Source organism: Phyllostomus discolor, chromosome 9, assembly GCF_004126475.2.
Source record: "Phyllostomus discolor isolate MPI-MPIP mPhyDis1 chromosome 9, mPhyDis1.pri.v3, whole genome shotgun sequence".
NCBI lineage: Eukaryota > Metazoa > Chordata > Mammalia > Chiroptera > Phyllostomidae > Phyllostomus > Phyllostomus discolor.
Window position 1 is genome coordinate 3,088,672 of NC_040911.2, and position 143,611 is coordinate 3,232,282.

General features: G+C 49.5%; 1 protein-coding gene across 4 annotated transcripts; it reads left to right on the forward strand.

The window, feature by feature from the left end:
* The first annotated feature begins 43,779 nt into the window (after nt 1–43,779).
* NETO1 (neuropilin and tolloid like 1) lies at nt 43,780–119,264 on the forward strand. Of its 4 annotated transcripts, none has more exons than XM_036010148.1 (11): nt 43,780–45,502; nt 47,672–47,725; nt 47,961–48,098; nt 54,887–55,135; nt 93,096–93,137; nt 93,254–93,381; nt 100,627–100,855; nt 113,708–113,821; nt 115,597–116,155; nt 117,134–117,208; nt 118,026–119,264. In XM_036010148.1, exons 1-10 carry the CDS (start codon nt 45,475–45,477, stop codon nt 117,192–117,194), a joined length of 1,602 nt encoding a protein of 533 aa, XP_035866041.1. In that variant the 5' UTR covers nt 43,780–45,474; the 3' UTR covers nt 117,195–117,208; nt 118,026–119,264. The 4 variants fall into 4 exon arrangements, with proteins under 4 accessions (XP_035866041.1, XP_035866040.1, XP_035866039.1 ...); XM_036010147.1 differs by having other exon boundaries at nt 43,780–44,723; nt 44,916–45,502; nt 117,134–119,264; XM_036010146.1 differs by having other exon boundaries at nt 117,134–119,264.
* The last annotated feature ends 24,347 nt before the right edge of the window (nt 119,265–143,611 follow it).

A 143,611-nucleotide genomic window follows, 5' to 3' on the forward strand; every position in this document is an offset into this window, starting at 1 on the left:
AAATGCAGACGGCCAGAGGGTAATCCCCGCCTACCAGGAAGACGCTGGCCACCATCTAGGGAGAAAAGCAGTTACTCTGAATTTTTAAAAATAAACTAATGATAGGAAAGAGGATGCAGACGGAGCTGAGAGCCCTTAGGAAGGATGACAGTTCCTTACGGAAGTCACACGCCTCCAGGAGGAAGGGCGCAGGGGCCGCACACCTGCCACCAGCACCGCCTGAGGGCGGGGGGCGCGGTTTCCCGCGCCGTCACTGGAGAGGAGGGCACCACCGAAGCTGAGGGGGTCGGACTGACGGTCTCTGCCCACTTTCAGGGACACAACCTTGACTGCACTAGCCAGGTCCTTCGCACTCGTGTCAGCCATCAGTCCGAAGCCCGAAAGGAGCTGTTTAAAGGGGTACCTCATGAACATGACCAGAGGAGGTGTAAGAACGAGTGAGCCCCGCTTTACAAAGGGTTCGGTAAGGACTCCGGAGGTAGGGTGAGGTCACTTCCCCTGGTAACTGTATCCGGATCATCGCGCCCTGCTGCCTCGGAAGCAGCGGTGAAGACAAGGTCACGATCAGCATCGGTAAGCGTGGCGGAGCGGGAAGGGCCAGAGCTTCGCGCTTTGCTTTTCCGAGGTTTGGGATTCTTCAGGAGCTGGGCCTTTCCGTGCTCCATCTGGGTGCCGCATCTGCCACACTCGCTGGACAGCGACTCTGAGGACATAGCATCGTTTCTGTGCTGGGAGATCCAGGGCGATGATTTGGTGTGAATCTGTGAGCCTTCCAAAGGCTGTGCCAGGAAACTGATGCACTCCGAGATCGGTGAGGTCAGAGTTTCCCGTGGTGACAGTCACGTGAGGGATCTTGTGTCCGTGCACACTGGCTGGAGAATCACAGCCTACACACGTGATTTATCAAAATGGAAGAAATTCTGTTAAGAAACATTCCCTTCTAATTCTGTGTGGTTGGCCCCAGAACACTTTTCTCCTAAACAGCTGATAACAAAGAAGCTGTGAATTTTACAAGGCACAGCTGGCAGAGTTGCAAAAGGGAGAGAATTTGGGTCAGACGAATAACAATTTGTGTGTATCTATGCATGTATCAAGAGGGATGTTTGGTGGGTTGGTTGGTTAGTCAGTTGTGTTTTAGGCTGGTTCTGAGTGATTTCCACCTTTTCTTCCAATGATCTTTCCTTTGATTATCCCAGCCATGTTTCAATCTAACTTTCCTCTCACACTCCAGCCACCGGGGCCAGCAAAAACGACCGCCATGCTAAACGGCCCCACCTCGCATTCCCAGACGCCAGCCTCAAGCGGAACCTTGTCGCTGCCTGGCAACCTCCCAACACGCCTCTCCGCCCCACTAAACTGGAGAAACAGTTCACGTCTCCCTGCACACCTCTGACAATCCTGCCCTCTGTGACTCCTCTTCACTCTCAACTGAGAAAGGAGGAGGAATCAAAAGAGAATTTCCAACATGCCCTCCGGCCGTCCCAGCACCCTCCCTGCCTCCGGACCCATCTGTCCCCCTCCGCCAGCTCCCACCCGGCACCCTCTCTCCCACTACTGCGGACTACCGGGTGATGTCACCCCCTGACATCGCCCTGTCTCTCAGTAGCACCCACGCACTTTCTCTTTTGTATCATTGTCATTAACGTGAAATCGTGACAGGGATCTCACACCATTAAAACGAAAATCTCCTTGACCTCTTCTTCTTCTGCAGTTGCCACTCGGCTGACTCCTGTTTGCATAAAACCCATGAAAGGGTTGACTATTCTTGCTGCCCCCTAGAAGGGCGCACCTTGACCGACACCTTGTGAGATGCTAAGCAGGGCACCCGGCTGAGTCCGCCTGGGCGTCTGACCTACAGACCTGTGAGATCACACACGGGTGTTGTTTTAAGCCGCTACATGTAGGATAACGTGTGACACAGCATAGAAAACCAGCACAGACGGGGATGGGTTACAGTTCTCACAGGTGTGGCCGGGGCAGGGCTTATTAAGAAGGCCATGTTGGAACAAGGATTTACACAGGTGAAGGGATCGGGCACGTGGACACTGGGGGTGAGAGTGTTCCAGGCAAAGGCGCAGCCCGTGCGAGAGCACAAGGCAGGGCCCTGGAGCCAGGGGGTGGTGCGCGGAGGCCCAGGAGGCTGGAGCGCAGGGAGCGAGGAGGAACGTGGGAGAGGGGAGAGCGAGCACGGAGCAGGTTGCATCGGCTCTACGGGGTCCTGGTGAGGGCTGGGCGTTTTCCCTGGCGTGGGAAGCCAACGCAGGAGTCTTAAGCAGAGCAACTTCATATTTAATGTTGCATTTCTACCCTATTGACAGAAGACCACACAGGAGCAACAGTAGAAGCAGGAAGCAGAGGTTTATGCTTCCTGCAGGTGGAGAGAAGAGGTTAGATTTTGGAGAATCTATCATTGCTCTTTGAAAGTCAACCCCAAGACAAATGTGTCGGTACAGTCAAGGTCATCCCTGAGTGGCAATGCTTTGACCCTTGGGGCCATGGCTGCAGTCTTGTCATGGTTAATATTAGAGGTCAACTGGGTTAGGTCATCATACCCAGATATTTTGTCAAACGTTGTTCTAGATGTTTCTGTGAAGGCATTTGTTTTAGACGATTTAGACAATTAACGTTTAATCAGTAAGCTTTGAGAAAAGCTGACAACCCTCCAGAACATGGTGGGCCTCACTCAGTGCGCTGACAGAAGTAGGACAGACCCGTCGGGAAGCAGGTGCTGGCAGGTGGCCTTTGGTCGTGCACAGCGGCTGCTCCCTGGGTGTCCAGCCTGCTGGCCGACCCTGTGGGTGTGGGACTTCCCATCGCCCACATCGCGTGGACCCATTCCTTAGCATGAGTCTCTCGCTGTGTGTGTGTGGTCCAGTCACTCTGTTTCTCTGGACAACCCAGACTAACAGAAGTGGCACCTGGACAGGTGAGCGCAGAAAGCTGACCCTCAACTGTGTTCCTCTGTTGCTGAGCAGCTACCACGGGCAGACCCCGGTGAGGCTTCCGGGGGGGTACGACACAGGGGGAGGGAGGAAGACGGGTCCCTGCCCAACTTTGCCAGGGCTCTGAACTGGGAAAACGCTGCTTAGCAACGCTAGGTTTCAGGCTCTTCACTTCCACGTGGGCACAGGAAGACAGAGAAAGACAAACACTGTATGAGTTTACTTACATGTGGGATGTAAGAAAAAAACAAAACCCAATGAATAAACAGAACAAAACAGTAACAGACCCCATAGCTACAGAGAACAAGCTGATGCTTGCCAAAGGGGACAGGGGGTGGGAAACGGGGGCACAGGACAAAGGGAAAAGGGACAGCTTCACCCCACTACACAATGGACATACGGCAAACCTCACTCAATTGCTGAGACTATTAAATGCCATTCTGCACCTACAGTGTTCAGAGTAAGCCGGGCTCCGAGTGGGCTCCTAATAAAAGACAGTGCCGTTATTACTGCCTCCCATTCACGCGGCACTTTGTGCCTGTAATTACTGTTAACAGTATAAGTGGTAATAACAGAAGCGATAATAATGCCTTGCACAGATCTGACTCATGTAACATTTTAAAGAACGTGCGTATATGATTTCATTATCATCCCACTGATGATCTGCACGTCACTGTGGTTTTAACTTCGAGGGGACTTGGGAGGATGTTTCATGACTGTGTCCCCCGTCAGGTACAGGGAGGAGGCCCGTGGACACAAAGATGCCGTTCCGCAGACCACAGACGGCTGTGCGGGCTGCTGCGGGGAGTGACCCTGGAGAGAATATCGCACCCCAGGTCAGCGAGGTGGAGATGGAGCATATTAAGGAGGCACACAGACTTCCTACAAGCCCACGTGAAGGAACACCTGCACAATTTTTTGAAAATTTGTTTAAAAGTAAACTTCGTGGACAGAAGTTTTGCGCATCTCACCAGCCAGTGGTGCCCATGCGGTGTCTTTCACAGGGGATCACAGAATCACATTAGAAACACCATCAGCTGATACTCAGTGTTTTCCGAAGAGCGTCGCACTGGGCATTATTTCATTATATTTTCATTGTTTGCTCAGAGAATAAACTGGTTTTCTTTAGTGTTTACTTCAATCGTAAATGCCACCAAAAGAGGGTTCAGAGTAGCGGCTGCATTTGTTGAGCACGCGCTAGGCAGCAGGCAACACGGCCAAGGCTCCCCAGGCATCACGCGTGCAAACAGCGCCGTGGTGCTAGGCGAGAGGGATCTTCTCTCCTGTTCCCAGCCAGCACGCTGGGCCCCAGGGGGGTCAGGTGTTTTCCTGAGCTGCTGCAGTGAGCATGGCAGAGCCGCTATTTGCGTTTTGTTGTTGAATCCACGCGTGAAGATGGCAAAGCGATGTCAGTAACTCTCCAATCTCCTGCACGAAAGGTAGGACAAGTGTTGCTGTTGTGATGCAGGTGGCTCCTGGGTCAGACCTCAGCGGGCGGGGCTCAGGGACCGGCGTCTCTCACAGGAGACTTGGGTGACACTCGGGAGACAGGAGGCCTGGTGGAGATCTGGGATCTGACAAACAGGGCAGGGCTGTGTAAGGAGTTCTTAAGACGTCGTTGAGTGTCATTCTCTGTTTTAGAAGTTTTCATGGTAAATCTTGGCAGTGAGTGTGTCTGAATTTCCGTCCCCGCTAAGGACTTAAATGTGTGTTCCTGTTAATTGAGGAAAGGAAACTCTGAGCTCACGTTGGAGTGTCTCTCCGTGGCTTCAGCCGAGGTTCATGCTCGCCACTGCGCCGGGCTCTCTCCTCAGTTCGCCTTGCAGCGCCGCATGGGTGAATGGGGCCGGGCTGACCCCTTCTCTAGAGAGTCAGCGAGACTTGGAGGAGTCTCCCAGGACCTTTCCTGGGTCCTCGCATTCCAGGCCACCTGCATCTGAAATGCCATGAACACTTCCAAACATATTTGTGTTGCAAGCGCAGGCATTAGCAGACTTAACACATTACATCCATGGTTAAAGGAAAGAGAATGACGTTGGAGGAAGGACAGAGTGTGGGCTGTTTGAGGGTGAGGCGAGAGGAGTCAGCTGTTTCAACAGTGTGTGTGAAGGGCTGTGATTGCTTGTGAATCCATTTTAAAAATACACATTTTATGTAAGTGCTTTACTTATCCCCTGTCAGTATTACGCCAACCAACGCATTTCATCTGATAGGTCCCCGCTGTAGGCATGACCGGATTACGCTGTCTGACTTTGCGAAATGCATTTGTGTTGCGTCTCTGGCTAGCAATGTCATTGGTGCAAACGGTTGTTTCCCGAGAGCCTAAAGATATTTTTGTTTTTAATACATACATTGTCATACTTTTTGTTTTAAATATATTTTTATCCTGATGAAAAATTGGTGAAATTAGTAGGGAAAGTGATTTTTTTTGAAATGAAGACATTGATGTTCAGAGGCCCTAACGTATCCAAGGTCACGGAAGCAAGAGGTGGGACCTGAAGACATGCAGGTCTGGGGACTTCTTAGGTTAGGGGACGTCCTAATTTGGTCCAGCTGTCCTTCTTCTGGGAGGCTGAGCGAGGTGCACTGAAGGCCACCTCCCTGGCATATGTTGGAAGGCGCTGCGACTTTGGCCCACTTGAATCCTTTCTCCAAGGAGTGTGTCTAAAATTCACATGTCCATCTCACTGCCATGTCCTGCTCTCACCGATCGGTCCCTGTGTCTGAGGGAATCCATCTTTGGGACACGGTTGAGTAGGGGCTTTGCCAGCAGGAAGGTGGATCGGGGTGATTGCGTGTGGGTAGCTCCAGGCACCAGGAGGACATTAGAACCCTGAGGGGTGAGCACGGGAAGGGCACGGGCAGGTGGAGGGCACTCTGCCTCCTGGGCACCACGGACCAGGCCCACTCTGGCCCCGTGGACCCCAGACTGCTCCGGCCCCGTTCGTCCTCACAGGGATGTCCACACGGGCCCTCGTCCTTAAATTACTGAAATTAACTGATGAGTTAATGGTTGCTGTTCATAGCATTCTCTAAGTTTAAATCCCATGAATGTGTAGATTAACATTCCATTTCTATTATGTTCAACCTAAAGCTGAAATGTCAATCTGAGGGAGAAAACAAACAGGAAAGCAAATCCTCAAATGATGAGAGAGAGAGGGAGGGAGGGAGGGAGAGAGAGAAGGAGAGAAAGAATAAAAGAAAGAGAGAGAAAGAGAGGAAAGAAAGAAAGAAAGGAAGGAAGGAAGGAAGAAAAAGAAAGAAAGAAAAAGAAAGAAGAAAACAGCTATCTACAGAAGATGATTGTCGGTTCTTTAGTGAGGAGTGCACCTTGTTCCCTGAGACAGGGAAGCAAGGACGCACAATTTCCTGGAGAGAGCCAGTCGGTGGCCTTTCAGTTATAAGGAAAATAACAACAACAACAACAACAAACATCGGCTGTTTTGGTAGTACAGCCTCCTGAGTAAGACTCTCCAACCACTTTCGACTCCACTACTTTACACGTCTCTGTCAACCTAAGTTATGTTGTCAATAAAGTCACCAAAGCATTACAACTCTAAGCCCTCTGTCACTACTCAAGCTGCTTATGACTTTTTACAACGTCAGAGCTATCCTTGAAAATGATCCAGGAGACGTCTGCATTCTCCCCTGGACCTGCGGAAGTCAGGGAGATTGAAACCTGGGGGTCATGGCCGGACCCCTGTGCCTTGCTTCCCCCACTGTGGGACGGAGGTCATTGTGATAGGGGCCACGTTGGTTTGCTGGGAGGGATCAACAATAATAAAAGTAAGACCCTTGGAACAGCCTTTGCAAACAGTAACCACCACAGAAGGCTCCCCGGGAAACGGGAGGTGGCGTTTGGGAACAGCACGTGCCTACGGGGAGGGACACAGGAAGTGGCACCCCCAGCGAGCACAGGCCACTCCCCTGCCGCCCTTGTTTGCAGGAAGGATGTTCGGTGCGCCCTGTGTTCCGCCGCACCGTCAAGCCCGGGGTTGACGCTCTCTGAGCTGCAGACTCCGTCGCCATGCATAATAGAGACGTATTCCCGTAAATAATTTAGCAGCCACTTGATCTCCTGTAAAGAATGTAAAACTGAAACACTAGGAAACCCGTATAGCCGTTCTGCCTGGAAGTTTAAGATCAGAGACCTGAGAAACGTTCGCTCCCGTTTCCCCCTACGAGCCTCTGCCTCCAGCTACGTGGGCGCGGTGTCATTTCCAATTCTGTCCCCTTTAGGGAACAAAAGGGCAGGCACACCTCATAAATACAGAGAGGCACCAGGGCCGCGTGTGCGGGATTAGACGCTGGCTCCCGGGAAGAGAGTCTCCCTGGAGGGCCATGAGCTATTATCTGGGTATTAGGTTAAATAATTTGAAATAGTTGTTCCTGAGAAGGATGTGGGCGATGGACAGGCTGTGGGGTGAACCTGAGCAGAACAGAGAGAGCAAAGCAAAGGGCAGTCGAGGCTCTCGGCACGCCCCACTCCTACCGCCTTCGGCCAGCCTCCGCCCCACGGGGCCTGGCCCCTCCCTCCAAACTCCTCCCAGACCGCGCACGGCTGCTCTGTCCAGGCCCCAGGCTCCCCCCCACAGCCTCCTTTCCGTTTGGTTTCGTTTCTTGGGAACGCACCAGTCTCACGGGAACCTCAGCATCTTTTCACGCACGCATCTCTCCGTTGGGAAAGTTTTTCTCCTGGGCCTTCCCAAGTGTTTGTTTATTTTTCTTGCTGCGTCCAGGTCTTCCGTGAGATTCCCACCAACGCACCCGAGCTCTAGCCAGGCACGTGTCTCACTGTCTAGTGAGTCGGGAGAGCCACGCACGCGATGCCGTGAGACGGTGCGTGGCAGGCTGCAGCTCTGAGAAGCCCTCCCACAGGGGCAGCGGGTCTCAGAGTCACCCCCCTTACTGCAATGACCTAATACCAGGGCCTTCTCTTAAGGGCTTTGTCTTCAAAACGGCCTAATTGATCATCACTTACTAATAAGCATCCAGCCCTTCATTGATACGAGATATAATTCATGTTAGGATTTATTTACAAAGCGATTCCTAATTTTAATTTGCATTTCAAAATCAGTGCAGGGGCGTTGGTATTTTTATCATAGGCCGTGACTGAATACAGTCCCTCTGCTACAGACCTACATGCAGCGTGGACTTATGCATGAACGACACCACGGAAATGCATTCAAAGGCCGGGCTCTGTTAGGAGGGTTTTACCTTTGTCTTAAATCCAGGCGGCAAGCCTCATCCTCACACTGTTCCTGTGCCCTTCACCCACATGTATCTTTTTATATGTCATGCTATTTATAATGTGTGTTGGCAGGGTAGCCTTCCACACGTACAGGAGCCTTTCAGTAAAATGAGGAATCGTTCCTGTCCGGAGCACGGAGACTTCAGCAGACGGTGGCTCTGAACTGCACCAACGCCCCCTCCGGGCACACAACGGACCCTAGAGAGCCACTCAGCCCGCCCCGAACTGACACCTGTCTGGGAGATCCATCACGCGGGCGCGAAAACGGCATTCCTCACAGTGTCTCATTACAGCCAAATATACGCTGTAATCTATAAGGGCTATAAAAATTGAAAGGAAAGAAATCCCCTAAGCGACTCCGCGAAGCTTTGGAGAATGAAGCCGGGTTTGAGCTTGACCTTGAAGAGTCATTGCAGTCTGCTGTCATTCACCACCTACGCCGAGCTCCGTGCGAGCTGGCGCTTACCCCACCCGCGTCGGCGGCTTCTCCCGTCAGTCTCCGAGTTCCTCAAGGGCACGGGTTTTGCCTTGCGTGTCCCCGACTGTCTAGTTTGCTTCCACAAGCATTACCCCAAAACTTACACGGTAAGGCACTGGGTCCAGTGTGAGTGTGGACAGGTCAGGAGCCCCCATCCCTGCTCAGACTCTCACCAGGAAGACAGGCAGGCAGGTCAGCACAAGGGACAGAGGACTGGTCTCCATGGCCCCGGAGAGCTGGAACGGCAGGCCACTGGAACTCTGTAACAGCGAGGCAGGTAGTGACCGTTTCAGACTTCCGTGCACGGGGTTTCGAGAGTCGTTTCCCCCGAACACCCACCCCTGCGATGAAAACACTAAATATTCCCATCGCCCCCCAAAGATGCCTCCCGGCTCTTCGCAGTCCGTCCCCCTCTCTGCCCCGGCCCCAGGCAAGCACTGTTTGCTCTTTGTGTTTTTACAGCTCAGGCTGCAGTTCGCACCAGTGGACTCACATGGCGTGCACGGTGCGTGTACCTGCACACTCTCGGCGCACTCTTGGCGCACTGTTGGCGCCGGCTCCGGCGTGCGGCGCCGTGATGTCGAGTGTTGTCGCGTGTACTCCTAACCAGCTTGGTGCTTGTCGCTCGCGCTTCACTCTTGTGAATATTTAGAGTCTCGTTTTGGGCCAAAAGAACGTTTGCTCAGATGTAACATTGCTGGAGAAACCATTGAATTTTTAAGCGCCACCTCAATGTCAATTGCCTGAAAAGAATAATTATAATCAAAGACATCCTGGATTTAAAGGTCAAGGTATTTTCTCGGAGCAGCCTCTTCTAGTCATTGTTCCAAACATGTGAGCCCTGGGGAGCAGTGGGGTGCTCAGGGAAGAGGGGGATGGGAAGGCAGATCGCCCAGCACGCGGAGGCAGACAGGCCCGGGGCAGCAAGGTGGTCTTGGCGGCAGTGAGGGGCTGGCTGGTGGGCAGATGTGGCTGTGAGCTGCGACTTTGACCCTGAGCCTCCTGGGTTTCATGTCCCCCACCCCGTAAAAGGAGGGTAATGCCACTTCCTCCTCAGGCTGACTGTGAGAATTAAAGGAGATCAGTCAGTGTGACTGCTGTTACGTGAAATAATCAGTGTTTAAATCCAGAAGCCCTCTGGGAACCAGTCCACATGAAGCAGAATGCTTTCATTCAGCATTGGGGTTCAGGCAACCTGGGTTGGCAGGCGGAGCCTGTGGCACAGCCGTGCGGTTTTAAGGAAGTACCTCTAAATGTCATGATCTCTTTCTACAGATCTGTGTTTTTTGTAAATAAGAACTGAAATATGCACGCCAAGTGCTTACCACAGAACTGGCACGCTATTGGCCAGGGGTGGGGAGTTGTTATCTGATTTGCTTTATACAATGGTCTGTAAAAAGTTACCAGACCAACACATATGATATGATTCAGGAACCCATCATTTTTTCCCCCAAAAAGCCATGAAACACATTCAGAATTATGTTATAACAATGGCCCTATTCAACTAGTCTTGACACCAAAAAAAAACATGGCGAGGCAAATGCTAAGAAGAAATCAACCAAGGCCAAGAGCAGCTGGTTTTAGCAGACCACATATTACGTAAATACGTGTGAAATACTTCATACGGAAGGTCTCCTCCCTGTAGGGAGAGGGGAAGGAGGCACACGTTTTCAAGACAAAGTTCCTACGAAGGAGAATAATTTTTAATTATACCATTACAAAACTCATCCATATTCTAAGTTGGAGAATTCAGGCTGGGGAAGACATAAATAAGAGAGTGCTTCCTAAGGAAAATGAACCTTGAGACGGAATATTAGTGAAGGGTGGTAATTAGCCAAGGGGCAGATGTAGAAGTGGGCTGCAGTCAGGTGAGGCTGTGCTAGAAGTTCCGTAACAGCATTAGTCATACCAACAGCTGAAACCCACGTGCCTAACCTATACTGTACACCAGGCATTTTAAAAGTTCTTTCCTTAAATTAACTCATATAGCACTCATAACAACGTTGTGACAAAAGTACTGCTGTTATTTCCAAATTGTAGATAAGGAAGCTGAAGCACAGAGATGTTGATTAACTTGCCTAAAATCACACAGCTAACAACAAATGGTGGCGCCAGGTCATCTGTCTCCTGAATCTTACGATGGCCATTGTCTCCTGGAGGAAACATCTCCAGAGGGCCAGAAAGTTTTTAAAAAATGAGTTTAATTTAGATACATGTATATTTATTTCTCCTATCTCATTAGAAGATATATTTCAAATATATACATCGTACATTTGTATCATTTTTAAAAAGATTTTATTTATTTATTTTTAGAGAGAGAAGGAAGGGAGATAGAGAGAGAGAGAAACATCAATGTGCGGTTGCTGGGGGTCATGGCCTGCAACCCAGGCATGTGCCCTGACTGGGAATCGAACCTGCGACACTTTGGTTCGCAGCCGATGCTCAATCCACTGAACTACGCCAGCCAGGGACACTTGTATCATTTTGATTATCTGTATACCAATAATAATTACATTAATGTGCCAGTTGGGGCTAAAAACACCAACAGCAATTTAGATTACACTATTTGAAATTTTATCATATAAGATGATATATTATCTACAAGTATATATAAGTGTATGTACTGCTAAGAAGCACTATGGGAGTTCAGTTGAATAGTTCGAAAATACAAGCGCAGTACACGAGAATGGGAGACTTTGGGAGGGTCAGATGCAAGTAGGAACTCAAAGACAGAAATGCAGCGATGCGAACACACCCCATGGCTGTCAGAGAGGAGACTCTCCTGCCGTGGTTTACACGGACGACGGTGGGTGGTGCATGGCGCTGGAGTCTATAGTCTACGGCACGTATCTAAGGGAGAGGCCGTAGTTTCCGTGCATGATGCCAGTATTGACAACAGTGCAACTTACATCCTTTCTCTTTTAACTCGTGATAAAAAGCCCAATATGTCCATTTAAGTGTGAGAGGAAATACATACATTTCCAAAGAAATTAAGAAAAGATACTTGGAAATAACTGGTCTAGAAAATTAAGAAGTTCGAAGGTTTCTGCGCCTCTTAGGAACCCGGGCCGCAGCCTCGGGAAGATGCTGAAGTACTCGGTGCCAGGGCCCGTTTCCCCGCCCAACCTGGACGGCCATTCTTCCTGCCTCCTTCCCGCCGCACTGCAGAAACGGAGATGACCTCCAGTTTGGGCCCACCCAAGGGCAGGTCACAAATAAGCACCCAGAGGGATTCAGGAAAAGCAAATTGTTCAGGAGTTGCTAAGGAAGTTCTTAAGCTACAAGGTATAATGAACTAACTCATAATGGATAAGCCACAACCCAGGACAGATGCCTGTTTCTTTGCCGGACACGAGAGGAGGAGCCTTGCAGGTTCTTAGGAAAGATGCCGATCCGCTGACGAGACATTTCAGCAAATGATGCTTTAGCCAAAAAAAAAAAAAAAAAAAGACCCAAGAGGCTCATTCTTTTCATTTTCTCTTGGGTTCAACCGTTGTAAGTCACTCATGAAAAGGATTTGGCAAAGTGTCTTCTGAGATGGTGAAGAGCTGTAGAATGCCGTGGCCTGGCCGGCTGCCAGGGCGGTATTTCAAGTTCAGATTCAAATAGGTTACGTGGAAAGAGCTAACTCCGCAAGAGCGACTCCGCGGTGCTGATTATCTGAGACCATTTGCTCGTACGAGTTGAGTGGACCGCACAAGCCGCTGTCGGGGACAGAGCTGCTCCCCTCCCTCGGGGTCGTGACTCTAGAAGCTACTGTTGCTCCCCAACCTTTGTCTTTGCGCCAGGCCAGCCCCTTCGGGAAGACAGCGCATCTCCAGGGAGTGAAGCTGGTCCCTGAGCCCTCCACCTTGTTTTCCTTTCAGCGCACTAGGCAGCCCAAGGTAAAGACAAAACTGAAGATGGAAACATCCACGCTCAAATTTCACGTTAAAAGCAACCTTGAGCCCTGGCTGGCATAGCTTAGTGGATTGAGCATGGGCTGGGAACCAAAGTGTCCCAGGTTCGATTCCCAGCCAGGGTACATGCCTGGGTTGCAGGCCATAACCCCCAGCAACCACACATTGATGTTTCTCTCTCCCTCTCTCCCTCCCTTCCCTCTCTAAAAATAAATAAATAAAATCTTTAAAAGCAACCTTGAGCCTCCAGACCAGCATGGAACCAACCCATCGGTGCTCTCAAACTAGAGTCCCCACGCTGGCAGCATCAGCCGCATCTGGAACTTGCCAGAAATACGTGAATTCTTGGGCCCTGACCCAAACCTACTGAGCCAGGATCTGGGGTTAGCCAACCCCCAAGGGACTGCCGCGCACATTCAATGTGGGGAGCCGCCCTCTTGGAAGGATGCCTGCATACTTGGGAGTGGCTGAGCCCTGAGTGCCGACACTTACAGCCGCTATGACATCTGCTCATTTACTTACCTTGTCTCACTTAGTCGGTCACTTGTAAACCTACACACTGGGGACAGTGTTGACCGAGCAGATGTCCTCGCACAGATGACGAGGGTACAACCCTCTGGGAAAGCAGGAGTGCTTCTAACTCACCCCACCTGGAAGGGCCGTGGGAGGGGATGAGGAGAAGGGCGGCACTTCGAGGCTCGGGCAGAAGACACGCTGTCAGCCCAGCCAGAGGCGGGAGTGCCCACGTGTGCTGAGACAGGCAGCCCCTCCTGGCGGCTGCTTTCCCCAGAGTTCTGCCAGCCCACCCACCCACGCTGAAGGGGTGACACGCTTCCTAAAACTGATTGTGGTGAGCCTTCCCCAACGGGTCAGGTGTGTTCTCTGAAAACAGCCCGGGGTGCCCGTACAAGATCCCGAGAGTGAAAGGGGTCTATCCCCTCGGGGGCAGGAGAAGGGCCACTCGGTTTCACTGTTGTCTTCCTCCCATCGGGAGCATGACCTGTGTTCCTGTTTCGGCGTGAGACGGTTGTCGAGTCCGCTTGCCTGGGCTGACCCTTCCCAGGTGACGGCTGTATGAGGCATTAAGAATACGTGATATTCACAACGCTTTCCATGGGGTCCTTGTGAGGAGCACCAACGCAGCGACGTCAGTGACACTTTACAGTTTGTGAGTTAGTGCGGGAGCCTAGTGGTCACTTGCACTGTGAGTTTTAAGACAAAATGTGCCCTGTGTCTGGAGAGAGCAGGTGACCTTCTCAGACACAAGACTTCCAGAGGCCGGGTCTCCCTTGGCCTTCCGGGAGGGAGCGCTCCCCGAATCAGGCCGCCGTCCTGCAGGAACTGGAGCGGAGGGTCACGTTGGAGAAGCTTGCCCTGGGACTCCGGCTGGCATTCAACCGGCCTGCTCCTTCCGTCCCTGTGTCCTTTGTTTGCTTGCTAGAGCCGATCAGCATCTGACCTCGTAACCGTCACCGTTGGACACCCGTCCTCATTCCTCATTGTTATTCCTTTACAGTTGGCCCAATTCTCCCCCCGCTTTGCCCTTCTCCGCCCAGCCCACCCCCTGCTCCACAGTCCATGCCCAGCCTGCCGTCCACGCCTGTGGGTCGTTCATGCATGTTCTTTGACTAGTTCCTCCCCCTTCTTTCCATCCCTATCCCCCTCTGCTCCCCCTCTGCTCACTGTCAGTCTGCCCCATGTTTCCATGCCTGTGGTTCTGTTTTATTCATTAGTTTATTTTGTTTATTAGAGTCCTCTTATAGGTGAGTCATATGGTATTTCTCTTTCACTGCCTGGCTTATTTCACCTAGCACAGTGCTCCCCAGCTCCATCCATGCTGTCACAAAGGGCAGGAGCTCCTTCTTGCTTTCTGCTGTGTAGTGTTCCATCGTGTAAATGTACCACAGGTTCTTGAGCCACTCACTTACTGTTGGGCACTAGGCTGTCTCCAACACTTGGCCGCTGTAAATAGTGCTGCTCTGAACACAGGGGTGCATAGGTCCTTTTGCATCGGCGTTTCGGCACTCTTAGGGTATATTCCCAGCAGCGGAATCGCTAGGTCAAAAGGCAGTCTCAGTTTTAGGTTTTTGAGGGCCTCCCATACTGTTTTCCAAGTGGCCGCGCCAGTCTGCAGTCCCACCAACGGTGCACTAGGGCTCCCCTTTCTCCACATCCGCGCCAGCACGTGCTGTTCGTGGATTTCTCGATGGCGACCGCTCTGACAGGCGTGAGGTGCTGTCTCGCCGTGGTTTCGGGGTGTGCGCCTCTGCCGGCCGACTCACCAGCGCAGCCCCCTTCCTTCGTACTTGAGGCGGCACCGCTGTCCAGCGTCACCTAAAGCAGACGCCTCGGCTTCTTTGTCAGCCTTTCCCTTCCCCAGTCCACGCTTTATTCCTTTGCTTTTATTTTTCAATTACAGTTGACATTCCATACTATTTTATAGTAGTTTCAGGTGTACAATTTAAAAGTAGAAAATAAAAGTATATGACACTCCATGAAAATACAGGACCAGGCAATTGTTTAGCTTTTTTCTAATACATCTCTATTTGGGATGTTTGTAAATGTCCACAGCCCACAGATGTCGTGGAGAAAACAATGACCGTGAAAAACCACGCGGAAAAGAGGGAGGCATCTTGGTGCTCTCACAGGCTCCCAGAGCATCAGGGAGGAACCCCACTCCAGGGCGGGAGGGCGGGAGGGCGCTGCGGGCAGCTCCGGGGGACAGGACCCCAGCCAAGGGCCCTGTGCAGCCTGCCGCACCGAGACCCTGGAGACTTACTCATACACCACTCCCTGAAAAATGGCCAAAGCCGGCCACTGCGCTCAAGTAATTCGAGGAAGAAGAAAATATAAAGGATTTGATTCATGGCTCTGCAGGCTAAGAAAAAGTCACAACTATTGCAAAGGGGAAAATTAGAAGAAAATAAAGGCACAAGCTTCCTGATTTTAGGTCAAGGAAAGGAACAAAAGAGGATTGATTCTCATTTCTTTTTCACACGCATTATGTAGAATTTGGCATTTAAGCTTCCTTATTCTTGGCTTTTATCGTTTTTACAAAAATGTCCTTTGTGTCCGTGTCCTCGGGATGATCCAAACGCGGAGTCGCAGGGGGTGGGAGGCACGTCTGGGGCCGTGGGCCGCAGACGCCCATGGCAGCGAGAATCCTTCCGCGGAACCTGCAGGGCAGGCGTCCGGGGCAGGGGTCGGGGGAGGGGCCCCCCAGGGTGGAAAGCCAGCCCCCTGGCTGCCACACTACTTTCACAGATAAGACTCTGTAGTATCTACTGTTGTCTCATATCGTCATTAGGGAGCCCTGCCGCATCACTTTGCTGGGACAAAACCTTGTGTTTGATCACAATGGGGCTAGATCACCCTATATGGTCCCCTCGCTCCAGAAACCCAATCTGGTTTCCACGGTGTGACCTCTGGCCTTCACGGACTACTCCATTGCCCACAAAAGCCCTGAAATACGCATTCCCTGCACGGATCGCATTTTCTTATGGAACATTTGCACACCTGTCCCGCGGATGGGTCCCTGCGTTGAATCTGAAGTGTTCTGACTGGCAGGTGCCTGAAATGTGGCAAGCTTCATCAGCGACACTATTTATTATGCTCGGCTCCATCGGGTGTGAGAATCCTTATGTGCCAGGAAGAGAATAATCTGAATGTGTTATCACAGCCTTTCATTCCTGAGCAAATAGCAATCACACTTCATTGATGGCGCTGAGCAAAGTACACCCGCACAAGAGAAGTCCGCACCGCTCCCGCACACCTGGGGAGCGCACACCTTTCGGCGGGTGACCGGGAATGAGCCACCATCTAGGGGGGCCTCTGGGGGAAACCAGGGCAAACCACCACGGAAACACCCGCCCATCAGTTTATTTACACTTGAATTTTTGAAATCTGTACGATAGCAGCAACACATATTTCACATGAAAACTAGTGTTGCATGTACGATGATTTGCATGTATGTAGTGTTGCAGGCCGATGATTCACCATGACTTCACACTGTGTGATTAATAAACACCGAAGATATAATAGTTTTACATCCTTGTTCATAAAACAGACATTCAAGGAAACTTTTACGTATTTGGGAAATACTTACTACAAACGAGGGGAAAAACCAGTGAGCCATCAGTCTGCTGCTAAGGAGATGTGCTAATGGCCTGGAAGACAGAAACACGCAAGAAACTCGAGCAAAGGAGAACACGATCGGAAGCCTTTACTCACGTCCCCAGGGTCTGGCTCTTCCCCGTGACAGTCCCTTGGGTCTGGCAGAACCGGAGAGGTGCCCCTCGGGTTGTGAAGTTCGCGTTGCCTACGTGGAAGAGAGTCATTTGGTCATGACAACACTTTATACTCCGAGTGACTGCCGTGAGTTGATGCGACGGTCTCCAAGGAGCCGTGCCTCCCCAGCCCTTGGAGTGCCACTTTGCTTATTGTAAGGAATCCGGGACAGGCACGTACATCCTGCCCGAGCGTGCTATTGATAAGAAGCCTTGCCGGTAAAAACCGTCACCTTATTTCCAGAGTATCTGGAAATGGATGTTTGCAAGGAGACCAGCCCGTTGGCCTCCTGCTGGTCGGGGGAGGCTGAATCGCAGGGTGTCTGCTTGGTCCTTCCTGTTCCCGTGGTTCACATTCAAGTTTTCCCAATTGTCTAAAAAATACCCTACCATATTCTTCAATTCGTGACTCAGACGTGACACTCGGTTCTCAGGTCTCTTTCTTTTACCCACCTCTGGAGAAGTCCTCTGCATTTTTGTCTTCTATGAGAATACCATTTTTTGGAGTCCGGGTTACTTGTCTTGCAGAACTCCCCACATTCGGTGTTTCTCTGCTTTGTTTTTGCCCCTCATTTTTAGAACACAAGTGAAACACAGTTGGCAAGAAAACTACGTAGGGCTACCTATATTGCTATACACATTTTTATTTTGCATTCCCAAATGATGTATTATTCTTTGTTATTAATAGAACGCACAGCAAATGCTGCCGGCTGACTGCCGAGTCCTCTCACCGAGGCCGTGACACTGAGCCGTGGTGGGTTATCCCTTAGAACAAAAGGATCTGAGAACCACGGCTTCCACTGGCGTCTAAGCACCTCTTCACAAGCACGGTGACTCAGGAGTACAGCTTTTCTCAGAACAAGATTTCCTCTTGCTTCTGCGACTCTGAGCAGGTTGTAGGCTGACTAAACAATGGGAGAACGGCCTGCCCAGTGCGGGGGTAGTGGGCGTCATTCAAACTTTGACTGGCATCTCTTATCTGTTTCCAAGAAGATCAACAAAGGACTGGTTGCTTGTTTTTTATCTATGGAGTTCTTCGGCTCTCAAGTCTGTATCAAGATTCCCGTGACCTTTGCCCAGCCATTGTACTGGCTCTGCTTGTCAGCTCCCTTGGCAGTGCCGTGAACTGCTGCTTCCCCACTTGTCATTTCGCCAAGCTCCTAGGTAATTCCCGTCACGATATCTGTATCTTCACCGCTCCTCTAGATGTCAGAGTCGTTCCTTTGCCTTTTCGTGGGGGTCCCACTGCACACCCCCGCGGCGAGCTGGCTGATTCCCGCCCTTTCCCTCGGGGACGGGCAGAGAGCTGAAATGCCTCCCTCTGACTGCGGTTCCTGTCTGTTCTGTTGTCTCGGTACAGAACACCAGTTGGCATCAACTTCATGTCGAGTGGTTACGTAAATTTGACAATCTCTTTCTCCTGAACATTTTTAGCATCTCACACTTGTACTTGAGGAGGGTTCTTATTCTCAGTTCCATCAGCCTCTCTAGCTTCACGGGAGCATGTCTCACGTGGCTGTGCAACACCTCATGCTTCTCAATATGAGGCTGACATCGCAAAGCCTCGGTGATACCCACATCAGACTATTTTCAGAGAGTTAACAACAAGTGAAAAACAGTGTGTACTCTAACGGCATTGCTCCTGTTTCATACACATGAGTGACACAGACATTTAATGATAACTAATTCCAGCAATAGTAATTGTTTGTAACCAAGAGCTAGTTTGTGTAGTTGAGATAACGACTGGGTATCTTTTTGTGGAAATGCAGTCTTTAGGAAGAATATATTTCTTTTTTAAGTTATAGAAAATGAAAGGCTACAATATCCTATTCCGATAGTTTTAGGAAGAAAGATCTTTATTAGTAGAAGCGACTGTCTTAAAGGCAAGTTTTCCTTGATTTTTAAAGAAATTACAATAGAAAGTGACAGGCTGTAAAAACATTTTTAGAAATAAGGGGCATTTTTTTATTATTTGCATGTTAGTATCCACTGGAAAAGACTTTTTTCTTCATTAGTTTATTTTATTATATTTTTCCATCACCACTTATCTCCCCATGCCCTCTTCCACGTCCACCCCGCCCCCTCGCCCCTCCCCCAGAGCTGCCGTCTGCGCTCCAGCGACGGGTCTGTCTCTGTCCTGCTTGTTCACGCAGTGTGGTCATTAGATGCCATGGCACGAGCAGGATCATATGGTGCGTGTCTTCCTCTGACTGGCTTACCTCACTCGGCACACCGTCCTGCGGGTCCACACGCAGCTTCCAAGAAGGGCCTACCCAAAGGGTAGGGTTATGAGAGAGTGGGGGTGGGGAAGCACTGGGGGAATGTGGGTATCACTCGTAACCTCAGAATAGTCCGCAGAACGAAGACTGACTGTGGCCTAGGAAGCGGAGGGCTTTCGGACCTGAAACCAAGGGGAAATGCTGACTTGAATCTCACTGGTCCCGACGTCGCCACTATCGCGGGGACCGTCGCAGCCAAGTCTGCCAAGCCGACACGCTCAGGACCACGTCTCAGCACAGATGTTCTGCTGGGACCGAGTGACATCCTGCTGCTGACGCATGGCTGCGAGAAAGCTGCCGACATTTAGTCTGGTCCGTTTTTGCCTTTCTAAGACTTATTCATCAACACACGTTTTGGCGCCTCTAATCCAGGTGCTAGCGTGAAACTTGATGAGAGAAAGACTGTCCTAGAAACAGCTTTCTCAGTGTGGTTCGTGTTCAGTTCCATCCCATGTGCTCTTCTCGCGGGATGCGGCCGTGCCGGATCGAGCCCGTCAAAGCAGGTTGAAACGCGCTCCGTGCTTTAGCTTCCCAATATTCCACAAACTGAGTTTGATTTAATTTCTGCTTTTCGAAATGAAGTCGTTTATGAGAAAGTATGGCTCCAAAGTCCATTCCAGACTTAAAACCATGTGATTTGAGACAAATGCATTAATTTATCACATTAATAGCCTCTTAAATGACACAAGGTTATAACAGCCGATAGCGAGTAGTTAAGTGGCACATTTCAACACAGTGTAAATGATGACATCAAAAGGCTGATAAATTGCGCATTTTGGCAGGTTCAATGAATTTAACAGATAGCTTTCCTCGGGAAGTTAATGCATAAAACAAATAAGTGGAGTCAGTTGGTGAAGGAGGTTGCGAATTCGCACCACGTCCTTGTGTGTGATTGAAGTAAAACACCACGTTCAAGTTAGGAGAGAAACATTCCCCTAAATAACCTGCTATGATTTTCTCCCTGTAACTGAATTACAGAGTATCTTTTTTGTGCCCTGGTTGCTAGGAGACCTTAATTTTATGTACTAGCTTTACGTATATGTATAATTTTACTAATGTAGCCGACTTATTATGTAACTTTTTAAAAGATTTATTTACTTACATATTTCTCATCCCGACCAAAGATATAAAACAAAGATAGCCAAAGATACAAAGCTTGTTAAATCTTGTGCCAGCAAACAAATTGAATAAAAGGCCCATACTACACTCTGAGTCAGGTCGATAGTCAAATCCAAGGTCCTATTTAATTCACTGTTCAGGATAACATGCCATTCCTTGTTCCTAAAATAATCTCAGCTATTTTACCATTATAATTTATTGATTAAATATCTATAGAATATATAACAGGGAGCCATGGTTTATGAACAAAGGACCATCTTTCAACTCCAGCTCCTTTTAAGTGATTCCCAATGAAACAACCTCCAACTTCAAGGTGGCTGGCTTGTTCGGATGCCGCCTCATTATCACGTTGGCCTCCGCTGCTCTGCCAGAGCCACTATTAGAGAGATTGCAAGGAGCTCCAACAGTTGTGTTTTCCTTCAGACGGCTTTGTCAAAAGTACAGGATGTGTGCATTAATATTAAAACTTGGGGACTCGTGAGCGTGCGTGTGTGTGTGGGGGCGGGGGGGAGAGAGGCGTGTTGATTTTCCCACAATGTTTTCGGATCGCCAGCGTTTCTCCGGTTTCAGGCGTGAGCAGGGAGCCTCTCTCTCCGTCGCCAGCACTCCCTCTCTCCAAACACGGTGGCCGAAACGAAACCACTGGAAGAGCGCTCAAGGGGAAAACATCTGAAGAGCTTGAAATGTGAGGGCATCATTCCATGAATGATACCTTAGCAAGAGCCATCGTGTATGTTAAACGTTTCATTTCTCATCTGAGAGCACATTGAGTAGTGATGCCCTAGTCATCTAAAAAGACGATTCTAAAATAGCCCTCTGCGCCCAAGAGCTCTGGTATTGGCTGGGTGTCCACGTCTCGGTGGGGTCGTGGGAACTACTCCCCACACACAGTCACCAGGTGTGGCAAGGTGGTAGCCCTGGGAAACGGTAGAAGTCAGGAAAGTGAAGCATGTTCTGTTTGAAATGGCATCTTTCAATTCTGGATTATGCTGCCCCGGCTCTGGGGCAACGTGGCATTGAGGAGAAAGTAACTGCACCTGAAATATGACATCATAGCTTCCCACCGACCAAAGGGGGTTGGTGCTTCATTGTGTTTTGGCTGTTTTGTTTTCTGTGTTTGCTACAAGGCTGTGGACAACCAGGCAGTCTTTTCTGGGCCCCTGGAGCTCATTATTCTGGAGTCTGGTGAATCACCGAGAGGTGTCTCAGCTTTATCTGGTTGCTTCAAGCTTGAAAAGAGTTGCGTCAAAGAATGGCTGGTGCATGCCCAGGGGGACCGGAGGCTGAGAACTCCCCCGCCAACCCAGGCCTGTGCCGGAATGCCTCCCGGGACTCGGTGAAGGCGGGGATGGTCCTGGCCCCACATGCTGGTGGCATTAAGGCAGAAAGGCTCATGGGCAGACTGCTAATAGCCAGTTTAGAGGAAACACATAAAAAAGAAACAGTGGAGCCTTCCAGGACGAGCCCGAGGTGAAAATAGGAAGTCTCCTGCATTCCCTCTCCTTTGAAGTGTAAAGACAACTTAGGTAAGCCTTCCTTTCAAGTAATGTGCCTTTTAGACAATTCTGGAGGGACAGGATAAATGAGGTGACAGAGGTGAGCCCTGGAGATAATGTTAACTCCTTCCATTTTCCACACTTGAAAGGAACAAATGAATAGCAGCAACAGTTTGAGGATGTCCTGTGTTTTCTTTGAGGGGAATAAATACGGTCCCTTTCAGAGCAATATAACTCGCCCTTAAATATGCTGTTATGTGCAGAGCGAAGAGTCACTAAACAGATCTTAAACACACACCTATATATACCTCTACCTTTCTGATTCTCTGACAGCTTGGCGTGGTCCCGCTTTGCAACAACGTTCCTTCTATTCTAAGCCCTTAATTTGCACTTGGCTGGCACTCAGCTAGCGGGAGGGGCGGGCGTGCAGCAGACAGGGGAAGGCAGTGCCCCCCCACGTCCGGCTGCCCCGCCCGCCCCGGCCGGAGGGCCAGTGCCTTTGCACAGGAAAACAGGTGCTGCACTCCCGCCTCAGGGCTGAACACACACATGCATTCATCCAAGACCGCAAAGTTGATCGACTTTGCGCTTCTGTCTTGGGTTGGCCCTTCCCATCCCCCCCGGGAACTAAGAGAACCTCTTAGTTCTAAATTGAGGTGCAATTGTGCACTCAGATTGAATGACGGAGACAAAATGCCTCCTTTTGTATAATATCTTAGTCTGATTTTCTGAAATACAGTCTTCCTACCAGCTTTTGAAAAGCAGAGACAGAGTTTCTATTAAGGCCTTTTAGAACTAAAAAAAATAATGCCTAGCTTCAACTGTACGCCATGTTTGGAATGTATAACATGAGGAGCAGGGTTTGGGGCTGACCGTCGCCTCTCTGTGAATACTGTAGCCACAATTAGTGCTTTTCAGCAATAGGAAATGCTTTGTATTAAAGCAATTATACATATATATTTAAAGATTTTATTTATTTATTTTTAGAGAGGGAAGGGAGGGAGATAGAGAGAGAGAGAGAGAGAGAAACGTCAATGTGCGGTTGCTGGGGGTTCTGGCCTGCAACCAAGGAATGTACCCTGGCTGGGAATCGAACCTGGGACACTTTGGTTTGCAGCCCAAGCTCAATCCACTGAGCTATGCCAGCCAGGGCTACAATTATATACATTTTTAAAAATAGTTTTTATTTTGTAGGTTAAACCACTGAATTTCCCCTGAGTTTCACAGATTTTCCCAAAAATCACTTAGATTGTATATCAAAACACTTAAATATAGTTAAGAAGAAAAAACTACCAAAAAAGAAATGTCAAGCACATAAAGGCGATGATAAAACCTATTCAAAGAAATTTTTAAAATTATTGGAAATTATTTGAAGAATCTTATTCACTAATATTTTAAGTTCAGGCAGCCTAATAGTTCCCTTTCTGTGCTGTTTTATTTAAATTTCTATATAATGCCATCATGTTTTCAGTCAATTTTTATGAAAGCGTATGTGTTTTAAACTTGCTTCTGAGAATGTACCTACCAAAACGTCACGCCGTTCTGAGCGCAGTGCGGAGTCCCGGACTGACTCCTGGGGAGAAGAGGAGAGGCTGTAATGGGGGCGGGGCTGAACAGGAGCTACAGTGTGGACCAGAGTGGCTGAGAGGGAGCGATGTGGGTGTCCTAGTGGTGATACCTGTACCATGGCAATGCAAGGGGTTACACTAGGGGACCTTGGATGACAAGCATATAGTGAGTCTCTGGGTTGTCCTTGCAAATTCTCTGTGACTCTAAAACTATTTCAAAGTCACAATTGTATTTTAAGGATCCTACTCTGTCCGACACGTTTCTCTGTCTCTATAATGGAGATTGCAGCTATCCATGATAATAACATGCCCTGAGTTTTAATCATACATAGGAGACAAAATATTAACTGTAATTGAAATTAGTTTGTAATATTCCTCCTGAAAGTAAGTGTTAATAATTAGAGTTAGTTTTTTCTGGTAAATTGTGCCATTCTGGTGATGAAAATGAAGATGAGTTAATAATTATTTGGAGTCATTCTCATACTTTCATTTGTTTAGCAAATTGCCCTTTTTATTTAATGCATTTTAGAATATTTTTGGGGTCCCTAAGACAGTGTTCCATTGGAAGTCAGTAAGTGAGAAAATACTATTCTACACGAGACTAGACTATCTCATACCTCAGATTCTAGAATTGGGACCATCAATTTTGACACTTCATGGCTCTATGAAATGTCATAGTGACTTTTCCTGAGATCAGATATTCCTACACAGGGTGAGCTGTTTCTACTTCCATACACCAGACAAATAAAAGACTAGCAATATTTGTCACAAATAATACACTCTATCTGTCCGATGTTAAAGAGATACCCCCCCCCCCCCACTATACAGATTCTGAACTGTTAATAACCATCATGCATTAAACCCACGTGTCTCACCGGGAATAATGGAGAAAGACTCCAAGTTCAGTGACTCGCAGCCCAAGCACCTCAGGGCACGCTCACTGTTACTGACCTCACTGTCCGGGTTCAAGGGCAACGACCAGACATTCGCTTAAGACCAGGACCGCGGGGTAATCAGACATGGGCCGAACACGTGAGGGGCGTGATTCTGAATGTTTAAGCCTGCCCCGAGCCAAGGAAGAGTGACGTCACTCACAGAGAGAGAAACAGGTGTGGGGCGGAGAGACAGATGAAGTTCAGTTAACATGAAATTGGCCAGACGCAGTAAGAGCAGAAATGCCGAGAACCCCTGCCCCGCCCCGTTGTTCAGTGGAAACCAGGGTGTGCAGGGAGGATTAGCACGCAGGGGCGTGGCAAGTGGATGAAGGCGTGGGCATGCGCCGTGGCAGGCCCGTGAAGGCTCGCTGGAGAGTGCCGGCTGGGGGACACTCCGAGTGTCATTCACAATAGCCGTGGTTTGGAAGCAACCTAGGGGCCCATGGACAGATGGGTGATGTGGTATACCCATGCAGTGGAATATCGCCCAGCTTTTTGGAAAGGGCATTCTGCCATTCGCGACCACATATGGATGAGCCCCGAGGACACGAGGCTAACGTGAAATTAGCCAGACACGGAAAGGCAAACACTGTGTGGTCTCCGTTATATGAGGAATCAAAAAATAAAAAGAGTCTAACTCACAGAAACAGAGAACAGAATGGTGGTCACCAAGAGCTGGGGGTGCAGGGGAAGTGGGGAGGTCAAAGGGCCCGCTCAGCTATATCATGGATAAGCCCTAGGGCTCTAATGCGCAGGGTGGTGACTCTAATTAACAGCACTGGATTGTATACTGGAAACTTAGTAGCGTAAATCTTGTGTTCTCCTAGCGCGTGCACACACACACACACACACACATGCACGCACACACGCACACACAGGAAGGGAGCCGTTGAGGTGATGGATATGCTGATTAGTCTGACTGCCATCAACGACTGCAGCCCATATTTCGCTCAATACGCATTCCTTATTGAATGATAAATCTTGGTAATTTCTTTTGTTTCTTGAATAATATCCCGCACTTTCAGAATCCTCCTAGACTAGTGTTTTATATCCTCTGGGTTTATTAGGTCAATTAATTTACAACAATAATATGCTTTTTAAAATGACTTTCTCACGACCAGGGGAACTCTTGCTTGGTAAGTGCACAGCAGTGAACAGCAATCCATTAATATTCATAATTGTTTTCATTAAAACAGCATTTTATTCTGAATCTCAGATGTAATATGTGTTGCACTGCCCCTCAGTTTTACTAGCATAATGTTTGCTGCGTAAGCAAAGAATAGATAAAGCTTAATTTTAGGCACTCTAGATAACTTTAGAATATATTGAATAGGTCCAATTCTAATTGCTCTGTACAAGAGTATATGCACTTCAACAGAAAAGTCTGAGCCGGAGAATGCTGTATACTTGAGTCTAGAACAAAAGTGGCTCAGCGAGAATGGGTATAAAAGTATCTGGCCTCACTTAACACTAATGGTTTATTGGTGCTAAATTTTACACTGACCAGGGCTTAAAGTATCATCGATTCTTTATTGCCAGTTTGCTTCTCTGGCACTAAGGGTGTTTCATCTTCCAACAAGTGTCCTCTGTGTTGCAAAGAATTTATAGTTCAGAGCCAAATAAATGCCTTCTATTCTACCTTAAGAAAAATGTAGTTTCCTCACCTTTGCAAATCCATATCATAAATATTGTATACACACTCCTCATTACATTTTGCTGAGTCAGCTGAAAAACAATCCGTGCTAACCAAACATTTGGAATGTTTCGTTGATACTCTGTTCTTTGAAATGTTCGAACCCATCCTGAACAATGTAGACATAAGTAATTGAATTAGAAGTCTGCCCTACAGAAGGCTCCTAACAGAAGTCTTACCGGCAGACAGAGTAAACGTACCTAGAACTAAATTTAAGGGAGACGCTATTACATATTCTTCATACATTGTAAAATATTTAAAACAACTCGATCAATTTCAAGAATTGGCTTCCTGTCAACACTTGCATTATAATCTTCATGAATGCCTGTCAGTGTCCGGCGTGCCACATGACAGAATTCCACCAACCTGAGGATACTATGGAATGTAATTATCAATATTAATATAGTAGAGTTTTGACAAATGCCCAGAGAGTTGTGAAGTGGGTATTATGTTTAGAGATTTAGAGCATAAGACAGATTCACTTCATATTCTTGCTATTGTTTTTAAGACTATACTGTTTCCATAGTTACAGCATGAAGCTTGAAAATCCTCTTTTCTTTGTAATATGCTAAAGGATAACTGTATAATATTCTAATAGAGTGTAACATTCACTGACTCATGTAAACACAGTTTTTGTTTTACCATCAGACTCACTCCAGCAAACCTGAAGTTCTGAGCAGGAATGTTCAGTATTGGGTGTGAATAATAATGCTTACCTCTCTAGCGGCTCTTAGCAAAACAGACTGGAGAAAGAGCAGAGAAATAAAATACTTTGAGCTCCGTTGAGTTTGTTACATTATTCTAATTAGGCTGCTTCATTTCCATTCACGCTGCTCTAAGACACCATTTGTTTACCCAAACCGATGCGGGGGAAGATTAGAATACAATTCATCATTCCTGACACCCTGGGGAATTACAGTGACTTTGAAACTGTGACCATTTGATGGAAGACCTGTGAATAGCAGTCCTCTCCCCGTGGTACCACTCATATCTCAAACCACCGATTCTCTCTGTCACCATTAAGTCGCTTGTCTCCTCGGCCCTGACTCCCTGCACGGAGGAAGCAGGGGTGGCGGGGAAGGACCTGTGAGCTCCCGCGGCAAAGCGGTGGGCCTGGGTAAGACAGGAAGGAGAGGGCCCCTGCAGTGGGGGGTGGGGGGGTGGGGGGGTGGAGCTTTTCTAAATACAGTGCTGGTCCTCTGTTTCTTTTCATTGCTTCTTCAGTTGGAGGCAAAGATAAAAGAGAGCAAAAAGACTGCAGCCCCAAGGCTGATGGGATTGCTAAGGATGTGGTCTTGCAGGCTTGGATTTCCAGGGGGCACGAGCAGGTGAGCGCGCCCGCAGCCGCGGAGGGTTTTGCAGAGCAGCCGTATCACAGCCACCTCCGCACAGACCCTCTACTGCCCCTGCCGCCGGCCGTGGCCTCCCCGCGCCGGGGGCTGGGGCTGACCCGCAGGGCACCTGGGCGCTGGGCGTCCTGGGGCAGACTCCGCACCATTGTTCTTTAGTGAGCGGCAGTTTCAGCCTTTGTTCACTCCTTTTGCTCTCTTGAGGTGCCGTCATTTTGTCCTCAGATTAATACCAAATATCATCATCAATATCCCGTGGACATGCTACTTAACGAAAGTGTTCTGGTCATGGCATCGGCCGCATAAAGCCTTGGTTAGGTTTTCCAGTCAACTGCATTTCGTTAGAATCGTAGAATATGGGGTAGGTCCGCTTGTGTAGCGCATCCTAATCCAAGAGGTTCTGGTCGGGTCGAAATAAAGAACCTCTAAAAAGTGACGGAAAGCAATAGGACCAAATGCGCCTCTTCCCAAACTGAGTCCCCGTCTGGCTGACACAGCAAAGGCTCGGGCTCTGCTTTCGTGGGCAGTCAGGCGGACACGTGGGGCTCCAAGGGACTGACTGGGGTCCTGCAGCCACGTGGCTGCAGCTGGGACCGCCGGGCGCAGACCGGTGTTACCAGGTCATTCTCGTGGCACTGCCTTCAGAAAGCAAAGATGAAGGAAAAAAAAAAAACTGGCATGTAAGTCACATGACTTCTGAGTTTCATTTTCGGCAGTTCCAAACTGTAGGAGACCCAGATCCCACCGGGAGATGCACAGGACCCACACCCATGGATAGGCTCTCCCGTGGGGAATCAGGCCTGCAATGTGCCTAGGCTGCTTTGAGTCTTGCTGTTGCTAAAAAAACTCCCTCACCCTGAACTGAGGGCATTTACTGCAAAGTAACTTCCTAAAATCCAGGCTAAACCTTTCAAGGATGAGTGTAACCGGTTCAACCACTTTTCCCTTTTCATTTGCAAACATCCCTCTTCTGTGATGTGATTAGCGGCATGAGCTCCTTTGTTTTCTGTAAAAGGTAACCACCTAAAGCGAACCTGGGCAGAGTAAAGGAGGACCATCATGGAATGTGCCCAGAGAGAGAAGTAAAGGCCTGTCTTGGTGGAGGCCGAGGCTTTTTGCCCCCTGGAGAGCGAAGCCGCATCGCTTGCCCTTTTCCTCCGCTGGACTCGGCAGTCCGTGTGAGTGTGTCTCCCCCGTCCACGGTGTCTCGGTCCCCACGGGCTGGGGTTGCGAAAGAAAAGGTGCGCCCTTAGGAAAACGCCGTGAGCCAGGCCTGTATCTGTGCTGCTTCTCCAGGTCATGGTCACTGGTTGCGAGGGTGTTGACCACAGCGGCACAGGAACGGCACCCACGTGGGCAGCGTGCTTTCCGTACACACCGCATCGGAGACGGAACACCTGGAAACGAGGGGTGCTGCAGTCAGCGCCGACACCCCACGTTTGCGGCCACAGATTAACATTCATCAAGTGGCAGCAGGAAGCTTCATGCTCATAGAATCTTGGCGTTCAGGGTAGAGAGCTTCGCTGTTCAAACTGAAATGGGAAGGGTGGGAGTGTGCATTTTAGATTTGGAGGCAGCCTGCCGAATCGGGAGGCTTTCCAGGAAAAGGGTCACTCAGCTGTACCGAGGTCAGGGTCGGACCTCCGTCAAGGCGAGCACACGCGCCTGAGGAGTGTTGGCGCCTGGGCCTCCCCCGGTGCCTGCCTTTCCATTATTGCTGGTTCTTCTTCCACCGAAGGACTGTGTTTTGAGCCATTGTAGTAATGTGGTGCCAACTGCTGGGTCACAACAGTCGGAAGAGAGGTTCCATCATCGCTCACGACTGTCATACGCTGTCTTTTCTGTAAGCACAAGCTGAGATCGTCATGTGTGGCCTGAGGGATGTTATTTGGGATCAGCGACTGCAGGTACCGGAGAGGAAGCAGCGAGACCGTCAGAGGGAACGGCATGTTGCTGGGCAGGGCCAGCACACCCCCAGCCAACCCCGCAGGGGGACCCGGAGCAGGACCCGGAATGGCCCTGCCTCTGTCACCTGACTCTCCTTCTGTTGGCTGCGGGCTCCGCAGGTGCAGCAGCCAGGGAGGACCTGAGGCCAGCTCCGGAGGAGCTGACATCTGCGTGTTGTCAGCTAACAGCGTCCTCCTTTCCAACAGGACAGAAACCAGCATATTCAGCACATCAGTGGTTGTATGGCACGTCACCGAGGCCGTGTTTGTCTGCCCTAGTGCGTGGGGTTACTACTGCCCTCGTTCAAGGTCACCCTCCAGGACCCGTCCTCTTCCTACAGGGGCCAGCATGGCCAATGGTCGTTAAAGAGAAGTACCCGGGGGCCGGAGTCATTCAGGTCAGGGCGGTAGTTTCTCCGTGAAGGTTACTTGGCCCCTCCCATCGTCTTTGTCAGCCGCCTTGGTCTCTGCGGCGTGTTCCTGTTGCTTGTTTCCTTTCAGGACCCTTTAAAAATATAAAAAAAAATATTCTTCGGTCCTGGGCCCTATAAGAACAGGTCACCACCTGGATGTGACTGCTGGGCTGCAGTGTGCTCGTCCCTGAGTTGGATTCCAGAGGGTGGCCCTGAGTTCTGTCACCGCTGCCAGCCCAGTGCGCCCTTGCCATGTGTCGGCACCTTGGCCTGGGGTGGAGGGGCTGCTGCTTAGCCCCCCCCGCAGGAAGAGGGGTTTGCTACCTGGCTCCCGCGTGTTCCTGTCCCAACGGGGGACGCGATCATGCTTCGGATCTTCAGGTGATAACGTCACCGTGAACCCCGTGTCCAGTGGCCCTCCAGATACTTTGGCTTCGCCCTTTCTTCAGTGTTACGGAGTGAGCTCCGTCCTCCCAGAACTGCTGTGAGGAAATCCCAACCGTCAGCATCTCGACTGTAACCTTGTTTGCGAACGCAGCCGTTGCGGATGTGATTCCTTAGCACAGGGTCCCACCGCAAAGGGCGGGAGGCCGCCAGGACTGGTGCTCTTCCAGGAGAGATGAACGGAGCCGGCTCTGGATACACACACACACACACACACACACACGCAGGATGACCATCATGAGGAGGTGAAGGCAGAGGCTGGCCTTCGTCATTTGAGGGTCCTGTGGTCCCCGTTGCCATGATTGTGCCCAATTCTGTAACGACCTCCCTTTCCATTGAGCATGGCGGAAACAGTGGGCCACCGGCGAGCACTCAGAGGTCCTAGTGCTCCTGACACTCTTCCTTCCTCACGGTGACAGTTAGCAGTGTGTTCTTTGGGCTTCCTCGGGGAGTGTCGCCGTCTGCAGGTGTCCCGGCCACACACACGTGCCCACCCCAGCATGCTCTCTTCTTCCTGCACTTGCTGTGCGGCTCTGGCGTTTCAACCTCGCTCCGTGCTGGAGGTGCAGGGAGAGGAGGGAGGACGGTCCCCGGGGCTGGACAGAGGGTAACTAACTGGAAGTCAGCATGTACAGCTGCGCCCCGTCCGACCCATCGTCCAGCACGGAATTCGCCTGCTCAGCGTCCGTCCTGCCCCGCTGTGCCCAGGGACGAGGTCTCAGCTTGCATCCCTTAGGAAACAGAGCTTTCTTCATGGGAGAAAAATCCCTGCTCTGGAATCTGGTTGTCTCCCGGAACAATTTCCCCTAGCTTGCTTTTAAGTATTCTTAAGTGCCTCTGACAAGGGACACATCTTACAAATGTACCACCCAACTGCTCATGATCTTTTCATCACATCACTCTTAGAAACATAAAACAGAGGCTGGAGAAACGCACGGGGAGGCTCTCATCCGAAGCACGCACCGAGGTTCCCAGCGAGGTGAACAAGAGGAAACCAGCTACACCCCTCGAGGTGAAAGCTCAGAACGTTTCCACAAATCAGGGATAACGAGCATGTTCCGAGCGCCCCCCAAAATAAAGACGCAGTTAGGTGACACAGGAAAGAGCCTCACAATGTCTTTTTTACTTCTCATTCTCAGTGCCAGACTTCAAATGCTTTCAAGACAAGGAGGTAAAACTATATTCAACTGAAAATTTTATACCTCACAAAACTATGCGTTAAATAAAAGTTCAGTAGCAGACTTCCAGTTATCGGGGGGGGGGGGCTTCTGAGAACTTTTGCTTCCTTTTGCAGGCTTTTCTTAGATTACATGACAGTGTATTATAGCCAAACAGAGAATCAAGCCCCCAGAAGTGTTAGATCTGGTGTATGAATCTGATTACTTTTAGCTCTAAATAACTGAAAGCCAATAACAACTAATATAAGATAATAATGATAATAATAATAATAATAATGTGGTGATCTTTACTCCTCTGTGTCATAGTCCAGGGGCATAGCTGGCTGTAGCCTCGATGCCATCCACAGTCGATTCTTTCTGTCTTTTAGGTCAGGCTTCCCCTCGTCCACTCAAGTCTGTCTCCCTTCTGTCGACTGCAAGTGGATGCGACAGACCCAAACACAACATCTTCTTAGCCTCGTGTGCATGGGGCGGGGGGGGGGGGGGGGAAATAAACAATATTGCCAGGCCTGGCTGCTCTTCTTGGCCGAAACTAGTTCCTGGAGCAAGACCGGGATGTAAGGAGCTAGCTGGAGGAAGTGGTGCAAACTACTCAGGACCCAGCTCCTGTCACAGAAGTCTATCCCAAGAAAATCACATTATCTAGGGGAGGGATGGGTAATTCCCCCAGATATATCCGGGGCACAGTGATGGGGGCAGGGGTGAGCCTGGACACTCAGAGAGCAACGAATGCAAATGTGCATGGCATGTAAGGAACCAGGAGAGCTGATCCATTTGAAAACGAACGGGAGAATGAAAATCTCAGGATCCATAACCTGGAGGGCCGCGGGACCAGCCTGCAGCTGGGACAGAAGATTCCGGTTAGAGAAAGCTGGGGGGGGGTGGGGCAGGGTGGGGGATGGGAGGTAGTTCCGCTAGAACTCCTGCTGGACCAACAGTTTTTAGAAAGCATTTCATTATGGAGAGAAAAATAAGGAAATAAAGCCAGAACCTCCACTGAACATCAAAACTTCTAAGTGAAAGGAATGTAATCAGGGTACCCTCTTTGACCTGGCAGCGGACACCGTGTGATTACATTGCTGTAAACACTAAATACCCACTTTTATTTACGTACATGTGCTGTGCATCTCATCGAATGATGACGCCGGGTGGGATGAAAGGTGGCTGAATCTTTGGATCTCATAACAGAAAGTAAATGACTGTCTAACTTTGAGAACTCAAGACGTACCACTCTAAGTAACTTCAGCTTGTTATTCGGGCAGCTACAGCCATCCCTGTAGAGGGTCGGGAACCTGTAGCCTTGGAGGGGAAGGGGCAAAGAAACGAGAAGATGAGGTGTTTGTTTTCCATGAATAGTCTCTCGGGATTACTTTACTTTTACCCACATGTATGTATTCTTGGACAAAGCTAACTTTGTTTTTGAAAGGTAAGCTCAAGGCGACACTGTTGGCCCCATGTCAGCTTCAGTCCACACCATATTTCCGGTTAAGAATTATCGGGTTGTCAGTAATGAGTGAACTTCTGTTTTCCTTGGATCGGCTTTTCTGAACAAATGATGGCCAAGAAGTAATTTGGAAAGAAAACCATCCTTTTCCTTCTCGCATCCCACTAACGCTAAGTTCTGACCGTTGGGTTGGTATTCCCTCTGGTCCAAAGTTGGTGCAGTCCAGGTTGCAGTGTCGTGGGTCAGCAATCGGAGGGAGGAAAAGGAATGGGTGGGTGGGGGTCCTTCCACGGCTTCTTCTGTCATCTGGGAAATTAATAAATAAATGTCTTAGGATTCACCTTCCCACCCAATATTATAAGTTGCCTTTAGGTAAATAACAGTGACAGAGAAAGAAAATAGAGCAAAATTAGTTTATCTGCTCCCCTTCACTTTTCCACAGTTTAAATACATCTTAGATGGACAAATCCGACAACCTTGAAGGGGGAAATAGGGACGCATTACGTCACAAAAGGAGCACACAGCTCGAGAGTGACTGTGAAGCCACGGGAGAGGGAGGGAGCGCCTTGCAGCCTGCTCCCGCCCCACCTGTGTTCCTCCGGAACATACGTGCGTGAGTATTTTGAGCCTGCTCTGGTCTGGACTGGTGGGCTCCACCCCCTTCTCCTCCACCTGCTCCGTTTCTCCAGGCACCTGGTTCCTCCCCCAGAAAGCCTCTGGAGCACACAACCCGAGAGAACGGCTTGACTCAAAACAATAGCTCTGCATTTGAGAATTCTTGAAACTGATTCGGGCGAAGGGCGTGCCATGAGGGATGCTCTGGTGTCACTAGCTGCAGGTCACGCACGGGATGTTTCGTCTCTCTAACACCTAATCCTTTTCTCTGTGCGTGTCGTGCAGTACTTCTTCAGGGCACTTGTAGTCCTAAAGTGTCTTTTCATCGTGGAGGTTGGGTGTCAATACAGACAAATCTAAACACAATTTTAAGAGCTGTTTGCTCAGAGTGTAAATTTTAGTGTGTACTGGAGAAAACAAGTTGTGCATTTTGTTGAAAATAGGGTAACTTAAATGATAGCGGTCTAGGTTATTCACCTACTGAAAGTTCTGAAGGTCAAGTCAACGGCCCGATGACACCACCAACTAGTCTCCTTCGGTCTTGCCATCCCGCCACCTTCCGCGTGGCGGCACTGCCAGCCTTAGCGTGTCCCCCTGTGGTCAGGGCGGCTGTGGACCTGCCGCCTTACACCTCTCCAGGAAGTACGTCTTCATGAAGATTTATATGAAAGCACTTACAACGGCTGTGGGTTTGTCCTTAGGCTGATGCAATAAGAAAAAGAACGGATCACACTATCTTATTGTTCAATATTGGGTTTTCCTAAAAAAATAAATTTTTATTAATAACTGACTAAGACTAAAGAAGATGTTTTATCTCTTAAAATAAGCACATACTAGAACTTCTTTCTTATTTATCTAAGGGGCATTTTGGTTACTTTGATTTTCCAAAGTTACGTCTTCCTCATGAAATACTTCTAAATGGCAATTGTAGTCATTGATTATTTTAAAAGATGAACATCATCTCTCAGTTCTATATTTTATTGTCATGTCAATGCTTTTTATTTCTTTTACCATTGATTCATTCACCCAGTAAGACAGCTATTTAGTTAATTAAGTAAGCAATAACATAGTGGAGGGGCATCATGGTCTCATGTTTAAATACATGTATTTTGACAGAAAATCATCTGTGTTTGATTCCGCTCCTTGGGACATCATTTGATCTCACTGGGCCCAAGTTTTCCGTCTGAAAAAAGGGATAAAATGCACATGTCTCACAGGGTTATCAGTTTTATGTGAGTTCACGCATGTAAATTGCTTAGAAGACTCCATGTCTCCCAAAAAGTACTAAATAAATGTTAAATGGAAATAAAGAAATAAATATACACTACGGGAGGCAAAGACAGACCGTGTTTGTAAGTGCCACTGTGAACTGTTTTTGTCTGATTGAAAAGCACGGGCAGGAGAAGCGAAAACAGAGAGGTGAGCTGACATCACACACAGAGAACTCCTGTGCAGCGAAGGAAGCCGGTGACGGGGCAGAAAGACCAAGCCGTGGATCGGGAGAGAGCGGATGAAACCTGTGACTCTGATAAGGATGGGATGTCCAGACATACAAGGAACTCCTACGACTCAATAGCAGAAAACTTAAATAAATAAATAAATAAATAATCTGATTTAAAATGTGCAGAGAACTCGAATAGACATGTCTTCAAAGAAGACAAGCAAATGGCCAACAGATGTACAAACAAATGCTCGACGCCACTGGTCACCAGGGAAATGTAAACCCAACCCGGACGAGGTGCCGCACGCCCGTCGGGGTGGCCGTCGAGGGGGAACCAGGGCAGAGGATAACCGGTGCAGACGGAGGTGTGGAGGAACCGCAACCCTTACACACGGTCAGTGGGCATACGTCATTGCATAGCCTTTATGGAGAATGAACGGCGTGGGGTTTCTCAAAGATTCAACCAAAAATATGTTTAAAAGATGAACACTATTAAGAAAGCAACATGAAAATAAATAAATAAAAATGTCAAAATGACTGAACTCCCGAAGGATCCAACAGCCCCAGGTTTCAGCGTGTAGCTCCCCCCAAAACCGAGATCAAGCTCTTGAAGGAGCACCTGCTACACTCACCTGGTCCGTGAGGCATCCCCGCACCAGCCCTGGGGCTGAAGCAGACGTCACGCCCCTCAGGGGACGAAGGGACAAAGGAAATGTGGTTTGGGCATTCGAGGGAATACGAGCCGTTAAAGAGAAGTGAATCCCGCCATGTGACCTCCAGTTTCCCGAGGGATTTCTTTATGCGACATGAAATAAACCAGCCAGAGGGGAGCAAATGCCACATATGTCCACTTACAGGAGGAAGCGAAATCAGTCAGTCTCGCAGAAGCCGGTGGGATTGTGGTCGCCGGGGGCTGGGGAGGCGAGAGGTGGGATTGGGAAGGCGTTGGGCCATGGGTGTAGCGTCTCGATCACTCAAGATCAAGGCCAGAGAGACCCGCTCTGCAGCAACGTGCACTGCCCTGCACACTGAAAACTCAGTGAGGGGAGGTTTCACGTTACGCCTTCATTACCGTCATTAAGAAAGAGACAGGTCAATGAATTCAAACCCAGGAGAACTGGGTGTGCTCTGGGTGCTCCCTCCCATCAAGGAATGCAACAGTCGACCGATGACCTGCATTTTCCATTCCCAACTCCTCCTCCTGACGAGACGAACCCCGAAGTCTGGGCCATGTCCTGCTGTGCCTGACCTCCAACCTGACTGGGCAGCATTTCATTAGACAAAGTTACTTTGAATTGGGTTACCTCGGTTAGGACTCCTTTTCCGTGCAAACGACAACACATCAATGCCAGCTGACTTCTGCAAAAACTGGACTTACTGACTCATAAAATGGAAAAACCCAGGAATAGTACTTTAGGCACAGTTTGATCCAGAAGCTCACATTATGTGGGGTCATTTGCCTCTGTTCTCTCCTCTCCGCTGGCTTTCTCTCTGAGGCTCCCCACCCTCCCCCCGCACCCCTTCGTCTCCGGCAGCGCTCCCACGCTGAAAGTGTGCCCACTTCTCTCCCGGCGCGTCTGTGCTGTCTGTGATGCAGACACGTAGTCTGTTAGCGTCAACTGGGCATTCCTGAGTCGTCCAGCGGGTTCAGTAACACTCCACGGACCATTTGGCCGTATTGGTAAAGCCCTAAAGCAAACCTCCCCTCAGCTCCTGTTCCGTGCAGGTACCCGGATCAATGGACTCGACCTGGATTTTGGCAGAAACCGTGTCATCTTTTTTTCCTGTTGCTTCATTTGGTCACGTATTTACCCCTGACGGGTTATTTCGGCCTTAGAACTTGGAGTTCCATGTGGCTGACCTTGAGTCACTCTGTCATCCTGGAAGCAGAAGTGGAGCAATATAGTTTTATTTTTATATGATTTAAGCAATGTGCAGCCTTGTTAGACTTGAATCATCCCTCTAAACCCTGAGTTCCGTCTTGCGTTTCCCGTCTCCCAATTCTGCTCGCCGTGGTGGGCTTTAATTGTGCACTCGGTGTTCCGGAAACGCAAATCTCCCATTCGAGCACCTCGATCCATATGTATGTAGTTTTGCATCCTGAGCTGTGTGCCTGAAATAAAAGAATATGAGTCAAAGGTATAGACCGAGAATAAATGACAAAAAAGTCTCATTGCTAAGGGTAACAAGAATAATGTGTTCCATCTTTAGAATAATATATAGATTTTTTAAAGGAGAGGCAAGTCCCTTATTTCACAATGATGGATGGGGTGGTGCTTGAAAGTAAGCAATAGAAAGATAAAAATAAGGTATAGAAGTCCAAAAGATGAATATTCATTTTTCCGTATGTATCTATCATCTAGCTATAAGATCTATTTTAATGGATTGAATGTTTTTACTCTTTGGGGGGATCAACATTTAACTTTCGTCTCTAAAGTAGTCTTTATCACTGGTGTCGCTGCCTAGTTGCGCTGGCCTCGGTCGTACAAACCCCCGCCACCCCCCCCCGCGGGGCCCGAGAAGCACTGTTTGAGCTCAGTGCCCGGGATCACCGTGAGTCAGTCTGACCTTCGTTCACGCCCTGGGTCCTCTGCTCTGTGCTCATCCCGCACAGAACCCTCTTGGAAAGGAAAACAAAGCCTGGAAGAGAGGAGGCTTTCTGTGAGAGCTATGGCCTTCCCCGGAGGACCCTGTCATGTCAAAACTGATTTGGGAGAAACTCCCAAACCAAGCAAACAGAACAAGATAAATGTCTCCTCACCACGGTAACTGTCACGACCGCACATGTGCACAGATAATATACTGGGCGTGCACTTGACTGCACCTCCTGGGTCCTCTGGGGTGGCTGTCGAAGGAATATTTTCTCATTTTTAGAGTAGCTCTGTGAGCGCCATGAGAAAGGCCCCATTCGCATTCGGAAATAACTCTGAGAAGCCGACGGGGCCAGCTGCCCACTCAGCTGAGAGGCTGCGTCCCCGGGGCGCGCAGGCAGGGCTGGCTCCTCCTCCCCGCGTCCATCCATCTGTCCGGACTCTGTCTATCCCTCCAGCTCGCTCACTGGCTCAACGACAGGGAGACGGTTGTCATCTACGCTGAAGAAGGGATCGTAACTGATGATGGAGAACTCAGTCCCCTCCCTCCTTCGCTGACCTTAGACCAATGCTTGGGTCCGGGGTCAGCCTGGCCCAGTGGAGGAAGCCCAGGTAATGTTATGGGGGGCGGGGGCGGAATTATTAGCAGGACCTGGCTGGAGACCCCTGAGCAGGTGCCGGGCTGAGGACAAGATAGGAACGATCAGTAAGACGATGTTGACATGGGGGAACTTTCCTGTGACTTGGGATGGGATGATTTGACAAGAACATCCGAAGCAAGCACTAAAAATAAACTAATTATTGAGGTGCCTCCTCGAAGTCTCGAGAAAATAGCGGCTTACAGTGACTCACGCGGAGACGCTGCTGTGGGGGGCACGTGACAGCCGTGACACCCAGGCTCAGGTCCTGCTGAGGACCTCTCCTGTCTCCAGACAGAGACGGGACTCCCCCGCTGGGCCCGGTGGGGACGGGAACCAGTGACGAGGGAGCGGTCAGACCTGGGAGAGCAGGGGTCCTCCCGGGTGGCATCTGCCTCGGGGTGGGGGGTGCAGCGGCGGGGCCAGGGGGTTGCTCCTCTCCAGGAGGTATGAGGAGACTCTCCCGCTAGCCGCAAGGGGTGAGGGCCATCTGAGGGTTCCGTCAGCCCAGCCCTTGGGGTCTCTCCGCCCAGGTCTCTGGGTCCTGCTGGGCCTTCCCTGCGCAGCCCGACGTCAGTGCAGAGACAGAAGGACGGCGGCATATCCCAGGGCACCCTGCGCTGACTCTCTTCTCTCCCAGCTTTTCCCGGGCACGCCTTGGTGGCTGGGGCTTCATAACAATCTGGGGCATTGTGGGCCCACTTCTCCCCACCTGCGGAGTACTTGCTGCCCCGGGGCCGGTGCGCAGTGAGGATCCAGACCCCCGCCACCCTGGGGACTACATCCTGGGAGCACTGGGACCGGCTGCTGGTTTCCTTTGCCTTCCCTCAGAAAACAAAACGAAACGACCCCTAGGATGAGAATCTGACGCTAGGGAGTTATTGGATAGGTCTTTCCAGAAAATGCTGCTGGGGCGCTGGGAACTGAGACTAGGAAGGAAAGGCAGCCAGGCAGGGAAGTGTGCTACCCACAGGCCACCCATGTGGCGGGCGACTGGCCCTCAGCCCCGCTGGGAGGTCTGGGAGCCTGGGTGCGGCACCCACTTTGGAGGGACCGACTTCCGGAAGTCACAGCGGGAAGGTGACTTGCACTGTTGCGGGTGAGGGCCTGCTCGGAGCTGCCCGCCAGCTAGAGGAGGCCCCTGGAGGCACGGTGTGGGCGCTGGCCTCGGAGAGAAGGTGGGTACTCACTACCGAGGTCAGGCCCGAGGGCACACTGCCGGGACGCCAGCGCCGGAGCGTGCTGCATCTGCTTTGGGGACCAAATTTCTGGGAGCTTCATGACATGAGATGTGCACCTTTTCCTCTCCTGTAATTTTCTGCAACACCTTGCATAAAACGCGGATTCTCGTGTCCTGAGAAGATCTGGGATTCCCTCCGTTATTGTGTGATGGGGAAGGGGACAGTGGAGATGTCACCGCACTTCTTCTCATCTGACGTCCCCATCATGAAAACCAGAAGGTGGGGTCCGTAAGGACTGGTTGGTCCTGGGCACAGAGAGCTGAGGCAAATAAGGACTGAGTATGAGGGGCTGGGGTTGTGACCAGACTCATTCGTTATAAATAGCCCGGGGATAACGGAAATAAACCCTTTGATTTCCCAGAGAAATGTATGGGAACATTAACTACATATGTCAATTAGAAAACTAGTTTTGAGCCCTGGCTGGCATAGCTCAGTGGATTGAGCGCGGGCTGCAAACCAAAGTGTCACAGGTTCGATTCCCAGTCAGGGCACATGCCTGGGTTGCAGGCCATGGCTCCCAGCAACCGCACATTGATGTTTCTCTCTCTCTATCTCCCTCCCTTCCCTCTCTAAAAATAAATAAATAAAATATTTTTTAAAAAAAGAAAACTAATTTTGAGGCATTTTGTTAAACGCATTGATGACATTTCCCCTCGATTTTAAAAATATCATCGCAACCGTACTGGCGACACGGCTACTTGGCGAACATTCTGCTGCAATATCACTTCTTTCTGAAGCTCGCTGTTTGCGACTGGTCTTCCCTAAAACTGGGGTGGGGGGGGTGGGGGGAGTGGCTGCTTCATGTTCATCTTCTTGTGTTGCAAAAGGAAGTGAGAGCCTTTGGGACAGTTCCTTACACACGTCGAGTGTAAGGAAGAACTGACAAAGGAAGAAGAATTGAGAAATGACTTTGCTGTTTTTTAAAACGCAGTGCTGGCATTCAACATGTATGTCTGTGAGCTAAAGTGAGTTTGTCTCTTCAGAAGTATTTCATGAGTCAGATACAAGCCCTGTCCTGTCTTACCATTCAGGGTTGTTTACAAAGAGCAAACCTTGGTTTTTGTTACCTTCTAAATCATCCATAAACCTCCCAGCAAATCATAATAATGTTATAATATGCCCTAACAAGAGAAAGCAAGTGAAATTAGGTAATGGTATTAAGTTATTTAATTAAGGATACAAATCTAAATCTAACCCATAGGTGATATTCACGTGTCTGATTTAGCAATTCTAAGTTGTTTTATTTGTATTGATGAATGGATGTTTGGAAATAGAATATATAAATTCATCCTTCCGTTTAATTTATATTTTCCAAATATGGTGAAATCTGTTGTTCACCTGGGGCTAGAAACTTGTTTTCTCCCCAAAATGACAGTGAGTAAACATCGTGGCATGGTACTTAACACTCAGTATTTAGCACTCAGTACTTAGTACTCTTCACAGAGCAACCCCCTTTCTATCCCAGGATGCACCTTTATTGATATTCCTTTACGACAGTTTATAGAGTACTAGCTACTAGTTAGGCTGGTGGTTATAAAAATATCTTGATTTTTTTAGAAGCCATTGGCAATTAGATTTTAATCAGAAGCAAAATACAGTCTTTCTAAAAGCTCAGCATAGATTGGTGGATCCTGGAACCATTTTTACGCCCCTCCCATTTCCCCAAACAAGGCCAGACTACGCTGCTTCTGGGGCACAGACGTCGTTCAGTGACAAAGACGGCAGCCGTGGGTGCGTGAGTCCCAGTGGACACAGGTCCAAGAGAGAGGCTCTGGGGTGGCTCATGCCTGCGAGATGCTGATGTTCTTGGGAGAGCGAACGGAACGGCAGCGTCTCTGTCCTTCCCAGAAAACCGTGTTTTATTTCCCCACTCAGGTTCACAAGCTACTGCGTCTGGTTTGACGAGAGGACGTCAAAGATGTGAACTCTTCTGTGTCGGGAAGACATTCATTCCACTCTGTCCTAACACATGCACAGATTTCGGGAGGGAGATAAATGGCCCCACAAATGTCGCGGAGAGCCGGTGGCGTGTGACAGGGTTGCAGATCATTTTTAGAGCCATCCCAGTGTTTGCCAGCGAGTGATTTATGCGCACGTTTTTGGTAAACTAATACTGTGGCTTGTACATGGTCGAGTTCATAAAACACCAAACAGAGCTTCATGCCTCCCAACTGGATAAGTAAATTAAAACGTATTTAGAAATCTTCAAGAAATGAATGCAACGTAGAGTGCATCAGAAGCACTATTTTATTTCAGTCATTTTTTTGGTAGCACCCCCTCTTACAGCCACAGGAAAACGACCTGGAAGAAGAAGCCAGTTGTGCCGACAACATAATGAAAGAGCCCACGGGCACCTGGAACCGAATCACCTTCTTCAGCGATATGCATGTGCAGACAAAAACTACGCACCTTTGCACTGGGAGAACAGGCTCCACCAATTCTTTCTGAGACTTTGGAAATCCTCCTTACCCTTCACCGTCACGAGGTACACGCTTAAAGGAAACCAGCGTCCCTTTGACTGGGTTCAAGAACCCAGCTTTGGTGAGCACTCCCTGTTTCAGAGCTGGCCTGGGAGCGCTGTGGCAAAGCGCCTTCTCCTAGACGGTACCCTGAACTGACGTAAGCTGTTGGCTTACACACTCCCCCTTTCGAAATAACCAGGCCTTGAAATTGGACCGCGTGTGTGCCTGACCTTCCTTTGGACAAGCTGGACTTTTCCCGTATGTTGATTTTTCTCAGGAAGAAAATAAAATATGTGCCCTCAACCCCCCCGCCGCCCCCGGGAACTAGCAATACTCAGTAAGTGGTGGTTCCAACCCCAAACTTCGAAGGAGGCAGTTTGCAGGGAGAGCACGATGCGGCGGACGGTCCAAAGTGCGGGCGCGTGTCTGCGAGGGAACACGAGTGGGGCTTTCGGGGAGCAAGCCGCGGCACTAGCCTGGCAGGGCAGCCTCGGCGCCTGCGGGTTCCCGTCCCCTGGTGAGCGGCCGCAGTGCTTGAGAGTGACCCTGGGATGGGCGGGTGGGGTCTGCCCACTCGCAACCTCGGGCCTGAGCTTTGAGTGGCGGCACGACCTGCAAGCCGCAGGCACTGCCCAGGATTTGATCTTGGGATCTTGGCTTCCGAGGTCAGAGACGCAGTGTGTATGGGACTTGGATTCAACCGCAGGTCTGCCGGCCTCCCGGCCTCCCGGTTATGGGGGCATGAGGGCATGAGCAAAAGATGTGGACCCCTGCCCCTCTTTCTTTCCTCTGGGACTTCCTTTCTGGGGTTCCTGGATCCCCCCACCCCCTTCACGATTCAGGGGCCCCTTGTCTAGCGCAACTTCCTCCAGCCTGCAGCTCACTTGGTCAGATAACAACGCCTGTGTCCTTGGGACGCTGACCTGGCCACGGAGGAGGGGAAAGGTCAGACGCACTTGAATGGATGGATTTAGCGGACACCGAATTTCCATCCTATCGCCAAACTGCACTTGAGAAACGCAGTGATTTTCCTTAAGATAAATCTTAACGTCATCGCTGTTTCATGGAAAGATTTTATCATTTTCGTAAAGCTGTATTTGGGAGGTAAAAATAATTACCAAGCATTTCTAAAGATCTCAGCATTTCTCTACTGTCTTGCGGCGTCACTGGCCACTTTTCATGGACTCTGTGGCATCGATTCGCCCATCTGTCCGGGGGTCCCACGTCTTCGGCGCTTTTGCTTCTGTGCCGTTGGCGCATTTCTTCAACTCTTCGCCCCCGCCCCTCCGCCCTCACCCCGACCCCTGCGCTGCCCCGACCAGCGCACGGGATCGCACGACTCCGCGGGACCTCCCGCCTGTTTCCCGTCTGGCAAGTACGTACGTGGGCAGACACGCGCAGCGTCGGAGGCGCGGCTGCCGGCTCGCTGTGGGTCCCCCGCGCACCCCGGCGCTGCTCCGCAGCCTGTAGCTCCTCTCGCCGGCGCCGGGCCCTGGCGGAGCCGGCTCTGCGGGCGCCCGGCCTCCGTCCCGCTGCCGTTCTTTCGCTCCAGTGCTCCCTTCGCCCCTCTGGACATACCCGGCTTCCCTTAACCGGGTGAACACCCACACACACGCACACACTCACACACTCACACTCACGCACGCACGCGCTCCCGAACGCGCCCCTCTCCACTCGGCGACTTCGCTGCACCGTAGGGGACTTGCAGCTGCTTGGGATCAAGGAACCCAAACCTGGGTAGGGGTCTGGGAGGCTGCGTCTGGGGTTCGTGACCCCTCCGGAACCGGGGTCACCGCATTACCCCTGGCCTCCAGTGGTTAGCAGGAGACCGCCACCCTGTCCCCGCTGCGTTGAGGGGGGGAAATGAGGGCCCCTGACGCCGCAGCAGCAGGTGCCAGGCTGAGAGGCACGGGCCTGGCTTTGAGTGCCCTCCGGTCCCTTCCAGCGGCCCTTTCCTCGACCCTGTGGCTTTTGGAGGTGACCCCATTCTTCGCAGCGCCGCGTCTCTCGGCTTCCCACCTTGGTCCATCCGTCCCTGTCCCCTCTCCGGTTGAGCCAGAGGCGCGGGGTCTTCGCCTGAGCGCCCCTGAGGCCCGGGGTTCCGGGGCCTAAGCGTGGCCCAGGGTCCGGCTGGCGGTGGGTCTGCGTGGCCCAGCTGCAGCGGCGGGAGAGCCGGCCGCTGGGCCCGGAGGGACGCCCCGCACGAGCCCCCGCTCTCCGGCCCTCTGCGCAGTCCAGCCACTGTTCCTTCCTAATCGTTTATTCTCGTTTATGACCCGGGGCTTTTCCAGGGCTGTTTCCCCGGCAACTCTCCCCCCCCACACCCCTCCGCTCCGCGTGGCAACTCCCCGCGCGAGCCTGACCCTGTGGGGGTGGGTAGGCGGCGTCTGTGTGTGTCCTGGGGGTGTGAAGTTCCGCGGAAGGTGGAGAGGGATTGCGAGGAGCCCGAGTCTCGGCGAGAGCAGTTTGGTGGGGGCGACCTCGGCCTCAGGCCCGGAGATAAACTGCGAAACTGCGAAACTTTTCCAGCCGCTGTGGCCTCCGGGCGCGCCCCTGCTCGGTCTCCCCGCGCGAGACCCGAGTTCCCCGCGAAGCCGCCACCCCCGAGGACACGGCGAAACCGCTTGCTCTCCAGATGGAGTGAAGGGGGTGGCAGAGACACCGGCTGCAACTTCTCATCCTTCCAAAGTGAAAAATTAACCCCCGGAGGGGATTTTCACATGACGGCCCCCCCCCCCCCCTCGCCCGTCCTTCCTCCGGCGCGGGGATCCGGCTCAGGCCCCCCTCTGGCCCCCCGGCCCGGCGGTGGCCGGGTGACGGATCCCAGCCCGGCCCTCACTCCTCCCCCTTCCTCCCCCCGGGATCCGGCGGGTGTGCTGTCCTTGCCAGCCGCGCCCCATTCCGCCATGCACCAGCCCCGGGGGCGCCGGCCCAGCGCAGCTGCTCCTTCCCGCCCCGGCCCCGGGCTTCCCGGAGGGTCGCGCAGCCCCGGGCTATGACTCAGGCGCCCACCTGGTAACTCTGCCATCTTCGCGCTCCCTCCCCGCCCCACTTCCCCGCCTTCCACGCCGCCCCCGCGCCCCTCCGCCACCCTCCGCCCTCCTCCCTGACGCCCACCGCCCTCTCCTCTCCGCGCGAGATCGCAGAGGTGGCGCGCAGCCCGGCCGGCCGCTGACGGACCCTTCCCTCCTGTCTCCAATGCCTCAGCGGAAGACCCCCCAGCGCCGGGCGGAGGAAGGCTGCTGCTGGACATCCTCCGGGAGAGGCTGCCCCGACCTGCTGCTCCGGGTGGATGAGCCCGGGGACTGAGCGCCCCCGCTGCCTCCGGCGCCGCGCCGCCACCGCCGCTGCCGTCGGTCCCAGGTCCCCGGTCCCCGGCTCTGGGCGCCCCGGGGCCCTCCGCCCGCGCCCACTGCCCGCGCCCTCCTGACAGCTGCGGCGGCGGCGATGATGCAAAGGAGGAGGGCGCTGCCGCCGGCGGCGCGGAGGGTGGCGAGCGGCGCCCGGGTGTGATGCCAGCGTCATGGTGGGGATGCTGGCTTCCCGGCGGTGACGGCGAGAGAGCGCCGGGGCGGCGGACGCGCGGATTCGGGTCTCCTGCGGTGTGGGCTCGGGTCTCGTCCCGCCCCTCTCTCGCTCCCCCTGCGTTTTGGTCTGGGTCTGCATATTCCACATCGCTCGACTCCGTCCTCTCCCCGCCACTGGACGCCTTCCCGTCTCTAAATGGAATTAGTGCAGCTCGGAGCCTCTGGTGTAACGCACAGACATGATCTATGGACGCAGCGTGTTCCACAGTGAGTACGGCTCCCGCCGCGCCGGTCTCGTCCCCGGTGGCCGCCGCCGCGCTCCCGCGACCCCGCATCCCGGCGAGTCCGGGGCAGGTGTAAACTTTCTGTATTGCAGCAGAATAGGCGCGGGGCGTGGGGGGCGGCGGGGGGGCGGCGCAGCCAGTCCTCCCTGGATCTCAGCGTCCGCCGGGGGAAGCAACCTTTCGGTGCGCAGGATAATCCCGGGGCCGAGGACGGAGAGGAGTTCCAGGATGCGCACGTGTGGCGGCCGCTGGGGAGTGGGCCGGAGGGAGGGCGCGGGTGGAAAGAGGGGACCGTGGGGCCGACAGTTGCGGGCTGCTGGGGAACAGTCCTCCTTCGGGGGCTGCAGGAGCTCAGCGGGCCCACGTCTCCCCAGTAGGTAGTTGAGGGTGCACCTGGACGCAGCGCTGGGGAGGAGGGTGGGGGGCCCCTCAACTCTGTGGCACAACAGACCACACTCCTCTGGCTTCGGGGAGTGTGAGGTTTGCGAGCGGCGATGGGGGAGGAACCGGAGGGAAATAGCATCCAAAGTCATCCAGTGGAAAGCAACGGAAGGCAGGTGTGGTGGAGATTCCAGGCTGGGAAGCAGGGATCGGAGAGTCGATCCTGGGCCACGCAGTTGAAAGGCCAGCCCCGCTGATGTGCTGGCCGTAGTAACCGTAGTAGTACGCGTCCCACAGCGCGAGGCCATCGAGACCGGGGGAAACCGGAGGGAGCAAAACCCCAAACATCTGTCCTGATGCTGGTGGCCGTGCCCCCGGGTGCTCGTGTGTGTGTGTGTGTGTGTGTGTGTGCACAATCTTAGCAAGTTAAAATAAGGCTTTGTTCTGTGTAAACACACACAACAGTAGCTAATGTTTCCTTCCTAAAGCGGATGAGCAGGCTGGAGTACAGTCATGTACCTGGTGCGGTTCTCAAACACGAAAATCCAGGCCCGGATACCTCTTCCCCCTGGAAGAGTCGGTCAGCATACAGTGACAAGCTCCCGGGGTTGGCTTGGCTTAGGGAATTGTGAATTGCATGCCCAGCTCCCCAAATGCATTTCAAATAGCAACATGAGTATACATGTCATGGAACTCTGAGGTTTGAGGTGACTGGGCAAACAAAATGAAAATAAAGCAGAAGAGGAAAACTCCGAAATGATGAAGACCACGTTACTCTCACACGTTTCTAGTGTCAGGTTTTGCAAAGGTGTGGGGTGGGCCCGGGCTGTTCGGAGTCTCAGGGAAGTTCCGGTTGTGGTGGTCTTTGTCAAGGACAGAGCAGGGTCTCTTTGAGACGGAAACACTGACTCCGTGACATGCTTGTGGCAATCACCTGTATCGAATTAATCATCTATTTCTGGAAAACACGACATCTGAAGCCAAAGTCCAGGTTCGAAGAGATGGGTTGGGTAGCTCAGAAGCTGCTGAGGATGGCGCTTACCTGGCAGTGCAGTACAGTTTTGTAAGGAGCATTCCTGTGATCCTGCTGGATGCCTCCAATCCACAGTCATTCATCTGCCTCCGCTCCCCTCCCCCGCCCACCCCGGAATCTGAGTGTTTGTTTTCTAAAGTACAAGGCACTGGCAGTGCCTTAGGGTCAGGCCCAGAGTCTGGTCCTTGCTCCCCGTGTGCTACTCCTTTGTACCCTCTCACCTGCGGCCATGCTCCCTCCCTCCCTCCCGCCCTGTGGAGAGGAGAGGCTTACTAGCACAGCTCCTCGAAGAGGGCAGCTCAGCTCAGAGACAGCGTGGGCCCCGGAGTCCTGCTGTAATGAGACGTCAGTAGGTCATTAGTACCAGTGCCTCACAGGGTTGAAGCCGGCCCTGGCCAGAGGTGGTGGGTCCTCGTCGGTGCCTCGCTGGCATTCCTTCCGACAGGGATTCCTAAGTTTCCCTGACGCGTGCATTCCGAATCAGTTTGTGTAAGTTCTGCATCCACTTGGAACCATGAACAATAATAATATCCGTCTGCCTTGATCTTTGGTTGCTGTAGATGCTGATTATTGCATATTGATGCTATCTGGTCAGTCTGTGCATGTTCTGAGTCAATTTGGAACAGTGAACAATCGTAAAATTGATCTGCTTTGGTGTTTTATCATTAAGTTAGGTGATAGATTTTGATCATTTTGGTGTATATGAATACTGCCTCTAACGCTTCTTTCCTGTTTCAGTTGTAGCAAGTTTAATCATCCTCCATTCGTCTGGGGCAACCAAGAAAGGGACAGGTACGTTTCTCAGGAGGACTGCGGGTGGGACACCCCACGTTCTTTACATTTCCCCATTTCCCTCTTGTTCTTAATATTTTGGAACATCTGGCCACTTTATAGTGTGCATAACAGATTGGTTTTGACTAAGACAACACTTAGACATTAATTTACTAATGGATGTTATAAGAATGTCCTCTCTATTTTTAGTTCTGTAGAAAATTGGATGACAGCTCTCTTAAAAAATTTTTTGCAGAAAAGCAAACCACCTCGGAAACCCAGAAGTCGGTGCAGTGTGGAACTTGGACGAAACATGCGGAGGGGGGTGTGTTCACCTCTCCCAACTACCCCAGCAAGTACCCCCCCGACCGGGAGTGCATCTACATCATAGAAGGTGAGGCGGGGTGGACCGGCCCCTGGGTGCTGCGGGCGGGCGGGCAGCGAGCGCGCGTCACGTCACTGTGAACTCTGGGGTTAAACTGATTCTTGAAATTAGTAGGGATGGATTAAAAACAAGTACACTCCGGGAATTAAAAACACACGTACAACTTAGTTTACCTGGCAGCTGATTTACTTAATTTGGAATTCTAAATTAATAGGACGGACGCATCGTTGGCCTAATATTACCTAGCATGCCACTAGTACTTTACTAGTTTAACAGTTAGGAGAATAACCTGAACAGTTGTTATTTTTCTCTTTAGTGCTACGAAGCACAAAACACATATGACTGCCAGAAGTAAATCTCTAATCACATTTTCCAAACATCAATTTGAATGGCGGTCACCTTCGTTCATGCTCATGGGTGACATTATCATAACTTTACACCAGAGTCAGATTCCAAATCATGATGGCTACTTTCATCATGTTTTTCCCAGCTGGAAAGATAAATAGTGGTGAAAAAGAGGCTAGTTTCTCTGTGAACATTTTATCGCCATCACTCTCGTTAGACACATCCCTTTTAAGGAAGGTTTTCAAAAATGTAGACGAACATTTTATCTAGCAGTGGTTTTCAATATAAGGGTTAGTAACTCATAACCCCAAACTGGCAGCCTCATCCCCATCCTGGTACAGACAGCCGGCAGACACGGGCAGGGCGGCCTTGATGAAAATATGTGTACGCTCAGCATTTGCTTATAAGTAGGAACACATTTATTGGATTGGCCTTTTAAAGAAAATGTCTTTATGTTTGGCTAATTTTGAGAATTTCTATTTAGGAGTGATTCTTTTTTTTTTTTTTTTGTCATTTTTGGGCCAGAACCTTTCCTCTCTCCTTGTTGTACTTGAGGTTGAACTTTCAGCAAAGAGGCACCTCTACAAGAGGAAGGAGGAAGGTTTAGCTGGGAGCACTCTTTTTTTTAATATTCTAGTTTGTTCTTTTTCTTAACTCTTTTTTAAAGAGTTTATTTATTTATTTTTAGAGAGGGGAAGGGAGGGAGAAAGAGAGAGAGAGAATCAATGTGTGGTTGCCTCTCATATCCCCACTGGGGACCTGGCCTGCAACCCAGGCATGTGCCCTGACTGGGAATCGAACCTGCGATACTTTGGTTCGCAGCTTGCGCTCAATCCACTGAGCTACGCCAGCCAGGGCTGAGATCACTCTTAGGAGTGATTGAAAAGGAGGTTGAATTGTGGAAATCCTGGGTTAAAATTGGTGGTTCTTTCCATTAAGTCAATAGTACAAACCTATTCAATAGATACGCGTTAGGAACTTTCAAATAACATAAATTAGAACATTTAGTCATAGGAAATAGGTATGTCTGTCATGCCTATTTCACAGATAAGGAAGCTGAGGCTTAAATTCACATAATTCGTGTATTGAAGCAACAGTCTTTTAAACTTCAAAGTGTTAAAAATATAATGAACTCATTCTCTCATTTAAAGAATTCATTCAGAAGCGAATTTGTACAAGTCAATGAGCTTTTGTGTCTACTGTTATTTAGAATTAAAAAGCAGTGCTCACATGTGATTTTAATATCACACACATATTTGCATTCATTCCTAGCGATGGGAAGGACAAAAGTTACAGTTGGTAACTACAACCTCCTGTTACTATTAATCATATTTCTTCTGTAGCCTTTTTGACATACTTTACACTAGCCATTTTTCTTCATACATTAATCTAACAAATATTTATTGAAATGACTACCAAGAAGCAGCCTCTGTTCTAGGTAGAGTCTAGAGAGTGCTGAGCAGAACAGACGTGACGCATGCCTTGTGGAACTTTCCGGACGGCCTGGGAACTACGCCCCTCCCAGGGAACAGTCCGAAGTCCCCATGTTAGTATAGTGTGCGGAAGAGGGGGGAAAGAGAAGGCTCCAAGGAGGGGAAGATGCTCACAAGTCATTTTTTAAGAACACGTAGGAGATGGGCATCCTCTCTACAGGACAGCACGCGCATCCGTTGAGATGCGGAGTGCTCAGGACCCAAGTGCAGCGTCACGAGGCTCCTGCAGCGGGTAAGGACGGGAGCCAGGCCGGGGGCTGAAGAGGCAGGCTGTGTCAGGCAGGGCAGAACAGGGTATTCGCTCTGTTCTCCCAGGAGGGTTTGAATTGCGGACAATGGGTTGCCACTGAACTGATTCAGAGACATAAAAGGGTGAGATTTTGATGACATGACTAAAGAAAAAGAACATAAGTTGAAACTTACTGTGAGAGACCAAGTAAATGTTGAGTTGGCCAGAAAGTTTTGTTTTTCCTGTAAGATGTCTCTAGTAGCACTTAGTGGTCTTGAACATCACTTGAAACAATTCTGTTTGATTGCATCCTGACAGCTGCACCATCAGAGTGCATTTAAAAAACGTATCAAAATTGGCGTATTTTTTTGTGTAGCCATTTTAATATTGAAGAAGGAAGACAATAAGCAAAAATTTTGGTACATTAGGCTTTATTATTTCAACAAAGGTATAAATGCACTGAAATGCAAAAAAAAAAAAAAGATTTGTACAGTGTATGGAAAAGGTGCCGTGACTGATCAAGTATGTCAAAAATGGTTTGCGAAGTTTTGTGCTTGGAGATTTCTCACTGGATGATGCTCCTTCGTCGGGTAGACCAGTTGACGCTGTAGTGATCTAATTGAGACATTAATTAAGAACAATCAACATTATACCATGCAGGAGACAACCAACCTAATCAAAATATCCAAATCAGTAAAGTTATTGGTGAAAATGAAAACAAAATGTGTCTTTTATTTTGTGGAAAAAAACTAACTGGACTTTTTGGCCAACCCAATATGAGTCACAGTAAGAGCCTGGACCACGGGAGTAACAATGATGACGGATCAGAGGGAGAAATGAGTGGTGTTCAGGAAGCGGAACCCTGAGTAGCCGGATGTGGGAATGAGGGAATAGGAACCCCTGGGAATACCCTCAAGGTTTTGGCTCGGTGACTTGTTAGACGGAATTGTTGGGCCAGGCGAGGAAGAGGTAGAGAGAAAGAGGGTTTAAAGGAAAAACAGTGTGTTCAATCTGGGTGTTTACAGAGACATCTGGTAAAGAAATTGGATAGATGGATCTTTAACTCAGTGAAGGATTCTGGGCTGAAAAAATATATTTGTAGGTTGTAAATATAGAGATGGTTGTTGAGGGTATTAGTATGCAGAATATTATCCAGAGAGAGCTTTTGGAGCACTGTTTTGAAACTCTTTCAAAAAATAGACACCTGGGTCCCTCCCCAGAGCTTTTGATTTCATTGGTCTCAGAGCTGCGGGCATCTTTGCATTACAATAGCTCTGCATGGGGATGGCAGTGGCGCCCAGGGCTCTGGTCCCCAGAGGGAGAAAAGAAGACGTGGGATAGCTAGAAAACAACGGGTAAGGGCTGGGCATCGTAAGAGAAGGAAAAGCCAGAGAGGGGAACTAGAGAGGCAGCCAGGAGGCCACGAGCAGCTAGAGTGGACAGTTTCAGGAAGCAGGGAAGAGCCCCAGAAGCACCTGCTACAGCACAGAGACCCAGTCTCAGCGTGCATGTTCTCACTGAGAGTGTGGGGGGGGCTGCAGCCTGCAGGCGTGGGCAGCACCCTTGGGACCACTGATGGACCCACTGTGGAAATGCAGTTTCCGTTTTCCTTTGCCATCTTTTCTTTTAATGGAGCAAATTGTCATACTTGATTCTGTAAAGGATTGCCTGTTCTATAGAGAAAGGTGCATTTAAAAGACAAGACAACCCTGGCTGGTGTGGCTCCGTGGACTGAGTTCTGGTCTTCGAACCAAAGGGTTGCCAGTTTGATTCCCAGCCAGGGCACATGCCTGGGCCATGGGCCAGGTCCCCAGTTGGGGGCGAGCGAGAGGCAACAGATCCATGTGTCTTTCGCCACACACTAATGTTTCTCTCCCTTCTCTCCCCTTTCTCTAAAAGTAAATACATAAAATCTTTTTTAAAAAGAAAATAAAATACATGACAAAGAAGGATAGACTTGGTCAGGTTTCTTAAGGTAAGAAGATGAGTTGTGTCGGATACGGGTAGAGCCCCAGTCACCAGGGATGAGGATGTCCCCCGACTCCCTCCAGCAGGAGGCAGTGTGCCTGTGACTGTGCCGCGTTTAGGTGAAAGCATTCAGGGTTCTCAGCGTGTCTGAAGACGGTCCCAGAGGTCAGGAGCCCTTGGAAAGGAGGCTGTTAGGTGGCGGACAGAAAGCGTTCCAGGGAGAGGCAGCTGTGAGGGAGAGACCTGAAGGGGAAGGAAGCGGAAGTTCAGGGAGTGGGCTCTGGAGAGCTCCCAATGGGTGACACGCACCGTCGCCACTTTTGCGTCTGGGACAAAAACTACGCGACACGCTTATGCACTACTTTCTCAGCGTCAGTTGGCGTTTCAGGTGCGGGTGGGCACAGTTAATGTCACCACTCGGGACCAGAGGAAAATGAGCTGCCCACATGCAACGTGGCCCGCCCAGAGCCACGGTGACGGCTCGTGTCCTGGAGGAACAATGATGCATGGGTGGGTGCATCATCCACCTTGGGCAGCACTTAGGTGATGATGAAAATGAAGGTGCAAATACATGAATCCGTGTCAGGTGGCCATGTACTTCCTAACAGGGAAAGAGGTAGCTGTGTGTTATTGATAGAGTTTTAGCTGAATTAGCCTTACCTTTCCCTAAATATACACTATGTACTTCTAAAAAATCCTACTATTCTGACAGTTTGCTTGCTCATGAAACTTACAGTGGCTTATCAAGGAGAGATAAAATCAGGCCCGTTCTACAGGATAATAATACACGCAAATGATACTTTGATGCTAATACATAAATAGATCTAGTTTCTTAAGCATTTGCCTTTTTGTTATTATACTTTGTGGGGGGGCAGCCTTTTCTAGAAAATTTTTTTCTTTTTTTTAAGATTTTATTTATTTTTAGAGAGGGAAGGGAGGGAGATAGAGAGAGAGAGAGAGAGAGAGAGAGAGAGAGAGAGAGAGAGTTCAATGTGCGGTTGCTGGGGGTTATGGCCTGCAACCCAGGCATGTACCCTGGCTGGGAATCGAACCTGGGACACTTTGGTTCCCAGCCCGCGTTCAATCCACTGAGCTATGCCAGCCAGGGCTTAGATAACTTCTTAAGATATTTTCCAATTTGCAGATTTAAAGACAATCATTGATACCTTCTCAAGTCGATGGTTATGGTATTGACCTTCATGAGACACGTTAGTGGTGGACAGAACTCTTCCGGGTTTCACTTGTAAGGATAATAAATGTCTCTTTTCAATGTCCAAAGAGTCAGACATGCATCGACCTTTAACCCACTGAGCTTCAGTTTTATCTTCTGAAAGCACCAGGATTACATTCTTATTTTGTAAGTCTCTAATTTCCAAGTCATCATCTGCCTCAATTGCACATACATTGTCCACACCCACACAGGCAAAGCTGTCATCGCAAAGCCATCGAGGGTGATATTTGACGCGGAGCTTAGGCGCAGTGCGGTGAGAACAGCAGTCAGGCGGGAGGATTACTGACCACGTGTGGGGGGTGGGGCAGGCCCGGCTGCCCCAGGACCTCACTCTCCGGGGTCTGCAGGGGGGGGGGTCCCGGAGGGGGCCAGGTGGCTGAGAAGCAGGCAGAGGGCTCAAGTCAACAGCTGTTTGCAAACTGAGAAAAATGTGTGTGGCCATGTCAACAACTATTCTGCCTGTTCCGGGATATCCTGCCTGGGGTGTCCTTCCAGAGTGCCTGCACTTTGAACTGTGTAGATAGACGTCAAGAGGGAAGAATAAAGGGGCACTAGGCAAACGGACCCATGCGGAGCTTTCTGGAGCTGCCCTAGACGGCTCCTCCGTGATGCCTCAGAGAGCTGTGGAGACATTTGTGGAGACAGCAAGCTCGTGTACAGTTCCCCCAACAAAGGCCGTTTTGACAGGTCCTTACTAACAAGCACCATGCTGAGCGCTGGGAAAAGGTGAACAGACCCAGTCTCATCGTCACTGATTTAGAGAGGCCCCTCTTAAGCGAGATTCGCCTGTACAAACGGGAGTTAGCAGAGTCGGAGGTATTTAGATGCTCAGGAGAGTGGGACAACACGGGGAGGCCCGAAAGAGCGTGTTAGCTCAGAAAAGACGGTCTCTCTGCAGTGACTTGAGCTTGGGCTGTGGGCAGAGCTGGGAGGGCCTGGCAGTGGGGGCGGAGGGGCCCTGAAGGGTCTCAGGTGTCAAGGGCTTGGGTCAGTCTCCCGGAACTGATAAGAGGGATGCTGAGGAGGTCTGCACCTGCGAGGGACGTGATAAGATTTGTGCTCAAAGAAAAATTGCTCTTAATGACTCGTATGTACAGTTTCCCCTTATCGGGGCCATCTGGTGGGGATTATTCGAATGGTGGTTTAACTTCCGCCACACCGTTCTCAGGGGGTACCTGACCTTTCACTGGGTAGTCCAGGAAAGGCGGAGAACACAGTAGAGCGATGCCTCCTCCTTTCTCAGCCCGAGCGGGCAGTCTTTCATGAAAATACTGTGATTTTTCAGTTCCGTGTTAGACATTGAAATGGCCACTTTGTATTGGAAGAATAGCTTTTGCCAAGCCTGAGGGCCGCCCCTTAGACAGCTCCATGGAAGCATTAATCCTCAAAGAGCTAATAACGGTGCACTTGCTCTGTGTATCCAATGGCTCACGCTCCAAGTGTGATGGGTGTGCAGGTAAAATGGGCAGTGGAATCAGAAAACTGAAAGACGAACGAAGGACCTTCTAGACATGCGTTTTCTATTTTTCAGCGGCCCCGAGACAGTGCATTGAACTTCACTTTGACGAAAAGTACTCGATTGAACCGTCTTGGGAGTGTAAATTTGATCATATTGAAGTTCGCGATGGACCTTTTGGGTTTTCGCCAATAATTGGACGTTTTTGTGGACAACAAAACCCACCTACAATAAAGTCCAGTGGAAGATTTCTATGGATTAAATTTTTTGCCGATGGAGAGCTGGAATCGATGGGATTTTCAGCTCGATACAACTTCACACCTGGTAAGTAAGGTCTTGTTTTTTCCTTTCATTTTGTTCTTTGTTGGTTGAGTATCTTTCTAGTATAAGAACTTTTGTCAGACAGCTTTATCATTTTTCAAAGAATTTCCCAGCTCTATCAGAAAGCAAACCTGTCATGCTCTCTTGTTCGCCTCACCAATTCCGAAAGGGAAGTAAGTTTCCATGCAGCCTGCAGGAGAGGTTAAGTGCTGTGACTCGGGGCCTGGCCGGCCAGGAGAAGGACAGTTAATTACACGGACTTCCATTGTTCTGCAATGTGTCATTTCGGAGACCGTCTGCAATAAAGAAACTAATTACACATGAAATCCCAATAAACTGGAAAAGGCCATTGCAGCTTTGTAAAATGCATCCATCAAAATGATCTTTGGGGACGTTGAGTGAAAAGTCCGTTTGTTCTGAAAAATCATAATTTTTAAAGCAAATGGATCTTAGGACAAAGCAGTCTAATCTCTTTATAGAAATGCAAATCACCGGGAGTTGGGATGAAAGGAAAGCCGAGGCCCAGAGCAGTGGAATGTTCGTTTGCGGGGCCTGGCGGTGATTATCTGCAATTATATTAATTGCACATTCCGTGTCAGCTCTCCTTTTACCCTGCGGATGTTGAAAAGGGTCTGTGATGTGCACGGGCTCACCTTATGATGGGTTATCATTGAACACAAGGAAAATCGGTTATCACGGTTTTGAACTGCGAGAATGTCAGGCTGGAGCAATTTGACACTTGATGAAGAGAAGTCCTTTTTTCTTTAATGGAAAAATAAATCCGATGACATAAAGCGCATCATTTATATACAATTGCATGTTTTCCCAGTGTGTACATCCTGTTTTACTTAGGTTATTACAGGTGATGGATGAAGTTAGAAGGTTTGTAAGGTTTGTTGAAGTTTCCATTCTATGTTAGAAAGGCAAGCTCAGAGCGGGGCGAGGATGCCCAGTTCCAGCACTGAGATTGTGAAAATGATACAAAGTTAACGATGACGTTCTCTATGAGAGTATGCTTTATGTTGAATAAGTTAGAAGGTAACTGTATCATGTATACTCAACTGAAACGTTAGGGACATTTTTACAATACCACTGGGAGATTGTGGCTTTAATCATGCTTTGCTAATACTGTGTAGTTTACAGAAATCATGGGTATCGAACCCAGGGCGCTCAAGCTCACTGGATGTATTCCAAAAAGGTGAGGAGATTCGGGTGACTTTTTTGGCGCCTGAGCTGCAAACGGAAATAGATGTATTTTTCACTTAACTGATCATTTTGAGTAGAACCAGGGCCTAAAGAGAGGTCTAAGCTTTTGGAAGTTACATTTTCATCCTGGAGTCGGGGACGAAGGGATTAGTGTCCAGGATTAAAAACTGTGGTTTCCTAAAGGAGCGAGGGTCAACTAGCCCCATGTATCAGCATACGGAGCAGGGGGGCAGGGGGGAGGAGCCCTTGGGGCTCTGCCTGAGACCCCCGAAGGGTACAGGGCCCCGCCCCCTAGTTGGGAATGGCCACGCGGCCCCTGGGGGCTCCTCACCCCCCTTCCTTTGCAGGGGTGTCCATCCCATGGCCCAGGATGGCTGCGAATGCAGCCCAACACAAAATCATGCATTTAACTTAAAATCTTTCTTTTTTTTTTTTGCTCATCAGCTTTTGTGAGGGTTTGTGTATGTAATGGGTGGCCCAAGACACCTCTTCTTCTTCCGGTGTGGCCAGAAGGCTGAACACCCCTGCCTTAGGGGCACCTCGAATTGTCTGGAGAAGGAGGCTTCCTTACCAGGCGCGGCTGAGTCAGGGGGAAACACGAGGAGACGATTCCGTGAAACTGAGAACGCGTGGGGGAGTGACCGAGGCCTCCATGTCCAGTCCCACAGAGGGGAGTGGACCCCGGGCCCAGGAGGCAGGCAACAGTGGGACCGTCGCGGGGAGATCTGTAAACCTCCGTGGCAGCGGGGCTTGGTGCTCCGCGGCCCCAGGCCGCAGCCCGAGGGCCCTGCCGTCTGCACCGGGTTCTGTCCAGACGGCTGCGGGGCTGAGGGAGCCCCGTAGGCAGTGCGTGGGGCAGGGGCGTGGGGGAGGGGCGTGGGGGGTGGTGACGGAGGCGGCAGCTGGGGAACCGGGAGTCGGGCAGGGCCGGTTCACCCTGGCTACGCTTTTCCCGGGTAGGAGGCTTCGGGCGGGAGTTTGGGGAAGCTCCCCGGGGAGGACACTCGCGAGTCAATGTCGTGACGTAAGTTATAGGAACCTCATGACGTAAGTTACAGGGCGTGGCCGAAGTCACGGGGGCTGCTGCGTGGCCTGGCCTTGCTGGGAGGCGTGGACCCAGCTGCGGCTGCCAGCCCGTGGCTTTCTTGTTCCTCCCTCGCTATAGAGTTTGCACAAAATCCTTAACATTCTCTGCCTCAGTATTTTACTCGCCAAATTTTTATTTGCACAATCGAGATAATATTGACCGTCGCAGGAAGGTGCGTTGGTTGTCAACCAATGCATAATGATGAGTCTATTCACATCCTCTGTGACCTGAGCTGTGGGGTCACTGTTCCTTTCACTAACTGGACCACCGGCCCTTTAAAAGCAGAGGAGGCCTGGTCCGTACAGGTTATGAAGCGGACGAGCGCCCCTGATTTCTGCAGTTACAGCAGCTCTTGCCCTGTTAGCCAAAGTCCTGTGTCCACGATGCCACCCTTTCCCGTCAGGTTTGTCTAAATGGGTCTAGGACTGTGTGTGGGGGTTCCAGGGGCTGCCGATGGCAGTCACGAGATGTGTCAACGCAGACGCGGCCGTGGGAAGGCCAGGTGGTCTTCGTTATCTTTGTGAATTAATCACAGGCTGCAATCTGGATCTTCATCCCCCGGTCTCGGAAAATGCACCTGTCCGTAGGAGTGATTCACACCAGTTACCCAAGCTACAAAGACTGACTATACGTGTAGGCACGTATACACTGATACATATACATATATGCACATACATAAACAGGTACACGTTTCAGTGAGAATTCTTAGAATTGCGTAGCTCCGTTCTTCTTACAAGCAACCACACATAGGTGTGCGGAGGATAACCAGGAGGCTGATGGCACGGGTGGAACGCAATCACCGAAGCTCAGATGATGAAGCCCAGGGGACGGCACGCAGCCACGGTGCCCGACGCTCCTCCAGGGCGTGGGTCCGTTTGTCCAGTGGCGCCCTGGGTCTCGGCCTGGGTGGTCAGCCCCTTCCCAGACTCCAGCTTCTTCCTGGCCTGACCAGGACGCTCATTCGTGTCAGCTCTTACCGTAAAACATGTTTCTGATTCTTCGTGTTTTAGTGACATCAGACAATGTCTCTTTGACTTTCTTTTCTACTCAACTTAAAAACAAAAACAAATTCCCGTCCCTCCCTGGCTCCTGGGTTGCCAGTAGCTCAGCTTCGCAGCTGCTGGCCAGGGGAGCCAGCCAGCTGGACCTGGACGGAGGAGGGCGGAGCCAGGGAAGGTGTTGCGGAAACACAGGGCTTTTCCTGCATCTCCTGACTCACTCTGATGATGCCTCACTGAGCTCAGGAATTGTGCTGGGTTTGGATACCCTGTGATTACCCAAGTCCACCGGGCAGTGATGAATCACCAGACGACAGAAGCAGAGCGAGGCTGAGCGGTAGGCAGCAGCCAGCTGGTCAGTCCTGGGGTCTGAAGAGCTGAAGGGTGGGATGAGGCTTAGGAAAGGGTGGGGTGAGGCTTAGGGAAGCGTGGGGTGAGGCTTAGGGAAGGGTGGGGGGCCCAGAGCCCCGGTGGGGAGGAACCTCTCTTCTTTCCTTATGAACAGAGTCGTGCGGAGACGTCTCCTCAACAGTACCCTCTCCTAGTCTTGAGAAGAGACGTGATTTCAGGATCACTGACAGTGTTAGAAGTAAGATGATGGAAAATTTGATAGCCCACAGGTAATTTAATGAGAAAATGTCTAAAAGGGCTCAGGGTAGCAGAATGATATTGTTTTTTTCATCTTAGAACAATTTTGTTTTCTTAAAAAAGATTTAAACCCAATTTATTATATAAAAAGGAGTAATGAGAAAATATTTGTGCCCTGGCTGGTATGGCTCAGTGGATTGATCGCTGGCCTGCGAGGCCTGTGAACCAAAGGGTTGCCAGTTCAATTCCCAGTCAGGGCACAGGCCTGGGTTGCAGGCTAGGTCCCCAGTAGGAGGCGCACGAGAGACACCCACACATTGATGTTTCTCTCCCTCTCTTTCTCTTCCCCTTCCCCCTCTCTAAAAATAAATAAATAAAATCTTAAAAAATAGAAAATATTTGCGATGAAAGTATTTCAGTGATACTAGAAGAACAGTCACCAAATATGAGCGCCCAGGCAGCAGCCATGAAGGAATGAGGAGGGAGGGACCTGCGGGGACCGAGACCGAGAAACACCGAGCATCTATCGGCATCATCAGTGATGCCCTCACGTTTGGGAAATGACACCGTGTTACTGGTGTCAGTAAAGTTGCTTAGGGTAAAATATCTAAAAAGCAAAAATACTAGAATAGGCACTTTTTAAAGGAATTTTTAGAAGGGAGAATACCATTTCTCCATATTCTGCCGTTTTTTTTTTAATACTCGAAGAACAACTTTTGAGCAGAAAATAACTTGCCCCGCCAGCCAGCGGCCTCCATGCTCACGGTTCTCCAACAGGGGAAAATGCAAACTGGAGAGGAAACGTGTGGCAGCGCCTGTCCCTCTCCATCCCAGTGACACAACCAGGGACTTGGTTCCATACGAAGAAAGAGAAACACCCAGGACACTGCCCGCTCTCGGGGAGAGTAACCCGTTCGGTGTCTTCAGGGACAAATGCCATTTGTCCACCCCGTCTCCTACTCCCTGATGGACAGACTTTCTGCTGTGCGGGGACACAGCATGAGGTGCCCCGGAACCTTCCTCTTTGGACGATACGTTTTCTGAACGCGTTTTGCGAAACAAAGTCATACACAGCCTGTTGGGGAGCTGTGATGTAAAGCACCAAGTAGGTGAGGTGGAGTTAGATGCGGCGGCGTGGAAGTGAATGAAGCTGTTAAATAAGTTGGATTTCTGATGTTACTTTGTACTTAAATAGCACCTTTCATCTGAGGAGCTCAAAGTGTGTGAGGAGCCTTCTCCCCGGCTCCTCGCCTCTCCGACTCAGTTCTGATCAACTTCAAAGCGATGGAAATACGCTGCAGTGCGGTGATTTCAACGGAGGGTTTTAAAGAGATTTCTCTGCATGTTAAATCAAATATATTATTTAGTAAAATATTGTCATGGGTTCGACACAGGTTTAATTATTCAGGGCAATACTTTTCCTTTCTTTAAAGAAAAAAATCCAAAATGTAAATGCATGTGTGAGTGGTAACCGTGCTGAAAGTGCCTACATTTTCTTGTCAAGAAATCAGACTCCTGATCCGTGCCCTGGTAAAGAGGAAAAAATAGGCACGTGTCTGCACCATTTTTTAACAACTGGAGTTTCATTTGGGTTTTGCTCTAGAAAAAGGAAAGGCTAGAAGTTTGAGAGGCTGAGGTTAACAGAAGGCCTGTATTTGGTGACTTTGTTTTTCACAGAGAAATACAGTATCGACTACATTTGGGTCAGGTAGTTGGTATTGTCTTTCTATCAGACCTTTGCTGTAGACCCAACATACTTTCATTTCAGCTCCAGCAAAGGATGACAAAAGGGAAATGTATGGTTGCAAAGTCACATGTCTTCTTGAGGCAAATGCTTCAAGAAACGCAGTTAAAAATTTCAGAGTCCCTGGCTGGCGTAGCTCAGTGGATTGAGCGCGGGCTGTGAACCAAAGCATCGCAAGTTCGATTCCCAGTCAGGGCACATGCCTGAGTTGCAGGCCACGGCCCCCAGCAACCGCACATTGATGTTTCTCTCTGTCTCTCTTTCTCCCTCCCTTCCCTCTCTAAAAATAAATAAATAAACCCTTTAAAAAATTTCAGAGTCGCAGAGGGACAAATGTATCAACATCCGATTGGTACCACATGAGGACAGTTTCATCCAGCCCCCGACTTGGTGGGTCTGATGTATCCAATACAGGATGCAGGCAGAGGGCTGAGAAAGAGACAGAGAGAGAGCGAGAGGGAGAGAGAGGGAGAGGGAGAGACAGAGATGCTCTGGTCTAGGTGGGTGTTCAGGAGAGAAGTTGAGAGTGGGAGAGAAAATTTCCCGGATTAGCTTCCATCTGTGCAGAGAATATGAAAGCAGCCACGAAGGAGAAGGACGGTTTTTAAGAAGTTCCCTGCACAGAACGCGTGCCTTCCTCGTCCCGTCATGCCCTGCGGAGGTGGAGGAAAGCGCTGGGCGTGCTCCTGTTGATTTAGCGGCTCGTGGCTGGACGACGTGTGTCTGAGGATGGTGCCCCCGGGACTAGACCGCACAGGGTCTCAGGCCCATTTGCCTTGTAGACGTGCATTTTCCTTAGAGCCAAAAGAGACCTTGAAGTTCATCTCCTTTGACCTTTCCATTGTAAAGACGAAGCCACGGAGGTCTAGGGAAGAAGTGTCGGCCAGGTGTGTCAACCCCGCGTAGGAGAAGTTCAGCTCCTGCTTGTACCTCGGTGGTTACGTAACCCCGGGCTGACACACTTTCCATACAGGGGAGAGATCGGGACTTTAATTACATCACAGATTGCAAGTACTGTTAGGACAGTTATATTGGGAAGTTTAATTAAGGGGTAATACTAGCTCACTCACATCTCACCATTAACTGGTATGTGCATTTAGAAATTCACCTCTTCCTTGTTGTCTGTGATGCCTCTCAGTTCACGGTGGCCAATCCGCCCTCCCGCTGCCTCTAACACAGAGTTCTGCCTTCGCGGCCCGTGGGAGCCTTCGGGAAGTCCAGGGTCCACTCCCCGTGCTCCTCGAGCATCCGTGTTGCCGACTCGGTCAGCTGCGGCTCCTGGCCCCATGACCTGAAACCTGTAGCTTGCATGGCGAAATGCTCAAGGGGAAACTCTCATTTCTTTCTCCTAGACATCTCACAGTGTTTCCTCCTTCGTCACACACGTCTCTGACTTTTTCTTGTGAGGCCAGTTGCTTCCAGTGGCCAGCACCCTCCCTCCCTCCGGGGCTGCTGCACAGCAGCACGGCATGGGGGTGCTCCGGGGAGGGGGAGAGAAGGGCCGGTCCTGCTCCCGTCGGGAGCCCGGGGGCAGACCACATCCGTGCCTGCTCCTGGGGCTGGCTGGGCACTGCTCACCAACATGCGTGAAGGGACGTAAGGACGCGCCGAGGCCATGACTCAGCCAGAATGTCACCTCTGCACCCGGTCACGTAGTAGCCCCAATGTCAAAGGACCAGAATCCACCACCCTTCACTTACATGGTCCTGAGGAGAAATCACATCACTTGAGCAAGGACAATATCCAAGAAACGAAACAGAGAGATACTGCACGTGCTCTCTGTCCATTTTGCCTGCACTTGCCTTTTTCTGAGTTTCAATAGTTACTAGGCTTCTCAGTAATCTTCTTTTAGAGAACTCTAGCATTTAACTTATTGTATATGCAAGAAGCATGCTTTTCAAATTATAAACATTCTCTATATTTTGCCTAATAAAATAGTCTAGCCTTTTCATTTTTTAAAAAAACATTTTCTTTCAGAACAATTTACAGATAATTGGAGGCTTATTGTTATTTTATGTATGTGCAAAATAAATCAAGGGATTATCAGGGAAAACTACTCACATTGTTTTGTTCTTGACCAAAAGCACTTTCTTATTTTAGAATTCGCATTCCATTATAGCGATGTGAGTATAGTTCATGTTGCTATTCTTAAAGTGAATGCACAGAACAACTTAATTTCCATGAGGGTGTATTTGAGGCTTACATTTGTTCAACAAATATTTATTGATCTGCTATGCTAACACTGTAGAAATACAGTGTACACAAGGCCCATCTTGCCCACACAGACTGCATAAAGTATAAGAAAGAAGAAACCAGATGTGGAAGACACCCCCCCCCAAAATGTTTATGTCCTAAGTCCTGGAATTTGAACAGATTCGGTTACATGGCCGTGGGAAATTAAGATCGTAGGTTGGATTAAGGCTGCCAGCCAGCTGACTGTCACACGGGAAGATTAGCTTGGGTTGTCTGGGAGGGCCCCATGGAACCACGAAAGCCCTCCGGTCTGGAGAAGCGAGGCAGAAAGTCCTTGTCAGATCCCGTGATGTAAGAAGGACTCCAACGGCTATTTCTGGCTCTGAAGGTGGGGGGAGGACCCGCAAGCCAAGGAGTGTGAGAACCCTCCAGACGCTGGAAGAGACAAGGAATGGATTCTCTCCGAGAGCCTGCAGGAAAAAGCACAACCCTGGCAAGTCTGGATTTGAACTCGGACCCATCTCAGACTTCATATCCAGAACCGAGAACACCCTTGTTCCAAATGCAGGACAGGCACTTTGCCTAGCTGGGTTTTCCCACACAGAAATGGATTCTGTATCTATATATCTATATCTCTATCTCTATCTCTATCTCTATCTATATCTATATCATCTATATCTGTATTTGGTTTTGTGTGAGCATCTTTACGTATACAGATGTCCACGACCACAACAAAATAACCACGCGCCGTTCTGCCCGGAGGTGCGCGTGGATCGCTGGTGTTTTTGTTTGTGGCGGTGGCAGCTACTTGTGGAACCCGGCGCCCTTGAACCCTCCGTCTCCTCGCGGCATAGCTGCCTGGTGCCCCGGCTTCGGAGCAGCTAAGCTGTGCGTCCTGGCTCGCTCAGTCGGCTGGCTTCCCACCCGTCCGCGGCGATGCTGACTTGCTTGAAATTCTGCTTCCGTCCGCCCCTTTGCCACAGCTCGCAGACGCCTCCCCCGCCCAGACGGGCCGTGAGAATCAGAGTGATGATGACGATGAGCTCTCCGAGCTCTTCACCATCAGCGGGCAGTTACCCGCAAAAGACTTCGACTTGACTTGTTTGAGCAGGAGTGCGTGTTAGTCATAAATATGCCACTTCTGTTTTGCTCCCCATCCATCATACGCCAAATCAGAAGGCTTCTATTCCCTGGGAACGTCTCTTCTGAAATTTGCACTTCAAAGCCCCGAGGAGTTTCTCGGAGAGACTCCGGGAGGAATCAGGGCCACTTGAAAGCGTCCCAGGCTCTAGGGCTCCCGCCGGCGCTGGCTGTCGGGAAGGGAAGAGCGTTCCCTGGGCAGCTGCAGCGGGCGAGCAGGAGGGCAGGTGGGGAGCGGCCAGTGCCGTGCCGCGCCGATGAATGCGCAGGGAGCAGCAGGGTTGTCATGGCAATGACGAGTGAAGTCTGACACAGGGGGTGTCCGTGGGCTTAACGCGAGTCAGCCTCGCGGAGACCTGCGGCTGTGGGTAATTGGTTGGCGGGTAAGAACGTTGCTGCCCTCTCTTTTGCATGTGCGGGTGACTTTCTTTTAACCATCACCCTTCTCGTTGAGTTAGGGAGGTGACATTGGCTCCTAGAAGCGTTGGCATGGAGGTTTCAGGTGTTTGCTTCTATGATGCGTCTTCTGTGGATTGTGTTGTGTGTTCGCCACCCCGAGTCCGGTCTCCTTCCGTCACCATTGAACCCCCTTTCCCTTATCCTTCCTCACCTGGAAATAATACCTGCAGCTTACTTTTAAATGAAAATGAAGAGGTCATTTAAAAACATATACCACCATGCTGTTTTTTCTTTGAACTGTTTTACCTTTGGTATTATTTCCATCCTGTCTATTCTGTTCTCTGTCTTCCTGGGTGCTGGCCCTGCTGGCGCCTGCCGCCCTCCCCTCCCCAGCTGCTTCCAGCGCCCCCCTGAGCAGGGCTGCCCACCTCAGTCCTCCAAGAGCCCAGGTGGTGGGGGCCTGGCGGTCCTGCTGCTGCGGGCTGCCGGGGCTCCAGGCCGTGCGCTGTGCCTGTGGGCTCTGGCGGCCTCTTCTCTCGTTGGTTTGTCCTGCTCCCCCAGTTTCCAGAAAAACATACAGATGCCATTGCCATCTGAACTATTTATGAACCCTTAATACAGGAGTGTAGCCAGTGTATGAATAATAGGGTATTTCGTTTCCTGCATAAAATGTTTGCGTTGGCATGTACTTCCTTGGGCTGCACTTCTCCAGCTTGAATCGGATGTATGTTTTTTTCTAGCAACCAGCTTACGTGTTCTATTCTAGATCATAAGGCTCAGCTTTCTGTTAACCTGCCGTACAAATAGTTCTAAGCGTGTGATCTGATAGGGTCTTCTCGTTACCTGGGGATGAGATGTTCTTCACTGCCTAGAAAAGTTCTTCAGTGGTTCCAAGGTGTGTTCACTGTGACCTGCGTATCTTCATCGGGGAAAAGAATCACTCGTCACCTGAGGCCCTCATTCATAATGCACGTGCCACTAGAGAGAGTCTATCCAGGCCTCTCCTCTGAAGTGCCCTGGAGGACTCGCAGGCCTTTCAGAGGGCACTGGCAACGTGCTCAGTGGTTGCTGTGGTCTCTTCGGATAGGTCTTCGGTTTTGTTTTGTTTTCTGCATAAACCAGTTTTTCTCAGCGCTTCATAGTTTCCTCATAGTTTCATATAAGGGGGGCGGCGTGGGAAAATGCACAGTTTCCTGAAATGTGATGCACATGGACCACAGCGCCAGATTGCCTGAATTCAAGTCCTGGCTTTGAAACACTCTTATTATGTGACTTTTGGCAACGGAGGCTTACGTAATCTCTCCGAGTTCCCGTTTACTCATGAGACCAGCGCCGGGCACAGTATCATTATGAATTTGCTGCAGGAACATACGGTGAAAACACTGACATTACTTCACAGGTGACGCAATATTCCCTGAGATCAAGTCTAGCTATGATTCACTGCTTCGTGGGCTCGCTCAACGCCCGTAAACGGTTTGTGGCCCACAGTCGTTCCAGATTCCACGCTGCAGGCTGGGCTGCGGAAAGGATGGAGACCCAGCGTGTACACGCAGGGTGTGTCCCGTGTACGGGATTCCTGCTTTCTACCGTCTCATAATGAGATACTCACCTCATTAAAAACAGTGAATTACTGCGTTCTTACTATCGTACATGCAGGCATCATTCTAAGCACGTGTGTACACCATCTAATTTGATGTTACGGCTCTCACAAGTTGTTATGTCATTGCCAATCTTGTTCTGGATTTTAAAAAATAAATTTAAACTGTTTAAATGTGCTCAAGGTCATCGCCCTACCCAAGCTTCGACTTGAACGCAGGAAGGATGGATATTTAGGGCCATGCCCCGCTCTCAATGACTAAGCACATATTTCCTGGAGGGCGTTTTCCACCCTTTGTGGTTTTACTGTTGAGCTTTCAGATGTTCTTAGTGATGCTAGAATTTAACCGTTTTTATGCTGTAACATCTGTTATACAGTGCGCTATTGGTCTCTATATCATAATTAAGCAAACAATTTCCTCTGGATTTTTAATATTAATTCAATTTTTTACTTTCATCATTGGCATCATCAACATCATATTAGTCATCAGTATTAGTAATCGATAATGATGATAATAACATTGCTTATATTTTATGAATCGATTTTAAACCTATAAAATAATATTCATATTTTAAGCACCCTATAATATGCATTTGCCATAGAAAAATAATTGATTTACTTAATCTGTGGTTGCCAACAAGTTAAAAAAAGGTCAATGGCAAGTTCAAATGCTGAAATCATAGTGGACTTCGGCATCTTCCTTTCGAGTATTTTGTCCTACAGGCGCTACTTGATGTTTCCATGGAGTTGTTAAAAAATTAATTTCAAAACAATTTCACACTCAGAGCAAATCGACAAGTACAATGAAAATATCTTCCCTCTGACCTCTGAGACTTTGCTGTACACATTTCATTTCATCGTTTTATTTCACTGTAAGCATACAAAGAGCGTAAGACAGGTTTACCTTTTTATTAAATTTCGAAAGAACTCAGTGTCTTTTCTGGGACCCCCTTGTTCTTGCCCATGAATGTCCAAGGGGCACAGCCCCTCGCTGGAGCTGGTGGTGGCAGGCGAGCCAGCCAGGTGGCCCTGTGGAGTGGAGTCAGATGTGGGGCCAGCCGCCGGCAGCCGGGCCTTTAGGTGTGGGAAGCCTGGGAAGATCGGGCTGCAAGAACCCAGATTTGGAAAGTGAGGCCGGCTTGTCTCCCAGCTGCATTGCTAGGACGAGCCCTTTCCCTGTCTGAGTCCTAGATTTCAGGTTCGCCGAGTGCTCGTTGTGTCGACTGCCCAGCCCGGTTTTGCCGGGGTGGAGGAAGATGCTATGTGCGTGGTGGAACCTGTCCCATAGGGTCCTGCGCTGCGTCTTCTCCCGCTCTGGGTCTGAGTGGGGACTGATCCGGGGAACCATCCCGTCCCCCCACGCCAAACACGCAAACGTCATAGCAGCGTCATGGATGCAAACACAGATTTGCTGATGGTTTCAAGGAGCTGGATTAGGGAATCATGTGAAGTTTCCAAAAGCAGATTTCCATCCTATTTCATTTAAATATTTGCTTTCCCTCCAAATATTTTTTTCTTCTCCCATTACCTCAAACTCTTCTCCATCCTCCTGTGAGCCTGGCGTCAGCCTCTGCCTCCCAAACCCTCTTCCCCATCCCCCGGATGACCAGCTGGTCGCGTTGTCACCAATGCAGAAGCTTGCCCACAGTTCCGTGACAAATGGTAGTCGCTTCCCCAATTTGCAGGTGAGGAAGGGGCTCCATCCTTTGGAGAGTTCTTGGTACGGAGCCGGGACGATGTGGGTGCCCTAGAGAGGTGGCCAACAGACTTCTACCCCGTTTGGCTGTCGTCCTACATCTGCTTGACTTAGTGTCCACGTAGCTGGTCAGTGCGATGCTTTCGTGACCCTCCCCAGTGTTTGTGATCTGCCTCAAATCCCCAAACACACAGTGACCTCACCAGGAGGGTCACCGTCCTCTAAACTTAAATTAGCCCTGTTCTTCTGCCTGTTTCATTGGCTGAATGCCAGAGCATGACTTTAAGAAGCTTTTGTTTGTTCGCTTGTCTGTTTTTCCCCCTTTACCTCTGCATGTGCTGTTGAGACAAACTCAAATAGATCATTAGATGATATAATGCACATTAGCGAAAAATTTCTCTAGGCCGCTCGCAGACTTTCTGAGATCGTTATGAATCATTTGGAATAATTATCCCCCTATTGCTCAGACCCCCGCAAGACTGATTGTTGTAATACGACATGCTGGACTGGTGCCCAATGCTTTGCGTTGCTGGGGCGTCTGTGGGCCTTTCGTTGGCCCTCTGACGGTACGTGGGGTGGCTGCCACGTCCAGGTCAAATAGCCACCCGCGTGTAGCGACTGAATGTTGTTACACCCAGAATGCACACGTGAGAGTAGAGGCAAGCTGGTCCAGGAAGGCGTGGAGGGGGACTGTGCGTAGCCCTTGAGTGCCGCCGGTGTTTGCCCTTCCGCCCTCCCTCTGCCGCGCTGTGTCCGCCTTCCAGGCTCCCCTCGGACCCCCCCCCCCGCCCCCCCGCAGATGTCTCTTCTGAGCCAGTGTCCTGCCTGGAGAGCGGTCCTGATAACCCAGTCTCCGCCAAGGAGGAATTTTAGGGGACCAGGACTACCATTCCCCGCCGGCCAGGGCCATCTAGGTGTTTAACGATGACTCTCAAGAACTGAAAACCCCGCTGTGTTCAAAAGAATCAGATAACGAGGTTCCACGCCCAGGCAGTGGCACGAGCCACGCAGACACGGAGACTTCTCGCCGGGAGAGGCTGGCGCCAAGCTCCGCTCACCGGCTCCGGGCCTTCCTTGGCCAGGTGCTCCTGCACACCTGTCAAGTGTCAGCCTCCGATATGACAGCGAGAGGCTGTCCCTGTCCTCCAGGCGGCGGTCCTCCAGGAGCAGAAGACAAAAAGACGGATAAAATCACCACGGTAAATACCAAGGACTCTGGCTGAATTAAGAACAACAAAGATAAAAATACCTCTCTTGGCTGTGCTCAGATGCCGGGGCCTCAGAGGCGGTTGACCGTCCCCCACCTTCCTGCGCCTCTGGCACGGATGTCTTCATCGCTCTGCTCTCTGCCCCAGAGGGGGACGCTATCCTTTTCTGTGACAAGAAATAAAAATAGGCATTGTCACAGCATTCGAGGTGTTCCGCGGCAAGGAACGTTCTCTCACCTTGAAGGCCCTTCCAGAACACCGGGGTCCTGTGGGCCCTGAATTAAAAGCTGGCCGCGTGACCTTGGGTGAGTCCTTCGCCCACGTGGACCGCATCGAGCCTGATGGCTCCAGACACGAAAATTGTAGAATCACCTACTGTTCCATGAAAACAAAAAATGCATGAAAAGCAAGGATCCCTTGATCTTTCAAAACCAAATTGCATTGTTTCCCTGCTCCCTGGTTTTGTGGAAGAGCAACTTGAACTTCGGACCGCGCTGCAGTCTGCTCAGGCTACTGTAACAACACGCCGCAGACTCAGTGGCTTCTTAACAACGGGAGCTTACGCCCCCCCAGTTCTGGGGGAGCAGTGGCCCCAGGTCAAGGCACCGGCAGAGTCAGTGTCTGGCGAGGCCTGTCCCCCTGGACCATAGACAGTGTCTCCTCCCTGGGCCTGCCCACGGGGGGAGGGGAAGGCCACTCTCCGGGGCTCTCTTTCTCAGGGCACCAACCCCACTCTCGAGGGCTCTGCCCCTCGTGGTCTGATCACCCCCCAAAGGTTGCACCTCCAAACACCGTTGTCCTGGGGATTAGGCTGTGAACTGACGAATTTTGGCGGGGGGCACATTCAGTCCGTAGCAGAGCGGCTGGCTTCTCCCTCTCTCACCTGCTCTTCAACCAGGTGGTTTCGACAATGAGGCGGAGGAGTAGACCGGGAAGAAGACAAAGATGCGTCTCCCCTTTCCCTCCTGGGGTCCCTGGAGGCACTGACTGGATGGGGGCGGGAGGGGGGGCGTTTGGTGCTGTGCAGCTGCGGCATTTCAAACAGCTGAGACAGCGGGAAGAGAGTCTCAGCGGCTGTAACGAGAAGTTTCTTCGGAATTGCAAAGCTGCAGGGTCCTCCAAAGCTCTCAGTCAAGGTCAGGAAAGAGAAACTCTCCAGTCCAAGCTGAGAGTTGGAAGTAAAGTGAGATTATTCCTGTTCGAACCCCATAGAGACACACCTGGTGAACCATTTGGATAGAAAACTGCTTTCCTATATTAGAAAGAAGAAAAAAAAGCTCAGAAAAGTTAAAAACTTACCCAAGGTCACCCAGTTTGCAAATTACAGCAGAAAAATTAAAATCCCGTGCAGTCTGACCCTAAGCTCTTGCTCTTCCCCCCTAGGCAATAATTTCTGTGAAAATTAAAACGATAAATTTAGTCACGGATATCTTCACAGTGAGGAGGAGCCACACCGGGACTCGGTTTTTACTCCGCTGGGTCGTGAAACAGTCACGCGTTCTGGATCTCAGGCTGCTGGGGGTTCTCCCGTTCGTCTCACTCTGCTTTCTCGGGGACTCGGGGCTGTGCTCAGACGCACGGGGAATCCCCAGGATGCGCTCCAGACCTTATGTTGATGACGCCGACCTTGAACTCATTCATTGGCGCCACATCCCCAGATGAACACCACATCCTGAGATTTCCCCCAAGCCTAACTCTTCTCCTAGGTCCTGTTTGTTGTTGATCAACAGCACCATGGTCCACCCAGAAGCTCAAGCCCAAACCACGTGTTTCATTGTCTCTTTCTGACTCACTGTGTCTTCATCATCATCCTCCGAAAGTTCTCCTATTCTTTTTTCTTTTCTCCATTTCTGCTCCCGCTCTGCTGGTGCTGCTCCCTCAGTAAGTCTCGTCTGGTCAGGTGTAAGCGCCGATCTTCTCCATTCAGACACGTTTTCCCATTTACCTGACACATGATGGCCGGAAGTCAGGTTGTATCCATCCCCCAGTTGCAAGCGTTCAGCGGCTTAGCCTGCTGTTTGGTATCATGGTGGTTAGGGCCCCACCCGCCTGCTTCCTGTCTGTATACTCCGCTGTCCTCCGCCACTCTCCTTCCAGCAGAAGCCTTCCCTTCCTGCAGAACTGTCTGCAGTTACAATCTTCTGTGCGTGTGCACACGTTTCTCCTGCCTGGGATGTCCTTATCCATGCATCCATTTATTTGAGGCTTTATTAATGGAGTTGGTCTTGTGTACTGGCTCTGAGGTTCTACCGTGCCGGGCACAGGGGAGCCAGCGACAATCCAGACAAACGCGGACCTTGGAGGTAAAGACCTTACCTGTGTAGGCACGGGGTTGAACTGACCCCTTGCGAGTGGCTGGTGAGCGGCAACAGGTCGGGGGGAAAGGAGAAGAGAATGTTAGAAAAAGTGCCTGGCAAGCGGACCTGACCTCGTTTACGACAGGGCTCTCCCGAGAAAGAAACTGTGAGTTGAGGTTGAAGAAAGGTCAGCTACGCAAAGCAAGGGCGGACCCTGCCTGGCAGCCAAGAAGGGAGCCTTCTAGAAAACGAAGTGGCCTGTGCAGAGGGGCAGAGGTGCAAGGCGGCGGGACACCGTGGGAGCCGGGCGCAGCCGGAGACGGGGGGCCCGGACCACGGTCTGCGTGGCTCTGCAGGGGGAGAACAGCTTTCGTTCAGATCTTCACAAAACGGAAATGCGTTGAAAGGCTGGGAACACGGGAGGGCCGGACTTGTATTCTGATACCTACAGAGATCATTCTGGCTCCCTGGTCTATTTGACACACTTCATTTATTTATCTATCTATTAATTGTATTGAGATATGTGACACTGTGTAAGTTTCAGATGTGCAACGCATTGATTTAATCCACGTGTATGGGGAAGCTATTGCCACTGGAAGGTTAGCTGACACCTTCCCCCTCGTGTAATTGCTGTTTCTCCATTCCTAAATATTGCCTGTAGGTTGTTTCTTCCCTCTTGGACCTTCCCTCTTCTACTCTCAAGGCAAATAGAATAGGAACCCCGTTCTCTCGGTGCTGTCGGTGTGGGGGGTGTGTGTGTGTGTGCTCTTTCTCTTGCACTGTGATTGTCTGTTTACGTAACCTGCTCTCCCGCTGAACCTGAGACTCCCGAGGAAGTAACTGTGAGTCATGCTTGTGCTCCAGACGCTCGCCACGGTGCCGGCATATGGAAGCATGCACTTCCCGTATCACCTCCTTCTCACCGTTTACTTCTCAACCTACTGCTGTTTTTTTTTTACTTGCGTGTCCCATTTCCTCCTCAAGTTCAAGAAATATCAATATTTCCTTCCCCCGAAATCCCGTTTCCTTCTGTGTTGCATATCTGGGGCATTGGCACACCACGCGTCCCCAGTGCCCCGAGCAATGAGCTGTGCAGTTACCCATCATTCCTCTCTCTCACTGAACCCCCACGTCCTCCAGAAGTGCTTTTGATGACTTCTGGAATCTCTGCCTTGACCTTCTACGTCAGCACTAACTCCAGGCCTCCCCGATTTCTTCCCCGGGTTATTGGAACAGACCTTTGACTTGTGTTCCCGCTTCAGAACTGCCCTGCCACGGCGGCCAGCTGTCTGCCTGCACGGGCTCCCTCGCATGCTCAGCTGGTGATGACGCTGGCCTGGGTGACCTCCCTCACCGGTGGCTCCTTGCCTGCGGAATAGAGTCTGAGACCTTCAGCGGGACATGCAGGGCATTGTGGGGTCTCCCTTCTCCGGGCTCATCGGGGACGCTCCAGTGCCTGGAACTACAGTCTCAAGCGTCTCAATACCCGAGGCACCACCACTGGTGTCACTGGAGATGCTGTTTCCTCCATCTCCAAAGCTCTCCTCCACTTGGCAGATTCCTGCTCCCAGCTTAAAACCCAGATGGAGACACCCCTCTTCTGTGGGGTGCTTCTTGTGTGTGTCCCTGCTCCGGCATCACGGTCTCTCTCCTATAATCCCAGTGGTCACTGCACCCCCGCCCCCACCCAGCATGTCGTGAGTTCTTCAGCCCAGAAATGATGCCTCGTTTTTTTTTTATGACCAGTGCCTGGGAATTACAGTGTATTTTTCATATTTTTGCCCAAACAATTACCAGTAAAAATGCAAGATAGTATCTTATTTCTCCAATAAATGACAAAGTTTGGAGGTAATTTCAGGACCAAACATAGACATGTCAGTTAACGAATGGCCAAACATCAATTTTCTGCAGCTCCAACCTCATTATGATCTGAAAATAATGTTACGAAGTTGAAAGCGGCAACATTTGTATTACTTCCATGTTCTAAAGAAATGAATGCTCAGAGTAGTTAGTCGACATGTAACTTAAAAGTGAAATTGAGCTTGGACCCCAGTATTTTTTTTCGTATTATGTTGTAGAGCATTGACCGTGTTCATGTGGATGTGGTTAGTATCGAATGCTAGGGAAGGGGCGTGACGTTACACTTATTCAGACCCTTTTAGCTGGTACCCTGAAGGCGTGGCTCCGACAGAACGTGACCTGGAGTCCAGAGGAATGTGTCTGACCTCGGAGAGCTGGGCTGCAGTCCTGCTCCGTCCCTTTGTCCTCACTCGGCTTCTGGTGACCGTCAGATTGCTCTTCTGGAAAGTGGGGACGATGGTATCAAACTCATTGGGCTATTGCAACAACTTAAAATGTTAGGCGTGGAACACGTGGGGTGCATGATTCATTGCAATCTTTATTCCTCCCTAGACGCAATACAAATATTCAACCCTTGAGTCTTCAGTAAACATTTCCGCAACCGGCCTCGGGAGACCTGTCTCCAGGGCAGGAAAATATTTTTAGATCCAGGCTAAATGCAACCTGCAAATTCCCCATTTGGATTGAACTGGTCATTCCATTAAATCGTTATTTCGCCTTACTTTATCCTCTCTTGAGTGCATACATCAAAATTGAGTTGGTAGTTGACGCAGCCTTCAAAGAGGCAAAACGAGGGGAGGGAAGTGACAAAATAGTAGCCACTCTGCACCACTCTTTGCCGTAATTTTGTCCGATGCCTCATCAGTAATCGTCAGAAGGGCAGCTCTCCCTGCATTCCCTCCTGTTGAGAGAAAATGTTCTACTTCAGTTACAGGATGGTTCTTCCTCCAATCCTCCCACTCTGGGGCTTTGCTGGAAACTCCTCTAGCACCCCCTCCAGGCTGTACCCACCCGTTTGGCAGCAGCTGTTAACAACGCATTTTGTTTGGTAGGGTCTCTTGTCTGATGCGCTAAATGTTCCCCCCCCCGGGCAGGCTTGACGCTCCCTGAGCTGAGCCTGCATCCCGCATAGTGTCTGCCCGGGGTCTGGAAGAATCAACATATTCAGTAACGAGGATAGGTTGATGATCGGAGGAACTAAGGCGGGACAAAGATTTTTAAAATCTTTAAATTCGTAACAATTTTTTTCCATTAAAGAATATTCAGATGATCCAACAGCATTGGTAACTCTCGCTCATCTAATTTGCTTCAAGTTACTAGCTTTATACATCACACATAAAAAATAGGATAAAGTAGGATCCCTGGCTAGTAAAAATACAGCCATAGTGAGAACAGCTTTTTATTACGCTGCTCTATGAGTAAAACTATGTATGTAGCACCCAAACCCTGCATCTTTAAATAGAAAACGGAACTGCAGTAGCCCAGCCTTGGGCCCGTATGTCACCGTGTAAGCGAGAGCAGCCAGCGGAGTGTATCAGGCTCGCCCAGTCACGCATCCATCCCTCCGGATGACGCCGAGAAGCCAGAGAGGATGTGAAGTGAGACTTAGAAACCTCAACCACCAGGGCTTCCGTAGGAGCCCAAGCGACAGTGGTAAGATCTGCCTACTGTAATGTGTGGGTTAATCAGAGCCCAAGGAAGACCACTGGGCTATTTCTTCATTCTTTTGCAATATGATTTAGAAGTGGCTCTTCCTGCAGAATAAAGGTAGCTAAATAAAACCTGAAGTATTTATATTGTCCCGAAAGAACTTTGACCTTTAAGACAGCGATACACATGTCTCTAACTTCAAACCTGACACTTCTCAACAATTGCCAACAGCAATGTTCTTCCTGTAAATATTTTGAGTCACACTGAAACTTCTCAGTTATTGTGAAATAATTTTTGAAGTCAACTTGAGGGACGACAGGTGACTATAATTTTCTAAAAATTACAAAATATTTGACATTGCATTAAAATTTAAGAATAAACACCGTGTACAGCCAGCAGGACTTGTAAAGACATTGCCTAGCTCATCGGTCAGTCATTCATTCATTTACGGCCAAATGCGTAAGTCTCGGAAGAGAACGAATAAATGAGAGTCAGACCCTGCTCGTTGTCGTCAGCCCACGGGGAACAAAGAAGTGGCTACATCTGGGCAGCTGGAGCCCCTGCGTGCAGAACAGTCTTTCCGGCACCTTGTCTGGAAAACCAGTGATGTGGAGCCCTGGCTGGCGTAGCTCAGTGGATTGAGCGCGGGCTGCGAACCAAAGTGTCGCAGGTTCGAATCCCAGTCAGGGTACATGCCTGGGTTGCAGGCCACGGCCCCCAGCAACTGCATATTGATGTTTCTCTCTCGCTCTCTTTCTCCCTCCCTTCCCTCTCTAAAAATAAATAAATAAAATCTTAAAAAAAACCCAGTGATGTGACGGGGGACAGAGACAGGGCGGGCGGCGTGGTCTGAGGGGCGCTGCAGCGTCCAGGCAGTGCTGTTTACGTTGTCGATAACCTGCTGCTTCCGCCAGGCCAGGACTGGCTCCCCAAGGCATCCGACGCCCGGTTTCTACCTGGTGCAACCTGCCTCACCCCTACCCCCAGCCCATCCTGAAGCCTGTCCCTGGACGATTCTGGCCACCTTCTTTATACATGTCTGCTTGTGGAGAAATGCACGCCAGCCCACAGCCCCTAGGGCCTTCGTGACGGTTGCCGTTTTTCTCCTTGTTGCTTGGGACCCTTGTTTAGAGGCCCCCGGCCCCTTCCAGTGCCCAGTAACGGTGGTCTTCTGTAGACACAAGCGGAGCCACTGCTGGTGCTGCAGTTCATATCCGGCTGCCTCCCGCCCCCCGCCCCAGTGCCAGTGTGTGGACACCGCCCGGGAGGCCGGCGTGTGGGACTGGACCGAAGCAGCAGCAGCAGCTCTGTTCACGCTCTCTGCAACCAGCCCTGCCCACCCAGCCCAGCACGGCTGGTCCTGTCTCCTTGGAGGCTGCTTCGTCACCCGTGGCGGCAGCCCTGACTCTGCACGTGACCTCCCCCACCATGGGATGGGATGACAAAGCCACCCACCTTCCAGGACTTTCTCCTTGACGTCTGCCCCATGCGTACATCTGGGGACCAGGACTGGTGCAATCTCTGAGATATGCGCCCTGATTGCTTCCAACGCACCCGTCTTCCTTTGTACAACCAGAAGTCTCCCCTTCCCTAGAGTGACGCTTATTTTTTTTCCCCTGTGGATACACTCCACATATATTCAGAGTGTCCTCACCTGCCTGGGTCAGTCCTAAAGTAATGCAACTCAGTGTCAAACTAGAGTGGGACAGTGGTCTTCCCCGCACAGGACCACACTGTGTTCAGAGCCGTCGGGGTGTGACGGAAGTCACAGGACAGCAGGGCCAGAGCGCCCGTACGTGGCCGCCTGCCCGACCCCAGCACCGTCTTCTCCCCGCACCTCCTGCTCCTTCTTACGATTCCACTGACTTTCCGGCCTACCCTTCGGCCAAAGAGGAACTTATTTGCTTTTATCCCCCAGAGCGCACCTCTGCTGGGGTGAAACAAACACAGCTCTGCTCAAACAGCCAAAGGAGAAGCCGGATGCTAACACGTACATTTAGGTTTCACACCGGGCATGGCGGGAGTGTGTTAGAACTGTGAAACCCCAACAATAATAAACATAATCAATGGTATTACACTAAGATTTTATAACTGGCTGGAGTGTCTTAGGTATTTTTGGCCCCTTGATTCTCCCCCCCACACACAGAATCAGCTTTTCACATCCCATTAAAGAAAATCACTGCTGAGGCCGTGGCTGGCCTGTTGATGGGATTGATGAGGACAGCTTCCATCTCCAACGTGTCGAGCTGGTATTTCGTGGACACGGTGTGACTGCTCCGCCACTTAGGGCTCGCCTCGTGCCTTTCGCTGCCCTTCAGTTCTACAGCTTTTAAGATTTCTCCTTTGACCCGTTCTCCTTGCCAGGATTGTGGTTTTCAATTTCTACCTGAAGCAGCTGTGCATTTATGCCCTTCCGATGCCAGCCGCATCGCGATGGGAAACGTGGGAAGTCTTTTGCCACTGTTTCATTTGCTTGCTGATCTTTCTTGCATTTGAGGCTGTTCTCAGACCGTTTTTATTTGAGAACGACATCCTCCCATTCTCCTTTAGAACGGGCCTCTTGCAGATGAAATTCCTCAGTGTTGACTTGCTCTCCAGGTACTTTCGTTCCCCTCCATCCTTGCAGGAGCCCCCTGCTGACTGACCGTTCCGGTGGCAGGTCTTTTCTCCCAGGCCTCAGGGGATGCCGTGTGACCATTGGCTCGTGTCCGTGCCGACGAACTATCCGCGGTCGTCCTGTCATTTTCTTTCATCGATGTGGCCTCTTTTGGTTGGCCCTTCAAGGTTGTATCTTCCTCTTCTGTGCTCAGCACTCCCTCACCCTGGGACTTTTGGTGGGAGATATTATACTCTCTAGATCAGTGGCCGCATATTTCCATCAGTCCTGAAAATCGTGTGGCGATCATTTCCGTAAATATTGTGCATTTTCGATTCTGTTCTTTACCAGATTATGTATGGAAATTCCATTCTAATCTTGTGTTTCTTATACTTTCTTATTGCGCATTTATGTTTGCAAATGCCTCGTTCTGAAACAGCGTGCATACTCCTACAGGACATCGAGGCACTGGCTGACATGCCGAACTCTAGGACCGCTGGCGTGCTGCCCCCACCGGTTTGTCACGGGGCTACTCCCTCTCCTTTCTGTCAGTGCTCCGCTTGCCCCTTTAATCTCCTGCCATTTGTCCACTCGGTTTGGGGACATTCCTCCCAAGACGACTGGATGTCCCTTGACTTGGTTTCTGCCAGGCGGGCAGGACGACAGCTGAACGATGCCCCCAGCACCCTCCAGCGTGTGGCGTGGAAAGGATCCCAGGCCCAGCTTCCCTGTGCCCTCCCCACGTTCAGAATCCCACAGACGTGCTGCCGTGGGACTCACCACATGTGAGGACCCTCCCTCCCAGCGTGCCCATCATTCACCCAGTCACACTGATTTCCCCCACTCCTGCCCCCCCCCACTCCCTCCTGCCCTCGGCCTGTCCTCTTGCCCCCGATTCCAGCTGTTTCTGCCCCAGCCAGCGTAGGCCACTCCAGCCCAGGTCCCGTCAGCACAGAAGGGGCTCAGCCTGTGGTCGTGGGCTGTGTGAGCCTGACAACCGTCCTGTGGCATGGAGACCAGTGAGACCTACGTGAGTGTGAGCATCAAGAGATTAGTGCGCAAGTGTGTGCATGTGTCTATGTATGTGTGCACTACATATATGTGTCTTTACATGTGTGCCTGTGTGTGCTCTATGTGCACGTGTGTGTCTATGGTGCCTCTCAGAGCTCCTCGTCATTCCTGTGACAAGAAACGGAAATCCAAAGAGTTATTTTCAAATAACTATTTTACTATGAATATACTAAACATCTAATGAAATGTGTAGGGGTCTATTTGAAATTCTACAAACCTGCGGCTGAGCCTCACCAATATCGGCAGGTTACCATCGAATAGGTCACTCACACATCTGAGAAGAGCACTAGCTATATGGAAATGCAGCCTGTATTTTCAATGCCATCAAAGAATTCTGGAGGAACACAGAAATGTTAACAACCACATGGGAGGCAGGGAAACAGGGGAAAGGAAATGGGGATGCGAAGGAGCAGCAAGGAGACACAGAGTATGTTGGTAAAAATAGTCCCCAGTATGTTACTGGTCAATATAAATGAAAGTAGAGAAATCCACCAGTTAAAGAACCACGGGCAGTGAGTTAGAGACTGAGGAAAAGAGTGCAGCATCACGATGCTTCCAAGACGCACACCTACCGGTAAGATGCGCACGCACAGGGAGGCTACACGTCGAGGAAGGTGACACGACGGACAGGTGCGGACCCCCAGAGAGCCATCCGCTGCTGGTCTCTCCCCACGTCTGCTACAGCTGGCTGCCGAGTCCGGGGCTGGATGTGCCTTGCCTTGCCTTACCAGAATTCCCACAAGAACATTTGACAACTGTTCTTGTCCTGTTACTCTGAAACGAAGCTGGTAACTTTGTATCTAACCCCCGCCCCTCTCGGGCAGGGCCAGGGGGGCAGCTTCTCCAGTCGCAGGAAAGGCAGTCGGCCCTTGGGGAGGCTTCTCCCGGCATGATGTCCTTAGCGGTGAGCATGTCCCGGAGCGCTTATTAGTGGGCAAAACGGACACCCCGTCCGTCTGGACCGCGTGAACAGAGCCACATAGTCATACTTCCAGTCTGAGGTCGTAGCTCTCAGGTGGAGGCTCACGGGCATTTATGAGAAGGAGAATGTGCTCGTAGCAGAACGCCGTGGGAATGCGATTGGAAATAGCATTACCTTCTGCCGAAGCCCCAGCGCATGATCTGAGTGTGTGCGTTCCTGAACAGGTATTTTGTGAGCACCCACTAAGTGTCAGGAATCGTGAGAACGTTAGTTACGGAGGTGAAAACACCCCACACAACGCTACCTGCTTCCAAAGTGTGCGTCGAATCCGTGCGGAGTTTTGGGTGAGGACACACCGTTACGCTGCAGACGAAAAACTGTGTCATAAACTCAAGCCCTTGCTCCCGGCAACTGCGTCCCACACAGCGGCCAGAGCAGACTTTTAAAAACAGAGTCGGAGTCCGTCCTCCCCACAGCTGTCCACTGGTCCTCTTTTCCACCGGCCCTCCCGTTGCCGGGCTGCTCCTGGGTCAGGGGTCCGAGGGGGGAGACCAGGGCCACCCTGTGTCTGTGGCACTAGCTCAGTGCGCCTGTAGGGGGGGAAGCAGCCCTCGAATGTGCATCGGTGGGCGGCCTGGGTGGGTGCGTTTTCGAATATATTCTTTTATTTTTTGAGGGCGGGAGGGAGGTTGGAGAATTTATTACTACTGCTGCTTTCGTTACCCTGTTTTCCTGAAACCTGACTATATGTGCAAATTTAATTCATAAAAAGCTTCCGGTGTCTGCCAGGGGTTGAGCCTTCAGCTTCTACTCCTGTGACAGTCCGTGTTGTTCTGATAATAGTAGCACCATTATTATTTATTTCACAGCTACGAGACGCACAAAAGTCAGAAAAATGTTGCTCTCACATCATAAGTAACTTTCTTGACTGTCACTCATAGTTTTGCTTGGCAATAGGCAACTACATTTTATCCAATAAATTTCTTTTTTTAAGTCATATTCAAGATGCAACTCAGTTCCATTTGATGCCTTCTCTGCAAATGATTCCTGCTCTCTTCCCACTTGTCAAGTCCCGCAAGGGGACGTGGGGACAGTAGTGTCCTGACCCTGATTTCTTTGTGATCTGTGCCACCTCTGGTGACCTTGGCTGTGCCCTGTGCTCCCTCACCAGTATGGCACGCTGGACAGTCTGCACTTTTCTGGCACCAAGAGGCCACAGGATCAGGCCCCCCACCCAGCACGCCTGCGTGCCTCATGACCAGCCACCCCTCTGCCGCTCAGCTTTCTCTGTCCCTCTTGTTTCTCGAGACTGGAGCCCTGGCCACCCCCCAGGCACCTATCAGGGTTTCAGTGTCACCAGGCGTGTGTTTGAGTAAACCTCATTTTATTGCTAGAATTGCTCTATTTTATCATTAGTTATTAGTTATTTAACCTGGTATTGTACCTGATCTATAAATTACACTGTATCGTAAGTGTGTGGGCTGGGTGGGAGGGAGAGAGTCCCGCCGGGTAGTTAGGCAGAGGGGGCAAGGAGAATGCGGGCCGCATGCTCCCCAAGCGGTTCCCTGTCCGGGCCCAGGCCTTCCAACCTGCTAATCATTGCTCCCCACGGACAACCGGGGCCGTGAGCTGCAATTCTAGAAACAGGAGCTTGTAAAATTCCATCCTAACACATTTACTCTGGCTCCTTCCTGGAACGTGAAAAGTAAAACATCGTTTATTTGTCTCCCATTTTCTATATCTGAATTAAATGAACATTCAAGAAGTCTCCATATTTCAAAAGGCATCTTTAAGGTACCTTATACATTTGATTTTTTCCACCTACGTAGCTTTAAGGTGAAACACAGTCTTCGTTTCCTTGTAGTATAAAAGCAAAGACAGAGCCCCTCTCATCTCTCTGGGGCCAGAACAGTGCCATCCACACGTGTGAGCTTCTGTTGTATGCGTCTCTCCCCAACACGATAAGGGTTACAATAGAGACCGTGAGTGGTTTCTTTAAGATAAGCCAAGAGAAACAGGGCTTGATATATTTCAATGTAACGTCACGAGACTATGGTCTTTTTCACATCAAATATAATTCAAAATTAATTTTCGTACTTTTAAAGAAAAAGCGGGCTCTTTTACTTTCAGTGTATTTTATTTAGAAATGTCTCTACATTTAACATCGCTTTTCATGCTTAATATCATGTATTTTTGCTGCATCTCTCAGGAGGAAATTTTAGTGGCAGTTGAACATGTAAATTAACAAATGAAATTTCAATTATATTATGCCCCAATTTTTTCATAGTTTTTCTTTTTTTAAAAAATATTGTTTTGCAGTTACAGTTGTCCCGCCTTTATCCCCTTGCTCTCCCCCACCCCATCCCCCACTCCCGCAGTCCATCCCCCCGTTGTCCGTGCCCGCGAGTCCTCACTCACGTTCCTCTGCTTGCCCTGTCCCCCGCTTTCCCCTGCCATTCCACTCTGCCTCCCTGGCCAGTATCCGTTTCTTCTTTATTTCCACGTCTCTGGTTCTATTTTGCTCATTTGTGTGTTTTGTTGATGAGGTTCCACCTACAGGCCAAATCATATGGCATTTGTCGCTCACCGCCTGGCTCGTTTCACTGAGCGTAATGCTCTCCAGCTCCATCCATGCTGTCACGGGGGGCAGGAGCTCCTTCTTTCTCTCTGCTGCGTAGAGTTCCATTGTGTAAATGTACCATAGTTTTTTGATCCACTCATTGACTGATAGGCATCTAGGTTGCTTCCAGCACTTGGCTATTGTAAATTGTGCTGCTGTGAACATTGGGGTGCAAAGGTTCTTTTGGATTGGTGTTTCAGGGTTCTTAGGATATAGTCCTAGCAGTGGAGTTGCTGGGTCAAAAGGCAGCATGTTTTCAAATATTTTAAGTTTCTTTAAATCCAGGTTTCATTATATATTTTAGTGTTGGCATTCTTAAGTTTAATTAAAAGCTTTATTGTAAGGAAAAACTTATAATAGGAATGCAAATGAAAGTATCTCACTTTGAAATAAATCCAATATTGATGTCAAATATTTTTGAAATCAGAGCATTACTTAGTTGAAAAGTGTTCATCATTTCTCAATATCTCAGCATCTATACAGCTCTGTAGAAGGGCATCAGTTTCTGTCAAGCCAGCGATACCAAACACATAGATAAACTGAGGGTTGTTGTGAGTGTGGGTATGGCATTGGGATGGAACGCGCCCCAGTCTCCCCGTGGCCCCGTCTTATGCGGCGGCTTCTGTGAGTCCCGCTGAACCGGACGCCATGGCTGGGCCTTGTGTCCACGCGCTCCGGAATAATCCTCGCCATCAACTGGAAGGGAGGTTCAGAGACACAGAGAAAAAGAAAGGAAGGAGAAAGAACGAGGAAAAGGAGGAGGGAGAAAACGGAGCAGTTATTTGGATTCATCAGGGCCCCATGAGTGCATGCAAAATAAATACAAAGGAGAAAGGACAGCTCTAGGGAGTTTATCCACATTTCCATCTAAATCAGTGGAAAAATAGAATTTATTAGAGAGGCATGTCTGTGTGTCTTAAGAAAACAATGCTTATGTGCACACACACACACAGGCGCACACACTTGTACTTTTATATTTTAGCTACTTTTTAATTTTTGTGCCCTTAATATTAGAAAATTATACATATAATAAAATTGCCATGACTATCATGGGTATTTCAAAAAAATGCATTGTTTGTTTACTTTATTTGACTAATAGATAAACAAGAAAATGTTTAAAATAAATTATAATTAGCATGATATTTTATTGTATAATTTCTCCCAAGGAACTGTCATAATATAAGTAATAATATTGTCACATAAAGTGTTTAGTCACCAAGCTGATCAGAACATCCCGATCGGCAACAGCTCCTCTGGAATAAAAATGCCCCGTGTCAGCTTTACCACCTGAATACACGAGGATGAAGAAGTCTTGTTTTTCAAAGACGGGGCTTACACTGGGGAGGGAATAAGGGAATTTCTCTGCTCTGAAAATGGAAGTCGTGCGCCTTTATCTTGAGGCAGCGGTCTATGTACAGGTAGCATCCCGCCTGCCCCCACCGTGCCGGTGCCGGTGCGGACCCTCTGGGGCAGACCTTCCCAAGCGAGTCTCGTAGTGTTTCTTAAATTCGGAGAAACATACAGTCAGAGGTGGAGTCCATTATATACGATGTTGTCAATATATATTTTTTAATATCTTAAAATTGCAAGAGGTGAGTACTTGAGAGAATTCTATGTTTTCACTTGAAAATTGCATTGCCTTCAGAAGTCTTCTAAAAGAGAATAAATCCGCCCTGGCTGGCCAGTTCAGGTCCCTGGAGCATCGCTGGATGAGCTGGGGTTGTGGGTTCAATCCTTGGTCAGGGCACACACGAGAAGCCACCAATGAATGCATAAATAAGTGGAACAACAAATCGATGTTTCTCTCTCTCTCCCTCCCTCTATGTCTAAAAATCAATTGAAAATGTGATTTTAAAAAGGTGACCAGATGGCATGGTCAGATTCATTTTCTGTAGTATTCCTGTTCATTTCCAAACAATCACTGCTAAATGTGCATGTATTCTTTTAGTTTTATTTTTGATCATTGTAAGATATTTTTGATTAATAGTAACTACTAAGAGTCCAAAAGTACAAGGGATTCATTTCTTTAGTGTATCCCAACCACAGGCTGCTGTTATTTAAGACTTGAAAAAACCCGAGTTCACTGGCTCAGGGTGCAAGCTCGGTGCAGGGGTCCCAGGGCTCCGCGGGGTGAGGCCACACTTCCGGCTCGCTGGCGTCACCCTGGCTGTGGCCCAGGTGTCCCTGGCTGTCGGGCCCTGACAATATTCCCTGGCCCCGCCGGATTCTCTGCTGGGTAGTTCGTGGTATGCGAGCTGACTTTCCTTAGAGCAAATGGCGGGGAGAGAGAGAGAGAGAGAGAGAGAGAGAGAGGGAGAGAGGGAGAGAGGGAGAGAGAAAGGGAGAGGGAGAGAGAGAGAACTGAAGTCACTGTCCCTGTAAGAAATCTTCACCCTGTCGTCACTGCTGCTGGACGTGAGTCACTCTTGTTGGAAGTGAGTCACGGGGCCACACAGCAGCAGGGGCACCGGGGCACAGTTTCTAGGAAGGGGACACTGAAGGCCGTCTTAGAGGCTCTCTCAGTCTCTGTGTTAGGTGTGTGGCTATCATCTGTCTTTTGATATTTGTTGGGTTAAAAGAAACCTAAAATGCCGTGCCTTCAGACAGAAACACAGCCTATGTATCTCATGCCTTTGCCGGCAGACAGTGCGTGTGCTGACCGGCCCAGGGCGGTCCAGCGCCCTCACGCACTCCCCTGGTGGGCCGCTGGCGTTGGCCACACGCCTCTCAGGGAAACAGCGCAGGAATTAGTTGCAAGGCACTGGCGAAGGCAGGACGAAGGCAAAGAGGCTGCATGGATTCTGATGCCCTACGGCGACAAGGCTGGGACTGGGGAGCCCGTAGAAGCCTGGAAAGGAAGGTCAGTAGCGAGATACTCTACAAAGAATAACTGAAAGCCCTTGGTGTGTTTTTGATGAAAGGGAAGTGTGAAGAAGTCAAGCTCCTTTTGATGCTGAAGTGTTCAGCTCAGATCATCAGGGAGCTGACGACAGATACAAATGAAGAGTCTAAGGGAATTTAGCTGATGGGTTCCCATCAGCCCTACTCTCTGACTAGGCAGGAGAGAGTGACCTAGCTCTCCCCTTCTGACCTAAAAACCATGACATTGAGTTATGTTGCTTCAGGCCAGTCCTTTGGGGAAACCTGGGATTATTTGCAGACTTCTCGATGAAATAATTGAGGTGCTCTTATATGGGAATGATAGACAATTAGGCAAAGGAAGTCCAGATTTAACAACTGTCTAATAAATAGCTCGGTCTTCAACTGCAGCCTAAGAGAAGCGAGTCATCCAAGGTTTTTATCATGCAACACGATTTTTACAATTACACAGATACTTTGAAAGGCCAATGGAAAGGAATGTGAGTGTAGCACTACTGAAAATTCTCAGACACGTGTGAGGGAACCGTTTGAGTTGTATGTGTTGCAGGTGGGAAATGGACTTGGTTCTTCCACTGCTCACAGGACAGACTCGGGGTCCGTGTGGATGGACCCCGGCGGTCCAGCCCCACCCGGAGCTCCGGCATCTGTCCTTCTCCCCAGCCCACCAAGAGGGACGTCACACTTGCTGAAAAATATTTCTTTCTCAGAGGCAGAGGGGTTTGAGGAGCCCTGGTCTTTTCCAGCACGTGGTTTAAAACCAGGGGCACCACAGTGGTCATGGAACTCCCACGGACAGCACTCGGTCCTCAGACACCCCTGACGCCTTCTGAGTCACCGCAGTATGGGAGGTGTGAGTGCCAGGGCCACCAGCGGGATGCGTCACATGCAGAGGAGAGGATTTTGAAATATTTTTGGTAAATATTAACTGTCCTGTACTTAAAGTGGGCCAAGGTTACTCGCCAGAGGAGGACACTGATACGTGATGATTCTTGCATTCCATGGGTTTCTCCAGGATTTGTCAAGAGGCGCCTCCCAGGTGCCTTCCCGCTGACCTATCGGCGGGGCAGCACCTGGCTTTTCACATCTGCATTTACCTCCCCTCCCCACCCCACCCCCGCCCCATCCCTGGGAGACTTCTGTGGCCTCCGTGCACTGCTAGTGCCTGGCACATCCACTCTGGCGTCCTTGCCAAGGCCACCCACAGAGCGCAGTCCCTGCATTGCCAGCTAAAGGCTGGCCCGGCTCTGCTCGGAAGGGGTGAGGCTCATCCAGCTCAGGAAGCACGAAAGTTCTTGACTTGCAGCTACCTTTGCACGGCCAATCCAGCTGCGCCGTGCCCGCAGTGCGTTTGTTTAGCTGTGATTTTGGGGTTTTCTCGTGATCCTTGCATTTATATTTCTAAATGAGATTCAGTTCACTGATTTAAAAAACGACAGACGTAATGCTTTTCGACGCTGAGCAGGAAGCAAGGGGTCAACGGCGTGAGGGGCTGCAGGGAGGTGAAGGGCGGGACCGGCAATGGGGCCACGGCCAGGGACAGTGAGTGCCGCTGCAAGGGCTGGGTTCTCAGAGATGCCCCCGCAGACACCGCAGGCTTCCAGACGTCACTGGAGACAAGAAATGGAGATGTTATGAAGCTCATAATGTAACTTGAGATGGGGGAGTATGAAAGTTTGAGAAAAATATTGGTTGACTTTCTCTAAGACTAGCTGTCAGGTAGTTGAGTTGTGCATGGCAAACCTAACAGAGGACCCAAGCTGATTCCCATACTCAGAGGGTTTTGTGAACAGCCGGTCGGAGGGCATCCCCGTGCCCTGGAGCACAGGGGTCCCCTCGAGCTGCTAAAGCCTAAACCAACACCATCCTCATTAGAGCGAATCCAGTAGCGTTTCAGAAATAGGCAGCGGTTTGAGAGCTAGAGAGGGCTAGTCAGCTCTTGAGGTCACAGGTTGAAACACGTTGCATTTTCCTAAAGTGGTCAAACCCCCTTTTTGCTCCTTCGTGAAATGGAGGTGCTCTGGTCGCATTCAGTCCCCGCCTGTGCGGGTGGGCGGGGGTGTGTGGCCGGTCCCCCCGCAGCACGGCCAGCACTGTGGAGACCGCTCTGAGGTGTGAAATACAGGCGTCGCACCAGCCGGAGTTAGGAAATTGTAACAGAGTTTTGTTGGGAGAAGGCACGTATCTAGACGCAAAGATGGGATTGGTTAGGGCAGAAATTCTGAAATATTTGGGTTTCCAAACCCTTATTCTCTTTTAAAAAAATACTGGAGACCTCAAAGTACTTTGGTTTGTGTAGCTGTATCATTCAACATTTATCCTATTATGCAGCTAAATGGAAAAATTTTAAGTAGCTATTAATGTATAGAAAAATTTCACCAATTATGTGTTAACATAATCATATTTTAAAGCACCAATTAATATTCAAATATCAATTAATGAATGTTACATCATAACTACATAATTACATTGTTTCACATTTCTGTACATTTATTTAATGCCTGGCTTATTAGAAGACAACCGGATTCTCACATCTGCTCCCACATTAAATCGGTCGCAGTGTGTCTTTTCGGACAGAGTAGATGAAGGAAGTTCGGCCTCACAGAGATAATGTGGTTAGAAAGAAAAACGTGTTTTTGTAGGCTTGCCGGATGGGGACTACTTCAAACCTCCAAAGCGATGGTTTCTTAAAGGTTGGTTGCAATGAGGAATGTGAAACTGTATCAGTGAATTTTTATTTCCTGTTACATTAACATCTATCAGTGTATCTGTCACTCTTAGAGTGAGTCCTTTACCCTCTGGTGGCTAATGTCCTCTATTACTCGCTGACAGTCACTGAACCGCTGTTAGACATACCTTCCAAATGCGGACGCCATTCGTGATTTAGGATCAAAAATCACACTTGTTCATAGTAACAGTCACACTTAAAAATCCCTAAGGATCGAGCAGCTGTCAAACACATGGTGATGGACATGCTTCCCTTTGCCGGAAGCTCGGACGTTATCATTTGCCACCAGAAGTGTCACTTGTCCCCCTCAAAGCCAACAGATTCACTGCGTTTGGCCTGAAGCAAAGGCATGCTCTCGAAATTTTAGATGTTAGAAGGTGAGTCGTTTTTAGGGCTTCATCAGGGGGTGCTCTTCGGAAAAAACACAGGTTTACACCCCGGCTGGTGTGGCTCAGTGGATTGACCACTGGCCTGCAAACCAAATGGTCAGGGTTTGATTCCCAGTCAGGGCACAGGCCTGGGTTGCGGGCCAGGTCCCCAGTAGGGGGCACTAGAGAAGCAACCACACATGGATGTCTCTCTCTCTCTCTTGCTCCTTCCCTTCCCCTCTCTAAAAATAAATAAATAAAATCTTCAAAAAACAAAACAAAACACGGGTTTACCCCGCGCGTGCACGGGGCAAGTTACACGGGGAACGCTAGCGGCGAGGGGTCGCGGCCTGGTCTAGAATCCCGTGCGGCGTCAGCAGGTTCCCGCCCCACGGACCGTGCGGCGGCGTCAGCACAGATGTTCCTGCCCGAGTCGTGAGGTCCCAGCCACCCCATGGTCCGAGCGTGCCCCCCTGCCTGCGTGCGCCGCCGAGCACGCGCCGCGGAGGAGAAGTCTTCGGAGACTGCTCCGTGCCGAGGCCGGACGACTTCCAGCAGAAGGAGCTGGCTCAGCCGGCCCGCGCATCTGCCTGCTGGTCGGGCGGAAGCTCTGCAGGCAGGCCTGAACTCGGTCTGCTTGCTGCACCTGCGCGTGGCAGTCGGGGAGCTGCTGCAAAGTTGCAAAGCAGCAGCGCCCTGGGTTTCTTTTTATTTGTTCATTTATTTACTCCAGTAGCCATTTAACAATGGGGGCTGTTTATTCGAATGCACTGCCTTCCTGGTTCCCTGGGAAACCGTGGGCTTCTCCACCCACGGCAGCGCACTGACTTGCTTTGTAAGAGCTGTCGGTGACTCTGTCTTTTTCACTCTGACAGGTGCAACAGACAATGCTAAGCTTGTATTTATTCATTTTTGTTTTGTTTTGCAATATTATCTTTTTCCAAAAATTTCCTAAACAAACAAACAAAAATAGCCTGGCTGGTGTAGCTCAGTGGATGGAGTGTGGGCTATGAATCAAAGGGTCGCCAGTTCGATTCCCAGTCAGGGCACATGCCTGGGTTGAGAGCCAGGTCCCCAGTAGGGGGCGCGTGAGAGGCAACCACACACTGGTGGTTCTCTCCCTCTTTTTCCTTCCCTTCCCCTCTTTCTAAAAGTAAATAAAGTCTTTAAACTATATATAACTATTTTATATAATTATAGAACATGTTATATACTTATACAATCATACTGACATTTATTATTTCATTATAAAATAAATGACAAGTTATATATGTACTTTTTTATGTTTAAAGAGGCACTGCAGGCTTTTGAAAGGAAAATGAAGAGACTCGCTTTCTTAAGCCAGCTGCCTTGGTTAACATCTAAAAAGGCTGAAAAGAAACTGGCATAGCAGAGTCCTCTGACTCATGGAAGTGAAGCAGCTACTTCAAAGAAAATGACACGATTCTAAATAAGAAACGAAAGTATAATAACATCTATTCTTCTCCGGGCTTCATGGATGTTAACATTTAACTTAATGTGTGTTACGCAACAGAACATTTTTGAATGGTGTTATCACACCAGCTCTAGTTCGATTGTAGCCTCATTTTGAGATCAATCTTTACGGAAAAAGAACTGAACTTTTCAAACACGGATATAATGAGCTCTTTAAAATTCAAAAAGACACATTTGTTAGAGCTTCAAACCGGCAGGGAAAAAACTGCAGAAGCATCTTAATGGGCACTTCTCGTATCGGCTGGGGCAGCAACACGGGGTGTTTAGCTTGTAAAGAGTTAATTACACCTACATTTAAAATACTCAAGATGCTTCAAGATCTGTCTCAAAATAATGTTGCAATCAAACCGTCACGATAAAATTACTAGAAAATCTTTTTTTTTCTGTGCCTAAGTCACAGTAAGGCAACTTATTCACATCTATAGAGCAGAAGGAATAAGAGCATTGGTCATTTTTTTGTTTCTCCCCTTTCCCATTTTGTCTGGACTAGATAGATTTCTCCTTTCCGCAAGTAGGTGACCTTTTTGAAATACTCAGGTTCATCCCTCTGTACAACGTTAGAGGCAGACAGTGTAAGGGTGGCGGAGAAAGGGAGTCTGTTAGTCTGGCGGGAGGACACCATCAATCAAAACGTAAATGAGCAGCAAAATAATCGTCAACTGTGGTCACAGCAGAGGGGTCACAGACCCCTCTGTGGAGAGGGCCACCCAGGAAGACGTGTCTGAGAATGTAATACGTGACCCCAGAACTGAAGAATGAGGCAGATCCGGCTGCGCGAGGGCCTGGCGGAACGATATCGCGGACAGTCAAGAGTCTAATAAGTTCAAAGTGCGCAGAATGGGAGCGGCCTGCGCTGCGGCAGAAAGAGAAAGGGCGGGGTGGCTAGAGGGGAGAGAGCAGAGGGGGTGGGGGGGTGGGGCGCAGGGAGCAGGTGGTCGGGCGAGAGCGCACAGGGCGTTATGGTCCGTGACAAAGGGCGTTGGTTTTGTTCCAAAGGAATGGAACACCAGGTGAGTATCATGATTCGATTTGGATTTTTTGTTCATGCATTCAGGTTGCTTAGTGTGGCAGATTTGGTGGCGGGGAGGGGTTCTGGAGTAGAAGAGGACGAACTCTGTGAACATCACTGTGCTTCTGCATAATAGTTTGGCATTGACCTTGAACACCCTGGGGTGATGAATCGATCTGAGTGTCCTTAAGTTCAGTGTAGGCCGTTTTAAAAAATCACGGTGTTGTTGATTTCGGTGTGTTTCCGCAGACCTTAACGGACCCTTTATCGTGGTGATGGTGATTAGACTGGTGGCTAATTCAAATGGAGTTGCAGGAACATTTCTTCCCTAAAGTTTTTTTGTTAAACTATCAGTGCTCTCACCATTACTACAAAGACAAAGATACATTTTTGGTGGCCAGAGCTGGCCTTTCTCTCTACCTTGTCCGGCGTGAGTTATAAAAATGACGCAGGTCAGTGTCCAGCTCGAAAACAGAATACCGGCTACATTTCCACAACGACGGCGAGCGAGGCTGAAACATTCTGATTGCAAAGGAGACAGTGACTAATGGCCATGTCTATTAGCAAGCATTATTTAGAGCAGTAAGAAAAGCTGTAATGAGTAACAGAGAACCCGGATAGCCAAGGTGGACAAGCTGGATGTGAAAATAAGGAAAGATGTGGATGGCCTTTTCAGCACCACGCGGCTGCCAGTGGTGGCGACCGATCTGAGTGACTCGGTACAACGTGGTTTCCTCCCTTGGGCACAGCAGGAACTAAACACACGTCTCCTGAAAGAATGCACACACGTCTGTTGCTTCAGATGGTGCGGGGCAGGGGAGGGCGTCCCACTCCTAGGGAGCTGTGTTGCTCTTGTTTCTGCTTCTTTCGTGGAAATTGCATACAGGTATTTATCCCCCCCCCCCCAAAAAAAGACAGAAGAACTGTTTTAAAAAGAGTTTGCAAAGGAATTTGTATCTTGATGCAAACCGTAAGACCACTTTCTAACAGCGCCCTGTACGGTAAAACCGCGTCTGGACAGCAGGCGATGTGAGCGCACGGATGGCTGCGCAGGCTGCCCCGTGTCCGCCGGCCAGTGCGTGTCCCCGTTGGACAGACCCACAGACAATGGCCTAGGACGAGGACGGCCAGTCTGCGGCCACGCGTTCGGGGCATCCGAGCTCGCAGACACGCGAAGCAGCACTCTTACGGCCCACGGACATCCACGCAGCCACCATCTTAATCTCCAGAGCTGGTTCCCTCCAGAAAGAGCACCCTCCTCTCATACCTCAGCCCTGGGCCACGGCTGAGCAGTGCCTTGAAACATGCAGGGTGGGTGCAAGAGTAGGCTCACAGTTGTTCGTGTGGAAAGTCGTACAAGACTGAGCAAGCACCACAAGAATAAACTCTGTGTTCGTGGACTCACAGCTGTAAACCTACTTTCACCCCACCCTGTATTCCTAACTTCATAAGACTTTAACTGTATAATGAATACCATAGTAGTAAAATAAAATTAAATTTCATAATCACCTTTGAAATTGGATACCGTGTGCCTCCAAGATAAATTATAACCTTTGAAGCCTTCACCCATAAATAAAAGAAAATCCAATTCACATTCCCTGAGGCTAGAAAGACGTGTGTTGTCCCAAAAGCAAAAAAAAAAAACTCCAGAGGGGAGCAACTGCAGAGTCCGTTGCTACCATTTCCCGGCGACATAGGTAAGGACTCACTCAGCCCCAGGTTCCCATTCTGCTCGTCGTCAGAGTTCACCTGTCACCGTCACGAGGCCACTGCACGTGGTGATCCCGCAAGAGCGCCCAGGACAAACGGGACATGCCCTGAGCCCTCCAACAGGCCGAGCCTTCGAGCACGTGGGCTGCACGCCTCCCTCAAAATCCGTCCCGGGAAATGGAAGGGAGCGGCCCCCACGCCGGCTTCTAACGGCGAGGGCTGTTCCGAGGCTCACGAGAAGTCAAGTTTCTGCAACACACTTATGTGCAGAGCAGACGGGCCGATACCCGAGCCCGGCGCAGGTGGAGAAGCTGGGGGTGGGGGGGTGCTGGGGGGGGTGCTGGGTGGACACAGAATTCTGGGGACCTTGAAAGGAAAAGTCAGGGGGACGATTTGATGAGGAGACGATTGTGCGGTCTGCCAAGGGAGAGAAGCCTTAGGTGTCACATCTGAACTTCGTGCTTCCAGTATTTCGGTTGAAAATGATCTTTCAACAATTTACAGAATCTGCTAAATCAGACAAAAGAGTTGCATCTAGAACAGATGGAAGGTTTGTCCAAACCCTGACCTATCTATGGAGATATTTTAGAAAGTCATCTGTGGTCCAGTTACAGAGTTAGACATAATGAGTAAGATTCACATTTGATGATTAGGGAAAAGACTTGGCATTGGATGGTTTTAAAAAACGGCTTATTCTGTATTGATAGAAACTGTAGTGATAACAAAATGTTATGTAAGTTAGCGTTTCCATCTTAGTATTGTCAGGGAGTTTTTATTTAAGCATTTACGTTCCCCTAATGTGGATTTTCAGTCAGATTCCTGAATCATTTAACGGTATCTTACTCAACATCATTGTAACTAATAAATGCAGAATAAGATTAATTGTCTTTTTCTCAATTTTTAAGATCCTGACTTTAAGGACCTTGGCGTTTTGAAACCATTACCAGGTCGGTAAAACAGATATTGAATCGTGTTCGGAGGTCTTTGTTTTCTGCTGCGAAATGTACTTTCGGTGTGTGATTCAAGCCCCGTTTTTGTGTTTGTCTGGCATCCTGTTGTCCAGCGTGCGAGTTTGAGACGGGTGGCCCCGAAGGAATTGTGGAGTCCGTGCAGATCGTGAAGGAGGGCAAAGCTTCCGCCAGCGAGGCCGTGGACTGCAAGTGGTACATCCGGGCGCCTCCGCGATCCAAGGTCAGTCTAAAGGTCACACCCAGACCAGACAGCCCGCCTAGGGAGCGTCATAGCATGCACAGCTTGCAGCAAACTGGACGGGCTCAGGGCCACCAGAAGCTGTCGTTGTATGTGGATTCTGAAATGCACCTCATCTTCTCCTGTCCCGGGTCACCTTCACGTCACACGTAACGAGGGGGTGCTGCCGGAGATCACAGGGTAACCTGGACAAGAGCCTCTTCTGTAATTCCAGTCCTCCGGAAAAAACGGGTTGAACTGTTGTCCTTCAGTGGTGGTTCTAAGTATTATAATTGCACTGATGCTTCTCAGCCTGGAATCGCATTGAGGAAATAAACGGACCAGGGCTTGCAAAACAACACATCTCGGGCACATTCAACAAACCCGTGAGGAGGCTGGGTGCCAGGGGGCAACAGCACCCAGGGGAGTATTAGTGGCACGTGGAAGTGTGTGTGGCAGGACAGTGACATGATCGGATTCTGGAAGGTCCTTCTCCCTGGGCAGTAAGGACAGAGGGGTCGGCACGGGGAGCAGCAGAGCCCCGGGAAGGCCGGCGGACACCCCGGGGGGTGCGGCTGGTTACGCTGGTGGATGGATGAGGCAAAGGCACTGATAGGTACAACGGAATGCGGTGGCTGGGCATTCAGGACGAGGGCAGGTAGGAGTCCCCTTTGAGGACGTTGGTGTTTCGGGAAATGTTTTTGTCTTTCTTCACAAATATGTTTGCCTGGGGTCTGCATACAATTTGGAAGCGCGGCACACTGTCCCCGAACTTCCCATGGGAAGATTCAGCGACATGGCCCCCATTCTGGGCTTGTCCCTTGCAGTCACCTCGAGTCTGAGCAAGTCTTTGAAAAAATTAATTGTATCTCAATGCAAGGCAGTAATTTCTCCTTTAAAAAAAATCAAAGGCTGTTGGTACCAACCATAACACTCAACTCACCCCATCAATTCTAAGGGAGCTAGATTGTTCTTTTTTTTTTAAAGATTTTATTTATTTATTTTTAGAGAGGGAAGGGAGGGAGAAAGAGAGAGAGAGAAACATCAGTGTGTGGTTGCTGGCAGTCGTGGCCTGCAACCCAGGCATGTGCCCTGACTGGGAATCGAACCTGCGACACTTTGATTCGCAACCCGAGCTCAGTCCACTGAGCTAGGCCAGCCAGGGAGATTGTTCTTTCTTTTGCTTTTTCACAACAGGCAAGTGCTCCTCATTTTCCTTAAACTCTATGAATGAAAGGCTTTTAGAATGCTTTTTCCGCTGGACACATATGAGTCCCACCTAAGTGTCACAGGCAGCATCTCTGTCACCGCCACTATCACAGAGCAGGTTTTTATGGGAGTGTAAACACACACGGTGTCTGCCAGCTCATTAGTAGATTGTCTTTTGTACAGAAATGAAACAGCCGTGCCCCGTGTACCTGCCTGTTACAGAAGCGGGCATTCTGAGACTCAAAGGGGAAGCCGCCTGCAGGGGCTGGGCAGAGATGGCCCCGTTGTGACAGGCGTCCTCTGTGAAAGGAAAGGTCTGAGGGTGGGAAGTGGCTCTGAGTAGCTGGCGGAAAGCGAGACCTGAGCCGCCTGCCCATGCGGGCCTGCTGTTTCGGCGCAGCTCCCCGCGGCTTGGGAGGACAGCTGGGCGGAGCGCAGGTTGGATCGGAGCACGAACCAACAAACCAGAACTGGCTCCCGGTGAAAATGTGCATGGTGGTGGCTGACGGAAGCCTCATGCTTATCGGGGTCATTTAAGGCAAGTACCGATTGCTAGCCGGCCTCTTCACCAGTAGCACCTACAATATCTGATATCTGCTTAGGGTGAGAGTAGTAATATAGACGACCCCATGCAATCCAGTTTTTTAGAGTCGCGAACGCCAGAGGCAGGAAGAGCTTTGGAAATCCATTGCTCGTCAGCTCACTGGACAGATGGGTGAGCTGACTTAGGCTGGTAGAGTGTTATGTGGGTTAGCAGGGGGGTGTGGGGGCGTGCCCCTGCGAGCAAGTCTTGGGGGTTCGCACAGATTCCAGGGCAAGGAGGGTGGAAGGATCGCATGCTGTCCAGTTCTGGGTCTGGTCCAGACGTGCATGTTGGGTGACCACATCATGGTCACTGCCTGGATGTTAATTCCACAAAGTGGGGCTTATTTGTCGGTGCCAAGAAAAGCCTCCGTCATTCAGAGAAGTGTCATGGGGAAAAGGAGCCGACGCACATCTGGAGAAATGGACACGGCATTGATCCTCACACGGTTGAAGGGCTGTGATAGGACCCAGGAAGAAAAGGATACGGCGAAATCCGCCTGGTTTTAAGCACTGCAATTTACTTGAATGCTCGAAACCAGAGCAATATAGCTTTTGATTCAATATAGATAAGGTTTTCGGGTTTTGTTTGAATAAAATCGAGCTGCCCAAAGATCAAATGCAATTCCGCAGCAGGAATCCAAGAAGAGTCTGGCAGGGATTTTGTATAGTAATTAAAAAGCCAAGTAAATTTTTGGCATAGATAATATTAAACCCCTTTCAAGACCGAAACTTGATGAGTCTGTAATAAAGGGTTGCCCAGATACTTGGTTAGGGACAGTGACGAAGCAAGATCTTATCCCCTGACTCAGTCCAGGGTGATGTCACAAAACCACAGTTTGGGGACATTTTCAGATTTGTTAAGCCAGGAAAATAGATACACCAAACACTTATATAAATGCACAAGTGTAGCTAATTTAATGACTTTAGGTCTTGGGAGAATAAAACTCTAGCTTTTAGTAATCAAGCATCATTTAAAGCTTGAAATACATTGTGAATATGTTGTTACTTATTTAGAAAATGTTTTGAATAAAATTAGGATCCAATTAAAACATATATAATAAGCCAGTATTTCAAAGTGAAGTCGTGTTACTATATTTCAAAATGAAGTTCATTATATGTTGAGCTTCACTGTTGTGGGCAGAATCTTAAAGATGACCCCTAAGATTTCCAGCCCAGACCTTAGGACTGTGTCTAAGATAAATATCACACAGTTGATTATGTTAAGTTCCTGGCAAAAGGGATTTTGCTGATGCAATTAAGGTTCCCAATCAGTTCACTCTGAGTTAATTAAAAGAGAGTTCATCCAGGTGAGCCTAATCTAATCACATGAGCTTTTTTTTTTTTTTTTTTTTTTTTGGTAAAAACTCAGCGTTTTCTCTGGCTGTGGGCAAAGGGGAAGCCAGAGAGTCCAAAGAATGAAGGCTGTTTTTTCCAGGACCTGCAAACAAGCCCTGGTAAACAGTCACCAGGAAAACAGAGGTTTCAGAGACCTGGGTTTTCTGTCGCATAGCTACACCCGGGGCAGGCTGTGGGTATTTCCAGCCCACAGAGATGATAAATGGGTATGGTTTCAAGCCGCTCAGCTTGCGGTAATTTGTCACGGAGCAAGGAGAAAACTAATGCAATAGACAAAGGGGTAGTAACTATAATTGATTACAATGGTACGTTTTAAGGTTCTGAAGATTGTGTTTGCCCTTATTGTCTTGAAAAAGAAATAAGAAAAAAATCAGGTAAACAAAGTGACAAATTTAACTGGCAAGGTAACTACCAATGAACACGTTACAGTTCAACTCTGTTTTTCAATGATATCTCCGTTTTGTACTGGCCGATTTTGGAGGGCTACTCGGATGGACTTCTGAAATATTGGATACTTGTCTGTCTATCAGAAAGTCATCTTAACGTTGTTATGTCGGGATTTGCTGTAGGGTGTGCACTTTTTTCAACACCCCAGAAAGGAAGAGGCTGTCCTGGTTTTCTTCGGGGTGCAGCTGCCTTCCAGATTCACAGGGCGTCCCACCTAAAGCAACAAGACCTGGCATGTCCAGTCACACGTCAGACAGCAGCCGTGCGAGCCCTGGGCTCCCCCATGTTTAGGGTGTGGCTCTGTTGACCCAAGTGTAAAGTTTTGAAACCTCGGACTGTGGTGCACCTCATGTGTACTTATCGTGGCGAGAACCGTTCCACACAGGGTCTGCTTTCTACGCATCATCGTGACGTGAAGGGAGGCACCAGGTTGCATGGTCGCTCCTGAATGTCTGTAAATATATCACTTAGTACGTTGTTAGCTCGAGTGCCTTGCTGTGAGTATGCAACAGCACCCTCCTCCCCTTATTAGTGCGATTGGAAGACAGATATTACTAGAAATTGCTCGTATCTTCCGAAGCTTCCCAAGTCCTGTTTAATAAATCATTCTGTCAGCTCAAACTTCGTGATTGATTAGAAAGAAGAATGCATCCGAATGATCCCGTGAGGGGAGATGGCAATCGGGCCATTTCAGGGGAGTGATAGAGGGTTCTGCGGCCCCTTTTCTCTCTTCTTCCGCAGAGAGACTGAAGCGCTTTCTGCCATTTCCCCCCTTAAGTAAACACGTGGCCAGAAGGCCTCCTTCCCCACAGCGGCCTTATGGCACAAGCCTCACGCTGCCGAGATGCTACTGAAGTCACAAATGCGGGGGGATGGGGGGTGCTTCTGTGAGACTACCACCAGAGCAAGCGTGCCGAAGCTGGGTCACTTTTCTGGCATTTGCAGGGACAGCCCTGCACCCGGGAAAGCTAAATACCCACGGGTGTGCTTTATTCCTTTCCTTGGATGATGAGAAAGAAGAAGGTAAAAAGTCATTGAATACTTCAGAAGTGAACAGTAAAATCTAGGCCCTGCCCCTTGCTCGCTTCCTCTGTAACTAGTGTCCTGCCGAATCCAAAGGGCCGTTCAGTGCGGAGAACACTCAGACCTCAGCTGTGCAGTTCACGTAAGGACGCAAATCCGCTCCCTTCGGGGAGACCGCGGACCCCCTCTGGGACTGCCAAGCGAGAAAGCACGGGCCAGGTATGCAAATGGCCTCTCTAGCCACAGCCGTAGCCTTCTCTGCAATCAGTCGCTTCATCTTTGGAGAACATTTATTGCAGAGCGACACATTTATTTTCCAGGAATCTCATTTATATCTCGATCGTCAACTCGTTTCCTGGCCCCGTTAGGAAAAGGGAGATGGCTTTGCTCCCTTATTAATTTTGTCGCAGCGCGTTCACTTTACGATTCTAACGTTCTGTGTGGCATAGAAGCCGGGGAGAATGTGTTACAAGTGCACGTGAGGCCGAGCAGTGTGATACCGAGGGGCGGACTTTTCATGATGATCTGAGTCGGTGCCGATCTTAGGGGCTGTGTCACTCTGAGAAAGTGACTTTGTCTGTCTGAACCTCTTTCCTTTTTCATTTTGAAATGGTTATGATAAGTATTCTGTGTAATTCTGCAACATATTGTCTTTTGCTTTTATGTTATAGTTAAGGGTTATAAATACATTGTTTTGAAAAATCATTGCATACAAATAATAAAAATGTCATTTATTCTATGTAACTATCGCTATGTATAGCACTTGAAACAATGGCAGGTAGATAGGTGTCCTATAAGTATGTGGTTGGTGTTGAACAAATGCAATCAATAAAGAAGACAGAGTTTCCAATCAGCCATTGAACTAGACCTTGAAACTTCTTAAGAAGTTGGTAGTTAGAGAATGGGAGATGCCTACTTCATGGAGAACTGATTTATGTACATAAAAATCATTGTGTGATGTCCAGAGATAAGAGGAAGGAAATTTTGCCAGTTTGTGGTGTTTGAAGTTTTTTCATTATAACGATTTGGAAGCCAGTTCAAGATTTGAGTATGGTTATTAGGTTTGCTTTTTAGAAATATTCATATAACTTTGACTGGGACAGGCATTGGGAGTGAACTGGAAAGACACCCAGGACATTTGGGGAACTTGGAATGCCACCGAAGTGTCGGTGGGGATGGAAAGCCACGAGCCTGGGGGTGAAACTCCCAAGAACTAGTGCCCCATCCAGTGAGAACATGGGTTGGGGGGGGGAGAAATTTCTTTCAACTGAAATAATAATACTTTTTAATGCAGGGGCAGGCACACTGGACCTGGGAAACGTTTGTCTTATGAGGTTCACAGATAATAAAATAAATAAGAAAGACAGGAATGTGGGGTGATACAACAGTTTAATTTTTCATTGAATGCATGTCTTCAGTTTATAGGAGATGCATTCATACAAGGGCATTTAAGAGGAAATAGCTGATAGGCATTCCTGTTTTAAAAAAAGTAAAAGGCTTAGGAGACACCTTCTGGATCCCAGAACCTGCCCAGACGGCCTTCTGGTGGCACCTGAGTCCTCACCGCTCGCAGTCTGACATCCGTCGTTGTGCCGTGACTCAGCGGACACCCGTGGTCACCCCGGGCCTCATTCTGTGTTGGCCACCGTGGCCTCAGAGAGCCCCGAATCTGGTCTGAGTCGGAGGAAGAGGCCATGGCCTAGATATTGCTGTATCAGTGGGAAAAGGGACAGATGACTTCTTTTTAAACTTACCTTTGGTTGAATTAAGTGCTTGTCATTTTTAATGCACATTGACACACGGTCAAATCTGAACTGTGGGTGATAAGAAGAATCGTGAAGCAGTGTGACAGAGTGGAAGGGTTATGGGTCAGGGGTTAGGGGGGCCTCATGTCTGATGTCAAATTTACATTGAGTTTTTCATTTGACTACGACAATAAAACTTTATAGAGTTGTTGGAATCTTTAAAAATAATCTATAAAGTCGTTTGTACAATAGGTTTTACTCATTGAATGTTGATGCGATTGGTATTTATGTGGACTTAGCTAAGTGGCTTGACTATATTATGGTGAAAATAATAGCAGGTTAGCTGCCTTTTATTTTTTAAAAATATAGTCTATCTCAAAAGCGAAGCAGTCTAGTTATGTGAAACAACTTCATCCAAGTCCGGTTAGCAGCCACCCTTTGATACCCTTCTGCTTCCCTTTGGTGCCAACACAAATTATTTCTCCCGTGCATTTCCGGAAGTGGAGGTCACACAATGTGTTTAACAGGACTGTGTCAGGACCATCTCTCACACGTTTGTGCTGACCCAAATAAAACAGCAGAACGAGGAAAACTCATAACTCATTCCAGATAAGTTAGGAGGAGAAATAGGACCATTTGGGTAAAAATACTCAGCCGTGGAAACTGGTACATTTACATAAAGAAAGGATAATAACATCTGAGAGAACGTTCCCCACAATGTGAGCCTGCTCATCCGTCCTTCCTTCTCTCCATCCCCGGGGGACAATAATAAGGTTGATTGCAATCAGGACGGGCTTGTGAGGCTGAGCAGGAGGGACTTCCGGCACTGACGGAGCTTTCTTCTTTCGCTCCTGGGAAATGATCGCCCCCTTGCTTGTTGCAGATCTACTTGCGGTTCCTGGACTACGAGATGCAGAACTCCAACGAGTGCAAGAGGAACTTCGTGGCCGTGTACGACGGCAGCAGCGCGGTGCAGGACCTGAAGGCCAAGTTCTGCAGCACGGTGGCCAATGACGTCATGCTGCGCACGGGCCTGGGCGTGATCCGCCTGTGGGCCGACGAGGGCAGCCGCAACAGCCGCTTCCAGATGCTCTTCACGTCCTTTCAAGAACGTAAGCCTCCCTTCGGGCTGCGGGGCCTTTGAGGGCAGGGCCGGGCCAGCCCCACGGGTGCCCGAGTTGTTTCCTCCTGGCGGTTCGGGCAGCACAGGCTGTGCCCTGCATCACGGGGCATCCCCTGCCCTCACTGGGACCAGTGACGGCAGAGAGCTACCTAGAACATTCTGTGTGTTTCTATTTTTATGGTGTATTGTGTATGCCACTACATTCCCGCTTTCTCTCCCTAGCCCCCCCTCCACTCAGGCCCACACTGTCCCCTCCCTAAATCAGTCCCCACCTCCTTGTCCGTCCCTGGGTCACCACTGATGTGCTTTCCTTAATCTCTTCACCATCCTTCGTCCAGTGCACCCCAAGCCCCGCCCCTCCTCTGGCTGCTGTCAGTCTTCCAACGTGCTTCTGTTTCTACCTTCGTTAGTTTATTTTGATCATTAGATCCCACATACACATGGGATCACGTGGTATTTGTCTTTCTCTGCCTGGCTTATTTCACTTAGCATACTAGTTTCTGGGTCCACCCATGCTGTCCCAAAAGGGAGGAGTTCCCTTTTTACTGCTGCATAGTATTCCATCGTATAAATGTGCCACAGCCCTTTTATCCACTCATCTGCTCATTGGCACTTGGGCTGCTTCCAGTGCGTGGCTATGGTGACTGGCACTGCTATGAACATGGGGCATAAGTTCTTTTTATATTGGTGTTTCGGGATTCTTCGGATATGTTCCCGGAGGTGGAATAGCTGGGTCCAGACAGAGTTCCATATTGAATTTCTGACTACTCATAGTCCTGCTTGAAACAGTCCCCACCGCTCAGCTGGGACATGATGAGTTCTCTCTCTTGGGCTGAACTCTTACAACGCTTACAGAACGGATACGGCAGTTTCTGGTGATGTGTGAGGACAGATATGAACAACCTGCAGAGGAACATTGGGTTGCTTCTCTTCAGTACGCTTCTCTTGTAGTTTCCATGAGAGTAGGCAAAGAGAGAGAATGGCTGGGAAAGGGAGGACATATATAGAAAAAAGTTTCAGGATATATTTAAAATGGCACAATGGGTGATACCCAGACATAGGCACAAAACACAGCGATTTTAGAAAATTCTTTTCTAACAAATAATGCGTCATATTAGTAGATACATATTTAGAATGTTCTTTAAAAACCATGAATAATTTATATTTAATACATGTATAGAAATAGAAAACCTGAGAAATTTACCTTTATCAAATTGGCACCTTGTAATCTGAAGCTATACATTTTTAAGTACATCTGAAATCTCAAGAGTTTCTCAGTGATAGGCACAGCAGCTAATATTTTTAAATTCGTGAATGCTAAATCTATCAGACAGTTCTTTCATGTAGTGAATAAACAGTTTGGGTCTCCAGTTGCTCTCTCGTTACCCAGTTGGAGAATTCTGGAACACCAGATGTCCTGAATGTCACTCCGTCTTTCTAAATCTTGATGCCACCAGAGAGAGTGTTAACTACCTTACTCGGGATTATTGCAGAGTTAACAGTGGGCTGCTATCTATGTATTCATGTCATGAGTTGATCAAAATGTTAGAAGTAGTTCATTTTTACTTCAGCAAGGTATTTGGCCAAAAATCAAAAACGTTCTTGTCATTTTCTGGAGCAGAATATGAAGACATTCAGGCTATCACAGCACATTTGGTGCTTTTCCTGCTGATTGCTCTACCATCCCCCACAGATGTGCCTGCGATAAGGCGTTCACGTGTATTTCATATTCTTTTTACTCTTAGACATTAATATGTTGAGAACTCATATCCAGTCTAAATGACAAATATAGAAGGGCTCACTAATATTTTAGATGATACCAAGTTTTAAAAATATCAAACAAGTCTGAAATAGTTGTCAAAGCTACACCGTACGCTACAGTAGAGTGCAATGAAAAGTTATACTCTTACAATTCAAATATCAAGTAAATGGAAATAGTGTAGGGGAACCCCGACTCCTAGGACCCCCTAAGTGTTTACTTCATCAAACCCAATGTAAGCCATTTTACATAATTGAGAAAAAAATCTTACGCAGTATTAGCTTATATCACAGAAGGGCAATAAACAGCTCAGAAAGGAGAGTCCTATGGGAAGCCGTACCGGCCCAGATGCAGGCTGGGTAGCTGCTCCTTCCCGGCTGATACTGATGAGGAGGAGGAGGAGGAGGAGGAGGAGGGGAACTGTGTGAAGAGGCTGGCCAGGATGCAGGAGCATCCGCAACCATGAGAAAGGGCCAAAAGGAGAAGGAATGTTTTCCTCAGAGAATTTTTTTTGTTCAAAATGTAGTAACTATCTTAGACTTGTATCGGGGGACATGCATTAATATCTGAATGGTAAAATGAATGTTTGTTAAATTCATTATAAGAGAATATTTGAATCCAGTTTATGAATAAAAATAGTGTCTATCTCATAGGAGCTGTGATCATTCCAAAACTGAATGCATTCTGATAGAGGCTATGGGGGCGATTCGATCTGATTATCATCTGCTGGGAACAGTGTAGGGAAGTTTCTTGGACTGGGGAAAGGGCTGGCTCACCTTTGAGGTCCCTTCCAACTCTAAGACTGATGAAGATCTGTGGTTCTTTACATTTGTTTCTTATATAAGAAATGGTGAGTGATATCACACTGTGCATATACCATTGGGGAACATTTCTATTTGAGGGAAGACGTACAAGTTCCCGTGCCCACAAGTAACTGGTCTGCAGACGTCACTCAAGCCGGTGGACCTTTCAGTGACTAACCAGAAGAAGCAGGGCGCTCTCCCTCCATAGGAAGGGCACGCCCTGCTGTTTACATTCCTGCACAGCGGACGCTGACTGCTCCCCTCTGCACGGTGAACGTTACACAGGCATTCTCGGCGGGTGTCTCACACAGTCACACTGAGCTTTGACTGAGACAAGGTCATTCCGCGTCTCTCTGCCTACATGGTTTGGTTTTCGTATGTGTCCAGTGGAGGTGGGCACACATAGGGGCACCCCAAAAGAGACCTCCCCATTTTTTAAAAAGATTTTATTTATTTATTTATTTTTAGAGAGGGAAAGGAAGGAGATAGAGAGAGAGAGAGAAACATCAATGTGCGGTTGCTGGGGGTCATGGCCTGCAACCCAGGCATGTACCCTGGCTGGGAATCGAACCTGCGACACTTTGGTTCCCAGCCCGTGCTCAATCCACTGAGCTACGCCGGCCAGGGCCCCGTTTTTACATCTTAAATTTGATGTATATTCTTTAACAGAGATAACTTATTTAATGTGTAAATGTATCCTGAAATGAAGACTAGAATGTATTGAATGTTGTAACCACCCAACCTTTGCTTAACCATCAGGAGCACCCGAAGATCACAGTGTCAGTGACTCATAGGTCCTTTTGAGACGCTGAAATGATCCCTAACTGGTCTGCTCTCAGAGTAGCGGGCTTCCTGGAGAATTAAAGGCAATGAGCCTCAGCCATCACAGCAGGGGCCAAGGAGAGAGAGAGAGAGAGAGAGAGGGATCTCAGACAGATTTATGGGCGGGACTTTCGTGTACGCCAGCAAAACCTAGTGCATTTCAAGCAAGGCCCAGGAGGTTCTTGAGAAAATTATTTCAGCAGAAACACCGTGAGCTCGGATGGAAAGGGGCAGAGGGCACCCAGTACGGAGAGGCTGTCAGAAACCCTGAATCCTCGTGGTGTGGAGCAGTCTGGTACAGCTGCTCAGCCACAGACACCTGTTACCTTTCCAGGACAGCTCTGAGAGCAGATGCAGGGGCCTGGAGGGCAAAGCCACCCACGGCTTCAGAGGGTCAAGTCCTAGAACCTGCAGCACAACCAGGGAAAATCCAGCAGTTCCCCCTGCTGCGTTTCGAAATGGTTGTGGGCCAGTGACTCCTGCATGTTCTCCGTTCTCTTTACTCGTGAGCCAGAGTCCCTGCGCCTGCTTTCTGTTGCCTGTCCCGCCTTTGCGTGCTGGGAGCAGTGGGACACATGGCCTGTCTCTTTGGTTTCATGACTGCATGCATGCATGGGGAGCAACCACCCTCCAGGGGCTGACGCGGAGGCTCCTTCAAGGTCTGCTCTCAGGAGGTTCACTTTCCCCATATTTGGGTGATGGAGGTGGTGGCGGTTTGGGCTTTGATCTGGTTTGACTTCAGAGGAGATTGGGGACTTCGGGTTGATGCTGTAATGAGGTGACACTCTTCTGAGCCCTGGGAAAGCGTGAGTGCATCTTGCACCTGTGAGGCAGAGAGAGCAAGGGGGGCCAGCAGACGGACGGTGACAGGCAGAGATTTGTGATGACCCCGGTATTTTTACTCCCAGCGTACAAGCCTTAATTATGCCCCTCCCTGTGTGTGCAAGACAAATCCGTGACTGTCATGGGGTGTGGCTCCATGGTCCTGTTACGCTCACTATAAGGCAAAAGGGCGGATGTACAAGTAGTTAACACCCCTAGTCACTTGATTTTGAGTGACTCAAAAAGGAGACTTTCCTGGTTGGTCTAACCATACACAAAAATATTGGTAATAATGTTTATGCCCTTTTAAAAGGTGTAAATAAAGGTCAGGATGGAGGAAGTCAGAATTCTTCGCTGTAGCAAATACTCCTTTTGGCCTTAAGGGACCACACCACCATGTTGTAAAGAGGGTCACCGGGCAGGGCATTGTGGGTGTCCTTTAGGAGCTGAGAATGTCCCCAGTGGACAGCCAGCAAGAAGGCAGGAACCTCAGTCCTACACCCCCAAGGGAGTGAATTCTTTCAACAGCCTGGATGAGCTTGGAAGATGCCTCCAGGATCCAGATAAGGACCCGGTCCAGGGCTCTTTGCTGCCAATGCTCCCTTGGTTTTCCCCTCCCGAGGCTCCAGAGACAGGACTCCCCCACCCCAGGCTTCTGACTTGCGTAACCGTGAGGTGAGAAATGGGCATTGTTTTAAGCCAGTACGTTTGCAATCGTGTGTCAATCAACAGTAGAAAACTAGGACGTTCATTTCATGTGATAGACAGTCCAAATGTCCATCTATGTATGTGACAAGTCAGTCCCTTGGAAAAATTATTTTTAAAACATCTGCAATGGCATGAAAAGGTGTATAAGAGTACACGTTTGCTATCAGCCCATTAATCCTGCCACTTTCTCTGCACGTAACACCTTGACTTGAAGCCTCCAGCCCTTTTCCAGAGAATGGGGGCGTGGCCCGGGGCAGCGGTGAGGGTCAGGTGGGTGTGTCTGTAGGAAAGTGCCCGGCCGGGAGGTGGGGCTCCCGTCTGTCTGTTCGCGGTGTGGCAGCACACGGACACTTCTGTAGGGAGTGCTTCCTGCCTTCGGAGGTGGTACGGCTTTAGAACAAAAGAAAAGGACATAAAATCATGTAACCTGCCAGGGGCTCCCCTCCCTCCTTGCCTCCCTCCCTCCAGTCCTTCCTGCCTTCTGAACATTCAATTGGTCCAAAGGGATCGCAAGATATTACCTGTCAAAAACACCTCAAACATACAAGGTTAGTTTTTGTTGGACACTTATCGCTGCCTTGATCATTTAACTCCAGTCACTGAAGGATTTTATGCATATGGGTGTGTAGATTAGGGGAATAGTTTGGATTTAAACTCAATTTTGTCAAGTATGGTTTTTTTTTAGACTAAAACAGTCATCTTGATTTAAATAATTTTGGCTGCTACGTGTATTTAGAATGTCTTAGGAAAGTTTGCAACGTTTTCACTGAACTTTTAAAGAAATTATTGATTGATTGATGTGAGAAAGAAACTGAAAGACAGATTTGTTGTTCTACTTAACTGTTCATTCATTGGTTGATTCTCATATGCGCCCTGACTAGGGATCAAACCCATCACCTTGGCCTATCAGGACAACACTCTCCCCCTGAGCTACCCAGCTAGGGCTCACTGAACTTTTGAGATCAAAATTATCTTCAGTAAAGCAGGGGTCTGCCAGGGGGCCTAGGCAGCAGATTGGAGGCAGTTCATTCCTTGTAATATTTGGTGGGATTCTTGGGCATCATTTATATTGATCTTTTGGATTTTGGCTTTTATAGCCTCTGTACTTTATGTCTGTTGCCAAAAATAGGCAGTGTACATTTGTTGTAAGAAGATAGAAGACAATTATTCTGAACTGTCAGTCTTTGAACTTGCAGAACTCCAAGTCCGAGGGTGGTCTGTTTATGCCGGGCTCTCATCTTTATTTACTGCGAGTCCTCCTTCGGGGAGTTGGCACACTCAACAATGAAACCAAATATAGTACCTTTAGCAGAACAGTGTGTCTGCACTAACAACTGTCGAAGATATGTGTCCACCAGACAGGAAAACAAAGCAAGTTCCGATGATAATCAGAGTACAGACCCCAAAGAGATACATTCTCCTCCTCATTGTGAGCCCAGTCACGTCCAGTTGCGCACAAGGAATAAATCGTGCAGCTGACCCAAGGCAGACATAATCATAGTATAAAATGTGCAATGATTTCTTGCACTCAAATAGGAACGGTTTAATCGTGATGTGGTTCATGCCCTGTGTCAGGAAGGAAGTGGGCTCTACCTATGGGACATAATTTTCTCATGAAGATGTTGCTCTTTTCTTAGTATGACTTTTTCTTGCCACAGTATGAATACACAATTTTAGCAGAAATATGGGGGGGGGTATCTAATGTGAGTAGTGTTAAATTGAAATTTGTGAATAGAATTTCTTATATTAAAAAGAGAGATGGAAATATACCTTACCCGATAATACTGGGTATTTTGACCGATAAGCAAGTCACATTGGAACAGAGAGTTTTAGAGGCAGGTATTGATTTTTTCAAAAAAAAAATATGAAGATGATAGAGGAGATGAAGAGGAGATGCACAGATCTATTTCTGGCCTCAAATCTGGCTGTCGTTTTTCAAGTAAAATGTCATTTCTTCTTATTACATAGCCCAGAGGCCATTTTGAGTTTAAAGTAGAGGGCAGGGGAAATTTTTCCATTTATTTTTGGGAAGAACAAAGCAAAACATTTATTTTGGGGTTATTTCCGATGGCTGAATATCAGTTTTTCACACTTTCTATTTTGGTGATTAGAATACTACTGCTAAAAAGGATGCTTAGCAGCAAGCTATACACACTTACGATAATTTTAAGCTTTGCTCCCATCTTGTCTCTTAGGCTAAGAGAGTGATGGATGCTATGGTGCCTGGAGTATCAGAAAGTTTTAATAAATCAAAGTCTTCAAAGCTGATAGGAGTCGAAGTCAAGAAATGAAGCAAGACTTGGGAATGTTCCCCAGGGCTGCTCTCCCCACGCTCCTCTGACCCCTTCCTTTGTCGTTTAAGATTGGGAATGAGGAATAGAAATGAGCAGATGTAGGAGATCGAACATATGTGTGTGTGAGGCTGTGTGTGCATTCACACATACATGTGTGAGTGTATATGTGAGTGTGAGCCTGTGTGCATTTAGACATTCATACATGTGTGTATATGGGTGTGAGACCATGTGCACTTACACATGCACAAATGCATGCAAATGTGCATATAAGTGTGAGCCTGTGTGCATTTAGACACATGTGTGTACAAGTGATCCTATATGCATTTACAAATGCACGCACATATGTGATTGTGAGTCTTGTGTGTGCGTTTACACATGCATACGTGTGTGAGTGTGTATATGAGTGTGTGGGCCCTGTGTGCATTACACACACATTTGTGAGTATGTGTGAGTCTTGTGTGCATTTACACACACACATGTGAGTGTGGATTGTATGAAAGGTTGTATACACACAGGTCAGCACAGACAAGGGTGAACTTTTTTTTTTTTTAGATTTATTTATTTTTAGAGAGGGAAGGGAGAGCGAGAGAGACAGAGACAGACAGACAGACATCAATGTGCGGTTGCTGGGGGCCATGGCCTGCAACCCAGGCATGTGCCCTGACTGGGAATCGAACCTGCGACACTTTGGTTCGCAGCCCATGCTCAATCCACTGAGCTACACCAGCCAGGGCTGAGGGTGAACTTTTCACAAATCTGAGTTGAAGAAGTGAAAAGAGAAGGTTTTGAGGAAAGCAAGAGGCAAGGAGAAAGCGTGTGGAGAGGAGATTCAGGATGGGCTGGGGGGCTGCAGGCAAAGCCCTCAGCTGGTGTTTAGATGATGCACCGATTTTTAAAGGAAAACAGGCTCAGGCATCACTTCTAGTTCCAGATTTTCCTGGTGAAGACTCTGTTCTTTGGCTTTGAGCTAATCTACCAATGACAGTTTTATTAACCACAGAGCACAGGAATTTCAACAATCAATATCTCAGAGATAAATCTGCCATTTTATTTTCATTTCGTTTTAATATTTTCTGGATAGAATTTAATAGATTGCTGGATTTAAAATGAAATGGAGAGAGGAAAATGATGACTAGAATAAGCATTAGCACCTTTAGCATTAAAATGACAATTATAAATCAAAAGCCTTTTATTGTACTTACACAATTGGAACACTTATAACCACATGACATGATGCTGAAAAGTGATGATCCATCACGATTAAACCTCTAACATCATAGCATACAGGTTGTGTGATTCTTTACTGAAGTTTTAAATAAAACTTCTTTGTGTTGAGTGTTGCGGCTGCCTTTCTTACTCTTGTGCTCCCTAACCTGATTCAGATATGCTCAAAATTCTTTTGGTTATCTCCTGCTAAAGCCCTTAGTTCTTAAGAATCGGGAATATAGAGATATGAACATCGTTTATATGCATTTATGGTTTAATCATCCTGATGGAGTGAAGAGTGAACCACTATTTCCCCAAAACATGGTGCATGCTGCCACCTCGTGGTAAGAGTGGGAACGTGTGAGAATTAAAAAAAAAAGAAAATCCTAGAGAAAGCAATGATCATGGAAACTGCCTGTGTGTTACTCTGGATTTTGAGTATTGCTCCCTTTGCGTTACTAGTAAACCTGGCTGCCATTTTATTGCAGGTAAACCTTAACTCCGAGTTTCTCCCACGTAACCTTAGGAACTAAGGGGGCTGGTTCTAAAGAGGCAATAGCTTTTGACCTCTGCGTCCTGAGTTTCTAAGTCGAATTCGTCCTGGGCAAAATGGTGGAGCGCGTGCTTCCAGCAGCAGTGAGAGAGCGGAGACACGAGGCTGCAGTGTGGCCTCCGAGAAGATCTCGGTTGGCGCTGTGTTTGGAAGGTCCCTTCTCCACCCGGATCACGCCAGTCAGGGTGCTCAGTGCTCGGGGGACACTCAGGTGTGCGGCGGGGCGGAGTTTAACTCTTCTCCGTGGTATTCGTCAGCGCAAACGGTCAGTGAACAGTCGCGACAAGCCTGAAAATGTGAAGCCATGCAACAGTTTTTAAAAATGCACATTTTATTTTATTTTATTTTTTTAAAAGATTTTATTTATTTTAGAGAGGGAAGAGAGGGAGAAAGAGAGAGAGAGAGAAACATCCATGTGCGGTTGCTGGGGGCCATGGCCTGCAACCCAGGCATGTACCCTGACTGGGAATTGAACCTGCGACACTTTTGGTTCACAGCCCACGCTCAATCCACTGAGCTGCACCAGCCAGGGCTTAAAATGCAAATTTTAAAACATCCTGCCTCTAGCCTCAGAGAACTTGTGAGGAAGATGGTGAGCATGTATTAAGTGTTGAATGCTTTGAAAAATTACAGAGGGTCGGAGGGGAAGATGCTTGTCTGTTAGACTGGAATATGTCAAAGCCGTGTTGGTGACAGAGGTCTGACAGGACTGGGTAGCCGAGTGCGGAAGGGGCGTTCGAGGACAGATGGGGGACAGGGACCGTGTGGGCGTGGAGCCTCCTGGAGGGTGCTGGCTGAGGGGCGTGGGCACCGACCTTTTGGATGGACCAATGAGAACTCGGCTTGCTTGGGAAGCCCGGACGCCTTGTTTTTTTTTTTTAGCGCAAGATAGAAATGAGACTCTCATAATCCATTGCCTATCTGGATTCATAGGAGGTAAACATTCAGGCAGAAGCAGGAACATTCAGAGTCCAGTAGATTTTCTTTCTGGTGTCTGTGAAATGAAACTGGCTTTTGTTCAAGGAGCGTGAGTCTTCGCACGTTTGTGTCTTAGCCTGGGCAAGATTTGCTCGTTTGTCGGTGTTACTGTTGTTTGCACAGCAGCTCGAAACAGATTAGCAAAGGTAGGGAGGAAACGGGGAATGGTGCCTGGGATGGCCCCAGTGGACCGGCACACCTGCGTGGTCCCTGGGGGTAAGGAGGTGGGTCAGGATGTCCCTTGTCGATGGTCCCAGCTCACCTGCCGCCTTCCCATCTGACCACCACCACTTAGGAACCGATGCAGGACACTGGCCGTTTGTGAGACATTGTCACAACTACAGAACAGCAGAGTCTGGAACGAAGTCACACTTGGAGAATTTGGAATTCAAATCTCAGTACCCTTACCAACACACGATTGTATTTCGCTCGGTTGCAAAACAAAAAGTCATTTTTATGTATTCATGTTTATAAACCAACCCATTCTGTTTAGTAGTAATTATAACAATGTGTCCAACTCATTCTGGAAGGCCAATAAGTATTTATGCTCTTTTAAAGGTGTTCTTTACTTGGTGGATAACTGTACTCTCAAAGCGACCACAACGTATTAGGTAATGTGTCTTGTAGATACTTTTACTAAGCGTTTCTCAGCCACCCTAATCGATCTGATGCAGCAAACTTGGGCACATTTTAACAACAACCATCCCCCACTAAACAGACTGCACGAGTTCTGCAGTAGTCAGGATGGCTGACTACAGAAATTCAAATGCAGTTTCTTAGGAACAGGCAGATTTGGGCGGTGATATCCTGGATCATGAAATTTTACATCGTAAAAGGCTAATGATCCGCTAGTCCAATAAAATGTTAAGCAGCAAACATTTCCAGACGACTATTGAACATTCTCTACTGTTTAATCCTTTTTTCTTTTTCAAAATGACTGTTACGTCTTTTTACTCTTTAACCAGGGACCTAAAGTCCAACCAGGTGAGAGGAAGAAGAAACTTCATTCTTCTGGGAAGGGCCAGGGGAGAGGGCCTGGGTTCACTTTGCTGGCCAGGTCTTTGCTTTGCTGTTTGATTTTTCAAGACTTGAGTGTTTGGGTTTTGTTTCTCTTTTAAGAACTCCTCTAAGGGTGCTAAACTATACTAATTTGCATTATGCAAGGTTTTTCCTGATCATTTTGATTTATGTAGTAAGTAGAACATGGGGTGTGTGCCCACCACCCTCCCCCTTCCCCGGTTTGCCTGCCCCGGGGTAATTGCCCTCGGCTGGGAGCCCCACTGAGGTCATGAACAGTGATGAACACAGCTTTCTATGCTGTGTGCATTATATACTTGGTTCCTCTCATAAAGTAAGCTAGAGAAAGGAAAATGTTTAAAAAATCATAAGGAAAATACATTTACCGTAGTTATTGAAAAAAGAGCATGCATATTTGGACCCATGCAGTTCAAAAGTCAGCGTACATTTAAACATGGTAACTTTCTAAAGTATCTGCAATATGTAGTGTGAAGGTGCAAAATTCACTATACCGTGACTCAAGTGTTTGGATAATGCTGATCATTAACAAAGCTTTGCTGACTGATTGCCCACTCTTAAGTTATGTGTTGTATCAGATAGGTGTTGTACCTAGTATTTCTAGAATGCCTCGTCTTGCAAGGGCCACAGAAACATTATTGAAAACGCTAAACCCCAAGATTGCATTGTACCAGGCCTGCAGGCGATCACAAAGGTCGAAACCAAAGTTAGCTCCAAAGCTCTGCCTCCACACTGGAATCCCTAATGTGGTACTGCCCGGGGAACGGCTTCTTCTAAGAATCCCGGTGCTCTGGCAACGAAACGAATGCGTTTCTCCGAGGGTTGGTGTCAGGTCTAACACTTTCTTTCCTACATTAAGCCTTTCACTACTCATCATGTTTATGCAGCCCAATTTCTCATGCTCATGTGCATCTTGTTGGAGTTGCACGCTGTGACCTGGGAATCGTGGACCAGAGTTACTGGCATGTGTGAAATCCGTGCCGTGTAGACTCATGTCACATGTATCTCCGCCTCTGCCACTGCCTCTACCTGTATATGTTGAAAGTCGATGGGGATAACCCACCTTTTTCTTAGGCTGATCAGGACAAGTTTTCTCCTGTTCTGAATTTGCATAAGCCCCTTTGTTTTGTTTTTTGTTGTTTTGTGTGTTTTTTTCCCAAATGCTTAAATAGTATTACAGGGTTTGGTCTAAGACCGAACTTTTTCATTAGTGTTTTTTTTTAAAGATTTTATTTATTTATTTTAAGAGAGAGAATGGAGGGAGAAAGAGAGAGAGAGAGAGAGAGAGAGAAAGACACATCAATGTGCGGTTGCTGGGGGTCATGGCCTGCAACCCAGGCAGGTACCCCTACTGGGAATCGAACCTGTGACACTTTGGTTCACAGCCCGCGCTCAATCCACTGAGCTATGCCAGCCAGGGCCCATTAGTGTTTTTAAACATATGCTTTTCAAAGTTATTTCAATATTTCAGTGATGCCCTTTGGCTCAATGCAGCTAAGGTCATACAGATAGAACGGGGAAACGTAATGTACGAGGTGGGCACTTCGGTTTTGCTAAAGGAGCGCACTGAGTTAGAAAAAAAAAGAAGAAGAACTGTATGCCAGCGGGCTTCATTTTCATTCACCATGGACATTCCTGCGCCCGTTTTATCAGCTGAGCAGCTCTAGGGGAATGCCAGCTCTGATCGCCACACGAGACATAATTCCCACCCCGGCGACACCTCTGAGCATGGAAGGCCGGGCCGTGGGACTCGAGCTGCCGGCCCATGGTCACCGCGACCTTTTGCACCCGGGCGCGCGGGCGGAGTGATTTGCGCTGAGCGCCGGTTGCAGCTCCCCTGTCTCCCTCTGCTTGCTTCCAGCCCCCTGCGAGGGCAGCACCTTCTTCTGCCACAGCAACATGTGCATCAACAGCTCCCTGGTCTGCAACGGCCTCCAGAACTGTGTGTATCCTTGGGACGAGAACCACTGCAAAGGTAAAGGCGAGTCCCCGACCCGGGCACGGTCCCCCTGCCCGGGGGCGGCCAGGACACTCCCGCCACTGTTACAGGTCTCAGACAGCCTCAGCCACAGAGAGCAGGGTGGCTTTCAGAGCTGTGGGTGCTGCAGGGTCAACCGGGAAGCCGTGTTCCCTGCCGCTTCGGGGGCTGTGGCCAGAACGTCCTCATGCATCTAGGCCCAGGGGACTCTCAGCAGCCCTCGCGAGTGCCCTTTTGTTCAGCTTCGGCAGGACCCGGCTTGCAGAGGGAAAGGTCAGGCGGGTCACACTCCTGTGCTCCAAGTCCGGTCTCATGTACTGAAACGGGTAGGAGCCGGCCCCAGCCCACAGCGGCCGGGCTCAGGTGGTCAGTGAGAAAGGCAGAACCCACGTCCACCTCTGGAAGGTGGGAGGTGGCGACGACCGGTTTCCTGTCCGAGGAACCACGTTGGAGTGGATGCTTGCCCAACTATTGTGTGAAAACTCGGGCCATTTCCAAGGCTCCAGCACTGCCCACTCCGGTCCCGTGCTGGGGCAGGGCCAGTGACCACCTGTCCTTCTGAGGAACAGGCCCTGGGCAGGGTGGTAACACCTGGGCTTCTCAGCTGGCCTCCCCAGATGGTCCTTGGCCCCTTGCCTCCGCCCCCACCTGCCGGCAGGGAGTGAACCGGGTCCCCACCTTCTCCACTCTTAGCACCTGGAGCAGAGCCCCCGAGCTCCAGGTGGCCCTGCTTGGGCGGAACATCCTCATGCAGGTGGGGGAGCCGTGCTGGCCGTGCCGCTGTCCGGGCTGTCCGGGGAGGTGCTGTCACTCCGGCTGGGAGCCGGAGGGAGAGGGTCCCTGTGCTGTCCCCCCAAGCCTCCCTGAGCAGGAGGGCTTTGTTTGAGGTGTCCTGGGCGCCGCGGGAGCTCAGAGCCCCAGGCTCCCGCTGACCTAAGGGAGCTGAGAGGTGTTTCGGAAGAAGCCAGCCTCCGTGTGCTGTGTGCCCTTAGGACAAGTGCTCAGGCTCCACACGGCTGGGGGCTTTAAACATGATTTTCACCAGTTAGGGTTGTTTCACTGGGGCAGTGGCCCACAGGCGCCTTCTTGCCACCATTCCAGAAGTGTCTGTCTTGGGGTTCAGTTACCTTTTGGGGTCAGATTATTGTTAATAGCTTGACTTCAGTTATCCATGTCAGAAATAAACTCACAAAGCTATGGATGCAGCCACGGGTCCAACGGTTGAGTGTGGAGGTTTTCTCAACCTTTGAGAAAAAACAAAAAACAAAAAACACAGTCTCTAAAATTAAGCCATCATTCTCAAATGTCACCCAGAAAGTCTCACAAGACCTTCCCCAAACACACATTTGCATTTAAAGCAGGGAAGCTGGGTGCTGGGAGGGCTGCCCCTGAGGCTGGGACACAGGGTCCTCGTGAAGGTTTACGTTACTTTAAATACTTTTTTCATGATTATTTTTTGATTTTAGGGAGAGAGAGAGAGGAAGAGAGAGTGAGAGGGAAACATCGATTTGCCGTTCCACTGATTTGTGCGTCCATTGGTTGACCCTTGTGTGTGCCCTGACGGGGGATTGAACCCTCGACCTTTGTGTATGGGGACCGCGCTCCAACCCGCTGAGCCACCCGGCCAGGGCCCGCTAAATCCGGCTAGTCTGTAAAACCCCCACACTCAGCCTGCTTCATCGTCAAGCGTCGGTGCCCGCTCTGACTCCCGAATTAATGCGCGGTGGGTGTGTCTTGTTTTCTGTGTCCTCCCCCCTCCCCCCGACCCCTAGAGAAGAGGACAGCCAGCCTGCTCGACCAGCTGACCAACACCAGTGGGACTGTCATTGGCGTGACTTCCTGCATTGTCATCATCCTCATTATCATTTCTGTCATTGTGCAGATCAAACAGCCTCGTAAAAAGTATGTGCACAGGAAGTCAGACTCTGACCAGACAGTTTTCCAGGAGGTGTTTGAGTCCCCTCATTACGAGCTGTGCGCTCTCAGAGGGGCAGGGGCCACGGCAGACTTTGCCGACGTGGCCGACGACTTCGACAACTACCACAAGCTGCGGAGGTCCTCGTCCAAGTGCGTCCACGACCACCACTGTGGGTCCCAGCTGTCCAGCGCCAAAGGCAGCCGCAGCAACCTCAGCACGAGAGACGCGTCCGTCCTGGCCGAGCTGCCCGCCCCGCCCGCCAAGCCCCTGGCCCCGCCCGCCAGCCGCAGGAACATCCTGGTCATGAAACACAGCTACTCCACGGACGCCGCGGACGCGTGCGACATCGACGAGATCGAGGAGGTGCCCACCACGAGCCACCGGCTGGCGCGCCACGAGAACGCCGTGCAGCGGTCAGTATCATAGGTTTCTCGGTGACAGCTACGACCCCGAGGACCCAAAGGCTGCCCGAGTGTTGAGTGGCTGTCTTCGTTTCTCTGTTTCTCTTGTGATTAAGGATTCACACCAGTGTCTCCACTTGTTCCTCTTTTTTTTCTTTTGCTTTCCACTGACAGCCATGTGCCCCCAAACCCCACATCTGTTCATGAATATATGTGTGAGAACATACAGGCCAAAGACACGTTACTTATGTCCACACATATATGACACTCATTGCTACAGTCATGGGTTGTGATGTGTCCTGCACACTCACATCGCTCCTTTGCCTCCGCGTGGCCACTGATGTTGCCCCGATTGATATTTATATTTTTTAGTATATGAAATGATATTTGGAAATCATTGCCTTACCAAGATGGGGAACCCATCTTGTTGAATAATTTTAATGTAGAAATAGCGTATTTTGCAATACAATGTATTATATTTTGGGTATGAAAAGGAAAACACTTTTTCCTACACATTACATAATACTTATATTACAAATTGTATAGGGTAGCATGGTATGCTAAAATACTCCAATATATATATTTAAATGTAGCTAAGTTTAGTAGAAACATTTCATTTTCCTTTTACTATAAAGACAGTATGATCGGTGTTGTATCACTAGCCCTAAAATTAATAAACCTTTGGGGGAAAGAAAATCTAAATTTAGGGAAAAAATTATTTTAAATCCCCAAATCCCATCTACATATGTTTTGTTTTGCATGTTTACCGGTGTTTGGTTTGATTTATAAATGTACATACTTCCTCAATCCACCATACATTTTCAAAACCGTAACTATTTTAGTTGGTTTAAAATTTTTGCATGCTGATGGCCAAGACCTACTCCCATAGTTTTATGAAATTTCGGGAATGCCTTTAAGTAGATATTGGTGTGCGTATGTATGTTCCGTGCAAACAGTACTTTGGTGAATGAAATAGACATCACGTTCCAGGTTCTGCCTCATTGGGTCTCTAAGCAAACATGAATCTGAATACAACACAACTAGGGTCTAGAAAGAAAGCGCAAGGTAAGCGGGTGCCCTGGGCCCCTTCTCCCACTTCGTGTACTCTGTTGTCATGTTGTGTTTTGTCGCAGCTGTTCCGTAGTGTCTTAGGGAATGGGCTACTTGTTCATTGTTTCTCTCGTAGAAACAGAACGGGTTCAATGCTGATGGAAGGATGGTTCTTAGTACACGTATCTCTAAAACGAGTATCAGTATGCTCACCATCAAGCATTGGGCCGCAATGCTATGGGAAGGGTGTTCGATTAAGATCCATGTTACATGTTCTGGGGTTATGATGCAAAAATTCATGACCTCCTCTGAGAAATGCCAGAAGAAACCCAAGGTTTTCATAATTAAAGATTTGAAGATTGCCTCGATATCACCAAAATCAATCTATAAAACTGATAACAATTTTATCCATTTAATTTGGCTATATTTGATCCCAAACTTGTACACTAAGAACTTCGTGGTACTTACACGATTTGCGCACTTGTGTTTTTGCATGAATATATAGCTTATTTCATCAAAATTCAATGCAGCATGTGACGTTGAATGCTTGATGATGTAAAGCGTTTCGTCAGTACCAGCCGTCTCTGTGTGCATCTGATTGGTCGTTGAGGATCGCGGTGCTTTGCTGTTGGCACTTCATGGTCCACATCCGTATTAGACTAATTTGCCTCCGATGGAATTGACAGCTAATCTCTTACGAACTCCTCAGACCTATCAGCTATTTCTGAATTCGGTGAATACCTTTCCACGCTCTAGATTGCCTTGATAAGTGGGTGAATCTGTGTGCGTTTTTCACTGGGAGAAAATTGTTTTAACTGTGTTTTATTTTCAGAGAAGAACTGTTTATACAAACATGGGGACTGTGCAAAGGAAATTCTGTAGTGAATTGTGAAAAGTGGACGTATTTCTCAATCCATTCCACTGCCTTTATCCAAACTTAAGAATTCCAGACATTTGTTATTCCTTCAGCAAGACGCCCCCGCGCTGCACAGTGACGTGCTCGTTTCGTAACTGGGTTGCCGGCCACCAAGTGCTCCTTAGTACTTAAACACATTTTGAGATGTACCGGAAACTTGAAGAAGCAGCTAGCTCCCGAGTCAGACCTCCCCGGCTCTCTCTTTCCTCTCCTTCCCGCTCCGTTTGCGTGTCGCTGCGCGTCTCTGTGCGATGACTGTGCCTTGTGTGACTTGTGAACGAGCCCGCCCGGGGACGAACTCTGTGTTACCTGTGCGTTGTTTCCGTTGTGTAGACGGCCGGGGCACCGTGCGTTCCTGCGGGACTTGGAACACGCTCCCGGGACAGTGGAAATGCGGACCGTGGCCGCGCCCGCCGGAGGCGTTGCGGACTGCCCGGAGCATCTGTTGTGTTACGGTTCGATGCAGCCAAAAGTCACGAGGACAATTACTAGATGGCAATAAGAAAAATCTCATGTTTTGGTCTTTTTTTTTTCCTGTACCCCCAAATTCCTTTTTTTAAAAAAAAATATCACAGGAAAATACCCAGTTTCAGAAATCGTTTTTGAAACCGGGCATTTTACCATTGGCACCCTTCGGTTACGATGTGTTTTGATTAAGCACTTAGCAATACGACGGAGTCGGCAGTTACAGAAAACACCCTGCATGTCAGCTCTGGATATTTCGGTTGGAAAGACACCCTCTCTCTCCCGGGCACATTGTACAAAGCATGCATTCTCCAATACTGCTGTCTCTTCCATTTCTTTGTGCCATCTGCTTGCTACCTGTCACTTTTTTATATACAGAAGATATATAAAAATGTATAATAATTTCCTACCTGGAGTTAAGAGAAATGTTTTCTTTTATCAGAGTGATGAAAAACGGACGTACCCACTTTCTATCGACTCCCCCCACATCGCAGGCTGCCGGGTGCCCGTCCCCGTGGGGGCTTGTGCCTCCTGCGTTCTGCAGGCGCGAGTTCCTTTTAGAAGAGGGAAGTCTTTTTTAAATGCTTTAAAAAACTTCAGGCCATTTTATGACCCAAATTATACCATTCTGAGTTGTTTTTATACTGAGGCACACATATGATGGGATGTGTTTAAATATAAATAAAATAAAATCATATCATACACGCAATTGCTGTTGGGTCATATGCATACTCGATCAGGTTTGAATTAGTGATTGGGCGCTTTTGAAATATGGAACATGCATCCTTAGACGGTAAGTTCTAACGGCCGGAATTGCTCTAAATGTGCTTACGAACATGTCCCAAACCCCCGAGTCCTACAGAATTCTGTCCCGCAGACAACGAGGCAGACGGTCCTGTCACAGGCCAGACCCGGCACCTCCAGCAGACCACACCCACCGGACGAGCCCTCTGCATATGCCCCTGTTAGGAATTCAATTTTATATATGCCGCAAAGGCAAATAGATGGAAAAGAAAAGAAAACGTTAGTGACAGAAAAGTTTAAAAATTATCCTGACAATTCTGAATAGTCCATATTGAAAAAGTATGGATCTCCAGAAATAGTCACTCTTATGGATTTGATAAGCTGATAAATTGAAAAAAAATTAAACGTAATAATAAAGATATTTTTTATTTTGCTACATATTTTTATGCACGTTGCTTATGTTAAAATTTAGACTTTTTCATTGACTTGAGTGATTTATTTATTATCAGGACTATTTTTATGCCCTTTAGTTCAAACTATATGCCTGCAGAGATTATTTTTTGAAGTGATTAGCCATATTTTGCATTGCTTTATTTAGAAATTTTCATAGGGCCCTTTACATTTGGGATGAAAAATCCCAGGAAAGCATGATACACATGCTAAGACCCTTGACAACAGCAAAAAGGCGGGAAAATGCATTAGGTGAACCCTCACCCTGACACTCACCCGTCTGGGAGCGGCCCCAGGCCCTCCGGGTCTCCCCAAATGCACCGGCTCCTTCTGCTCTGCTGGTTGGACACTGAAGGATGTTTCCACCAGAAAGCCACCGTTGGAGACCTGACACAGACAGACAGACAAACACCCAGCACACTGCCTAGAATGGCAAAGGCGGGCTGCTTGCATGTACTGAATACACAACAACTCCTTGGGGATGCAGAGCTATTTCAAACAATGAACAGGCCCCTTGAGTGATGAGACTCAAAACTATTTGCCACGGAGCATCGGCCAATCAGAAAAGACAGCAGGGCAGCGCTGAGACAGGCCCCTGGAGATGGTCCGCTGGCCCTGGCGTGGCTCTAGACGCTGGACCTTGGGAAGGGGCGATGGGGGATGGTTCTGATAGGAGGCTTTGTGAAAGCCATTGCTGAAATCTATCCGTGTATTAGAGATTCCTGCTTACCGACTCTCTGAGACCTTACCACCTGGGTGTCAGCCTCTCGTTTACATTCAGTTGGGCGGACGCAGGTAGGTAAGGAAGGAGATCTTTCAAGCCTTTTGAGATGTTTCTACCTGTTTCAAATCATGTTATTTTAAGAAATAATTATATTTTTGATAAAGTGATTGCCAATAGCATTTACGCAAGTGTGTTATTAATTCCATGTTTTCAGTAATGTAGTTACACCCTGTGTTAGTTAATTTGAAAATAGCCGCTTTCACGCTATCTCTCTACATTTGAAGTCCTTCCCGCATCTGGGAGGTGTAGCATTACGTGAAATACCGGTGAGTGTTCTGCTTCGGTCCCAGTGCTTTTTACTGGCTAATTCAGACGGGTGTGCTGACTTGGAAACACGCTTTTTCTGTACCTGATTTTATACGCATGCTGTTCTATGCATCACATTGCAAAACAGACAGGTAGTGTTTGCTTTGCCATAATTAACTTCCCTTTGATTGGATTATCAAAACATGGCTATGAACCTAATTGTAGGTCAGTGGCCTTGGACTTTTAAAGAACAATCCCCGTTATCCCCATTGGGTGGTTGCTAGCTTTTCTGCTTCACATTCTTTTTTTTCTACTAAAGTTATGTCAGTGGGTCTGACTCTGCAAACTGTCTTTCTTGCTGTTTAATACAATTAGATCTTTGAGATTACCTGAATATTCACTTAAGCTATTGTGTCCGATTTTCCTACATTTTTTTCCCTTAGGAATTTGGGTTTCCCTCAAATTGGATAGCTTTTTAAAAAAATTCCATGAATGGATTTTTCTCGACCCCAGAGTATCATAATAAATTGCACAATGTGATGCTGATCTCTGTTATCTTTCTTAAAATAATAGCAAGTAACTCATTGATGTTCTGGTGATAAAATAAACAAAACCATTTTATCTTATTAGGAAGTTGGTATATTTCAGTGATGAAAATTCTGTCACAATCCAACTCTAGGGGGTAAGTTTAATAAATGAAATCTTTAAAATTACCTGAGTCCTAAATGTATATGACTTGAACAGTAAGTGCCAGGTTGGGGCAACCTGGCTGAAGCCAGCCCGCGAGCTGACACCGTTTCCTGACCCTCCCTCCCTGTGCCCCATCCTGGCTGTTTCATGACACAGAAGTCCCCGCCAAGAAATTGCTCAGCAGTCAAAAAAATGAAACAAGGCTTAAATTGCTTAAGTCTTCCACTTAATTGCTATTTCTCACGCCCCTCGGAAAGGTTGAATAAAGTAGCAAAATATATTGTGAAAATATCCAGAGACGTGTGCCTTATTCTAGTTGTTTTTCAGGAAATCTGAGGCTCTTTGTTACTATAGAACTACCCTGATTAATTTTATCAATGAACTGAAGTTGCATTGTGGGTTTCCTTCACTGAATAACATTGTTCAGATGAATCAAGCAGGGTAACGAACGTGAACCCGGGTGACGGAAGTCAGGCGCTCCGAACGTCCGATGTCGTGCCTTGGGCTCTGGTTCTGTGCGGCCTCATGTGCTGCTGAAGGAGCCAGAGCCCCCTGAATCGGTCTCTAATTCCTCAGAGGAGTGGGTAATAGACCCGACCTGCTTCAGACTCCCGTCAGCAACCGGGGGTGGTCTCCAGAATGTTCTCACTGCTGCTCCCGTGTGATCGAGAGCTAAACCACTTCTTTCTGTTCACGAGTGATAATCGCAGCCAGATGCTCCTGCTTGGTTTTGACTCCTACTCTCCGTCCCAACCCTGAGGCACGTTTGACGTTGGCTCACTCTTTGGGGAGTTGTTTTGTCCTCCTCCTAGTAGTCACAGATATGGGCACAGATGTGACAGTGACCAGAAGATGTCGTGTGTGCCTTACTTAAAAGAAAACATTCTTATGTTATTGCATGATAAAAAGTGTGCTCTTCATTTACTGTCTCAGGAGGTAAGTTTGATATGAACACAGCCAACCTTTCCGAGCCTGTGCAGTCTGTGGATGAGGCTTCTCTGTAAGTGCTCTGGGCATGAGACCAAGCGGCGGCAGCCTAGAGGGGGCCGGGGCTGTGGGCCCCATAGAGGAACGGTGCTCAGAAGCGCTAGGTAAGGCCCATGAAGCCCAAAGCCATCGGCTAGGTTTGCCATCTCGAAAAGCTCATTCATTTCTTCTAATTTTGTATGGAAGATAAAATATAGTCAGCTGTCAGGAGACGATCATACAGGTCATGTTTTCTAATGTAGAAGTCAGTAGCATAAATGCGGGCATAAAATATATTCTCGAGGGGATCAAGAGAGGTTTAGTGGTATGGCTGTCCTTCCTGAGCTGGTCCTGAAGGCTGGAGACCATCGATGAACAGTGCCAGGTTTCCCCCCTGGGAGACTGGAGCAGGGGGGGCCGTGCGCTGGGGTTGGCTGCAGCCGAGGGGCCGACGGAAGGAGTAACAGTGAAGATAGTTGGAAGAGCAGGCTGACGTTACCCTTCGTGAGGCCCTGCCATGCGGCCCAAAGGGGTTCACACCGTATTCAAAGGAGGATACTTGCATGTCTCTTAGTAAAGTATGTCTTAAAAACTGGACTTTCAGTGGAATTCTTGGACAGCAGTGTGTTTGGTTAAATTCGATGAGATTGGAACAAGGAAAGAAAAGAAAACATTACAGAAAAAAAGACCTTTGAAAAGAATAACAGCAATTAAAATAAAAAATTCCAAATCAAAAAAATAAAAAGAATAACTGATGAATTGTTAGATATCTAGATATATCTGTCTCATTTTTCTTTCTGCCATATTTTCTCATTTTAAGAGCACAGTTGACTAACTAGACAACATATGAAGAATTACACGCTCAGTCCCGTGTGGGTGTTTTACATGTAAATACTCTCCCAGACGTTTTAGCAACTCTTTGACGAATAATGACAAGCCTTGTGGTGGTGGCGGTGGCGGTTATTGTTATAATCCCACTGTACACGGGAGAAAACTGCAGAGTTTCGGTAACTTAGCTCTAAGACTGCTCCACACGGGGGAAGCCCAGCTCTGAACCCAAGCGGATCAACCCCAGAGCTGGCTAGCGACGCTCAGCACGCGCACTGCGGCCCTTCGCACCCGGCGCGGTGTGGTTCGCCGGGAGGGTTGGCGCTGACTCTTCATCACCCCAATGTGTTCTGTCTCCTTGTCTGTAAAAGTACGTGCTGTAGCCCCGTCTCTCTACCCTGCTGCGTTTGACCAAAGGACAACACCCTGGAAGGTGTTTCCATGCTCCAATGCACCATGGATAAATCGTTTTCCTCAGTCATGTGCCAAGTTCATTTCGAGAACGACACGGTGCAGACGCACCAGCGGTAACGAGTGGTCGGGAAGAATGAAGTCCCTCAGGGCATTTGTAGATGCTACCTAGAAATTCTTTGCTTTGCTTATGCAACTTTGCCAAGTTAAACTTCATAATATAAAAACGTATTTGTTCGAGTTATTCCTGGGATATCAGTTCCGTAGGAGGAGATACTCAGTTGGATGTGGTCACGATCTGTAGTAGGCTTATAATGAGCGCATGCTCCGTGTGTACCCATGCCTCCCCAGGGGCCCGGAGACCCCGCCCTTGTCTGTTAGCAGCTCCGGCGCATGTCCTAGGGGGGTTAAAAACTCAAATTCTAACTAATCAGCCGTGGGACTTGGAAAGTTAAAATTTTAAAACTTCAGTTTGTCACAGGGAGTGACTTCAAATCTCACCACCCAGTGATGAGAATTTTAATCTTTCTCATGTCAACCACTGTCACATTTCTAGCTCAGAGGAGCAGGCCGCTGAGAAGTGGACTGAGTAATTCTGAGCTTCTCAGCGGTCTGTTTAAATTGTGGTTTCTTGCCGTTTCTGATTCAATAGGGGGAAAAGACCCATTTTTCTGCATTAATCAGATGAAACTAGAACTGGCTATGATAAACTCGTTTTGTGCAAAACATATTCTTGAAATTGCTAAAATAGGGATCTTTCCTAGAACACTCACATGTATATATTCTGATTTTTTTAAAAGATTTTATTTATTTTTAGAGCGGGAAGGGAGGGAGAAAGAGAGAGAGAGAAACATCAATGCGCAATTGCCAGGGGCCATGGCCTGCAACCCAGGCATGTGCCCTGACTGGGAATCGAACCTGCGACACTTTGGCTCGCAGCCTGTGCTCAATCCACTGAGCTACGCCATCCAGGGCTGTATTCTGCTTTCTTAGTAAATTTAGAAAGTTTGGCCACTTCTGAAGACTCATAAAAAAAGAACAGGCTTTGTTTCAAAAGAGAGAGAACTAGCAAAACCCCTGCTCGCACCGAAGTATTAAATATAAGCACCACTGCTGAGTGCGCAGTGTGTAGGGGGCAGCGTGCTAAGCACCATATTTTACAGGTTTCTACCTGAGTAGCCATCACCACCACCTTATGAGGTGTTGTCATCAGCTTTGCTTTGCGGATGAGGCGATGAGGCCCGGAAGAGTTTAAAAAAGTCTGGAGAGCATGTAGCTAATTCACTGTAAGGCCTGGCCCTCCACTTCCCAGGCACTCCTTTCCTCTCTGGCTCCGGGTGGAGCGTGTCAGCGACAGGAATCCATGCAGGGTTCGTGAGGACCGTGGAGTTGGACGTCATTCTTCTCAAGGTCACGGGGGGCAGAGGCAGCAGCCTCCTGGCCCCCTCCGCAAGCTCTCTGTTCTCCATCGCCATGACCACGTGCGGTGGCTCCAGCGTCCCGAGGGCTGTGGCTCCTGTGCAGCCCCCGCGCGTCCGTCACCGGTCCTACGAAGGACTCCCCGTCCGACAGCTGTGCCTCCCGGCTCACACCGCCCACCTCCTCCCACAGCCGCGCAAGGCACGTTCCCGCAGTCTGTTCCTCCTGCGTTACAGCGCTGCGCAGACTCTGTCTCCCTGACCGAGCCCGCCCGCCCCGGGTGGGGGCCGGTCCTGCGGCCTAATTAATCCAAATCGCGCTGCTGGGCGGGTAGGCAACAAGGAGAAAGAGCGGTCTTTGGGTGGAACACACTCGAAACATAAAGAAATCGTGTGTGTTGCAATAAATCTGTTGAATTCTACCCAGGCCGCTCTGGGGGAGAGGGAAGACCGGATCAGAGAAATGTGTGACACGGGCAAAGGGGCCCGTGGAAGGGATGAGGCGAATGCTTTAGCCTGATCGCTGTCCCGGGTCAGGCGGCGCTTGGGGGAGGGGAGCCACGGCCTGCGTTGGCTTGGACACGAAGCAGGTTGCACACACACGTGCACGCAAGGACCTGACCCTCGTAAACCCAGCCGCAATACCGACGCCCTCACCAAGGTCCAGGGGTGAAGTGAAGGATTTAATGTGCTGATCGTGATTTTGGCACATATGGACTATATATTTTTTATTTGTATTCTAGAGAGCGTACTCCACTTTTTAAAATTAATATGGACGGTTACTTTCTGTTTAGTGCATTCAGATGTCGAGCCCATCGAGTTAATGTGAAATTGTGCGTTTTTGTAAATACGGCACGAGAACGGGAGCACGTCGCGTTCAGGTGAGCATGTACTTAGAAAGCTGCGGATTTTCCACCGCAAACGTGAGCTGTTGCTCAGGACCAGGTGGTAGCCTGTTAGACTCCCTCTGGTGGGAATGGAACAGCTTCCTCTTGTGCGCGGAGCACACCGACCTAAGCACGTAAAACGACGGTCGCTGCCGCTGGTGCTGTCATAAAGATGAATGCGGAGGACGTCCTTTGAAAATAAAACCTGCTATTAAGTGCTCAGTGCAATTAACATCACGAGACACGGACCCATCTATCAGCAGCCACCAAATAAAGATGGATGACCGTGCCTTCCACCACAGGTGTTGCTTATTCTCATTCTGTCTCTGTCTCTGGGGGATAGAAGAATCTTTATGCATCACACTTCTCTGGAGCTATTTTTGAACGGATTTACCATCAAGGTATTCACACATGTGTGAGCATGTGACCCAATAACTGACTAGTCGTCCACCATGCTGCCAACCTGTAACTAACACAGGTGGTGGGTAAATGCTGTTGTGAATTCAAAGTAGGATTTATTGAGGATTATATTTTACTCTTAGCATTTACTTATTTACTGATTTTAGAGAGAGGGAGGGAGGGAATGAGAACTACAGAGAGAGAGAAAGAGAGAGAGAGAGAGATCAGTTTCTTATTCCACTTATTGATGCATTCATTGGTTGATTCTAGTATGTGCCCTGACTGGGGATTGAACCTGCAACCTTGACATATCGACATGATGCTCTAACTGTGCTACCCAGCCAGGGCCTTCCCTTAGCAATTTTACCAGGAGACACCCTAGCTAACGTTTCATCAGCCGGCTGGTGAAAATCCGGGGCTTTGATCTCCATCTCCGGGTCCCACAGCTTCAGATGCCTTCTCTGTGTTCCCACAGTGTTGGGGGTAAATAAGGGAGGACTCTGCGTTTCCCTTGTCCCTGCAGGGACCTCCTAGGTCACTGTCATTGCTGCAGTTCTTTCCTGAATCCTTCTTCATGGGGACGGTACTGAGAAACTCACGTAAGAGTCTCGTTGCTAGAAGCGAGAAACTCAGCTTTTCAGTTTCATTCCTGAAGACTCTCGTCTCCTGCCTGCCTTCCTTCAGAGCCGTGAAGGGCCTGCATTGTCTGTCAGCTTGAAATAATGTGACAAATGTCTCCTGGAAAGGATCTAGACTCAAATCAAAATATGAAACGTTAATTAAGCAATCCATACCAATCCTGCTGTGCACAGGGATTTCCTGGGGCTTCGTGACCATGTGACACTTTTCTGCAGGTCTTCTCAGGCTGCTGGTGAAACACCGAGTGTGTTTATTAAATTTGACTTCCGACTGGCAAAATAAAAATCTTTACGGTGAATATTGGAAGTGCTTTAAAGTAGAATTATATGTAAATATATAACACACTGTTGTATACAAACATATGAACATGAACGTATTATATTCATGTAATATATGAATAATACAACCAGATTACATATATATATTATATATTATATACCTAATAAAACTTTGCAATAAAGTAGTTTTATTGGGCTCATGTAAAGGCTCTCTCACTTTTTTTTCAAGATTTTATTTATTTCTAGAGAGGGAAGGGAGCAAGATAGAGAGAGAGAGAAACATCAATGTGCGGTTGCTGGGGGTTATGGCCTGCAACCCAGGAATGTACCCAGCTGGGAATTGAACCTGAGACACTTTGGTTCGCAGCCCGCGCTCAGTCCACTGAGCTACACCAGCCAGAGCTTAGTTTTTTATTTCTAAAAATTTCTGTTCAGGCCTTAGTAATTAGATTTCTACTACCAAGAGCAGATAGAGACTACACGAATGGCTCCTGAAATATCAGTAGAACCGCAGAAGACCTTGAGGGGTCGCCTAGTGGGAAACCTGGGTGGTCGGGAAGGTGCTGGGTTGTATCTCGGCATTGCCTTGACCTTGGCTCTGTTAAACGACAGTGTTGGGCATGGCTTCAAAGGTCGATGAGACTATGATATCGCCTGCCCGAGACAACACAGAAATGCTGTAAAATGGCAGCGTTATTGTGGTCGTTGGTTTTCTGTTGAGAAAGATGGCAAATCTTGGCTTTGAGATTTGCAAACTCTAGCTTCCTAGACCAAAGTAGATCTGAATGTTGATCATCGCAGGCTCGCCTTCGATTTCCATCCTCAGGGTATGCATGGTGGGGCAGGAGTAGGTTTGCGGGTGTTCCCACGGGAAATAACACGATAACTAATAAATATAATGCAGGAATAAACTCCGTTCGGTGCCCACCGTGTAGCTTAGTACCGGAGCTCGGTGTCCCAGGGCGGGATGACGGCGCCACCCAGCGGCAGCGCGCGGCTGTGCGCCCGTGGCCGCCGAACAGCAGCACGCCCGGGCGGGGCCTCGTGCACAAACACGCTAACTCCTCCCGTGGCACGCGCCCCCAGCGCCCAGCTAGAGGGTGCCTTACTTAAAAGTGGACCCCCCCCCAACTCTGCCTTCCCCTGCAGGTGAAATCATCTGCAGGTGTTGCAGTCAGAGCAACACGAGGAAGGGGGTGATTCAGAGTTTAGGACGCAGCCACGATCCTTGGCCTGCACGGGCCGCAGCGGAGCCCACCCGAGGCCGGAAGGGCGCCTACGGGGGCTTTGGAGCGTGGAGCGGCGTGAATCCTGGTCCCTTGGCCCCTCGGAAGGGCTGAGCTCTTCTCTTTTAGAACTGGAGTCGGGAGTATTTTACAGTCCAGGACAGAGAAAGGCATCCGCTTTCTTCTTTTTTGTTCCAGAAATAATAGACGACCAAATAAATAAAAATAAGGGACTGTTTCTCGTGCTTTTGAATGTCTGTGAGAAAGAAAGCTCCAATTTCAACCTGAAATTCTTACACATTCCTCTGATTAGGTAAGTGCATTTTTTCCTTTATTACGCAATTACTTTGGCATGAGATACAGAGTTATCTATATTTGAGGGGTGTATGTTGCTTTAGGAAACAAACTTGGATTGAAAATGTCACTGATGTGAATGATACACATCTCTGTGGTCATGTCACTGTTCTCACCAGGAAGGATATCTTTTTTCAGGCCTAGTAATACATGGTGGAGTGACATACAGGAAAAAAAAAACAGCTTAAAATGTAAAAACCATTTACTATTTCATGACTTAATTCTTAAAAGATATACTGTATATTGAGTGCTAGGCAAGAACAAATAGGCCACCATTGTGTGGATGTAATAAACAACCCCTTTTAGAAGCAGGACGTTTTCATGAGAGGCGTTTTACTACAGGTACTTGTATGACATACAGAACTTAACATCGTACGACACCATAAAAATGCACCAAAAAGTCTGCATTGATCTCTTTGAAAAATTAGGTTGAGATTTTCATAGATCTTAGAGACAACCATTGTTTAAAGAGGGTTGAAATTGAGACTTACACATTTTGTTGCTTGGAGATATGAAATAATGATATTTTCAATATTTTCTAATAGCTATTATTTACCAAGTGCTTACTGTCTGCCAGGAATTGCGCTGGCCATTTCCCTGCCTCAGACCCACAGCGACCCTGTGGAGTAAGTATTATGATTTTAAAGATAAAAGTTCTGAGGCTTAAAAAGTGTGAGAATCTTGCCAAAGGTTACTCGCCTGGGTTGAGATTCCCATCAGTTTAACCCCAAAGCTCCCACAATATCCTGCCCATGTCTTGTGATCTTACTTCCTTTTAATACAAGACTTTTATCTCTGCGATTCTGGCTCATACTCTTCCTTATGATTTTGAAAATGCCCTCTGAACTTGATGTGATAAGGGGATGACATTTTAAAGTGCTCGTGGATCAAACGATGTGATTCTGCAGACGCGTGGCTGACACTGTGGATAGGACACGCCCCCTGGAACCGCACCTTGGTGACCTGGAGGTGTTGCAGCCGGCCGGCGCCTCCAAGGCCTGGGCGTTGGGTGGGGGAGAAGGTCTCGCGAGAGCGGCTCCGTCTGTGACTCCAGAGCTCTGCCGCCGAGGCCCGGCGTGTCTTTGTGGGTGCTGAGTCGCGTGGGTGTTGCCTCCGTTTCCAGCTGGGGTTTTCCAGCCTGATTGCACACGGTGTGTAAGCCTGCAGTTGAAGCTAGCCTTGAAAACCACTGCCCCAGGGGGCTGCAGGCTTATTGCAGACTCCGGTTGTCCTTCTAAAGAACGGAAGGTACAATGCTTAGGCATGACACAGTGGGGTGTCGTGAGTGATCAGCTCTAAGGATTTGCTCGTGAGCAGCCTAGGCCGTGGCTAAGCGCCCCCTTCCACCCGGCTCCACTCTGCCGGAGGGAGGGAGGGAGGGAGGCCACGAGCCCCAGGCTGCTCCATTCCAGCCAGCCCCCGTGGGGTCCGCACTGGGCTTTTGACTTTTACGATGGAGAGAAAAATCTCATCCTTTGGGAAAATCTTACCAAGCAATTACAGTTGAGAAAATCACATTCTGATTTACCACAAAATGTCTGAAAAGAGTGCAACAGAACTATGTCTCGCTGGTCCAGACATCGTAAACTAAATAATCGTATTTAGTTTATTAAATATGCTTATTCTGAGACGTCTAATGAAATGACTGACGTATGTGGGTGCCCCGTATGCGTGAGTTTTCCTTCTTCACAGCGCGAGACGTGTGCATTTTTATGGCCCGGCAAACCAGCAACTGTTCCAAATCTCAGGTTTTTCTCCTTTCAAACACCACCCAAGTCTAGATACTTTGCAGACACACCTGCTGCTGATCAAGCTTGTTTCTGATAGTTTCCATTTCACTGGTGGCTACTTGACTGCCTCTGTGTGTGTGGGTCTGTCTTACCTACAGAGCACGGGGGAGACTGTTGGATAATATTTAGGAAAGCTTCCAGGCCATTGTGCACTATAACTAATTCCACCAACGCAGTGTGCTACAGTTACTATAACCGACAGCAGAGGGTTTGTTAATTAATTACTGACCCCCAGTGGGCATGGGGATAGTGTGCCTGGACTCCATCAAACTCCAACCGATGACCAACAACAACAGTGTATGCACGGTGCTTTCTGCTGTCCAGTCCCCAGTTTTCCAGTAGAAATGTTACTATGTACTGAAGCCATTGGCTTATAGCTGTGTTTGCGCCTATGCATTGTTTACAGTCGATGAAAGCTAGAGGCATAGATTCTCACTATCCCCAGGTATATTTACTAATTAGTTTATTTTTAATTAAGTACAGATACCACCATAATACTTCAGAGAACTATTGGGTTCAGGTTGATAACTTAGTTCAACAGCCCACAAGGCAAAAAAATAAGACTTCTCTACTTAAAAATAAAAGCTGTGCCAAACATTGGGGTAAATGCAATTTTTTTCCCCTAGACATGAATTCAGAAGGTTGACCCAGGTAGTTTCTAGGACAGGCTGTGCTGCTGTGACAACCCTGAGGACTCAGCCGGCTCCCTAAGGTACTAAGTCAACAATCCGTGTCTTTCTTTCCTCTGAACCCCTGAAATAGTCACTTTGCAGTGAAGGGCGTTTTAAAGGCAGGCGAGGCGGGGATCACTGTTTATGGGAACCAAGTGATCGATTTCCTTTTAATGAGACTGTTCTCAAAGTTATGTCTCCAGCTAAATCTAGATTTTGTTACATCTTGAGTTCCCTATCCCAGTCACTCCACACAGTGGGAGGTATTATTCAGAGGCTGATTGTTACCAACCTCCACCGTGTATCCGGTATAATAGGAAACCGCCTTGCGAACTATGCTGGATGTTTCTTCAGTGGTGACCAGCCCCTGGGTTAAACGTCTTTTCATTTCAGCACAGGCCCCAAACGTGACCCCTGATGTGACATTGCCGGGGCCCGAGTTCTGTGCTGTCCCCAGCGAGGCTTGAGGGAACACGCGGCCTCTGGGTGGGCACTTAACGAGGCCGAGGTCCCCGCAGGTGAACAGGGAGGGACAGAGTGACCTGACCCGGGAAGCGAGGTGCAGGCTGGCGCACGGTGGTGGAGAAGGTGGGCACCGGGTTCAGGACATCGGACCTGTCGTGTGGTGTGCGTGGGGACAGACCGACAGCCAGGCCAGGGGATGGGTGCTTTATTGGCAGTCGATTCGCTGGTAAGGAAGACAGGTGCCCGGGAAGGAATTCGGAGAGGGCTATTCTGCAAACTGTTACATTATTTAGAACCGGGAAACTTGGGCTGCGTGGGAACCAGTGAGAAAGTCCTGGGAGGATAGCGCCAGCTCTGACTTGTCATGCCTGCTTGTTCGGGATACATGTTTACCTGCTACAGAGTTCAATCCTTGCAGCGTCTTACCCCCAGGAAAACAGGGGCGGGGTCAGAGGAGCCTCACGTGTTTGCAAGAACAACAGCGTCAGTAAGTAGCTGCCCTGGGGTCAGAAGACAGGCCTGGGAGTCGGGCACTCACCCTTTGTTTTTCTGCCGGAAGACGGGTGTCTCGGCGAGACCGAGCTCTGAACTCGGGGACCCTGTCCCCCCCCCCCCCCCCCCCCCCACTTCACGGCAGGCTGCGGAAGCTCAGCTGCAGGGCGCTTGTAGCCCAAGGCAGCCAGTCCTGAGCTAACTTGCGTTTCGGGGTAGCTGGTTGGAGTCGAAGATGCACAGACATATAGGTGCAGCCCGCCCACCCACCTGCACGGGGAGCCTCCGAATCCCACCGCTGTGCAAAGCCGTGCGCCCTCACACGGCGCCCACACCCCCACCCCCCACCAGCCTGCAGCGGGAGGGGCCCGCCTCGACTAACGAAATCGCTGTGTGTGTGACGTCACAGGGATCCGCTGTCCCTTCTCATGTTCGTTTTCCACGGTCTCATTTCCTAGTTCGAAACTGCCTGTCCCTTGCGTCATGTACCGTTGTTGGCACAAGAAACAAATCTGCGGGTTTCAGTTCTTCCAGGCGTCAGATGTCCAGACTCAGATGCCAGCGCTGCCCCCACAAAGCGCCCGACACTGGGTGGTGGAAACGACAGACACTCGTGGTCTCAGGGCTCCGGAGGCTGGGAGCCCAAGATCAAGGTGAAGGCCGGTTGGTTTCCTCTGGGGGCCGGGAGGGACAGTCTGTGTCCAGCTCCCTTTGGCTTGCAGACTCATCGTCCCCCCCTCTCTTTGTCTAACCTCCCCCGTCCCCCCTGCCCCCATGAGCACACTCTGGCTTCCATGAGGCCGTTTCTGCCTCCTTTCCACTCACATTCGCGCGGTGTACCGTTTTCCAGCCTTGTATTTGCAACCCGCCCCTCCGCGTATTCAACGCGGGTTTCCTGTAAACCAGGCGAGGGCAGGGACCTCAGCTCCCTGCTCCCTCGGACGCAGGGTGGGGTGGGGTGGAGTCTCGTTTCTTCCTGGGGCGTTTGCTGGGAGAGAGAGGTTGTTGCCTAAAATGTTCTGTCTTCCCAGGACACCCCTTTCCAGACCCCGGGATTTTGGGGGGCTCCTTTGCCTGTGCCCGCACACACTGTGGGTGGCGGGGGAGCCCCTCGCAGACGCCGGGGCTGGGACCTGTGCGGTGAAAGGAAGCCGCGGCAGCCGTGGGCTCCTTCCCGGCGCTCCGGTTGCTCGAACTCCCTCTCTCTGGAGCCGTCTTTGTTGGCCCTGCGTGCGATGCTCGGAGTCGTGCCAGGGCGTAGCAGGGGGGCAAGGGGAGCAGCCCTGTACCGAGGCGGAGCCCTCCGTAAAGTGCGTTAAGAAGCGCGTCTGCAAGGCCTGGCGCCCCGCCCACTGGTGAGCAAGGCGAACTGTCCAGCCGCAGAGAAATGGCGGTGTGCACGCCAGCCGTGTCCAGTGTCAGCTCGGGCGGGGACCGGACTTCCTGCGGGGGCACCCGGTGGTTTATGTAATGTCAGATCCCCGTGGTGGACACCTGAAGCTAACACGGTGCTGAGTGTCAGCTGTAACCGACAAATAAACACCGTTTTAAGGAGGGCGGCGTCATCCCTCCCGTCGCCAGCAGTGGGGGTGGGGTGAGGACCCCATCCCCCACTGGAGCTTGGGGTTGCCCAGTTTCTGGGGGGACAGCCCGGGTTTAGAGGGGCCGAGTGTCAGAGGAAACGACTTGGGGACCTGTGACGTGTGGAGTCATACTCTAAAACCGCCCCTGGAAGTAATCCCTCTAGCACACATTTCACAAGGTTTTCTGGGGCTGACGCGACGTTGAGGAGTGTGACTGGAGACATAATACTGTCTTGACCCAGATGTTATTATGGTTATTGTGACTATTTCCCATGTGTCTCCGAAGCTGGCTTCAGTACCTTGGAGTATCAGGAGCCCACCAAACCGCACCCCCGTAGACGGCCCGTCCGGTTCTCACGGTCACCCCGTGCCACGCAGGTGCCACGCGGGCCTCGCTGGGGTGGCAGTTCCCAGCGTTGGGCTGCTTGAGGCAGAAGTGCAGGATCTGTTTATCAAACGTGTGGAGTTCACTTCCTTTCCTGAGGAGGTTAAATGTCATTTGGAACTCTTAACAGTGAAACAGGTACCATCAATATCATTTTATTCCAGAGGCACGATGGCATTATACAGTCTAATTGAGTATTTAGTGTCTGTGCATTAGCATTCAATGCCCATTAGATAGAAGCGTTTAATTCACTTTACTTCTGTTGTTCCTTTTCATCACCCTCATAAAGACGTATTTCAGCGGGCAAAACCGACAATTGCAGAAAGCTTTCAAAGGAACGTTGCTGTGTTAACTTGAAAGACATACATGATAAGTAAGATCAGAAACCTTTCCATGTTTTGAGGTTACAGGGATCTCACGGAAACCAAACCCTTGTCTAATTTTTGTTTTCATGTTCCTTCTGGAGAAGGTTAGTTAAAAAGGTTAGCATTTAAAAAGGCTTATTAAATTCAAGGTAAACCATTTAAAATCAACAAAACAAAGAAACAAGCAAAATGTAACCAAAGACACTGAAATAGGGGACAGGCTGACAGTGACCAGAGGGGAGACGGGAGGGAATTTCAGGGGAGAATGGGAAGGGTTTGCAGGAACAAATATAAAGGACACAGGGACAAAAACTGGGGGGAGGGTGGTAATGGGAGGGAGGTGGGGAGGGGTGGGTGGGTGGGTGGGCTGGAATGGGAGTAAAAGGGAGAAAACTGTACCTGAACAATGATTAAAATAATAAAAAACATTTAAGTGATGAACATACAAGTTCTGTGACTTCTGACCCACACACACGTGACGGACACGCACGCAGAAGCCCCGGGTCCCTCGGCTGTGGGGCCGCTCCCCCCGGGCTGCGGCACGGGACCCTTTGGGCGGTGGTGGAACGAGTCTGACTCGGGAGCGAGGCAGACGTGACCTTGAACTTCAGGGCCTAGAAGTTTGATTTCAAGTCTCTCAGCCTCTGCCGACGTGGTGGCCTCTCTTGTAAAAAGGGGGACATGGGTCATGGGTTTTCCAGACGTGAGTGACTAGAAATAACCTTTCTTGGGGGAAGAGGAATTCGAAACATTTTTTTCCTGCATCGTCCCACTCACCCGACATTCGGGGGGAACCAACATGAAGGGACACCATTTCGAGAGAAGGACTCGGGCCCTGACCTCCGGACTCTCGTCGCTGGGTTGAAGGGAAAGCTCAGCCCCTGCCCACGGCAGCAGCCTGACGTTCCGCCGGGACCTGACCACGCCGGGGGCTGCCCGTCACGTGGGCGTGGTGTCCGGCATGTCCCGCATGCGGATGGGCCCACCATGCTCCCGGCCGGAGTGCAAACGGAGGCCCCAGACACCTGGGCCTGCAGAGCACACCTCTGCCGTGCGCCAGCGAGGAAGGAGTCCGTGAGGGCCCTGCCGGCCTCGGTGAGGGCTCGAGTCACCCTCCAGCTGCATCTCAGTGATGCGCCAAGAGCTGGAACACATCTGCCTAATGATGGCGTGACTTGGCGCGGATCTTCCAAAAACACAAACCTAAGAGAGTGGCACGCATCACTAAACATCTATAGAAACATCTTTTTTTTTTTTTTTTTTAAAGAAGTCATTGCCCGTTGGATTTTCTAGCTCCTGGAGAAAATATAAGGGAGACACCTACTGGGGAGAACAGGCCGTATCTTGTGATCAGACGAATTTCCAGTTGCAGGAGAATGCTGCAACGGCATTTCCACTGCCCTGCGATTTTGTGCCACGCGCTTCGACACCAGCACGTCTCCGTGGTCACGGACGTTCCTTCTGTGGACACGTGTGAGCACCACGTGGTCCGTGTCCGGGAGAAGGCTGCGTCCGGCTCAGAAGCTCAACACAGAAGCCGCTTCGGTAAATCCGACAGGTGTCGCTTGCCCACGTGACTCACAGGGGAGGCCGGCCTGGACACCCAGGTGGCGACGGATCGGTTCCCAGAACAGAACAAGGTGTGGCTTTAGGTCCTGCTGCCCCACCCCTGCGGGGTCTGTGGGTGGATCATTGCAGGCGATCGGAAGTCACATCAGACTGGACGCCCAGTTGTACCCGTGCGACAAGTCCCGCCCGGCACACACAGGCTGGGAAGAGCTCTCCCTGTGGGTGAGCCAGGGCGTGTGCTGGGGACCTGTCCCTCTTGGGGATGCACAGTGCAGTGCCGTGACAACACACACACACACACACACAGGCCGTGTTCCACTAAGTTCTGGCTGCACCTCGGTGATGAGATCCAGCTCCCGGGACAGAACACCACCCGCTGGGGGCGTGCCCACCAAACATCTGTCGGTCACAGTGCCGGAGGCTGGGGATCCAAGATCAGGTGTCAGCCGGCTCGGTGCCTGGTGCACACGCCCTTCCTGCTTTTCAAACAGAGTCCGTTCTCGCCGCACCCTCATGCCTGGGCACTGCCTTGGTCTGCCACCTGGAGGAAGCTGTCACACCTGCTGACGCTGGATTAGCTGAAGGGACAGGAGAGAGGGTGCCCGGACAGGGGAAGGCAGCTCTCACCAGGCCTTCTTCCGAACGGGTAAAGGCAGGTGATAAAAGGCAGCACAAGACACGCCCAGCTCCTTTCCGGCCCCGCAGGGCTCGGCAGGGGCCGGGGCTGTTCTGGTGACAGCTCCCCTTTAATGGAACACCTAGAAGACAATTCCTGGGACACAGGCAGACTCTGGGGCTGCCACCTGGGCTGCGTGCTCCCGGTCCACTCAGGAACTGAATGACGGGCTGGCCAGGTGAGCCGGGGACGGACACACCTGCGTGTGCACAGGCGCTTCCCTCGGCCCCAGGCCCCACCTGGGACTCCAGGTTCCTGCGTGTGGGGGGTGGGGGGGGCAGGGTGACCTGTGTCTGTGTCTGCGTGAAGCACATGCTGACTCCCTCTGTGGCCGGTAGACGTTCACTGGGCCGCACCGTACCTGTGCCAGGAACCCTTTTACCTGAGGGTAAAAGAAGGGGAATGGAAATGTGTGCTGTGTGGTCGTCCCTCTAAGGTTATTTTCAAATGTGGGGTAGGTATCGGGCGGGGGTGGGCGAGGACCACAGAATGGCCATCCGTTGGGTCCAAAGGGCCAAAGCAGCGGTATCCTCCCCACCCGACCTCAGGGGATGGGATGTTTGAGCCACGGGACTGTGACGGGCAGACTTCCGAAGATGCCTGTCCCCCCAGTCCGGTCGTGTCGTCCACCCAAACACGGTCTAGGCACATGTCTCCCAGACAAGGCAGGTGGAAGTAAGGTTCCCAAATCAGCTGTCTTTGACGTGTAGACAGTGCCCCTGAGGGTGAGCCAGGTGTGATCAGGTGAAGAAGAGGAAGGCAGAAGGAGTCAGTGACCCCGCAGGAAAGGCAGGCGGCGGGGCAGGTGGCAGAAGAGGGTGTGGGCGAGGAGTGGTCGCCAGGGAGCTCTGCAGTCTGTGAAGGACTCACTCAGCATGGGGGGGGAGCTGTGAGGGTCCCTGAGCCGGGGCGCAGGGCGGGTCTTCAAGCGGAGAAGGACTTTCAGCCAGGAGTCGAACTCAGCTCCCAACCCGCCTCTGCAGGAGCCTGCTGGCCGTGGAGGGAGACGCAGAGCAGGTTCTCTCGCCGGGTCTCTGCCTACATGGGGACTCGAACTTGCGAGACCCTAGCAGGCAGCCAGCTAAGCCCTCTGCGCCCCCACCTCTGACCCGTCGAATTGTGAGAGGGCTGTCAGGGCCGCAGCAGCCCCTGACACGGGGCCGCCCTGCCGGGGGGTGGACAGACAGCTCTCTGACCGAACCACATGCGCCCCAGCACCTCCTGGAGGAACAGGCTGGCATTTTCACTGCCTGTTAACTCTGGTTTGACCTCGCTTCTGGACTTGGGGTGAGTTAAAGTCAGTTATGTTGCAAGTGAATTTGGGGGGTTATATTTGGATGAAGAAGCTACAAACATTCTACGTATAATTTTTGCTGTCGAGATGCGATCATCCAGAGGTACTTCGTGAATTCGAGAAGAAAGGGCTTCCTTCCTTGCATTCCTTCCCCCGGTCCCCCAACCTCATGTCTACAAACTTAAGTGACGTCAGCACGACCATTTCTTCAAATAACATGCTGAAGACCACGTGCACTGTCTCATTAAAGCAGTCTTTGGAAATACCATCCAAGCTCCGTACCCATGGTGGTGGTGTGCTGGCTTGGACCTCTGATTAAGGAGAGACACTTCCGTCCAGCCTTGAGGCTCACTTTTGAGGTTAAGTTTGCCTCCCGGCTGCTTCCGTGTCCCCACGCCAATGCGCTGGGCCACCTGTGCCACGACGGTGTCCTCCTGCCAAATGTCACGCAGGAGCTCTCCCTCACTGGCTGCTGTGTGCGCCCTGATCTCTGAGGTGACACCTGTGACAGTCTCCAGGTCCTGAGCCATTGTGTGTCACTGTCCAGCGGAGGAGAACGAGGCGGCCTGGGGTCTCGGGTCAGGTTCCGTGCGCCCTTCCTAAGGTGCCACGGGAGGCGTGGCTCCCGTGCCCTTGTCCTCTGTGCGCGCTCACGGGGATGTGGGGAGCCTTCTGCTCGGCGGGGCGGACACCAGCACCGCAGGGACACTTGTCTCGCCGCGTCAGCCTCTGCAGCGCACGATCTGGAGACGGCCGCCGATGTCCTTCCGCTCTCCTCCCGAGGCTGGCCCGAGGCGCAAAGGGTGTTAACCGGCTTCATCCAGACGCATCTATCCGTCAAGGGTATGGGAGGGGCCGATTTTTAAAGGACAGTTATCATTTTTATTAATATTGGCATACATATAACTTATTTGGGAAAGTTTAAAATAGGTTATGGTTATGGGGACAAAAACATATTCTCGATTATTTTATCCAAATGATTTTCCCACTGATAGAAAACGCCCTAACATCCTTCCGAAGGGGAGAGGTGGTAATACCCCCAAGGCGCCACCAGAGGGGGCAAGTGAACTTCACACGAACTGTTCCTTCAGCAGAAAAGAACGAGGCAACTTTCGATGCTGGACCTCATCCGGTGCATTAAAATCGTAAAAGTGTGCGCTGCTTTTTTTAAAGGCGATTGAAGACCTAACATTTTGTGCTAATGCCTGTCCCTTCCCGCTCTCTGCCTCCAGAAATGGTGGAGAAACGGCCCAGACACTCATAGGTACGCCTAGGTGCTCCCACCTTCCTCGCTCCGCTCACAGACCCCCACCCCCCATCGATCACAAATAAAATAAATGCAATATTAATTGCAAAATCCATCTTGACGTCCTGTTTCCGAGTCAGATGAAAAATTCATGGTTAGCTTCGAGTGTGTTGATGCATTCACTTCTTGTTACTAAAGCACTCTGTTTGCAACTGAGAAGCGACTGCAAACCGTCTGTGTCACGTGCCTGTCCATGCGGCTTTCTGGTGACCCCTGGGCAGGTGCGGGGCGCTCAGGAACGCGCATGCGCGCGCGAGAGGCAGACCTACTGCCCTACCTCTGGGGCCTCTGTTCCCTTACCCGTGAAGCATGGTTTGCGTGGTTTTGTGAATGTGAATTTTATTCTATGCTTCTTGGAAGAGATTAAGGCAATAATTATTTCAGAATGGAATTGGAGTTGATGGAGACATCCTTGTAGCGGATTATTGTCCAACTCAAGTCGCTTCTTTATTTTATTTTCCCGTTGCCCAGACATGCTGATGCCGGCCCATGGCCGAGGCGGCTCCTGGCCGGCGGAGCCCTCTCCGGTCCATGGAGTCTGGAATCCCTGCTTCCTGCAGTGGACCCGTGTGCTTACCCAGAGATGGTGTTCTGTTTCTTCAAAATGCTATTGGTGGTGCCTGAGCTTATTATTCTCATTAGATGATGAAATCAAGTGTCACTTAAGGAAACAAACTGTAGAGGCGAATCCGGAGTTTTTTTTCCTGCAAAAATTATGTTGAAGTGTTTTGAAAAACTTTATAAGTGGGAAAAGCACTCTTTATGTATAAATAGAAATTGCGAAGATGGAAAAAAGCATGTAGAAATTCATTCTGAGTCTAACATCGGATCGCTTCACAGTTCTGCAGATTCCTGCTCCGCACGACAGAAAGTGAAAGTAACAATGACAAAAGAAGCTGCACAGCTGTAATTTACTCGGGGTGGACTAGATGCACCTTCAGCAAGTGGACTCAAAGTCAGCGAAGGATTCTGCCCGCATCAGTAGACTGCACATGAATATTCATGTGCGTGTCATTTTCTGTATGATATTTAACATGTGTGAGGACCCCGTGTTGGGTTTCCCGAGTTCAGTGACACAGAGAGGGACTCAGCAGGTGTGGTTTGTGTCAGAAGTACCAGAAATTCCACCACTGGGCTTTTATTATAACATCACCCACCTAAGTAACTGACCGAAGGGAAAGCATTCAACTAGGATTTAACCCAGCCCTCAGAAGGCGAACGTAGTATCAATGCCATAATTTCATTGGACGAAGAAACAATGCCGTGGGCGGAGACTTCCTATGGACGAGCTTATCTGCAGCATCCATCTCTTATTATGTTACGATACCTGATACCTTGGCATTTAGATAACAGATACACTAATATTTCTTTATCTCTATAATGTCTTCTGGATGCAGATGTCACTGTTCAAAAAATCACAGAAAAGAACAACAACAGAGAAAAGTTTCCGTGGCCCGGTATGTCTGACGTGTCAGGGTGTGGGACTGCCATCCCATAGCTTCTGGTTCCCGCTGACCTTGCTCAGCAGTACCAGCAGCCGTCTACTCCCTGGGCGTCCCCTGGAAGGGGACATCGGCTCCCTGCCTCTGGCGTGAGCTTTGCACGCCTGCAGCAGGACGTGCGTGCTGGTGGACGGGCAAACCCCAAGCCTGCACGGCCTCGGGGACACTGGACTCGTTATGCGGAAGTGTGCGTGTGGGGTGTCCCCTAGCAGGGCTCTGACACACTCACGTGCCGTCTCGTGATTCAGAGCTGCTGCCGGCGCACAAGAGAGCCGTGAGTAGGGAGGGTCAGCGTGAGGCTGGTCTTGGGGCGTCCATCCCCCCCCTCAGCTCCTCAGCGCATCCCCAGGAATCCTGATGCCCAATTAGTCCAGGGACTGCGGCCCAGGAGTGGAAAACTGCAATCGTCCCTCTGCAGGGAGCCGCCACTTGAACAGCAGAATCAGTTCCGAAGTCACGGCTCTTCCTCAGGGTATCCCTTTAAAGCGCATCTGGTGTTTTATAAAATACCGTCCTTGAACTCGACTGGGCCCTGCGGACTGAAGCTCCGAATGAAAAGAAGGTTGTTTTTCTCTGGAAAGCTGAACGACGGAAACTGGGGGAGAAGAATTATTTCCCACCAGTCTTCACGGTGAAGCTAAGCAGACGAGTGTCGCAGAAGGAGAAGAGGATGAGGATGAGGACGGAGGTGGGAGGGGCTCAGCGAAACCTCCACTTTTCCGTTTCGTTCCAGTGGGGTCGGCTCGCATCTGCTGCACTGAGGTTCCCCACCAGTTGTCAGGGGCAATTCTCCATGGGATGCACGATGATGTGATTAAATGGCTGTGAGTTCGCCAAACCCCACTCTCGTCTCCCAGGACCTCAGCCAGCGTAAACGGCGGGCCACGAGGCCGTGGCAGACATGAGAAAGGACACAGCAGAGGCGACACCATTGGAAAACACTCGCCCCTGCTGCAGTCAGAGTGAAGCCTCCGGCCCCCAGAACAAACGTATCCCACAGATCAGAGGTGCACGGGGAGCACCTATCACAACATTTCACAGGCAGAACGCACTCACTGGGCCAGGACCTCTGTCTGGGGTCAAAAAATGCCGCGGATGTTGTCCTGTCTGGGGATGCAGGGCAGTGTCCGGACGGAGGAGCTGGTGGCACACCGCTGCTCCTCACCAGTCTGAGGACGCACCACAAGTCTGCGTGTGAGGGAGTGCAAGCCTTCCTTGGGGGGCCTTGGGAGAAGCCCGTGGTCTTATTTCCACAGCGCTTGGCCCTGGAGGTTATTGTCTGGTGTAGGATTCCAACGGTCTTCCCAGTGGCTCAGTGCTGATCTGTGACCCTTCTGGTGACCGTCACGTTCTCTGTCTGGGGGGAATCTTCCAGCTCTTGGCTTAGACAAGGAGAGGGGGGCTACAAGGAGGACAACCGCAGGTGGCAATGATGAAGTATCATTTTGTCATCCTCAAGTAGCATCTGCATTTGACAAGGAAGCCTAAAACGCATGCCTTGTCCTTGAATAGCTTTTGAATTATCTCCAGACGCAAGAAGCAGACACAAAGCGAAACTCACTGAAAGCTCCTTGCATTGTGAGTGTCCAAGTGAGTGATGCCAAAGGGGCTTGCGTCCTCAGGGAGCGAGATCAGGAGGGACTGGGGCTGGAATTATGGCTGGTTTCTGGAGGACGGGACCGAGAATGGTCCCTGGGGAGAGAAAGACAGGGAGGAAGTGGGCGGGGTGTCCAGGCCGGGGAAGCCGGAAGCACAAGCAGGCTGGCGCACGGCCAAATTGGAGAGCTGTGCTTGTGCGCATGTCCGAGGCATGAGACTACAGGAGGGCTGGAGCAGGCATGAGTCGGCGGCGGATGGATTCTAGCCTCATCTTTGCAGCTGGGTGTGACAGGGATACAGGGACAGATTCTGAGCAGGCAGATGCCGTCATCTGAACAGTGGTTTGGACTTGTGGTTCTGCCACTACGCATGAGTTAGAGTCGTCAGAATGCCGACTCTAGGAAAAGCAGGCTCCATTGCAACATATGTAAAGCTCTTAAAACAGGTTCTCATTGCTCAATTAACATTAATTATTATCAATAGGATCACTTTTGTGCCGTCTCAAGTGAAGAGAGAAGTTGAATTCTTTTTTTTTTAAGATTTTGTTTATTTATTTTTAGAGAGGGAAGGGATGTGGGGAGCGAGAGAGAAACATCAATGTACAGTTGATGGGGATCATGGCCTGCAACCCAGGCATGTACCCTGGCTGGGAATCAAACCTGCGACACTGGAAATTGTATTCTTAAAGATGGTGGTAATGAATCTGGATTTGGAAGAACGAGTAGAATTTAATAAGCAGACACCTGAAGTCTCTCCCGGGAAAATGAGCAGCTAGCAATAAAATTATAGTGACAGGGAAGTGAAATGAGTGTTGAGAACCTTTTGAGGGGTCAGTTTGGTTCAAGTCTAGATCGAGGGTGCTCAAATTAAACTTTTGTTTGGAGACAAATCACCAGATGCCTTCCATATTCTGGCAAATAATCATATGACGATAATAAAAGGTCAGTCCATGCCATGCACTAAACACGCCATGTTTTCCCACTGCGACGCTCTACCTAAACCACAGGATGAGAAGAGCCG

What these genes read in the sequence shown, in the direction of transcription:
- NETO1 (XM_036010146.1), top strand. Translation starts at nt 45,475, where the DNA reads ATGATCTATGGACGCAGCGTGTTCCACA. An exon ending in GGCAACCAAGAAAGGGACAG is followed by an intron (nt 47,726 to 47,960) that starts GTACGTTTCTCA and finishes AATTTTTTGCAG; the next exon opens with AAAAGCAAACCACCTCGGAA. An exon ending in GTGCATCTACATCATAGAAG is followed by an intron (nt 48,099 to 54,886) that starts GTGAGGCGGGGT and finishes TCTATTTTTCAG; the next exon opens with CGGCCCCGAGACAGTGCATT.